At 44.5% G+C, this 144,179-nt stretch overlaps 3 protein-coding genes across 5 annotated transcripts; all 3 read right to left on the bottom strand.

Annotated features, from left to right (window-relative positions):
- Nucleotides 1-7,915: 7,915 nt before the first annotated feature.
- On the bottom strand, nucleotides 7,916-28,664 carry hadhb (hydroxyacyl-CoA dehydrogenase trifunctional multienzyme complex subunit beta). Of its 3 annotated transcripts, none has more exons than XM_090233379.1 (16): nucleotides 28,601-28,664; nucleotides 28,046-28,120; nucleotides 20,384-20,425; nucleotides 20,195-20,291; nucleotides 20,012-20,056; nucleotides 19,688-19,787; nucleotides 17,078-19,600; nucleotides 16,711-17,013; nucleotides 14,994-15,174; nucleotides 14,548-14,669; nucleotides 14,387-14,466; nucleotides 14,220-14,267; nucleotides 14,017-14,104; nucleotides 10,691-10,765; nucleotides 8,500-8,664; nucleotides 7,916-8,423 (listed from the first exon to the last, which is right to left on the bottom strand). In XM_090233379.1, exons 8-16 carry the CDS (start codon nucleotides 16,837-16,839, stop codon nucleotides 8,388-8,390), a joined length of 924 nt encoding a protein of 307 aa, XP_090089505.1. In that variant the 5' UTR covers nucleotides 16,840-17,013; nucleotides 17,078-19,600; nucleotides 19,688-19,787; nucleotides 20,012-20,056; nucleotides 20,195-20,291; nucleotides 20,384-20,425; nucleotides 28,046-28,120; nucleotides 28,601-28,664; the 3' UTR covers nucleotides 7,916-8,387. The 3 variants fall into 3 exon arrangements, with proteins under 3 accessions (XP_090089505.1, XP_021456825.1, XP_090089506.1); XM_021601150.3 differs by having other exon boundaries at nucleotides 16,711-16,898; nucleotides 19,513-19,600; XM_090233380.1 differs by lacking the exons at nucleotides 19,688-19,787; nucleotides 20,012-20,056; nucleotides 20,195-20,291; ... (1 more) ...; nucleotides 28,046-28,120; nucleotides 28,601-28,664 and having other exon boundaries at nucleotides 16,711-17,043; nucleotides 17,078-17,286.
- Nucleotides 28,665-36,035: 7,371 nt separating this feature from the next.
- garem2 (GRB2 associated regulator of MAPK1 subtype 2) lies at nucleotides 36,036-99,533 on the bottom strand. Its single transcript, XM_036976454.2, has 8 exons — nucleotides 99,205-99,533; nucleotides 67,320-67,460; nucleotides 56,686-56,816; nucleotides 56,238-56,403; nucleotides 55,491-55,705; nucleotides 46,942-47,577; nucleotides 41,619-41,779; nucleotides 36,036-41,484 (listed from the first exon to the last, which is right to left on the bottom strand). The coding sequence occupies exons 1-8, from the start codon at nucleotides 99,317-99,319 to the stop codon at nucleotides 40,896-40,898; spliced, it is 2,154 nt and encodes a 717-aa protein (XP_036832349.2). The 5' UTR covers nucleotides 99,320-99,533; the 3' UTR covers nucleotides 36,036-40,895.
- Nucleotides 99,534-114,018: 14,485 nt separating this feature from the next.
- Nucleotides 114,019-143,959, bottom strand: rab10 (RAB10, member RAS oncogene family). The gene is made up of 6 exons (XM_021601145.3): nucleotides 143,131-143,959; nucleotides 138,039-138,099; nucleotides 127,365-127,503; nucleotides 124,215-124,304; nucleotides 117,745-117,846; nucleotides 114,019-116,499 (listed from the first exon to the last, which is right to left on the bottom strand). Exons 1-6 carry the CDS (start codon nucleotides 143,255-143,257, stop codon nucleotides 116,413-116,415), a joined length of 606 nt encoding a protein of 201 aa, XP_021456820.1. The 5' UTR covers nucleotides 143,258-143,959; the 3' UTR covers nucleotides 114,019-116,412.
- Between the last annotated feature and the right edge of the window lie 220 nt (nucleotides 143,960-144,179).

Raw genomic sequence — 144,179 nt, 5'->3', positions numbered from 1 at the left:
CATTAGCCAGTAGAATGGATGGACGATCAGAGGTCCTCCATCTTATTATCTAGTGACTGTATAATAGCCAATAGAATGGAGGGACGATCAGAGGTCCATCTTATTATCTAGTGACTGTATATTAGCCAGTAGAATGGAGGGACGATCAGAGGTCCATCTTATTATCTAGTGGCTGTACATTAGCCAGTAGAATGGATGGACGATCAGAGGTCCTCCATCTTATTATCTAGTGACTGTACATTAGCCAGTAGAATGGAGGGACGATCAGAGGTCCTCCATCTTATTATCTAGTGACTGTACATTAGCCAGTAGAATGGCGGGACGATCAGAGGTCCTCCATCCTATTATCTAGTGACTGTACATTAGCCAGTAGAATGAAGGGACGATCAGAGGTCCATCTTATTATCTAGTGACTGTACATTAGTCAGTAGAATGGAGGGACGATCAGAGGTCCATGTTATTATCTAGTGACTGTACATTAGCCAGTAGAATGGAGGGACGATCAGAGGTCCTCCGTCTTCTTCTTATTATTATTATGATCAGCGGTTGAACTATTTGATTATTGATTTTTAGGGCATTTAACAAACATTATGCTGTTGTTCATTTTGCTGGTGTCTACCCTTGTCTTTTACAATGTTGGCAATACATTTTAGAGCCCGTTGCACTGTGAATTAGGAAATATATGATTGTTTCTCCCTCGAGTATTGTGTGAAACCCCACGCTTGCTCCGTAAATGCACATGAGAACTATGCACATTTCTCCCGAACAATATGGGAGAAATCTGACTCTTGCGCTTACGTGTCAGGACTGTTCTCTTGGTACTTAACCATGTCAGGACTGTTCTCTTGGTACTTAACCATGTCTCTGGACTTCATACATCTCCTGAAATATGTGGCGTTAAAGACCTTGGTGACTCTGGATTCTCGTTCAAGTGCTCTCTGTAAATCCATATGTTGTAACCCTTGATATAGACTTGCCATTATCTTGCTGCTTCTTTTGTCTGGAAATGTCCAGTCTAATCCAGGTCCTGACATTCTTACCCCTGCCGAATTAAGTAGTCAGAGTGGCCTGAAGTTTTTGCATATAGATTTACGGTTGATATGAGGTTCTTCTGTTCAAAGGCCGTGTTTCGTTTTCGCCAAAGATATGGCCAAACAACTCCAACTTTGACTCATCTGTCCAGAGCACATTGTTCCAGTAGTTTTGGTCTTTACTTTAAAAAGTCTTCTGCCGAAGCTTGATTTTGTGAATATAAGGATATAATCTGCCGACCCGGATGTATTTATGCTTTCTGAAACCTGGCTTTAAAAAATCTATTAAAGACAAAAATATTGGCATAAATGGTTACAATGTTTTTCGTACAGATGATAAATCTAAGGGTGGTGGTGTTTCTGTAAACGTAAAAGACAAGTTCTGGCTTCTGTTACTTGTATTGTTGTATCTTGCTGTTATAGAAAGCAGTCTTTGAACCTAAAGCTTGGCTCATCTTTAAATATTGTTGTATCTTGTTATAGAATATCTGTCTCTGAACCTAAACCTTGGCTCATCTTTAAATACTGTTATATCTTGATGTTATAGACCTCCATCTGCTACTGTTGGCTCTGGATTGTATTTTCAAATTGTTATCACAGAATGTCAACTCTGAGTTTGTCCTGATGGGTGATCTGAATCAGGACTGGTTAACATCTAGCTCTGATCAACTCTAAATTATGTGCAATACCTGTAATCTGTCGTGGAAATTTCCTCTATTTACCAAATCATGAGAGCAAACCACACACAAGTCAGAGTTGGTTATCACAAAGCCCATCTTTAATTATATGAGCTCTATCACAACCCTGTGACTCTCAGATCAATTCAGTGTCTATCAATGAATTCTCTGAGAGTCCCTTACACATTGTAACTGAGATCCTTTATAGCAAAGACACACACAGCCAGACAGCATAGGCATAATTTATCGTTCAGCTTTGTCTCCTAAACTATGTTATTTTCTCAAACTCAGAACCATAAACAAATCCTCCATATCAACAGCCATGTATCAAATCCATCCTATCTTTACAAGATCACAGAGACACACTGACTGGCACACAGACATTGTGGAGCCAAGAGATACACGCTTGACCTCTCCCCTCTCTCCGGCCCAAGCAATTTAGTCCTGACATAGAACAGATACTGCAACCCCGCCACAGTATTATACAAAAATAACATTCTGATGAGAAGTAACTTACAAACATATGATGAATATTAAACTTCTTACCTATGTTACCAACTAATTCTGATTATTCCCCAACAAATCTCAATCAGATTGTCAACAGTGTAACTAGGTTGAATATAAAATATCCTCTGAAATCCTATTTGATTGATTTGATCTTAACCAATACTCCTCATCGTTTTAATGCTTCTGGTATTTTTGCAAATTACATAAGTGATCACTGTGCTATTGCCTGTGTGAGAGATGGTAAAATTCCTACGAAATCTCCACGTGTCATTATGAAAAGAAACTGGAAGCGGTTTGATATTCCAGGTTTTTTACATGATATATCAAGCATTGAATGGAATAGAATGGAATTAATCCCTGATGTTGAACTAGCCTTTTCTTACTTCCACAACGCATTCCAGGATGCATGCAATAGATTCCTTTAAATAAATTCAGGAACTAAGGAATCATAAGGGAACAAAATGCTATGTGGGCTAAAGCAAGAGGGACTGGTTTGGCAGATGATTGGATGGCTTTTAAATGTCTTCGAAATATGGGTGTGGCTATGATCCGTAAATTGAAAGCAGACCACTACCTGAATTCTACTTCACAAAATTGAAATAATCCATCTAAATTTTGGCAAGTAGTGAAGGGTTTGGAGTGCAGAAAAGATACACAGCTTCCCAAACAATTGTTGGTCGATACACAGATTGTAACTGAGAGAACCTCCATTTTGAAAGCCTTGAATCAGCATGTTTTAGATGCAAGCAGTTCCTTTGAAAAGGTCAAAGATATAATTGATCCCCCTATAAATGTATCTGACACCCCTGTGCACTCCTTCACCAGGTTCTCCTTCTCATCCTTCTCTGTTTCAGAAGTGTGTAAAGCCCTGAAAGAAATTGATTTAAAAAAATCACCTGGCCCTGATGAACTAGACCCCCGCCTCCTACACCTAGCTGCAGACATCATTGCTCCCCGTTAACATGTATTTTTAACCTTACGCTTGATGTGAAGGAAATCCTCCAGTTATGGAAATCTGCTTTTGTACTGCCTCTCCTGAAAGGTGGAGATCCTTCGCTACTCGACAACTATTGACCCATATCAAAATTGTCTGTACTGTCAAAGGTACTGGAGTCCTTAGTTAGTAGGCAGCTAAAGGTCTACTTCCAAGAAAACAGCATCTTACATGGAATGCAATCACGTTTTAGGTCTGGCCAAAGCACTGTTTCAGCAACATTGAAGGTTTTAAATTACATCCACTGTGCTCTTGATAAGAAGTTACATTGTGTACCTGTTTTTATTGATTCGTCAAAGGCTTTTGACACCGTGGACCATGCTGTGTTAGTGCAAAGGTTAAAATGTTGTGGAATTTCTGGTCATGCTTGGTTTATAAATTACCTATCAAATCGTACACAATGTGTAATGGTGGATGGTTGTAAATCTGAGTCCATAGAGGTGTGCTCAGGTGTTCCGCAAGGTTCTATTTTGGGCCCACTGTTGTTCATTTTGTACATCAACAACATTGGGGATCTTATTGAAACAGCAGATGTTCCTTTTTATGCAGATGATACGGTTCTTTATTCAAGTGGTAGTAATTTATCTTTAGCTTTTGAAAATTCCCAAAGAGCATTTAACACCATACAATCTGACAATCTGTATGATTTAAAGCTGATTCTAAATTTGGGTAAAACAAAATGCATGGTATTTTCAAATGCCAGGCATGTTACAAATCATGTCATTGCTACATTGGCTGGACATACTATAAAGCAAGTTAAAGTCTACAAATATTTGGGTGTGTGGGTTGATGACAAGCTGAGCTTCACTGTGCATGTAGAGAACTTGATAAGGAAGCTCAAGCTGAAAATAGGATTTCATTACCGGCTTGTTTGTCTTTTGAGGCCAGGAAGGAGCTGGTACGATGTACATTACTGTCAGTTTTAGATTGTAGTGATGTTATATATATGCAGGCCTCAGCTACTACCCTGAGAGCACTTGATTCAGTGTATCACGCAGCCCTCAAGTTCATTACAAATCAGAAACGTCTAACACATCATTGTCATCTCTACAGCGCTGTTGGCTGGTCGTCATTGATCTTGCGTAGGCTTAAACACTGGTATACATTGATTTACAAGGCCATATTGTAAAATGCCATTTTATCTCAGTTATTTTTTAGTCAGGTCAGTAAATAAATATCAATTACTGAGCACCGTGGTCCTGGAAATCTCTCCTGAACATTTTAAAATGTGATGATCTAGTTTCGTTGGTGGAGTTTAATCACTTGATCGATGTACAGTATATATCATAGAAGAGTGTAATTGTCTTTAGGACAGCTGTTTTTAGTCAAGACGTTTGTGTTTTTAATATAATATGTAATTGTTGTACTGTATGTGTGTTTAATGTTGTGCTAGTGTATGTAAGTTGTTTTGTCTGAAACGTTGTTCCCCCTGCTGCTATTGGACCAGGCCGCTCTTGGAAAAGAAATGTTATCTCAATGAGAAAAACCTGGATAAATAAAGGTAAAATAAAAAATATATTATCTAGTGACGGTACATTAGCCAGTAGAATGGAGGGACGAGGTGGCAGGTTTCCCTTCACCTTAATCTCACCAGGATCCCCCCTCGGTAACACCGGCGTTTCCTCTTGGCCTGAGAATTGGGTTGGAATTACAGAGAGCCCAGGGCAGATACGTTTAAGTAGAAGCCAGAGTTGAGCTAAGAAACTGCTGATCTGATGTTCAAGAAATAATAGTGGATCCATTGTGAAAATACAGTAAAAAATAAACAAAGTAATCACAAAATAGCAAAGTCGGGTCAGAGCGTCCAGTACGGTGCCATCTTCATCATCTTGATATCTGGAAGGAGTCAGAGTGTAGGAGGATATGACGCTAAAGTCTTCATACTGAGAGAAACACCTGAGGGGAGGTTACGTGAGTTAGACTAGGGGACTTAAATTACACTTCATGAACTGCTTTCACTTGCCTCCATCACTCACGTACCGCAGACTTTGGACTGATCAGATTTTTTATGCAGACGAATTACCTTGTGAATCTTATTGTGTGAAGTCAGAAACAAACTAGGATTTATTTTCTCAGGCTTTAAAAGCCTAATGGACTTGACTCTCACCGTATTCTGTTGGGGCGAGTGACTCTTTGAACTTACAATGGCTAGCCCCAAGACATTTTACTTTTTTATTTGTTATTAGTTCCATGACTCCTGCGTGCTTTGTTGATTGTGAACTTGCTCATTTACCTGACCTTGGGACAGAATGTTTGTTCCCACACTCAGGACTCGACTATCGGTTACACAGAATCTTGGCCTCCCATACTATTCTAAAACACCTCTCGCCGGCTTTACATTCATGTTACCTGATGAAATTGCTGTACCACATGATCTTGTTGCCATCTGATGCACATTGATGTCATAAATCAGCAGAGCTCTCCCTGTCCTCTGCTTTAAGCTTCAATGAACAAGCCCTTATGACCCAGCCTCTGGAAATTGGCATAGAATTAGCTTGATCGAAAACGGCAAATCAGTTCAGATCAAATTCTGATTTACAATGATGACCTAGGAACAGTGGGTTAACTGCCTGTTCAGGGGCAGAGGGACAGATTTGTACCTTGTCAGCTCAGGGATTTGATTACCTTTCAGTTACTGGCCCAACACTAACCACTAGGCTACATGCCACCCCATTGTTAACAGTTTCAGCCCCTGGTTCAACCCTGATCTATCAGCGCCACCTCAAGAACACCATTTGACAAAAAGCTCGGAACACAAATATTCAGGCTGACTCGCTGTCGTTCAGGTTTTCAGTTTGGTAGAGCAGCCAGCTCTAGGAAGATGGTGGTGCTAAGAATTTTTGCTCTGACATGCACTGTCAACTGTGGGACCTTATATAGACAGGTGTGTGCCTTTCCAAATTATGTCCAATCAATTGAATTTACCACAGGTGTACTACAATTAAGTTGTAGAAACATCAAGGATGATCAATGGAAACAGGATGGACCTGAGATCAATTTCAAGTCTCATAGCAAAGGGTCTGAATATACATAAATATAAAAATAAACAAATACGTTATATATCGGACTCTTCGTCCCACTTTTCGGGCAAAATGACCAAAATCTAACTGCCTGTTAGGAGAATAAAACACATTAATGTCAACATTTTGTTTTTTGTGTGCATCATCTTTGGAACGCAGAAAGGGGCCAATGACCTAGGATGCTGGGTGTGATTTAGATGTCCACAAGAGGGAAGCAGGTTGTGCAAAATGTCACACATACATTCAAGAATGAGAGCTCTGTATCAGTCTCCCAGTCGTCCATCAGGAGTTTGAACAGATGCGCCCAAGTGGCCAAACTGGTCAATTGATACATTTCCAAGTACATAACTATAGAGAACATACTGTATTACCATAGAATTGTTAGTTTACACAGGAATGTCATACATGGATCATTAGCTTCCTACATAAAAAAGGTACAAACCTTCACACCTCTATAGACGGCCGGGCTGGGGGTGGAGTCAGACAGCAGAGGGGTCAGACTGGAGAAGCCAGTTCCTACATTTGAATGAGTGGGGGATGGAGGACCTCAATGCCTCAGGTCTATAGATTATAAACTCAGCAGTGTGAAGGTCCTGGGCTGGCCTGGTTACACATGGTCTGCAGTGGTGAGGCAGGTTGGAGACACTGCCAAATTGTCTAAAACAATGGTTGAGGCGGCTTATGGTAGAGAAAGGACCATTAAGTTCTCTGGCAACAGATCTGGTGGACATTCCTGCAGTCAGCATACCAATTGCATGCTCCCTCAAAACTTGACATCTGCGGCATTGTGTTGTGTGACAAAACGGCACATTTTAAAGTGGACTTTAAAAATTTAAAAAAATACGAGGTGCACCTTTGTAATAATCATGCTGTTTAATCCGCTTCTTGATATGCCCGAAATGGATTAATTATCTTGGCAAAGGAGAAATGCTCACTAACAGGGATGTAAAGGAATTTGTGGACAACATTTCAGAGAAATTAGCTTCTTGTGTGCATGGAACATTTATGGGATCTTTTACTTCAGCTGATGCGTTTATATTTTTGTTCAGTGTACATTTGCTGCAGCACTACAACTCAGCGACACAACGGTAGGGATTATCTGAGCCGGGCTTGGGTCACTGATAAGTTGTCTCAACGCAGCCTTGAAATATAAACGGACAGAGTCCAGGAGCCAAGATGATTTGGATGGACTCCTTCATTCCTGTAGAGCACTTTCAGTTTCCTAAAGTCGTCTAACGCCAGTAGCCTGCTGAATTTCACACAGCCGTGGATCAGAGATGTTACAGGGCCGAAATAATTAGCCGCATTTTAGAATCTTTCAGAGATCAGTTACTTGAAGCATAGCTGATTGGTCAGACCAACATTGGACAGTCCATTCCACAGGAGCTTCCTGTTTAAAGTTTCTGCCTAGAGGTGGGAGGAGCAGAATGGAGGCGTGATCGGATTTACCGACCATCTCAGAAAAGGAGAGCTCATGATGCCTATGTTGCACAGGAGATGTGTGGATACCATTCCACAGGTGTGATCAACACAGCCAGCTGCTAACCATACCACATAACAGTAGCTTTAGGCTAGTTACAGCACAACAAGTTTCTATGAAGAAAATGTTTTAGATTTCAAACTTTTTCATGGTAATGGAGGTTACAATTTTAGAAACAGAAAATAAATGACATCTCTATGGGAAGCTGTAGGCTAGTTCTATTTTTTAATGAAATCCTTGTAGTAACACATTAATTTGTAAGAAAACAAAAAGGCAGAGTATAAACATATCATATTGATCGGATCAGGGTGCATGTCAAGAGTCTAATGGCTTCTCCTCCATCTGCCCTGATAAGAACACAGCTGATGGCATCACGGTAGACAACTACCGACTAAGAATTTCCTTTTATGAGAGGAAATGAGGAGGCCACAGACTATGGAGAAAGGCCCACTGTTACTGTCTGTGTGAATGCTACTGCAGCGTTGCACCCTAACAGCAAGGCAACCTAAAACTCTGCTATAATTTACACCCTCTCCTCCACACAAACACATGCCCTAACCCAACCAGGCAAAATGGTGTTAGTATGTACAGTCTGATAATGTGGGTGTTACTCCACTCTGTGTGTATATGCGTACACAGTCTTCTCCTGCATCATCTCAGTCCTCCCAGAATCCTGTTCTACTGGGGGTATGCTTCGATCACCATTGCATGTCCCTGAAACACACACAGGTAAGATTACTTTTCTGTCCATTACATTGAATTAACTGGAAGTGTTGGTGTAGTGTGTTACCTGTCCTCCCGCAGCGCATGCAGCCACCAGTCCATACTGGCCCCCCTCCTTCAGCAGGCGGTGTGCTACCGTGGTTACCAGACGGCAGCCGGTGGCTCCAAACGGATGACCAAGAGACAGACTGCCCCCCCACAGGTTAAACTTCTCCATGGCAGGGGCCCCCACCTAAACAGGCAGCAGAGTTAGGGGAAGGAACATCTCTGCTGGACAGACTAGACAGCAGAGTTAGGGGAAGGAGCTCTTTGTTCCAGTTACGATCTGTTCTCTTAAAGACATACTCTGGAACTTTGGCAACTACGCATCTTTTAACCCTCCCGCTTTGGGCTGGATGTGTCATCATGCATAATCTATGAGCAAAATTACTGTCTTACCTCAATTGGTTTCAAACTAAACTATTTTGTGACCAACTTCTTGAAGCTGTGCAGCACAATTTTTCCTACATTTTCCCCATGTCAGCCTACCCCTTAGCAATTAGAGTTTCAGCCAATGAGCTTCAGCCGCCTGCCATTTGAGTGACAGCTAGCAAGATGAAAACACAGCAGAGAGAAAGCAATGCCGCGCTGCACATATGTAGTACGTGATTATCAGGATGGCTTGGGCTTTTGAGTGCTATAAAGCAGATCTTCCGGAAAGTCTAACACGCATGTACCCTGAACTTAAATTGAGCATTTGACCAATTACACCAGACTTTAGCTGTGGGTTGACAGAGATTAGGAATGGGGAAAACCTCACTGTTTGTTGTAAACAGAACGTGGATGAGGCAGAAACTCTGAAACCCACTGTATTTCCTACCTTGTAAACTCAGCAAAAAAAGAAATGTCCACTGTCAACTGCGTTTATTTTCAGCAAACTTAACATGTTTAAATATTTGTATGAACATGACAAGATTCAACAACAGACAAACTGAACAAGTTCCACAGACATGTGACTAACAGAAATGGAATAATGTTTCCCTGAACAAAGGGGGGGGGGGGGGGGGGGGTCAAAATCAAAAGTAAGTTCACTGACATTTCTGGGGGGAAATGGCCCTAGCCCTCACCCTCCGATCCAACAGGTCCAGACGTGCTCAATGGGATTGAGATCCGGGCTCTTCGCTGAACATGGCAGAACACTGACATTCCTGTCTTGCAGGAAATCACTCACAGAACGAGCAGTATGGCTGGTGGCATTGTCATGCTGGAGGGTCATGTCAGGATGAGTCTGCAGGAAGGGTACCACATGAGGGAGGAAGATGTCTTCCCTGTAACGCACAGCGTTGAGATTGCCTGCAATGACAACAAGCTCAGCCCGATGATGCTGTGACACACCGCCCCAGACCATGACGGACCCTCCACCTCCAAATTGATCCCGCTCCAGAGTACAGGCCTCGGTGTAACGCTCATTCCTTCGACGATAAACGCGAATCCGACCATCACCCCTGGTGAGACAAAACCACAACTCGTCAGTGAAGAGCACTTTTTGCCAGTCCTGTCTGGTCCAGCGACGGTGGGTTTGTGACCATAGGCGACGTTGTTGCTGGTGTTGCCTAGTGAGGACCTGCCTTACAACAGGCCTACAAGCCCTCAGTCCAGCCTCTCTCAGCCTATTGCAGGCAGTCTGAGCACTGATGGCGGGATTGTGTGTTCCTGGTGTAACTCGGGCAGTTGTTGTTGCCATCCTGTACCTGTCCCGCAGGTGTGATGTTCGGATGTACCGATCCTGTGCAGGTGTTGTTACACATGGTCTGCCACTGCGAGAACTATCAGCTGTCCGTCCTGTCTCCGTGTAGCACTGTCTTAGGCGTCTCACAGTACGGACATTGCAGTTTATTGCCCTGGTCACATCTGTAGTCCTCATGCCTCCTTGCAACATGCCTAAGGCACATTCACGCAGATGAGCAGGGACCCTGGGCATCTTTCTTTTGGTGTTTTTCAGAGTCAGTAGAAAGGCCTCTTTAGTGTCCTAAGGTTTCATAACTGTGACCTTAATTGCCAACCGTCTAAGCTGTTAGTGTCTTAACGACAGTTCCACAAGTGCACGTTCATTGATTGTTTATGGTTCATTGAACAAACATGGGAAACAGTGTTCGAACCCTTTACAATGAAGATCTGTAAAGTTAGTTGGATTTCTACAAATTATCTTTGAAAGACAGGTTCCTGAAAAAGGGATATTTCTTTTTTTTTGCTGAGTTTATATATAGTTAATATTTTACCTTAGCCTTCCGTCCCATGTAGGTCTGTGCAAACCAGTCTGAATCCAACGCTTTCAGGTTAGCCATGATCTGGCCCTGTTAAAAAACACAGCGGTGTTACTATAGATAGAGGGGAAACATTGAGGCCTTGTTATAGAACAGAGCAGTGAACTCTTCCTCAATATCACACAATCAGTACGTTGTCAAAACTAAACATCTAAATCCAATTTCATTTATCACACACACCCCGAATACAACTGACAGAAAAATGCTTAAACTTTTAGGCGCCGAGTTCAACAAAAATATAAAATACACAAGAATGGAGCTACAGTTAAAGTTAGAGGTTTTCATATACCTTAGCCAACCAAATTCATTTAAAAACTCAGTTTCACAATTCCTGACATTTAATCCTAGAAAAAATTCCCTGTCTTAGGTCAGTTAGGATCACCACTTTATTTTAAGAATGTGAAATGTAAGAAAAATAGTAAGGAGAATTATTTATTTCAGCTTTTATTTCTTTCATCACATTCCCAGTGGGTCAGAAGTTTACATACACTCAATTAGTATTTGGTAGCATTGCCTTAAATTGTTTAAACTTGGGTCAAACGTTTCAGGTAGCCTTTCACAAGCTTCCCACAATAAGTTGGGGGAATTTTGGCCCATTCCTCCTGACAGAGCTGGTGTAACTGAATCAGGTTTGTAGGCCTCCTTGCTCACACATGCTTTTTCAGTTCTGCAAATAAAACAATTCCATAGGATTGAGGTCAGGGCTTTGTGATGGCCACTCCAATACCTTGACTTTGTTGTCCTTAAGCCATTTTGCCACAACTTTGGAAGTATGCTTGGGGTCATTGTCCATTTGGAAGACCCATTTGAGACCAAGCTTTAACTTCCTGACTGATGTCATGAGATGTTGCTTCAATATATCCACATCATTTTCCTACCTCATGATGCCATCTATTTTTATTTTGTGAAGTGCACCAGTCCCTCCTGCAGCAAAGCACACATGATGCTGCCACCCCCGTGCTTCACGGTTGGGATGGTGTTCTTCGGCTTGCAAGCCTCCCCGTTTTTCCTCCAAACAGTTCTCTTTTTGGTTCATCAAAAAGTATGATCTTTGTCCCCATGTGCAGTTGCAACCCGTAGTGTGGCTTTATGGCAGTTTGAGCAGTGGCTTCTTCCTTGCTGAGCGGCCTTTCAGGTTGTCGATATAGGACTCATTTTACTGTGGGTATAGATACTTTTGTACATGTTTCCTCCAGCATCTTCAGAAGGTCCTTTGCTGTTGTTCTGGGATTGGTTTGCACGTATCACACCAAAGTACGTTCATTTCTAGAAGACAGAATGCATCTCCTTCCTGAGCGGTATGACGGCTGTGTGGACCCATGGTGTTTATACTTGCGTGCTATTGTTTGTACAGATTAACGTGGTACCTTCAGGTGTTTAGAAATTGCTCCCAGGGATGAACCAGACTTGTGAAGGTCTACAATTGTTTTTCTGAGGTCTTGGCTGATTTATTTTGATTTTCCCATGATGTCAAGCAAAGAGGCACTGAGTTTGAAGGTAGGCCTTGAAATATATCCACATCCTCAAATTATGTCAATTAGCCTACCAGAAGCTTCTAAAGCCATGACATCATTTTCTGGAATTTCCCAAACTGTTTAAAAGGCATAGTCAACTTAGTGTATGTAAACTTCTGACCCACTGGAATTGTGATAGAATTCACTGTAAAAAATAGTTGGAAAAATGACTTGTGTCATGCACAAAGTAGATGTCCTAATCGACATGCCAAAACTATAGTTTGTTAACAAGAAATTTGTGGAGTGGTTGAAAAATGAGTTTATGACTCCAACATAAGTGTATGTAAACTTCCGAATTCAACTGCATATACAGGGAGTACCAGATCACTGTGGAGTCAAACGTTTTAGAACACCTTCAATTATTTACCATTTTCTACATAGTAGAAAATAACAATGGAATCACGTAGTAACCAAAAAGTGTTAAATTCAAATATATTTTATATTTGAGATTCTTTAAAGTAGCCACCTTGATGACAGCTTTGCACACTCCTCATAATAAGGTATTAGAGGTAGATATGTACATAAGGGGTAAAGTAGACTAGACATCAGGATAGATAATAATAAGGTATTTGAGGTAGATATGTCCACGAAGGCAGGGTAAAGTGACTAGGCATCAGGATAGATAATAATAAGGTATTTGAGGTAGATATGTCCATGAAGGCAGGGTAAAGTGACTAGACATCAGGATAGATAATAATAAGGTATTTGAGGTAGATATGTCCATGAAGGCAGGGTAAAGTGACTAGGCATCAGGATAGATAATAATAAGGTATTTGAGGTAGATATGTCCACGAAGGCAGGGTAAAGTGACTAGACATCAGGATAGATAATAATAAGGTATTTGAGGTAGATATGTCCATGAAGGCAGGGTAAAGTGACTAGGCATCAGGATAGATAATAATAAGGTATTTGAGGTAGATATGTACATGAAGGCAGGGGAAAGTGACTAGGCATCAGGATAGATAAGAGTCAAATAAAGAACAGCATACGATTAGTGTGAAAGTGTGTGTCAAATCAAATTGTACTGGTCACATACACACGTGTGTGTGTGTGAGCATGTGTGAAGGTTTGTGTGTATATAAAGTAGTGTGTTTGTGAGTGTGTATATAAAGTGCAGTGTGTGGGTGTAGGGTCAGTACAGATCGTTCTGGTACCATTAAGATGTACTGGGCAAAATAAACTGACCATGGACTTCAGGAAAAGGAGGGCCGAACAGGCACCCATTAACAGACGGGACTGTAGTGGAGCGGGTCGAGAGTTAAGTTCCTTAGTGTCCACATCACCAATGAACTGTCATGGTCCAAACACACCAAGACAGTCATGAAGGCACGACAACATATTTTCCCCCTCAGGAGACTGGAAAGATTTGTCATGGGTCCCCAGATCCTCAAATTTCTACAGCTGCACCATCGAGAGCATCCTGACCGGTTGCATCACCGCCTGGTATGGCAACTCTCAGCATCTGACCTTAAGGCACTATAGAGGGAAGTGCATCACTAGGGTTGAGGTGCCTGCCATTCAGGACCGGTGCAGTTGCCATACCAAGGGGTGATGCAGCCAGTCAAGATGCTCTTGATGGTGTAGCTGGAGGATCTGAGGGCCAAATCTTTAACCTCCTGAGGGAAAAGAGGCGCTGCCATGCCATCTTCATGACTGAGTTGGTGTGCGGGGACCATGTCAAGTCCTTAGTGATGTGGACACTGAGGAACTGGAAGGGTGTAGAACTTATACTGAGCTCCACAAAGGAGATACGACAGAGTAACTCACAGCAAAGGCCTCATGGAACTCGAAGACATCAATGTCATCCATAGTCAACCCTGCACGTGCCAGAACTTTCGGGGTTCCATATGCTGGCCTGAAGAGGAGAAACAAACTCATGACCTACTCATCCTCCTCTAAGGTTATATAGACCATAGAGCTACTATAGCTGGGTTAAAAGTTCAGGTCTACTGTATGTCCGGGTTACTCACCCAAGCAGCAGCTGGTCTTTGGGGTCCTGAGACACGAACACAAAGTCTCTGCAGAACACACACAGCAGATATACAACACACTACTACACTGCAGATAATTTTATGTAGTATAGCAGATACTTTTATGTAGTATAGCATAAGAGCACTAATACAGTATAACAGAGTACCTGAGGTAGGCTTTGGGCTTGTATCCCATGGCCAGGGCTTTCTCTTCTGACATGATGAGGACAGCTGATGCACCATCGGTCTGAGGAACACAATTTAAACTCAGTCATTTGAGGTGCCGAGTAACAGTGCTCTCTCTCTGTGTGTGTGCGCATGTGTGTACCAGAAAGGAAGAGTTAGCAGCAGTAACAGTGCCATGAGGTTTGATAAAGGCAGGTTTCAGTTTGGCCAGTTGTTCCATGGAGGATGGACGGATCCCGTTGTCCTTGGCGACCGTGTCACGACCTACACACACACACACACACACACCAATATTTGTGATCATCATCGCAGTCATAGAATGCTCTGTTTGATGCAGGGGTTGCCAAACATTTTTACTTAGGTCTCCCCTTCCATCATTGGGAAACACCCCAACCCAATTTAGAAATTGCACCATGTGCATTTTAACAATTTGGTAACCACTGGCATGATGGACTAACTAACCCGCTGGTCACTGGTCTAAAACTCGACTAACTAATCCTCTGGTCACTGGTCTAAAACTCGACTAACAAATCCTCTGGTCACTAGGCTCTCCAACACCCTAAAACCACCATGTGTCAACATGGTTACCTGGCACCTTGAAGCTGATGACGTCACTGAGGAGTCCTGCATCCTGAGCCTGTTTGGCTAGTGTGTGTGATCGTAGAGCGAACTCATCCTGCTCCAGCCGAGTCACTCCAAACGCTGCAGCAAGACGGTCTGCACTGTGACCCATCGTCTCTGCCGTGGAGAACTCTGCTACAGCAGGCAGCTAAACACACACATTATATAAAAAAAAACACTATACAGTGCCTTCAGGAAGTATTCAAACGCCTTGACTTTTTCCACTTTAAGTTACAGCCTTAAATAAAACAAAAACATGTATTTATTTAACTACAAAACTGAAATATCACATTTACATAAGTATTCATACCCTTTACTCAGTACTTTGTGGAAGCACCTTTGGCAGTGATTACAGCCTCAAGTCTTCTTGGGTATGACGCTGCAAGCTTGGCACACCTGTATTTGGGGAGTTTCTCCCATTATTCTCTGCAGATCCTCTCAAGCTCTGTCAGGTTGGATGGGGAGCGTCGCTGCACAGCTATTTTCAGGTCACTCCAGAGATGTTCGATCGGGTTCAACTCCGGGCTCTGGCTGGGCCACTCAAGGACATTCAGAGACTTGTCCCGAAGCCACTCCTGCATTGTCTTGGCTGTGTGCATAGGGTCATTGTCCTGTTGGAAGGTGAACCTTCGCCCCAGTCTGAGGTCCTGAGCGCTCTGGAGCAGGTTTTCATCAAGGATCTCTGTACTTTGCTCCATTCATCTTTCCCTCGATCCGGACTAGTCTCCCAGTCCCTGCCGCTGAAAAACATCCCCACAACATGATGCTGCCACCACCATGCTTCAACGTAGAAATGGTTCCTGGTTTCCTCCAGATGTGACGCTTGGCATTCCAAGAGTTCAATCTTAGTTTCATCAGACCAGAGAATCTTGGTCTTCATGATCCAAGCGGACTGTCATGTGCCTTTTACTGAGGAGTGGATTCCGTCTGGCCACTCTACCATAAAGGCCTGATTGGTGGAGTGCTGCAGAGATGGTTGTCCTTCTGGAAGGTTCTCCCATCTCTACAGAGGAACTCTAGATCTCTGTCAGAGTGACCATCGGGTTCTTGGTCACCTTCCTGAGCCTTGGTAATTCCAAACTTCTTCCATTAAAGAATGATGGAGGCCACTGTTCTTGGGGAACTTCAACGCAGCAGACATTTTTTGTACCCTTCCCCATATCTGTGCCTCGACACAACCCTGTCTTGGAGCTCTACGGACAATTCCTTCGACCTGACGGCTTGGTTTTTGCTCAGATATTCACTGTCAACTGGGAGACCTTACATAGACAGGTGTGTGCTTTTCCAAATCAGTTGAATTTACCACAGTTGGACTCCAATCAAGTTGTTGAAATATCTCAAGGATGATCAATGGAAACAGGATGCACTGGAGCTTGAGTCTCATAGCAAACAGACTGAATACTTACATAAATAAGGATCTGTTTTTATTTTTAATATATTTACTGAAATATCTAAACCTGTTTACACCTTGTTATTATGGGGTATTGTGATGTCATTATGGGATATTGTGTGTAGATCGATGAGGATTTTTATTTATGTCATCAATTTTAGAATAAGGCTTTAACGTAACAAAATGTGAAGAAAGTCAAGGGGTCTGAATACATTCCGAAGGCTCTGTATAAAACCCACATACGACAAACAATCAAATTAATTTCCTGAAGTTATAAACACACATAACACACACCTCAGGTGTGAGATGAGCCATCCTGATAGAGCCTATAAGGCTGAGGCGTTGTCCGAGGGTCTTCGCTCTGTTCAGAGCCAACATGGTCTTCCTCATCTTCCTGCTGTGACGAATAGGAACGTCCGACATAAACTCCACCCCTCCAGCTACTATAGTATCACACTGGCCTGCTGTGATCAGCCCCACACCTACAACACACACACAGTTACTATCGTATCACACTGGCCTGCTGTGACCAGCCACACAACACACAAGTCACACACCGGTACCTGTGGCCATCGTCACACACACACACACCGGTACCTGTGGGCATCGTCACACAGACACCGGTACCTGTGGCCATCGTCACACACACACACACCGGTACCTGTGGCCATCGTCACACACACACACCGGTACCTGTGGCCATCGTCACACACACACACCGGTACCTGTGGCCATCATCACTTTGAGCCACTGTACCAGCTGTCTTCTGCCGGGGGATTAGGTGTTCCCTCCATGGATGTCCCTCCAGCTGCCTCTCCCTGTCTTAATCAATCAACTGCCTGGACCACTGTTGCCCCCCTCCGCTGGGCCGTGCTGTCTGGATCAGAACTCTGTCCCTTTGGCTGTTGTGTCCTGCACACAGCCTGAACCACCACTCTCTGGATCAGAGCTCTGTCCCTTTGGCTGTTGTGTTCTGCACACAGCCTGAACCACCACTCTCTGGATCAGATATTCTTCACATCAACAACATATGAATCACTACAAAACTTATTGTATGACCTCTTATACTCTATATTATGCCTAGCCTTTGGAACTTTGGTTTTCCTAGATATGGCTAATACACTGCTCAAAATAAAGGGAACACTTAAACACAATGTAACTCCAAGTCAATCACACTTCTGTGAAATCAAACTGTCCACTTAGGAAGCAACACTGATTGACAATACATTTCACATGCTGTTCTGCAAATGGAAAAGACAACAGGTGGAAATTATAGGCAATTAGCAAGACACCCCCAATTAAGGAGTGGTTCTGCAGGGGGTGACCACAGACCACTTCTCACTTCCTATGCTTCCTGGCTGATGTTTTGGTCACTTTTGAATGCTGGCGGTGCTTTCACTCTAGTGGTAGCATGAGACGGAGTCTACAACCCACACAAGTGGCTCAGGTAGTGCAGCTCAGTCAGGATGGCATATCAATGCGAGCTGTGGCAAGAAGGTTTGCTGTGTCTGTCAGCGTAGTGTCCAGAGCATGGAGGCGCTACCAGGAGACATGCCAGTACATCAGGAGACGTGGAGGAGGCCGTTGGAGGGCAACAACCCAGCAGCAGGACCGCTACCTCCGCCTTTGTGCAAGGAGGAGCAGGAGGAGCACTGCCAGAGCCCTGCAAAATGCCTCCAGCAGGCCAAAAATGTGCATGTGTCTGCTCAAACGGTCAGAAACAGACTACATGAGGGTGGTATGAGGGCCCGACGTCCACAGGTGGGGGTTGTGCTTACAGCCCAACACCGTGCAGGACGTTTGGCATTTGCCAGAGAACACCAAGATTGGCAAATTCGCCACTGGCGCCCTGTGCTCTTCACAGATGAAAGCAGGTTCACACTGAGCACGTGACAGACGTGACAGTCTGGAGACGCCGTGGAGAACGTTCTGCTGCCTGCAACATCCTCCAGCATGACCGGTTTGGCGGTGGGTCAGTCGTGGGGTGGCATTTCTTTGGGGGGCCGCACAGCCCGCCATGTGCTCGCCAGAGGTAGCCTGACTGCCATTAGGTACCTCAGACCCCTTGTGACACCATATGCTGGTGCGGTTGGCCCTGGATTCTTCCTAATGCAAGACAATGCTAGACCTCATGTGGCTAGTGTGTGTCAGCAGTTCCTGCAAGAGGAAGGCATTGATGCTATGGACTGGCCCACCCGTTCCCCAGACCTGAATCCAATTGAGCACATCTGGGACATCATGTCTCGCTCCATCCACCAACGCCACATTGCACCACAGACTGTCCAGGAGTTGGCGGATGCTTTAGTCCAGGTCTGGGAGGAGATCCCTCAGGAGACCATCCGCCACCTCATCAGGAGCATGCCCAGGCGTTGTAGGGAGGTCATACAGGCACGTGGAGGCCACACACACTACTGAGCTTCATTTTGACTTGTTTTAAGGACATTACATCAAAGTTGGATCAGCCTGTAGTGTGGTTTTCCACTTTAATTTTGAGTGTGACTCCAAATCCAGACCTCCATGGGTTGACAAATTATCAATTTATCAATAATTTGTGTGATTTTGTTGTCAGCACATTCAACTATGTAAAGAAAAAAGTATTTAATAAGAATATTTCATTCATTCAGATCTAGGATGTGTTATTTTAGTGTTCCCTGTATTTTATTGAGCAGTGTATATATAAAAATACACCTTATGGAACAGCAGGTACTGAAGCAACAAACAGACACACAGATTTGGTGTTGTAGATATGTGGGAGTAGAGAAGATGCCTGAGGGAACAATGTACTGTGAAATCTGTTATGAATGTATTATAATGTACATCTGCCTAAATGTTGCTGGACCCCAGGAAGAGTAGCTGCTGCCTTGGCAGGAACTAATGGGGATCCATAATAAACACCAGGAAGAGTAACTGCTGCCTTGGCAGGAACTAATGGGGATCCATAATAAACACCAGGAAGAGTAACTGCTGCCTTGGCAGGAACTAATGGGGATCCATAATAAACCCCAGGAAGAGTAGCTGCTGCCTTGGCAGGAACTAATGGGGATCCATAATAAATACAAAAATCACAGACCGGTACGTGTGGTTATAATTACAGACCTGTTGTCATAGCGACGTTGGAGGAGATGCAGGCCATGGTGACGGTGTGAGATGGGATCTTATCAGAGAAGCCTGCTCCCAACGAAGCCTGGAAAACACATTATACACTCAGACACTCGGCATACGTGTGACAGGGAAGGGGGTGGTGTGTATGTGTGTGTGTGTGTGTGTGTACCTCTCTAGCCACGTTGCTGGTCTTCACCTCCTGGATGACGGTTCCATAGATTATGTAATCTACTGCATCTTTAGGGAGACTGGTTTTATGCAGCAGACCCCTACACAGACACACCAGTGGGAGATCCCCATTAGCGACAGCTACTCTTACCGGGTTTCCAACGACTAACAGGAAAAACATTACAAAACGACTTTACATCCATTTGGTTTTATTTGTTATGTTAAGCATCTATCAATTACACATACATGTCAGTACATACACAGAACAAGCAGGTCACATGGAGAGGCGTTGTGAGATGATGTGTATTAAACAGAGATGACTTACTGTAGAGCTGCTCTGGCAAGGTCATGGGGCATCAGATCAGCATATCTGGAAACACATACATTTTGAACACCGACACCTTTTCAACCCCTCCCACCCCAACCAAACCTATGCTCCCAGCCTTACTGGAAACACACACCTTTTCAACCCCTCCCACCCCAACCAAACCTATGCTCCCAGCCTTACGTGGTTCCTGAGAGAAGGAACGGTGTTCTGACTCCTTCCACCAGAACTATGTTCTTCACTCCAGGTTTGGCCAATGTCTTCTTACTCTTAGTCTGGACTGGACACACAGACAAAGAAAATATAGTAGACGGTGTGTGACGTCACGAACGCAGGGCAGGGGGCTCAAAGAGTGTGTGTGTAGACTCTTACCCTGGGCATGGAGCTGGACGGATGTACTGAGGGAGCGGGTCGCTGTAGAGAAAACAATCAGTGTGAGTGACAAGGGCTGACCCCATTTCATTTATCACGTGTTTAATATGTCTTATTTACACACAATATTCTGATATTGTTATATTTGGTATCACTTGTTTGTTTTTCCTTCACCTCCAACCCCTTTCCATGTGTGGAACGGATGTGGGTGGGGCTAGGTCTACATAAGGGTGCTAATTTAACTCAAAAGCCCTGACGAAGGCCGCGAGACCGATACGTAAAGCCCTGACGAAGGCCGCGAGGGCGATACGTAAAGCTCTGACGAAGGCGATACGTAAAGCTCTGACGAAGGCGATACGTAAAGCCCTGACGAAGGCGATACGTAAAGCCCCGACGAAGGCGATACGTAAAGCCCCGACGAAGGCGATACGTAAAGCCCTGACGAAGGCGATACGTAAAGCCCTGACGAAGGCGATACGTAAAGCCCTGACGAAGGCCGCGAGGGCGATACGTAAAGCCCTGACGAAGGCCGCGAGGGCGATACGTAAAGCCCTGACGAAGGCCGCGAGGGCGATACGTAAAGCCCTGACGAAGGCCGCGAGGGCGATACGTAAAGCCCTGACGAAGGCCGCGAGGGCGATACGTAAAGCCCTGACGAAGGCCGCGAGGGCGATACGTAAAGCCCTGACGAAGGCCGCGAGGGCGATACGTAAAGCCCTGACGAAGGCCGCGAGGGCGATACGTAAAGCCCTGACGAAGGCCGCGAGGGCGATACGTAAAGCCCTGACGAAGGCCGCGAGGGCGATACGTAAAGCCCTGACGAAGGCCGCGAGGGCGATACGTAAAGCTCTGACGAAGGCCGCGAGGGCGATACGTAAAGCTCTGACGAAGGCCGCGAGGGCGATACGTAAAGCTCTGACCAAGGCCGCGAGGGCGATACGTAAAGCTCTGACCAAGGCCGCGAGTGCGATACGTAAAGCTCCGACGAAGGCCGTGAGGGCGATACGTAAAGCTCTGACCAAGGCCGTGAGGCCGAGACGGTAGCTTATTAAAGATCAGTGATACTATCAAGAGCAGTGTGCGGTTTCCTTGTTCCTTCATCTTGTTCAACTGTTACCATGCACCTGCAAAAAAGACTGCTCAGATGTGCGAGTGCCTTTAGATTGAAAAAAACTCTAGTGGTGGTGAATTAAGTCATTTTTACAGCAAGTTAAACAAAGTCTGTTTTAACATCCGTTGAGAATGACAATAGTTCCTCAACGTAGCCCATTAGAAACATCTTTCCAGCTCTCGCCCTTTTGATGACCACTCCGCATTAAATGGGAAGTAATGCTCTGACCCGGTGGAAATAACAGGCTTAACGGATTCCTTCTTATCCAAATAACGTACAGCTGTGTCTGTCCAGAGAGAAACTGGGGGCAGAATATTTGATAAAATGTTGCTAGTGCACTAGCACAAGCTTTGGGCCCAAGATAGTTGATACAATGTCTCAAGTTCCTTGCAGACAGGCCATGCATAGCCAATGTGATTTATAAGAAATTTATGATGATATATTCAACCTGCAATGTTTTTATGTAGGCTATTTTTACATAGTTGGATTTCAGATTATAATTTTAGATAGAATCTTGATTAACCACATGCCATTGATTTTCAGATATGAAGACAAATTAAACGGTTCCATGAAAACCTTAAATGGTACGCAGAAATGGTACGATAACATGGCACTTCAAATGGAAAAAAGGTTGCCGACCGCTGGTGTAGAAGGCCAGCAGCAATGGGGGGGGAGGGGGCCAGGGACAAGTTCAGCAGCTTCATCTAGTATCTATATGGAAAAACACTGGGTTGAACATGTTGACCATTGGATTGGTCAAGAGAACACACTCGGTGGACCAAGATTTATTTTCACCCCGGTAAAACAGAGTTTGGTACAAAGACAGCATGATCTCATCTCACATTCCTAGTCAACACAGTTGTGTGTGTTTAAGGGTTTGCATTAACCGGTAATAGCCGGCTTTTGGCCCATAAACAAAAAGGAAAGTCAAAAAAAATGTTGGGGGGAGTCGGTCAAATTGTCCCGGAAAAATGTAAATAACAGTCGATGTAAATACAACTGCCTTGTCATACTTATTGGTCTACAGGTTATTTTGCGATATGAAATTGCAGTATGTGTATTTTCTTTAGTCGTCATGCATCTTATTTATCACAGCAAATGCTACAGAGCCTAGCAGTGGAATAATACCCCATTCTGGATGGTGATGGAGTGAAACATTAACACTAGAACCGCCAAGACAGTCAATCTGACAGTTTTCAATAACTTAATTTAAAAAGAATTGAACCCACCTGTCCTACCCTGACTTCTAAATATGTCTATTTTACACTAGCAGTACCCGGAGATAAATATCATAAAACACTGAGCATTTCATCCTCAAAGCGCAATGAGTCAAAATGATAATTTGCATATTTAAATAGTCAGACTTCAAGGAGTACCAATAGCCACCAGTCTAAATAAATCCAACTAGAAAAACCTGGCCTCGATGGACTAAGGCAGGGGTCTCCAACTCATCCCATGGAGGGCTTAGTGTCTGCTGGTTTTTCCCATCCAATTAAAACCTAGACAACCAGGTGAGAGGAGTTCCTTACTAATTAGTGACCTTGATTGATGAAGTAAATGGGAGGTGTGAAATCTCGCAGGCCCTCAGCCCTCTGTGGAGTTTGACACAGGTGCTCTAAGGTAACAGAAAATGAAATGTAAATATCTGAAAAAGCATAATAAAAAACATGTCCATTAGTTTGTTACTGCAGGCTAAATGTAAAGAAAATAAATAATAAAATAATGAAGTGTAAAATAAACTGTACTCGTCGGGTGCATTTGTTACAACTATGAAACAAAAAGCATGTGCGTTGGAACAGGTTCCTTTATTTTTATATACCAAAACCCGTGAAGGCTCCTCAGAGGACGAAGGGAATTTAATAAAAACAAAGTGAAACGTAAAAAGTTATCCTTTTTAGATAAAACTATACTCATTGTATTCACGTCACCAAATAACTGATTAAAACAGTTATGAAGGTCTACAGTAGCCTCAACACCACCGTGGTAGCACATCGGTGTAGCCGGAGCACAGCTTTTTTCCGTCCTCCTCTGGGTACATTGACTTCAATAGAAAACCTAGGAGGCTCGTGTTTCTCACTCACTTCCATAGACTTACAAAGTAATTATGACAACTTGCAGAGGAAGTCTAACCTATCAAAAGCTCTTGCAGCTTGAACTGACATTTTGTCCACACAATCAAAGGATCTGAGAATTCTTCTAGTACTGAAAGCTACAGCTATCTAGCACTGCATAACATGAGGTGAGCAGTTGACTCAGAAAGACGATAGTTAAATTAATTTCTTAAAATGAAGCATGAGACAGCTAGCTATATTTTGTTTAATGCAGCTAGTTAGTTTAGCCTACTCAGACACCAGGTTCAAAACAGAGACGGATGCTAGCTGGCTATCCAACACTGGAACTCTCAAGTCGCGCTAAGTTTTTGGTTTTATTAATTTATTGCCATCGGGGCCTGTAACTGCTCACTGTGACTGTACTGCATGATTGCAGCGGATTTACTAACAAGTTAGAGTAGCTACACTATATATATATATATATATATATATATATATATATATATATATATATATATATATATATATATATATATATATATATATATATATATATATATATATATACACACACACACAAAAGTATGTGATCACCCCCTCAAAATGAGTGGATGCAGCTATGTCAGCCACATGTATAAAAATCGATCACACAGCCATACAACCTCCATAAACAAACATTGGCAGTAGAATGGCCTTACTGAACAGCTCAGTGACTTTCAACGTGGCACCGTCATAGGATGCCACCATTCTAACAAGTCAGATTGTCAAATTACTGCCCCACTAGAGCTGCCCCGATCAACGGTAAGTGCTGTTATTATGAAGTGGAAACGTATAGGAGCAACAATAGCTCAGCAGCGAAGTGGTAGGCCACACAAGCTCACAGAACAGGACCACCAAGTGCTGAAGCACTTAGCGTGTAAAAACCGTCTGTCCTCGGTTGCAACACTCACTACTGAGTTCCAAACTGCCTCTGGAAGCAACACCAGCAGAATAACTGTTAGTCGGGAGCTTCGTGAAATGGGTTTCCATGGCAGAGCAGCCACACACAAGCCTGTAAAGCTGATGTAAAGCTTGCCGCCATTGGACTCAAAAGCAGTGGAAACGCATAATCTGGAGTGATGAATCACACTTCACCATCTGGCAGTCCGACAGACAAATCTGGGTTTGGCAGATGCCAGGAGAACACTACCTGACCCAATGCAGAACCAACTGTAAAGTTTGGTGGAAGAGGAAAAATGGTCTGGGCTGTTTTTCATGGTTCGGGCTAGGCCCCTTAGTTCCAGTGAAGGGAAATCGTAATGATACAATGACATTCTAGATGATTCTGTGCTTCCAAATTTGTGGCAACAGTTTGGGGAATCCTGTTTCAGCATGACAATGTCATCGTGCACAAAGCGAGGTCAATACAGAAGTGGTTTGTCGAGATGGGTGTGGTACAAATTGACTGGCCTGCACAGAGCCCTGACCTCAACCCCAATGAATACCTTTGCGAAGACTTGGAACGCCAACTGCAAGCCAGGCTAATCGCCCAACATCGGTGCCGACCTCACTAATGCTCTTGTGGCTGAATGGAAGCAAGTCCCTGCAGCAATGTTCCAATATCTAGTGGAAAGCCTTCCCAGAAGAGCGAACACTGTTATAGCAGCAAAGGGGGGGTCCAACTCCATATTAATACCCATGAGGAGGTGTCCACATACACTACATGACCAAAAGTATGTTGACAATGATGTAGGCTGTGTGTAGCAGTTATGATATGAAGGTTTGGCTTGGAGGGGTTCTCACAAGTTCACAGACAGCTGATGTGTTGTGCACTGAAGTCCAGAAGCAAAGCGAAAAGGTGAGGAGAGCTCGTAGATGCGAGAAGGAATTACACAACGAGCAAAATGAACCGTGAATTGTGTGAGATCAGGGGTGCAGTCATTGCGTCGATTCTGAAAAACTTTTCTTAAATCGGAAGCGGGAAAAACATACCCGAATTTGCTGTTGGACTCATGATTACACCTTAGATCAGCTAGATGCAAGCAAAAGTGTGCAAGGTGGTGTTTAATGTGTTACTATCTGTCATATTGATTCCTCTCATTTCTCTTGACCTACGTTGTAAACTTTCATTCATAGGCCAGGTTGTATCAACCTCATGATGGGTATAGGGAACATTAGAGTATCATGTAGTAGCCTAAACCTGTCAATGTTACATTGAACTGGGTGAATGGAATATGAATGACAGTCATCCAATACGCTGTAATAGAAATAAGACAACGCCCATAAAAAATGTAATATTTTCCTCATCTTAAAACGGCACCAACCGCCACTGAACTAAAAATACCCAAACCAACAAGGCGCACGTTGAGCAAGACGCTCAATGAAAAAAACCTAAAGCCTAAACATCAGCGCTTTGTGAAAATCAGCAAAAAAGCAAAGTACCATTATAATGAATGTGTCGACATGACAGCAGTCATTTACTGGACATTATTTGTGGCCTCGCTCATGCTTACAGTATGGTGTGGGTTCACGTAAAAGTTGGATCTCATGTAGCTGTTTTCCCTGGTCCAACAGTCACCACTAGTCACTCTCACTTGATTGTAACACTGTTCAAACATGTTGATTCCAGCTAAAACAGCTGTTGTGGGTTCTGTTCTGAGTGAATCTGCTGACAGCCTCTTTTGGAATCTTTGCTGCTGCCTTGACCCTCATGTGTCTCTCCTGTAGGCCCTATGTTCTCCTGTCGCCCATCTCCTGGAGCAGCCCCCTATCCACAGACGGGACAGCAGTTGAGAAGGTGAAAAGCTTTAAGTTCCTCGGCGTACACATCACTGACAATCTGAAATGGTCCACCCACACAGTCTGTGTGGTGAAGGCACAACAGCGCCTCTTCAACCTCAGGACGTTGAAGAAATTCGGCTTGGCCCTGAAGACCCTCAAACTTTTACGGATGCACCATTGAGAGCATCCGGTCAGTCTGTATCACCGCCTGATATGGCAACTGCACCGTCTGCAACCGCAGGGCTCTCCAGAGCGTGGTGCAGTCAGCCATATGCATCACCAGGAACACACTGCCTGTCTTTCAGGACATGAAGGTCAGACTCCACTCTGCGGCACATCAATCGGCAGGTTGAAAATGATGAGATTGTAGACTCCTAAATTGATAGCTGTAAAATTGCCTAACTGCACTAACTAGCTACTTCACATGCTTATATTTACTTTAGTATTATTGTGTGTAGCTACGCTGGCTACCTAGCCTGCCCATACAGAGCATTGTGGGTTAGTAGTAGACTTGAGCTGAAACCGATTTCCACGTTGCTACCAACCTTACAACACTGAACATGTAAAAAGTGTTGGTCCCATGTTTCATGAGCTGAAAAAAAATAAAAAATCCTATCAATTTTCCATTCGCACAAAATGCTTCTCTCAAATTTTGTGCACAAATTTGTTTACATCCCTGTTAGAGAGGATTTCTCATTTGAAAAGATAATCCATCCACCTGACAAGTGTGGCATATCAAGAATCTGATTAAATTGCATGATAATTACACAGGTGCAACTTGTGCTGGGGAAATAAAAGGCAACTTTAAAGTGTGCAGTTCTCACAACACAATGCCACAAATGTCTCAAGTTGAGAGAGCGTGCAATAGGTATGCTGACTGAAGGACAATCCACCAGAGCTGTTGCCAGAGAATTTAATGTTAATATCTCTCCCATAAGCCTCCTCCAACGTCGTTTCAGAGAACTTGGCAGTACGTCAAACCGGCTTCACAACAACTTCAGCTCAGGACCTTCTTCACCTGGATCATCTGGGGGGTGGGGGGGCGGTGGAGCATTTCTGTCTGTAATAAAGCCCTTGTGTGTGGAATAACTCATTCTGATTGTCTGGGCCTGGCTCCCCAGTGGGTGGGCCGATTTAATTTATTCTTATGTAAATCAGTAAATTCATTAAAATTACTGCAGTTACATGTGTCAGTATATATTGCAAAATGAAACATTTGTTCACAAAAAAATTGTTCTCACAGTGTTATGTAACACTGTAAATTATAGAAATTTGTGGTTTTGGGTGGATTTTTCCTTTACGTTTAGGCATCTTTTACTTTCAGTTTTGTACTCTAGCTTCAAACAATATTTTTGGTAATATAAAATATATTTCACAGCAGTTTAAATGGTACAATGATTCCCTACACTATACTTGCTTGATTTGTCATAAACTGAAATTAGGCAAAGCAATACAATTTTAGCAACCAGGATATGGCGGCACGTTTTCTACACAGTGCATATTTAACAACCCACTCTAGCTGTTGCGTCGTTATTCCCCCTCTTTAAAAATGTTTAACAAAGATTTAACCTGTCAAATATGGACATGCTTGCAGGAGGTGTGCTGTTTAAAATGATGTTTTCCCACGAATTGCATTCATGCCCTAACGTATATGGGTCCGGTAAATGTCTCAAATGTCTGATCAATTCAAATGCCACCGGCCACTTGTCAGAAACCCTGTTTGGTGTGTGTGTGTCTCACCATACTGCACAGCCCAGGCAGGGTTGACTGGAGGACAGCACCGTAGAGAGTTCATCAACATGGACGCCATTTTATCTGTCAACACAAACAATGTGGTCCATATCAATAGAGTAGGAAGTGCAGTAATCCAGTAGTTTTGCCCTACAGGCTGTAGGCTACAGCCATAAACACGATGATTTGAAAATAACCTGGATGTGACGCAGAAGCCCCTCCACAGAGACTGGCGCATGTTGCGGTTAAAGCTACTTCGTAGCTGTAGTTTTGATAATGTGTTGATTTACTGTGTGTTGTAGATATGGAGATTATGATGACAGAATTAACCACTGAGGTATAGGATTTAACCTACTACACTTTACAACCAGCCCCACCCCCCAACCCAGCGGTGACCCTTCACCCAGATCCCCTTCCAGAGAATGACAAGGGCAGAGTGACGAGACACTCTTTAACCCTGTACACTAGCGGGACTTCATTAATTCACAGACATTGTTAGTAGCTGTAGTTAATTGTATCCCAATGTTGCATTAAATTTGGTTTAGTGCAACTAACACTCTTTACCTTATATCTGTCTCCCGGCAAAGCTCTCCTGTCGGTGTCTCTCTCCGGCGTCTGTGTCTGAATCAGATGCGGACTATCAAACCGCCTGTGTTCTCAGGACCCGTAAAGGGGTTTGGTTGTCCTAAGAGATGCCCATTTTAAAGCGTAAAAAAACTCATGAGGTATGAAACCTATTTTTACCTTTCACTGGAGATAATATCGTCAAAATCTAACTTAAGATTTACAAAAAATGTTTTTACTTTTGACTAATTCAACGATGAATATATTAACATTTTCTTAACGGCGCTCTTTCGTCTCTTCTCTGAGTTGTAAACGGGTCCTCTGAAACCACAGATAGAACAACGAGCCAGATATTTCAACAGATGTAAAAAATATTGAGCATCCGGTTGGTGTTTACACTCACTACCAAATATGGTGATGAGAGGAAGCCCAGTGGCGAAGGTGGAGCCAGATGGATTAAGGCATACATTCTGCAAATTTTCTCATCGATGGCACATTTTATTTCCATACAGTTTTCTGATTACCCCCCAAAAAAATAACAGAGTAGACTGCGTTTTAGAATCTGTAACAAATAGGTTGGATTGCGTTTGGTAGACTTTTCCCGTTGCAAAACAGGAGTGCTAGGGCAAAATGCAGTGGTAGAAAAAGTACCCAATTGTCATACTTCAGTAAAAATAAAGATACCTTAATAGAAAATGAGTCAAGTAAAAGTCACCCAGTATAATACTGCTTGAGGAAAAGTCAAAGTATTTGGCTTTAAATATACGTAAGTATCAAAAGTAAATGTAAAAGTATAAATCATTTCAAAGTCCAAAGTCCTATACAGTTGAAGTCGGAAGTTTACATACACCTCAGCCAAATACATTTAAACTCAGTTTTTCACAATTTAATCCTTGTAAAAATTCCCTGTCTTAGGTCAGTTGGATCACCACTTTATTTTAAGAATGTGAAATGTCAGAATAATAGTAGAGAGAATGATTATTTTCACCTTTTATTTCTTGAGTTACATTCCCAGTGGGTCAGAAGTTTACTCAATTAGTATATGGTAGCATTGCCTATAAATTCAAATATTTCCACAATAAATTGGGTGAATTTTGGCCCATTCCTCCTGACAGAGCTAGTGTAATTTTTATTTTACCTTTATTTAGCTAGGCAAGTCAGTTAAGAACAAATTCTTACTTCAATGACAGCCTAGGAACAGTGGGTTAACTGGTCTAGGAACAGTGGGTTAACTGGTCTAGGAACAGTGGGTTAACTGGTCTAGGAACAGTGGGTTAACTCGTCTAGGAACAGTGGGTTAACGACAGATTTTTACCTTGTCAGCTCAGGGATTCGAGCTTGCAACCTTTCGGTTACAAGTTCAATGCTCTAACCACTAGGCTACCTGTAGGCCTCCTTGCTCACACACACTTTTTCAGTTATGCCCACACATTTTCTATAGGATTGAGGTCAGGGCTTTGTGATGGCCACTCCAGTACCTTGACTGTGTTGTCCTTTGGCCATTTTGCCACAACTTTGGAAGTATGCTTGGGGTCATTGTCCATTTGGAAGACCCATTTGCGCCCAAGCTTTAACTTCCTGACTGATGTCTTGAGATGTTGATTCAATATATCCACGTAATTTTCCACCTCATGATGCCATCTATTTTGTGAAGTGCACTAGTCCCTCCTGCAAAAAAAGCACCCCCACAACATGATGCTAATACCCCCGTGCTTCACGGTTGGGATGGTGTTCTTCGGCTTGCAAGCCTCCCCCTTTTTCCTCCAAACATAACGATGGTCATTATGGCCAAACAGTTCTATTTTTGGTTCATCAGACCAGAGGACATTTATCCAAAAAGTATGATCTTTGTTCCCATGTGCAGTTGTAAACCGTAGTCTAGCTTTTTATGGCGGTTTTGGAGCAGTGGCTTCTTCCTTGCTGAGCGTGTCGTGGAAATTTCCTCTTCTTACCAAATCATGGGAGCAAACCACAACACAAGTCAGAGTTAGTTATCAAAGTCCATCTTTAATTATATGAGCTCTATCACAACCCTGTGACTCTCAGACAATTCAGTGTCTATCAATGAATTCTCTGAGAGCCCCTTCTGCATTGCAACTGCGATACTTTAATAGCAAAGAACACACATAGTCAGACAGCATAGACATAATAAATCGTTCAGCTTTGTCTCCTTACTCAAACCCCGAAACCATAAACCAACCCTCCATATCAACAGGCATATATCAAATTTTCATTTAGATACAACCAACTCTAAATACAACCAATCCTGGACAAGCTCACAGAGAGGATATAATGATTCCAGACACTGCCATCCTCCTTTCCCCGATGGGAAAAGTAGGGAGTGACTGGCACAGACACAGTGGAGCAAAAGATATGTTTACACATGATGACACTTTGACCTCTCCCCTCTCTGCGGCCCATGCAACTTAGTCTTGACATAGAACAGATAACTGCAACCTCGCCACAGTATTATACAAAAATAACATTCTTGATGAGAAGTAACTTACAAACATATGATGAATATAAAACATCTTACCTATGTTACCAACAAATTCTGATTATTCCACAACAAGCGCCTTTCAGGTTATGTCGATACAGGACTCGTTTTACTGTGGATATAGATACTTTTGTACATGTTTCCTCCAGCATCTTCACAAGGTCCTTTGCTAATGTTCTGGGATTGATTTGCACTTTTCACAACAAAGTATGTTCATCTCTAGGAGACAGAACGCGTCTCCTTCCTGAGCGGTATGACGGCTGCATGGTCCCATGGTGTTTATACTTGCGTACTATTGTTTGTACAGATGAACGTGGTACCTTCAGGTGTTTGGAAATTGCTCCCAAGGATGAACCAGACTTGTGGAGGTCTACAATTGGCTGATTTCTTTTGATTTTCCCATGATGTCAAGCAAATAGGCACTGAGTTTGAAGGTAGGCCTTGAAATACATCCACAGGTACCCCTCCAAATGATGTCTATTAGCCTATCATAAGCTTCTAAAGCCATGACATTTTCTGGAAATTTCCAGGCTGTTTAAAGGCACAGTCAACTTAGTGTCTGTAACTTCTGACCCACTGAAATTGTGATACAGTGAAATAATCTGTCTGTAAACAATTGTTGGAAAAATGACTTGTGTCATGCGCTAAGTAGATGTCCTAACTGACTTGCCAAAACTCTAGTTAGTTAACAAGAAATGTGTGGAGTGGTTGAAAAACGAGTTTCAATGACTCCAACCTAAGTGTATGTAAACTTCCGACATCAACTGTATAAAGCAAACCAGACCACACCATTTCCTCGGTTTTTAAATTTACGGATAGCTAGGGGCACGCTCCAACACTTGGACATCATTTACGAACGAAACGTGTTTAGTGAGTCCGCCAGATCAGAGGCAGTAGGGATGACCAGGGATGTTCTCTGTTTAGTGAGTCCTCCAGATCAGAGGCAGTAGAGATGACCAGGGATGTTCTCTGTTTAGTGAGTCCTCCAGATCAGAGGCAGTAGAGATGACCAGGGATGTTCTCTGTTTAGTGAGTCCTCCAGATCAGAGGCAGTAGAGATGACCAGGGATGTTCTCTGTTTAGTGAGTCCTCCAGATCAGAGGCAGTAGAGATGACCAGGGATGTTCTCTGTTTAGTGAGTCCTCCAGATCAGAGGCAGTAGGGATGACCAGGGATGTTCTCTGTTTAGTGAGTCCTCCAGATCAGAGGCAGTAGAGATGACCAGGGATGTTCTCTGTTTAGTGAGTCCTCCAGATCAGAGGCAGTAGGGATGACCAGGGATGTTCTCTGTTTAGTGAGTCCTCCAGATCAGAGGCAGTAGAGATGACCAGGGATGTTCTCTGTTTAGTGAGTCCTCCAGATCAGAGGCAGTAGGGATGACCAGGGATGTTCTCTGTTTAGTGAGTCCTCCAGATCAGAGGCAGTAGGGATGACCAGGGATGTTCTCTGTTTAGTGAGTCCTCCAGATCAGAGGCAGTAGGGATGACCAGGGATGTTCTCTGTTTAGTGAGTCCTCCAGATCAGAGGCAGTAGGGATGACCAGGGATGTTCTCTGTTTAGTGAGTCCTCCAGATCAGAGGCAGTAGGGATGACCAGGGATGTTCTCTGTTTAGTGAGTCCTCCAGATCAGAGGCAGTAGGGATGACCAGGGATGTTCTCTGTTTAGTGAGTCCTCCAGATCAGAGGCAGTAGAGATGACCAGGGATGTTCTCTGTTTAGTGAGTCCGCCAGATCAGAGGCAGTAGGGATGACCAGGGATGTTCTCTGTTTAGTGAGTCCTCCAGATCAGAGGCAGTAGAGATGACCAGGGATGTTCTCTTGATAAGTGTGTGAATTAGACCATTTTTCTGTCCTGCTAAGCGTTCAAAATGTAAGAAGTACTTTTGGGTGTAAGGGAAAATGTAGGGAGTAAAAAGTACATCATTTTCTCTAGGAATGTAGTGAAGTAAGAGTAAAAGTTGTCAAAAATATAAATAGTAAAGTAGAGTACAGATACCCCAAAAAACTACTTAAGTAAAAATACTTGAAAGTACTACTTAAGTACTACAAATTGTTATTGCACACCAGCACTTCAGTGTAGGCATTCCCTAAAGGAAATATGCAAATACATGCTAGAATGAGCCAATACTATCTCACAACTACAACACTCTACTCAGCAAATTGGATGTTGTTTATCACAGTGCCATCCGTTTTGTCACCAAAGCCCCATATACTACCCACCACTGCGACCTGTATGCTCTCGTTGGCTGGCCCTCGCTTCATATTCATCTATAAGTCTTTGCCAGGTTAAGCCCCGTCGTATCTCAGCTCACTGGTCACCATAGCAGCACCCACCCGTAACACGCGCTCCAGCAGGTATATTTCACTGGTCATCCCCAAAGCCAACACCTGCTTTGGCCGCCTTTCCTTCCAGTTCTCTGCTGCCAATGACTGGAACGAATTGCAAAAATCGCTGAAGCTGGAGACTCATATCTCCCTCACTAGCTTTAAGCACCAGCTTACAGATCACTGCACCTGTACACAACCATCTGTAAATAGCCCATCCAACTACCTCATCCCCATACTGTTCTTTTTTTTCTCCTTTGCACCCCAGTATCTCTACTTGCACACTCGTCTTCTGCACATCTATCACGCCAGTGTTTAATTGCTATATTGTAATTATTTTTCCACTATGGCCTATTTATTGCCTTACCTCCCTTATCCTACTTCATTTGCACATGCTATATATAGATTTTTCTACTGTATTATTGACTATACGTTTGTTTATCCCATGTGTAACTCTGTGTTGTTGTTTGTGTCGCACTGCTTTGCTTTATCTTGGCCAGGTCGCAGTTGTAAATGAGAACTTGTTCTCAACTGGCCTACCTGGTAAAATAAAAGGTGAAATAAAAATGTAAAACACAACCCAATGGGCACAATTCAGTTGAAAATATGAAATATTTCCCCGATGCCATATGAATGTCAGATTTTTAATGTTTTTTTCCATCAACGAGTGCTGTGTCTGCAGCAGGGCATTATAGGTAATCCAAAGGAGGGAAACATTGAAGCTGTGTTCGGTCTGGGCTTCCCTCCCTGTCTGGGTGGTACGACACACACACACGTTAAACACACACTATGGATACAGACACACACACACTAAATACTGGACACCACCTGACTACAAACACATGGCATCCAATGAGACAGGTTGCTATGTGTGGGTGTGAGGCCAGGTTCTTTCCAATTTGTTGATTCCATTGGTGAGGAGTGTCTCGTAGCAATGATGAGTCTTTATGAAGATGTTTATGGTCATCAGTTCACGCCCTGCCAGCTGCAATTGGACCATGCGAGGGACCCAACTAGGGAGTTCCACAAGTAACCCCGCCCGCTCCAGCTCACCTCCAACCTTATTGGACGAGCCTCAACACTGCTGGGCTCTCATTGGATGGTTTAGTCAGCGTCCTCATGCAACTGCAGTCTGTTAGTATATCTAATCAAAGAACTCTAGGGAGGTGGGGTGTATTAATGCTGTAGACCAGAGAACTCTAGGGAGGTGGGGGTTTATTAATGCTGTAGACCAGAGAACTCTAGGGAGGTGGGGTTTATTAATGCTGTAGACCAGAGAACTCTAGGGAGGTGGGGGTTTATTAATGCTGTAGACCAGAGAACTCTAGGGAGGTGGGGTTTATTAATGCTGTAGACCAGAGAACTCTAGGGAGGTGGGGGTTTATTAATGCTGTAGACCAGAGAACTCTAGGGAGGTGGGGTTTATTAATGCTGTAGACCAGAGAACTCTAGGGAGGTGGGGTTAATTAATGCTGTAGACCAGAGAACTCTAGGGAGGTGGGGGTGTATTAATGCTGTAGACCAGAGAACTCTAGGGAGGTAGGGTTTATTAATGCTGTAGACCAGAGAACTCTAGGGAGGTGGGGGTGTATTAATGCTGTAGACCAGAGAACTCTAGGGAGGTGGGGCTGTATTAATGCTGTAGACCAGAGAACTCCAGGGAGGTGGGGGTATATTAATGCTGTAGACCAGAGAACTCTAGGGAGGTGGGGTTAATTAATGATGTAGACCATAGAACTCTAGGGAGGTGGGGTTTATTAATGCTGTAGACCAGAGAACTCTAGGGAGGTGGGGGTTTATTAATGCTGTAGACCAGAGAACTCTAGGGAGTTGGGGGTTTATTAATGCTGTAGACCAGAGAACTCTAGGGTGGTGGGGTTAATTAATGCTGTAGACCAGAGGACTCCAGGGAGGTGGGGGTTTATTAATGCTGTAGACCAGAGAACTCCAGGGAGGTGGGGGTTTATTAATGCTGTAGACCAGAGAACTCCAGGGAGGTGGGGGTTTATTAACGCTGTAGACCAGAGAACTCTAAGGAGGTGGGGTTTATTAACGCTGTAGACAAGAGAACTCTAAGGAGGTGGGGTTTTATTAATGCTGTAGACCAGAGAACTCTAAGGAGGTGGGGTTTTATTAATGCTGTAGATGTGGTATTTTACACTAAACCTGTGTATGTGTTTCTGATGTTATTTATATTGATGACTGTGCTGGACTTATCCAATAAACTCCACAACATCCACTGTGTGTGTGTGTGTGTGTGTGTGTGTGTGTGTGTGTGTGTGTGTGTGTGTGTGTGTGTGTGTGTGTGTGTGTGTGTGTGTGTGTGTGGTTGTGTGTTTGTGTGTGTGTGTGTGTGTGTGTGTGTCAGACAAATCAAGTGCTCAGTTGAGAGGTTATTTCATTTTCTATTGATCATAGACATCCTTAAGACCTTATTAGACATTATGTTTCAAGGTGTTCAGACCTCATTAGACATTATGTTTCAAGGTGTTCATACCTCATTAGACATTATGTTTCAAGGTGATCAGACCTCATTAGACATTATGTTTCAAGGTGTTCAGACCTTATTAGACATTATGTTTCAAGGTGTTCTATGCAACATGTACTCAGCTATTTAATGTTGAAGCCATCTTAAATTATAATTTTCTTAGAGCACCTTTAACGTCCTCATCACTACAAACCCTGGTTAAACATCCTCATCACTACAAACCCTGGTTAAACACCATTATCATCATCATCATCATCAGTAAAGAGACCAACACTAGCCCTCACCATAGCAAATTACCATAGCAACCCCCTGTAGCAGCCAGAGCTTAGTTAACTCTACAGTTTGTAGTTACTACAGGGCCACAACCAGAGGTTAGTTAACTCTACAGTTTGTAGTTACTGCAGGGCCACAACCAGAGGTTAGTTAACTCTACAGTTTGTTGTTACTGCAGGGCCACAACCAGAGCTTAGTTAACTCTACAGTTTGTAGTTACTGCAGGGCCACAACCAGAGGTTAGTTAACTCTACAGTTTGTAGTTACTGCAGGGCCACAACCAGAGGTTAGTTAACTCTACAGTTTGTAGTTACTGCAGGGCCACAACCAGAGGTTAGTTAACTCTACAGTTTGTTGTTACTGCAGGGCCACAACCAGAGCTTAGTTAACTCTACAGTTTGTAGTTACTGCAGGGCCACAACCAGAGGTTAGTTAACTCTACAGTTTGTAGTTACTGCAGGGCCACAACCAGAGGTTAGTTAACTCTACAGTTTGTAGTTACTGCAGGGCCACAACCAGAGGTTAGTTAACTCTACAGTTTGTAGTTACTGCAGGGCCACAACCAGAGGTTAGTTAACTCTACAGTTTGTAGTTACTGCAGGGCCACAACCAGAGGTTAGTTAACTCTACAGTTTGTAGTTACTGCAGGGCCACAACCAGAGGTTAGTTAACTCTACAGTTTGTAGTTACTGCAGGGCCACAACCAGAGGTTAGTTAACTCTACAGTTTGTAGTTACTGCAGGGCCACAACCAGAGGTTAGTTAACTCTACAGTTTGTAGTTACTGCAGGGCCACAACCAGAGGTTAGTTAACTCTACAGTTTGTAGTTACTGCAGGGCCACAACCAGAGGTTAGTTAACTCTACAGTTTGTAGTTACTGCAGGGCCACAACCAGAGGTTAGTTAACTCTACAGTTTGTAGTTACTGCAGGGCCACAACCAGAGGTTAGTTAACTCTACAGTTTGTAGTTACTACAGGGCCACAACCAGAGGTTAGTTAACTCTACAGTTTGTAGTTACTGCAGGGCCACAACCAGAGGTTAGTTAACTCTACAGTTTGTAGTTACTGCAGGGCCACAACCAGAGGTTAGTTAACTCTACAGTTTGTTGTTACTGCAGGGCCACAACCAGAGGTTAGTTAACTCTACAGTTTGTAGTTACTGCAGGGCCACAACCAGAGGTTAGTTAACTCTACAGTTTGTTGTTACTGCAGGGCCACAACCAGAGGTTAGTTAACTCTACAGTTTGTAGTTACTGCAGGGCCACAACCAGAGGTTAGTTAACTCTACAGTTTGTAGTTACTGCAGGGCCACAACCAGAGGTTAGTTAACTCTACAGTTTTTAGTTACTGCAGGGCCACAACCAGAGGTTAGTTAACTCTACAGTTTGTAGTTACTGCAGGGCCACAACCAGAGGTTAGTTAACTCTACAGTTTGTAGTTACTGCAGGGCCTGTTCAGTTGCAGATAGAAATGCCATGAACAGAGTTGATGTTATTCCTTATTCTACACGTCAAAGGCATATTTGGTCTACAAAAGGCTATTTCTATCTAAAGAATCCAAAACGTTGCATAACAAACACCATGGGCCCATACTGGCAAACATTAGAAAAAGTTTAAGTTCAAGGTTAAGTTTAAGCATCAGCCAATTAAAATGGTTGATGTAGTGTCATGTGACAGAATGCTAAATTGTAGCTGGTCCCATCAGATAACCTGGCACACATTAGCCCTTTGCTAACCTTACCAGGTGGCAGATTATTTCCTGGAACAAATTCCTAATCAGCCTATTAAAGACCTTAGGGCTGGATTCAATCAGATCCGCATAGCGATTATTTTGAGGTGTTCGAAGGTAGAACTGCGTTAGAGCTGTCAAATCCAGGCTATTGGGCAACACAAACACTTTTTACAGAAATCTCCTCGCTATTCAGATTCAATAAATTAGTCTGTCAATTTGAACTAAGCAAGCTTCTGTATTAAATTGTTAATTTTACATCTTGCCTAGTCTACTGTAGCCTATCTAACAGGCCTATCAGGAGTTATAGGCTACCTGCATCTAGCTAATCAAACCATGGCAAAGTTGAATTACAATCATAAACCCAGATTGTATTTAGTAGCCTAGGCCTATTGAAATGACAAATCAATCCTACAGACAGGCCTAGCTATAGCTATTATCCACATAACATAAAATAAGGCTCAATTGACAGAATATATGTGTTTTTACAATCCAAGTGTTTCTTGCGGAGAGATGTTGATATTCTCTGTCCAACTTCATCACTCAAACTCTCCCGTCTGACCACATTTCGCTACAAATTACATCGCCATTCCTTCTTAATTCACTCAATAACGTTAAGGAAGGGTTAACGATCGCAAGAGCAGCTTGTCACCGATTTGATGACTCCAACGATCTGATTGAATCGAGACCTTAAACTTGTGCTCTTTCTGTAATAGGTTGACTGTCCAGCAGACTGTCCAACATGTTCACCTTGAAATATGGAGATTTAAATGCTCTGCACACTTCACTAATCACCCTCCAAGTGGCAGTATATCTCTCCTCCAATCAATTTTTACCTTTGTTTAACTAGGCAAGTTAGTTAAGAACAAATTCTTATTTTCAATGACGGCCTAGGATCAGTGGGTTAACTACCTGTTCAGGGGCAGAACGACAGATTTGTACCTTGTCAGCTCGGGGATTTGAACTTGCAACCTTCCGGTTACTAGTCCAATGCTCTAACCACTAGGCTACCCTGCTGCCCCAAGAAGAATAGCGAAGGCACACCTTCCGGTTCATCCAATCGGAAGGTACACAGCATCTGATTCAACCAATAAGAAGGGACATGTAGTTGGCTAACCTAACGTTGCAGGAGGAAAATAAATGCCTAAGCGGTGTTTCCTTCTTTCTGGTCCTGACGAGAAAAACATTTTTACTGTCGGGGGGGGGTTCTCTTCTGTACTGTTCAAACAATCAAGTCAATGTGGAGGAGGAGTTAAGATGGAGTGTCGCCTTGTTAACGTCCTAAAGTGGAAGTCATGTCACAGGCTGCCCACTGAGGAAGCTGCCCACTGAGGAAGCTGCCCACTGAGGAAGCTGCCCACTGAGGGTGACTACAGCGAACAGACAGAAAGTACAAGGTGTGTTCATGGGTATGCTACTTTTGCAAACAGGGGACGCTCAGTTCTCATCTGGGCTAAGTTGGCACTCCTGGTCCGCTGAAAAATGACGGCAAAGCCGCCTGGTAGAGTAGACGGCAAGGCCGCCTGGTGGAGTAGACGGCAAGGCCGCCTGGTGGAGTAGACGGCAAGGCCGCCTGGTGGAGTAGACGGCAAGGACGCCTGGTGGAGTAGACGGCAAGGCCGCCTGGTGGAGTAGACGACATGGTGGAGTAGACGACAAGGTGGAGTAGACGACAAGGCCGCCTGGTGGAGTAGACGACAAGGCCGCCTGGTGGAGTAGACGGCAAGGCCGCCTGGTGGAGTAGACGGCAAGGCCGCCTGGTGGAGTAGACGGCAAGGCTGCCTGGTGGAGTAGACGACAAGGTGGAGTAGACGACAAGGTGGAGTAGACGACAAGGCCGCCTGGTGGAGTAGACGACAAGGCCGCCTGGTGGAGTAGACGGCAAGGCCGCCTGGTGGAGTAGACGGCAAGGCTGCCTGGTGGAGTAGACGACATGGTGGAGTAGACGACAAGGTGGAGTAGACGGCAAGGTGGAGTAGACGGCAAGGCCGCCTGGTGGAGTAGACGACATGGTGGAGTAGACGACAAGGTGGAGTAGACGGCAAGGCCGCCTGGTGGAGTAGACGACATGGTGGAGTAGACGACAAGGTGGAGTAGACGACAAGGCCGCCTGGTGGAGTAGACGACAAGGCCGCCTGGTGGAGTAGACGGCAAGGCCGCCTGGTGGAGTAGACGACAAGGTGGAGTAGACGACAAGGCCGCCTGGTGGAGTAGACGGCAAGGCCGCCTGGTGGAGTAGACGGCAAGGCCGCCTGGTGGAGTAGACGACATGGAGTAGACGACAAGGTGGAGTAGACGACAAGGTGGAGTAGACGGCAAGGCCGCCTGGTGGAGTAGACGACATGGTGGAGTAGACGACAAGGCCGCCTGGTGGAGTAGACGACAAGGCCGCCTGGTGGAGTAGACGACAAGGTGGAGTAGACGGCAAGGCTGCCTGGTGGAGTAGACGACAAGGTGGAGTAGACGGCAAGGCCGCCTGGTGGAGTAGACGGCAAGGCCGCCTGGTGGAGTAGACGACAAGGCCGCCTGGTGGAGTAGACGACAAGGCCGCCTGGTGGAGTAGACGACAAGGCCGCCTGGTGGAGTAGACGGCAAGGCCGCCTGGTGGAGTCGAAAGACAATCCAACACAGATGGAATAGTGAGAAACTATTTATTGATCTGACAATTTCCTTATCTGTATCTTATCTTATCTTTTTATCTGTAGTGTTTATCTGTAGTGTTTCAGTTAGGGGCAACCTTCGCCTCGAGCGGCTTTACAGTACTTCATCAAAATAGCAAACCTTGCCTTCGTCCTTTATGTATATCGCACAGGAGGTTGGTGGCACCGTAATCGGGGAGGATGGGCTCGTGGTAAAGGCTGGAGTGGAATGCTATCAAGTACGTCAAACACATGGTTTCCATTCCAGCCATTTTTATGAGCCGTCCTCCAATCAGCAGCTTCCAATGTTGTGATAAACACCTTGTGACAGTGTCACAATAGGTGTTAAATCTTGGGCCTCCAACCCTGTATGAACTGTGTGATCTTGGTGACGTGCAATCGGCTGAGATGGAAGTCATGTGACAGGGTCTCCTCGTCGAGCTGAACCAGGAGGCTACCGTCAACGCGCTCTCTCTGGAACACGCCCACCGCTGCCTCTGATAGGCCAATGAACCTCAGACTGGCAGACACCTCCTCCAATGAGAGGGCAGACAGGTCAGTGGGCGGGCGCCAGGCAGGGTCACTAGGCGGAGTCGACCCCTCACATGTCCCGCCTCCCTCGGCGCCTCTGGAGAGCTCTGCTGTCTGATTGGCTGGTATAGGCTCTGGGGAAGGGCAGGGGGAGGGACTAGGGCGGTTAAAGGGGTTAAGTGCTCCGAAGGGAGCGAATCGACTCTGAGGGGGCGGAAGCCTCAGCCGGGAGAAGGAGGAGGAATTATAGCTCCACGGCTCCACCCAGGTGGCCTGCGCTGGCTGGGGATTGGCCAAGCTGTCAGCAGGGAGAGCAGGGATTGGCTCAGGGCTGATGTGGAAGGGGTCAGTCCAGGAACATGGATAACAGTAGATAGATGAGTCTGGAGGAGAGACAGAACAACTAGAGAGAGAGGGAAGGATGAGAGAGAGGGATATGGTTAGTGTGTGTGTGTGTGTGTGTGTGTGTGTGTGTGTGTGTGTGTGTGTGTGTGTGTGTGTGTGTGTGTGTGTGTGTGTGTGTGTGTGTGTGTGTACCTGTTGGGTGGTCCAGAAGAGTAATAGGAGAGATGTGTCTGAGGGAAGCGGGGCGGGACCGGTGGACTGGGGGTGGGGCTTGGACAGGAAGGGGAGGAGTCTCCTTTACAGCATCGAGGAGGAACTGGAGGAGCGATCAGGAACCTGCACTCTTCTCTCACCTACACACACAACCACACACAGAGTGGTTTCTATAGAGTCTGAAGAATTTCCAGAGGAATGTGCAAGGAATGTGTGTGTGTGTGTGTGTGTGTGTGTGTGTGTGTGTGTGTTGGCATGCTGGTAAATGTCACTCTCAACCTTTCACTCCTGAAACACACTCTTCAGCATACACACTGCATTGTTGGTTAGGAGCTTGTAAATCAGCATTTCACGGTAAGGTCTACACTTCTTGTATTCTGCGCATGTGAATAATAAAGTTTGATTTGAAACACACAGAGTGAGTGTGTGTGACCAATTCCAGTAAGTGTGTATCAATAATTCAGTCTCATCCTGAGTTTAACAACCAGATGGAGAGAGAGAGAGAGAGAGAGTGGGGGGAGGGGGGGAGGGGGAATAGAGGGCTTTTTTTTACACCAAACCAACTTTAGCATGAAGATGGATAGAGGGCTTTTCTGACACAAAGCCAGATTTAGCATGAACAGCACCATTAAGGGTTTCCACCATTTTGAAATTTCATCTTCTACTTCTGACAGTCGGAAGACAAACTGTGTTGTCTGAACAGGTATGAACCCAAGGTTGATGATTTACTGCCACCTGGAGGGTGTTGTCTGAACAGGTACAAACTAAACTTAAGCACGGGAAGTATAGAAATAGCACACATAGAACAGATATGCCTTTTCTTAGACTTGCTTTCTATGTGAATTTGGTGAGATTGTCCAAAACGTTACATATTGCAGCTTCAACATCCTCCAACCGAGGTTCCTACCGAGGCTCCTACCGAGGCTCCTACCGAGGCTCCTACCGAGGCTCCTGCCGAGGCTCCTACCGAGGCTCCTACCAAGACTCCTACCACGACTCCTACCGAGGCTCCGGCCGAGGCTCCTACCAAGACTCTGGCCAAGGCTTCTACCGAGGCTCCTACAGAGGCCCCTACCGAGGATCCTACCGAGGCCAGCTACACCCCCCTGTTGTTTTCTCGGAGGAAAAAAGTATGTTTAAAAACGATACGCAAGTAATCTTTTTATCTATAAAATGTCTGGCACAACTATTATTATTTATTTTTTTACACAACACATATAAATGTGATTCCAACCCTGTAAACATCATTTGGGCCTCCCAGGCGGTGTCACAGCCGGCCATGACCGGGAGCACCGCCCGGGGAGGGTTTGGCAGACCGGGTGCCTGCACGTCCTGATCTTCACCTCTACCGAGTTGCTGCACTGAGGCAAGGTCGTAACTATCAATTCTAAAACAGGTAAATGGGGTAAAACTGTTGAATAATCAAATAGTAAACATAATTTGATTGATGACGTGCTAAAATGTAGGAGAGTCATTTCATACAAGCACAACGGTTTCCGCTCCTCGATTACCTTTGACCTTAATCAAAAGAAGGAGAGGACGCGAGGATTTGAGCAAAACAATTGATAATCTCCTTCATCCCTCCTAATGACCTGAATCGCCTTCATTCATTGGCTGATCCCTCCTAATGACCTGAATCGCCGTCATTCATTGGCTGATCCCTCCTAATGACCTGAATCGCCTTCATTCTCCTAATGACCTGGATGGAATTCTGTTCTTCCTTAACCTATGGGATGTCCCACCCAGTGGACTACTTACAAATGGAGACATCCCTCATTGGTGCTGCCCATGCTGTCACAGATAGGAGAGGTGCTCTCTAGGTATCTCTGTGGCATAGATAGGAGAGGTGCTCTCTAGGTATCTCTATGGCATAGATAGGAGAGGTGCTCTCTAGGTATCTCTATGGCATAGATAGGAGAGGGTATCTGTATGGTATAGATAGGTGGGGCTCTCTAGGTATCTCTATGGCAGGGGTCTCCAAAAGGTTGATCGCCAGCTACCAATAGCTCGCAGCCCACCTATAAGTAGCTCCCCAAACAATTCTGAAAGTACAGTGCCTTGCGAAAGTATTCGGCCCCCTTGAACTTTGCGACCTTTTGCCACATTTCAGGCTTCAAACATAAAGATATAGAACTGTATTTTTTTGTGAAGAATCAACAACAAGTGGGACACAATCATGAAGTGGAACTCATTTATTGGATATTTCAAACTTTTTTAACAAATCAAAAACTGAAAAATTGGGCGTGCAAAATTATTCAGCCCCCTTAAGTTAATACTTTGTAGCGCCACCTTTTGCTGCGATTACAGCTGTAAGTCGCTTGGGGCATGTCTCTATCAGTTTTGCACATCGAGAGACTGACATTTTTTCCCATTCCTCCTTGCAAAACAGCTCGAGCTCAGTGAGGTTGGATGGAGAGCATTTGTGAACAGCAGTTTTCAGTTCTTTCCACAGATTCTCGGTTGGATTCAGGTCTGGACTTTGACTTGGCCATTCTAACCCCTGGATATGTTTATTTTTGAACCATTCCATTGTAGATTTTGCTTTATGTTTTGGATCATTGTCTTGTTGGAAGACAAATCTCCGTCCCAGTCTCAGGTCTTTTGCAGACTCCATCAGGTTTTCTTCCAGAATGGTCCTGTATTTGGCTCCATCCATCTTCCCATCAATTTTAACCATCTTCCCTGTCCCTGCTGAAGAAAAGCAGGCCCAAACCATGATGCTGCCACCACCATGTTTGACAGTGGGGATGGTGTGTTCAGCTGTGTTGCTTTTACGCCAAACATAACGTTTTGCATTGTTGCCAAAAAGTTCAATTTTGGTTTCGTCTGACCAGAGCACCTTCTTCCACATGTTTGGTGTGTCTCCCAGGTGGCTTGTGGCAAACTTTAAACAACACTTTTTATGGATATCTTTAAGAAATGGCTTTCTTCTTGCCACTCTTCCATAAAGGCCAGATTTGTGCAATATACGACTGATTGTTGTCCTATGGACAGAGTCTCCCACCTCAGCTGTAGATCTCTGCAGTTCATCCAGAGTGATCATGGGTCTCTTGGCTGCATCTCTGATCAGTCTTCTCCTTGTATGAGCTGAAGGTTTAGAGGGACGGCCAGGTCTTGGTAGATTTGCAGTGGTCTGATACTCCTTCCATTTCAATATTATCGCTTGCACAGTGCTCCTTGGGATGTTTAAAGCTTGGGAAATCTTTTTGTATCCAAATCCGGCTTTAAACTTCTTCACAACAGTATCTCGGACCTGCCTGGTGTGTTCCTTGTTCTTCATGATGCTCTCTGCGCTTTTAACGGACCTCTGAGACTATCACAGTGCAGGTGCATTTATACGGAGACTTGATTACACACAGGTGGATTGTATTTATCATCATTAGTCATTTAGGTCAACATTGGATCATTCAGAGATACTCACTGAACTTCTGGAGAGAGTTTGCTGCACTGAAAGTAAAGGGGCTGAATAATTTTGCACGCCCAATTTTTCAGTTTTTGATTTGTTAAAAAAGTTTGAAGTATCCAATAAATGTCGTTCCACTTCATGATTGTGTCCCACTTGTTGTTGATTCTTCACAAAAAAATACAGTTTTATATCTTTATGTTTGAAGCCTGAAATGTGGCAAAAGGTCGCAAAGTTCAAGGGGGCCGATTACTTTCGCAAGGCACTGTACATGCAATTTTCACGTGTTCCACCGCAAACCGTCATAAACAAATCTCACAAGTATCAGACACCGCAAGCTCCCAGCTACTATCTAATCTAGGAAACACTGACATTATCCAACCGCTGGTTAGCCACTATTGGTTTAAAAAGCCAAAAAACGAACACAATATCTACCAATTAATTTCCAATAATATTGCCCCTGTCTTTCTGTGTGGTGCGCGTGTTTGTCTATTACTCCATGTGAAGCAAGTTGATGTGATAACCGTCTTGTGGGTTGACAGAAATACTAGATACTAGACTATGTATGTATAGTAATGTATCTATGTAATACTAGACTAGGTAGAAATACTTTCCCCAAAACCTTCCCAATTAAAGCTGCAATATGTCCCTATTTGGGCAACCCAACCAAATTCACATAAAAATGTATGTTATAGATCTGTCATTATCATTTAAAGCAAGTCTAAGAAGTGGTAGATCTGTTCTATGTGAGCAATTTCTATGCATCCCGTTCTTAAGATTTGTTTTTGCGTCTTTTTTACAATTGTTTTTGCATAGTGCATCTTGAAATGTTAACTGCAAAGTAGGCTCACCTGGCAGAAGTACATAATTTGTATCTATTATTTGCAAATGTTGCCATGAAATGAGCAGCAGCAGTCCAGAACCATCACTAGACCGGCAAGTTAGACAGCACATTCCTCACTTGCTAGATGCACAATGGGAGGGGGGGGGGGTCGACATTTGTTAGTTTTCTTCCAAACATAAAAAATAAGGTATTTAATATGATGTAAGCATTGAAAAAAACTCAGACCACCGTTGTTTCTCTATGAAAAACAAATACAAATTTAAAACCGGGGGGGGGGGGGGAATGGAAAACATTATTTGTAAAAAAAGTAAATACAGATTTCATAGGGCCCCACCCCTTAGAGTTGTTTTTAACCATTATTTCAACAGGTATGTTGACAGAAAACATAGTGCACTACTTTTTCTTGTACACTAAGGACCCGGGAAGAGTAGCAGGGGAGAGGAGAAGAGAAGAACGGGCCTATCTCTATGGTATAGATAGGAGAGGTGCTCTCTAGGTATCTCTATGATATAGATAGGCGAGGGTATCTCTATGGTATAGATATACTAGAGAGAGCACCTCTCCTCTCTCTGGTATAGACGGAGAGGTGCTCTCTAGGTATCAATATAGTATAGATAGGAGAGGTGCTCTCTAGGTATCTCTATGATTTAGATAGGTGAGGGTATCACGGTATAGATAGGAGAGGTGCTCTCTAGGAATCTCTATGGTATAGATAGGAGAGGGAATCTCTATGGTATAGATATACTACAGAGAGCACCTCTCCTATCTCTGGTATAGACGGAGAGGTGCTCTTTAGGTATCAATATAGTATAGATAGGAGAGGTGCTCTCTAGGTATCTCTATGATTTAGATAGGCAAGGGTATCACGGAATAGATAGGAGAGGTGCTCTCTAGGAATCTCTATGGTATAGTTAGGAGAGGGAATCTCTATGGTATAGATATACTAGAGAGAGCATCTCTCCTCTCTCTGGTATAGACAGAGAGGTGCTCTCTAGGTATCAATATAGTATAGATAGGAGAGGTGCTCTCTAGGTATCTCTATGGGAGAGACTCACTGCGTCTGATTTTGGAGGTACAGGGGGCGGGGTTGATACTCTTGTCACCATGGCGAGGCGGGCAGTCCCCAGCAATCCATCCAAAGAGGAAGAGGAATGGACGGAGATGCGGTTTGGCTCTGACTTCCCCAGGCCCTCTGCAGTCTGATTGGTCCACAGTTCCTCGTAGGGGATCTCTTCACTGGTCTGCAGCTCAGCCTCTGTCCAATTGGGAGAGAGGTACTCTGTCCCCTCCCCTAGAGAGTCTCTGCAGCGTTGCGATTGGCTGACGTTGTCTGTAACTCCGCCCCCAGCGAACACACACACGGACAGCAGCTGAGAGTCCTGAGCTGACACACACACACCTCCCCTCCGCGGGCTCACACACACACCGTCCTCGCTCACACACACTCTCTCCTCGCTGAGTTCTGGACGTGTCTCACGGACGGCTCGACTGTACCCATCAGGGTCGAAGCTGGCATGTTGCCGTAGCAACAGGCTGTCTGTAGTTGCCGAGGGCGTAGCCACAGAGAAGCGCGGCATGCAGCGTAGCAACAGGAAGTGGGAGGGAACCAGTTGTATTGGCCGTACGACGAGACACAACACCACTGTCTTACTGACAATGTTCAAAAGCTTGTAGCGATGCCCCTCTCTCACCTGGAGTCAGACAGAATCACACAGTTAGTCACCTACAGTACAGGGCACAGTTACACAGTTAGTCACCTACAGTACCGAACACAGTTAGTTACCTACAGTACAGAACACAGTTAGTCACCTACAGTACAGAACACAGTTACACAGTTAGTCCCCTACAGTATAGAACACAATTAGTCATCTACAGTACAGAACACAGTTAGTCACCTACAGTACAGAACACAGTTAGTCCCCTACAGTACAGAACACAGTTAGTCATTTACAGTACAGAACACACAGTTACACAGTTAGTCACCTACAGTACAGAACACAGTTAGTCACCTACAGTACAGAACACAGTTAGTCATCTACAGGACAGAACACACAGTTACACAGTTAGTTATCTACAGTACAGAACACACAGTCACACAGTTAGTCACCTACAGTACAGAACACGGTTTGTCACTTACAGTACAGAACACAGTTAGTCACCTACAGTACAAAACAAACAGTTACACAGTTAGTCACCTACAGTACAGAACACAGTTACACAGTTAGTCACCTACAGTACAGAACACAGTTAGTCACTTACAGTACAGAACACAGCTAGTCACCTAGAGTACAGAACACAGTTAGTCATCTACAGGACAGAACACACAGTTACACAGTTAGTTATCTACAGTACAGAACACAATTAGTCACTTACAGTACAGAACACAGCTAGTCACCTACAGTACAGAACACAGTTAGTCATCTACAGGACAGAACACACAGTTACACAGTTAGTTATCTACAGTACAGAACAGACAGTTACACAGTTAGTCATCTACAGTACAAAACACACAGTTACACAGTTAGTCACCTACAGTACAGAACACAGTTACACAGTTAGTCACCTACAGTACAGAACACAGTTAGTCACTTATAGTACAGAACACAGTTAGTCACCTACAGTACAGAACACACAGTTGCACAGTTAGTCACCTACAGTACAGAACACAGTTAGTCACCTACAGTACAGGACGCAGTTAGTCACCTACAGTACAGAACACAGTTAGTCACCTACAGTACAGAACACAGTTACACAGTTAGTCACCTAGAGTACAAAACACAGTTAGTCACCTAGAGTACAAAACACAGTTAGTCACCTACGGTACAGAACACAGTTAGTCACCTACAGTAAAGAACACAGTTAGTCATCTACAGGACAGAACACAGTTAGTCACCTACAGTAGAGAACACAGTTATTCACCTACAGTACAGAACACAGTTAGTCACCTAGAGTACAGAACACACAGTTACACAGTTTGTCACCTACAGTACAGAACACAGTTAGTCACCTACAGTACAGAACACAGTTACACAGTTAATCACCTACAGTACAGAACACACAGTTACACAGTTAGTCCCCTACAGTACAGAACACACATTTACACAGTTAGTCAGCTACAGTACAGAACACACAGTTACACAGTTTGTCACCTACAGTACAGAATAGAGTTATTCACCTACAGTACAGAACACAGTTAGTCACCTACAGTACAGAACACAGTTACACAGTTAGTCACCTAGAGTACAAAACACAGTTAGTCACCTAGAGTACAAAACACAGTTAGTCACCTACGGTACAGAACACAGTTAGTCACCTACAGTAAAGAACACAGTTAGTCATCTACAGGACAGAACACACAGTTACACAGTTAGTTATCTACACACAGTTACACAGTTAGTCCCCTACAGTACAGAACACACAGTTACACAGTTAGTCACCTAGAGTACAGAACACACAGTTACACAGTTTGTCACCTACAGTACAGAACACAGTTAGTCACCTACAGTACAGAACACAGTTAGTCACCTACAGTACAGAACACAGTTAGTCACCTAGAGTACAGAACACACAGTTACACAGTTTGTCACCTACAGTACAGAACACAGTTAGTCACCTACAGTACAGAACACAGTTAGTCACCTACAGTACAGAACACAGTTAGTCACCTACAGTACAGAACACAGTTACACAGTTAGTCACCTACAGTACAGAACACGGTTTGTCATCTACAGTACAGAACACAGTTAGTCACCTACAGTACAAAACAAACAGTTACACAGTTAGTCACCTACAGTACAGAACACAGTTAGTCACTTACAGTACAGAACACAGCTAGTCACCTAGAGTACAGAACACAGTTAGTCATCTACAGGACAGAACACACAGTTACACAGTTAGTTATCTACAGTACAGAACACAATTAGTCACTTACAGTACAGAACACAGCTAGTCACCTACAGTACAGAACACAGTTAGTCATCTACAGGACAGAACACACAGTTACACAGTTAGTCATCTACAGTACAAAACACACAGTTACACAGTTAGTCACCTACAGTACAGAACACAGTTACACAGTTAGTCACCTACAGTACAGAACACAGTTAGTCACTTATAGTACAGAACACAGTTAGTCACCTACAGTACAGAACACACAGTTACACAGTTAGTCCCCTACAGTACAGAACACACAGTTGCACAGTTAGTCACCTACAGTACAGAACACAGTTATTCACCTACAGTACAGGACGCAGTTAGTCACCTACAGTACAGAACACAGTTAGTCACCTACAGTACAGAACACAGTTACACAGTTAGTCACCTAGAGTACAAAACACAGTTAGTCACCTAGAGTACAAAACACAGTTAGTCACCTACGGTACAGAACACAGTTAGTCATCTACAGGACAGAACACAGTTAGTCACCTACAGTACAGAACACAGTTAGTCACCTACAGTACAGAACACAGTTACACAGTTAGTCACCTACAGTACAGAACACACAGTTACACAGTTAGTCCCCTACAGTACAGAACACACATTTACACAGTTAGTCAGCTACAGTACAGAACACACAGTTACACAGTTTGTCACCTACAGTACAGAACACAGTTAGTCACCTACAGTACAGAACACAGTTAGTCACCTACAGTACAGAACACAGTTACACAGTTAGTCACATAGAGTACAAAACACAGTTAGTCACCTAGAGTACAAAACATAGTTAGTCACCTACGGTACAGAACACAGTTAGTCACCTACAGTAAAGAACACAGTTAGTCATCTACAGGACAGAACACACAGTTAGTTATCTACACACAGTTACACAGTTAGTCCCCTACAGTACAGAACACACAGTTACACAGTTAGTCACCTACAGTACAGAACACACAGTTACACAGTTAGTCACCTACAGTACAGAACACAGTTAGTCACCTAGAGTACAGAACACACAGTTACACAGTTTGTCACCTACAGTACAGAACACAGTTAGTCACCTACAGTACAGAACACAGTTAGTCACCTACAGTACAGAACACAGTTAGTCACCTACAGTACAGAACACAGTTAGTCACCTACAGTACAGAACACAGTTACACAGTTAGTCACCTACAGTACAGAACACAGTTAGTCACTTACAGTACAGAACACAGCTAGTCACCTAGAGTACAGAACACAGTTAGTCATCTACAGGACAGAACACACAGTTACACAGTTAGTTATCTACAGTACAGAACACAATTAGTCACTTACAGTACAGAACACAGCTAGTCACCTACAGTACAGAACACAGTTAGTCATCTACAGGACAGAACACACAGTTACACAGTTAGTCATCTACAGTACAAAACACACAGTTACACAGTTAGTCACCTACAGTACAGAACACAGTTACACAGTTAGTCACCTACAGTACAGAACACAGTTAGTCACTTATAGTACAGAACACAGTTAGTCACCTACAGTACAGAACACACAGTTACACAGTTAGTCCCCTACAGTACAGAACACACAGTTGCACAGTTAGTCACCTACAGTACAGAACACAGTTATTCACCTACAGTACAGGACGCAGTTAGTCACCTACAGTACAGAACACAGTTAGTCACCTACAGTACAGAACACAGTTACACAGTTAGTCACCTAGAGTACAAAACACAGTTAGTCACCTAGAGTACAAAACACAGTTAGTCACCTACGGTACAGAACACAGTTAGTCATCTACAGGACAGAACACAGTTAGTCACCTACAGTACAGAACACAGTTAGTCACCTACAGTACAGAACACAGTTACACAGTTAGTCACCTACAGTACAGAACACACAGTTACACAGTTAGTCCCCTACAGTACAGAACACACATTTACACAGTTAGTCAGCTACAGTACAGAACACACAGTTACACAGTTTGTCACCTACAGTACAGAACACAGTTAGTCACCTACAGTACAGAACACAGTTAGTCACCTACAGTACAGAACACAGTTACACAGTTAGTCACATAGAGTACAAAACACAGTTAGTCACCTAGAGTACAAAACATAGTTAGTCACCTACGGTACAGAACACAGTTAGTCACCTACAGTAAAGAACACAGTTAGTCATCTACAGGACAGAACACACAGTTAGTTATCTACACACAGTTACACAGTTAGTCCCCTACAGTACAGAACACACAGTTACACAGTTAGTCACCTACAGTACAGAACACACAGTTACACAGTTAGTCACCTACAGTACAGAACACAGTTAGTCACCTAGAGTACAGAACACACAGTTACACAGTTTGTCACCTACAGTACAGAACACAGTTAGTCACCTACAGTACAGAACACAGTTAGTCACCTACAGTACAGAACACAGTTAGTCACCTACAGTACAGAACACAGTTAGTCACCTACAGTACAGAACACAGTTACACAGTTAGTCACCTACAGTACAGAACACAGTTTGTCACTTACAGTACAGAACACAGTTAGTCACCTACAGTACAGAACACAGTTAGTCACCTACAGTACAGAACACAGTTAGTCACCTACAGTACAGAACACAGTTAGTCACCTATTGTACAGAACACACAGTTACACAGTTAGTCACCTACAGTACAGAACACAGTTAGTCACCTACAGTAGAGAACACAGTTATTCACCTACAGTACAGAACACAGTTAGTCACCTAGAGTACAGAACACACAGTTACACAGTTTGTCACCTACATTACAGAACACATTTAGTCATCTACAGGACAGAACACACAGTTACACAGTTAGTCACCTACAGTACAGAACACAGTTAGTCATCTACAGTACAGAACACAGTTAGTCACCTACAGGACAGAACACACAGTTACACAGTTAGTCACCTACAGTACATAACACACAGTTACACAGTTAGTCACCTGCAGTACAGAACTCAGTTAGTCACCTAGAGTACAGAACACACAGTTACACAATTTGTCAGCTACAGTACAGAACACAGTTAGTCACCTACAGTACAGAACAGACAGTTACACAGTTAGTCACCTACAGTACAGAACACAGTTTGTCACCTACAGTACAGAACACAGTTAGTCATCTACAGTACAGAACACAGTTTGTCACCTACAGTACATAACACAGTTAGTTATCTACAGTACAGAACACACAGTTACACAGTTAGTCACCTACAGTACATAACACACAGTTACACAGTTAGTCACCTACAGTACAGAACACAGTTTGTCACCTACAGTACAAAACACAATTAGTCATCTACAGTACAGAGCACAGTTAGTCACCTACAGTATAGAACACAGTTACACAGTTAGTCACCTACAGTACAGAACACACAGTTACACAGTTAGTCACCTACAGTACAGAACACAGTTAGTCATCTACAGAACAGAACACAGTCACCTACATTACAGAACACAGTTGTTCATCTTCAGTACAGAACAGTTAGTCATCTACAGTACAGAACACAGTTACACAGTTAGAAACCTACAGTACAGAACACAGTTAGTCACCTACAGTACAGAACACAGTTAGTCATCTACAGAACAGAACACAGTCACCTACATTACAGAACACAGTTGTTCATCTTCAGTACAGAACAGTTAGTCATCTACAGTACAGAACACAGTTACACAGTTAGTCACCTACAGTACAGAACACAGTTAGTCACCTACAGTACAGAACACAGTTGTTCATCTTCAGTACAGAACAGTTAGTCACCTACAGTACAGAACACAGTTAGTCATCTACAGTACAGAACACAGTTAGAAACCTACAGTACAGAACACAGTTACACATTTAGTCACCTACAGTACAGAACACAGTTAGTCACCTACAGTACAGAACACAGTTACACAGTTAGTCCCCTACAGTACAGAACACAGTTAGTCCCCTACAGTACAGAACACAGTTAGTCCCCTACAGTACAGAACACAGTTACACAGTTAGTCCCCTACAGTACAGAACACAGTTACACAGTTAGTCACCTACAGTACAGAACAGAGTTACACAGTTAAACCCCTACAGTACAGAACACAGTTAGTCCTCTACAGTACAGAACACGTTATCATCGGCCACGCTCTCCAAAAACATTCACAAGGCCTTGGGACCAGATGGGTTACCAGGATGTGTACTCAGGGCACTGACTAGCTGGCAAGTGTCTTCACTGACATTTTTAACCTCTCCCTATCTGAGTCTGTAATACCAACATGTTTCAAGCAGACCACCATAGTCCCTGTGCCCAAGAACACTAAGGTAACCTGCCTAAATGACGACCGACCCGTAGCACTCACGTCTGTTGCCATGAAGTGCTTTGAAATGCTGGTCATGTCTCACATCAACACCATTAACCCAGAAACCCTAGACCCACTCCAATTTGCATAACGCCCAAAGAGATCCACAGATGAATCAGTCTCTATTGCATTCAACACTGCCCTTTCCCACCTGGACAAAAGGAACACCTATGTAATAATGCTGTTCATTGACTACAGCTCAGCGTTCAACACCATAGTGCCCTCAAAGCGCATCACTAAGCTAAGGATCCTGGGACTAAACACATACCTCTGCAACTGGATCCTGGACTTCCTGACAGTGAGTGAGTGAGGGCGGTGGTGAGGGCAGGCAACAACACATCCACCACGATGATCCTCAACACTGGGGCCCTTCAGGGGTATGTACTTAGTCCCCTCCTGTACTCCCTGTTCACCCACGACTGCGTGGCCAGGCACGACTCCAACACCATCATTACGTTTGCTGACGACCCAACAGTGGTAGGCCTGATCACCGACAACGATGAGACAGCCTATAGGGAGAAGATCAGAGACCTGGCTATGTGGTGCCAGGACAACAACCTCTCCCTCAACGTCAGCAAGACAAAGGAGCTGATTGTGGACTACAGAAAATGGAGGGCCGAGCAACCCCCATCCACATCAACGGGACTGTAGTGGAGCGGGCTGAGAGTCCATATCACTAAGGATCTATCATGGTCCAAACTAGTCTTGGGCAGTATACTGTATACCAGGTATTTGGAAATAGCCACAGATGGTTTTTCAATAACGTCATGGTTTAAACTATTTATTTTATGTTTTTTTTTACATTAAAATATTTGTAGCTACTTTTTAAGTTGAAGAAGACATTTTTGGAGAATATTGGCTGGTTGCATCACCACTTCGACCACAAGGCACTACAGAGGGTAGTGTATACGGCCCAGTCCATCACTGGGGCCAAGCTCCCTGCCATCTAGGACCTATATAACACACTGTGTCAGACCAAGGCCCTAAAAATTGTCAAAGACTCCAGACACCAGCCATAGACAGTTATCTCTGCTACCGCATGGCAAGCTGAAACCAACAGGAGCCTGAACAACTTCTAACCACAAGCCATAAGACTGCTAAATAGTTAGTTAAATAGTTAACAGGACCATTTGCATTGACTCTTCACATACGCTCGTTACTGGTTCCCCATGTAGCCAAGATAATGTTAAGTGTTATTACTTTTCTCAACACTCTTTCTCTCTGCATTGTTGGGAAGGGCCCGTAAGTAAGCATTTCACTGTTAGTCTCCACCTGTTGTTTACAAAGCATGTGACAAATAACATTTGATTTGATGTCTCACCACGTGGCGGTCGTAGGGGTTCCGTGGTGGTCTGGTCGGCACGGTAACATTAACAGGAAGTCGGACCCTTTCGATGATGCTGCGCACCGTGTGGTCAGCTCCCAGCATGCCCTGCTCCAGAGGGGAGCGCGTGCAGAACCGTCCTCGGCAGGCGAAGGGCAGAGAGATGCTCTGATTGGTCCGATGGTTCATACACACCAGACATGGAGTTTTACCTGAAACAAAGTGAGAGCTCAGGGTGTGGTGTGAAACAGAGTGAGAGCTCAGGGTGTGGTGTGAAACAGAGAGAGAGCTCAGGGTGTGGTGTGAAACAGAGAGAGAGAGCTCAGGGTGTGGTATGAAACAGAGAGAGAGCTCAGGGTGTGGTGTGAAACAGAGAGAGAGAGCTCAGGGTGTGGTGTGAAACAGAGAGAGAGCTCAGGGTGTGGTGTGAAGTAGAGAGAGAGCTCAGGGTGTGGTATGAAACAGAGAGAGAGCTCAGGGTGTGGTATGAAACAGAGAGAGAGCTCAGGGTGTGGTATGAAACAGAGAGAGAGCTCAGGGTGTGGTGTGAAACAGAGAGAGAGCTCAGGGTGTGGTATGAAACAGAGAGAGAGCTCAGGGTGTGGTATGAAACAGAGAGAGAGCTCAGGGTGTGGTGTGAAACAGAGAGAGAGCTCAGGGTGTGGTGTGAAACAGAGTGAGAGCTCAGGGTGTGGTGTGAAACAGAGAGAGAGCTCAGGGTGTGGAGTGGTGTGTGGGTCTTACTGCGGGGGGTCTTCCCCAGGCGTCTCAGGAGCGCGCTCAGTCCAGTCTTCTCCGTGGTGGGCGTGGCTGTGAGAAACTCTGCCTTTCCCGTGAGTGACAGCTCATCACCAGGCTGCAGCACCACACTGTATGACTCACTGTCCTCACTGAACTCCCCTGACAGAACCTACACACACACACACACACACACACACACACACACACACACACACACACACACACACACACACACACACACACACACACACACACACACACACACACACACACACACACACACACACACACACACACACACACACACACACACACACACACACACACACAACACACACACACACACACAGACACACACACACACACACACACACACACACACAGAGCAGGGTTTGTGATGTATAGCTAAAATAGACAGCGTAGAGCTGACTGAAGCTCCTTCACCCCTGACCTTGACAGTGAAGCTGATAGTTTCCATGGCGAAGACACGGTCAGGGAACATTCCGGCCACTTCCTCCACCGAGGAGAAATACTGGATGGGGTCCCTAACGTCTCTGTCTTCATCTATCAGACGGAACCTACCTACACACAGACAGGGAGAGACATGGTTCATTTAGTTCAATATTTCAACAACTAAAAGCATTGTATTTGGGACAAATCATTCACTAAACCTCAACTAAATGTTGTAATGCATAATGTGGAAATTGAGCAATTTGAGGTGACTAAACTGCTTGGAGTTTCCCTGGATTGTAAACTGTCATGGACAAAACATATTGATGCAACAGTAGCTAAGATGGGGAGAAGTCTGTCCATAATAAAGCGTTGCTCTACCTTCTTAACAACACTATCAACAAGGCAGGTCCAACAGGCCCTAGTTTCTACCTTCTTAACAACACTATCAACAAGGCAGGTTCTACAGGCCCTAGTTTCTACCTTCTTATCAACACTATCAACAAGGCAGGTCCAACAGGCCCTAGTTTCTACCTTCTTAACAGCACTATCCACAAGGCAGGTCCTACAGGCTATAGTTTCTACCTTCTTAACAGCACTATCAACAAGGCAGGTCCTACAGGCCATAGTTTCTACCTTCTTAACAGCACTATCAACAAGGCAGGTCCTACAGGCCCTAGTTTCTACCTTCTTAACAGCACTATCAACAAGGCAGGTCCTACAGGCTATAGTTTCTACCTTCTTAACAACACTATCAACAAGGCAGGTCCTAGAGGCCCTAGTTTCTACCTTCTTAACAGCACTATCAACAAGGCAGGTCCTACAGGCCCTACTTTCTACCTTCTTAACAACACTATCAACAAGGCAGGTACTACAGGCCATAGTTTCTACCTTCTTAACAGCACTATCAACAAGGCAGGTCCTACAGGTCCTAGTTTCTACCTTCTTAACAGCACTATCAACAAGGCAGGTCCTACAGGCCCTAGTTTCTACCTTCTTAACATCACTATCAACAAGGCAGGTCCTACAGGCCCTAGTTTATACCTTCTTAACAGCACTATCAACAAGGCAGGTCCTACAGGCCCTACTTTCTACCTTCTTAACAACACTATCAACAAGGCAGGTCCTACAGGCCCTACTTTCTACCTTCTTAACAACACTATCAACAAGGCAGGTACTACAGGCCCTAGTTTTGTCACACCTGGACTACTGTTCAGTCGTGTGGTCAGGTGCCACAAAAAGGGACTTAGGAAAATTACAAATGGCTCAGAACAGGGCAGCACAGCAGCACGGCTGGCCCTTGGATGTACACAGAGCTAATATTAATAATATGCATTTCAATCTCTCCTGGCTCCCACTAGACATGCCACCAGAGGTCTCTTTACAGTCCCCAAGTCCAGAACAGACTATGGGAGGTGCACAGTACTACATAGAGCCAAGACAACATGGTTTTCACATCAAATAACTGATGCGAATACATCTTATGGAACAGCGGGGACTGTGAAGTAACACAAACATGATAACACACGTACTATACAGACATGTACACATGGATTTTGTGTTATAGATATGTGGTAGTAGAGTAGAGGGCACACACTTACTGTGTTGTGAAATTTGTTATGATTGTATTGTAATGTTTTAAAATGCTGGACCCCAGGAAGAGTAGCTGCTGCCTTGACAGAAACTAATAGGGATCCATAATAAACCCCAGGAAGAGTAGCTGCTGCCTTGGCAGGAACTAATGGGGATCCATAATAAACCCCAGGAAGAGTAGCTGCTGCCTTGGCAGGAACTAATGGGGATCCATAATAAACCCCAGGAAGAGTAGCTGCTGCCTTGGCAGGAACTAATGGGGATCCATAATAAACCCCAGGAAGAGTAGCTGCTGCCTTGGCAGGAACTAATGGGGATCCATAATAAACCCCAGGAAGAGTAGCTGCTGCCTTGACAGGAACTAATGGGGATCCATAATAAACCCCAGGAAGAGTAGCTGCTGACTTGGCAGGAACTAATGGGGATCCATAACAAACCCCAGGAAGAGTAACTGCTGCCTGGGCAGGAACTAATGGGGATCCATAAAAAAACCCAGGAAGAGTAGCTACTGCCTTGGCAGGAACTAATGGGGATCCATAAAAAACCCCAGGAAGAGTAGCTACTGCCTTGGCAGGAACTAATGGGGATCCTTAATAAACCCCAGGAAGAGTAGCTGCTGCCTGGGCAGGAACTAATGGGGATCCATAATAAACCCCAGGAAGAGTAGCTGCTGCCTGGGCAGGAACTAATGGGGATCCTTAATAAACCCCAGGAAGAGTAGCTGCTTCCTGGGCAGGAACTAATGGGGATCCATAATATACCCCAGGAAGAGTAGCTGCTGCCTTGGCAGGAAGTAATGGGGATCCATAATAAACACCAGGAAGAGTAGCTGCTGCCTTGACAGAAACTAATAGGGATCCATAATAAACCCCAGGAAGAGTAGCTGCTGCCTTGGCAGGAACTAATGGGGATCCATAATAAACCACAGGAAGAGTAGCTGCTGCCTTGGCAGGAACTAATGGGGATCCATAATAAACCCCAGGAAGAGTAGCTGCTGCCTTGGCAGGAACTAATGGGGATCCATAATAAACCCCAGGAAGAGTAGCTGCTGCCTTGGCAGGAACTAATGGGGATCCATAATAAACCCCAGGAAGAGTAGCTGCTGCATTTGCAGGAACTAACGGGGATCCATAATAAATATAATTACAAAAATATGGAGGAGACGTGGTCTCTAAACGTGGAGGAGACGTGGTCTCTAAACATGGAGGAGACGTGGTCTCTAAACGTGGGGGAGACGTGGTCTCTAAACATGGGGGAGACGTGGCCTCTAAACGTGGGGGAGACGTGGTCTCTCAGAGAGAAAAGGAAGGTGTCCAGACTTTCTATAACAAATATTAAAAAGCAGACTACTGTTGCCAGTGGCGTAAACACCCCCCCCCCTTAGCTAACTCTGGCCTCCTCTCTCAGCCAATCAGAAGCTAGAGGGGTTGTTATGGTAACCTTTTAACAAGCTCCATTCTCACGCTGAACAGAGATACATCACTATGGAGACACACAAACACACACACAACCTCCATCTGTCTCCCCCTTCTCTCCTCTCCTCCTCCTTGTCTCCTCCTCCATTTCTCTTCCTCTTACCTCCTCATCTCCTCCTCCTGCTCTCCTCCATCTCTCCTTACCTCCTCACCTCCAGCTCCTGTCTTCCTCCCCCTCCTCTCCTTCCCTCCTCCTTTTCTCCTCCCTCGTTCTCCTCTTCCCCCCTCTGATCCACAACAACAACAGACACATTTCTCCAAAGGTCTGAAATATCAGCCCTAACCCCTCCCCTCCCCTTGATTTCTGCTCTCGTAAAAGCCTGGGTTTTCTGCACGTTAACACTAGAAGCTTATTACCTAAAATGGATCAATTGAAAGTGTGGGTTCACAGCTCCAATCCAGATGTGTTGGTCATTACTGAGACGTGGTTAAGGAAGAGTGTTTTGGATACTGATGTTAACCTTAATGGTTATAACCTTTTTCGGCAAGACAGATCTTCCAAAAGGTGGTGGAGTGGCAATCTTTACCAAGGATCACCTTCAGTGCTCTGTTGTATCCACCAAGTCTGTCCCCAAACAATCTGATTTGCTGGTTTTGAGCATTAAACTTTCAAATAGCTCTTTGTTGACTGTTGCTGGGTGTTATCAATCTCCATCAGCACCGGCCTGTAGCTCTCTCCTGGCCTCCTACACCAAGTCAGAATTTGTCCTGCTAGGTGACCTAAACTGGGACATGCTTAACCACCTGACCAAGTCCTAAAGAAATGTGACTCCCTAAATCTTTCTGAGATTATTACCAATCCTACAAAGTATGACTCCAAACACCCAGAAAAGGCTACTCTCCTTGATGTTATCCTCACAAATAATCCTGATATGTATCAGTCTGGTGTTTTCTCTAATGACCTTAGTGATCACTGTTTTACAGCCTGTGTTCATAAAGGCTGCTCAGTGAAACGACCTGCCCTGATTTGTAGCAGACGCTTGCTAAAAAACTTTAATGAGAAAGCCTTCCTTCATGAACTGGCCTCTGTAAAATGGTACAGAATCAGCTTGATCCCCTCTGTTGAAGACGGTATTGTCAACAAACACGCCACCATAAAGAAAAGGAGAATTAAAAACAGGTTCAGCCCCTGGTTCTACCCTGATCTTGAAGAGTTACTCCACCTCAAGAATTCCATTTGGCGAAAGGCTCGGCACACGCATACTCAGGCTGACTGGCTCTGATTCAGGCAAATGAGAAATAAGTGCACTCAGGCTATCCGGAAGGCCAAAGTTAGCTACTTTTACGGAGCAGTTCTCTCACTGTGGGTCTATCCCCAAGAAGTTCTGGAAAACGGTTAAAGACCTGGAGAATAAACCCTCCTCCTCACCTTCTCTCAGCACATATCAAAGCTGCAGGCTAAAGTTAAATCTAGACTTGGTTTCCTCTATCGTAATCACTCCCCTTTCATCCCAGCTGCCAAACTAACCCTGATTCAGATGACCATCCTACTCATGCTAGTTTACGGATACATAATTTATAGATCAGCAGGTAAGGGTGCTCTCTAGCGGCTAGATGTTCTTTACCATTCGGCCATCAGATTTTCCACCAATGCTCCTTATAAGACACATCACTGCACTCTATACTTCTCTGTAAACTGGTCATCTCTGTCTACCCGTCACAAGACCCACTGGTTGATGCTTTTTATAAAACCCTCATAGGCCTCACTCCCCCCTATCTGAGATATCTACTGCAGCCCTCATCCTCCACATACAACACCTGTTCTGCCAGTCACATTCTGTTTAAAGGTCCCCAAAACACACACATCCCTGGGTCGCTCCTCTTTTCAGTTTGCTCTTTGTGCTGTTGTTTGTGCCCAATAATGTTTGTACCATGTTTTGTTGCTACCATGTTGTTGTTATGTTGTGTTGCTGCCATGTTGTTCTCTTAGGTCTCTCTTTATGTAGTGTTGTGTTGTCATGTGTTGCTGCCATATTGTTGTATTACGTCTCTCTTTATGTAGTGTTGTGTTGTCGCTCTTGTCATGATGTGTGTTTTGTTCTATATTTTAATTACATTTATTTGTCCCCAGCCCCCCGTCCCCAAAGGAGGCCTTTTGCCTTTTGTTAGGTGGTCATTGTAAATTCAAATTTGTTCTTAACTGACTTGCCTCGTTAAATACTGCGACTCTGTAAGGGAATACAGGTATGTTATTATCTATGCAAAGTCACTTCAATAACTCTACCTACATGTACATATTACCTCAACTAACCGGTGCCCCCGCACATTGACTCTGTACCGGTGCCCCCTGTATATAGCCTCCACATTGACTCTGTACCGGTACCCCCTGCATATAGCCTCCGCATTGACTCTGTACCGGTACCCCCTGTATATAGCCTCCACATTTACTCTGTACCGGTACCACCTGTATATAGCCTGTCGTGGAAATTTCCTTAATTACCAAATGATGAGAGAGCAAATCACACACCAGTCAGAGTTATGCTTAATCTTCACCTTTAATAATAATTAAGCTTTTGAAATAGCATTTTGACTTTCAACAGTTCAGTATCTCTAATGAAAAGTTGAGAGTGCTCAACATAATGGCAAATGGGTTCCTTTATAGCAAAGATCCACCCCCTCCCTAGACGACATGACAACCCACAGGTCTTAGGAACTTACAAAAATAAAGACTTTACTTTAGAGAGGAATATCCCCTAGCCAGACAGAGTTGGCTAAAAATTATCATTCAGTTTGGTCTCCTAAACAAAGCTCTTATCTCGTCCTTGGTACAAAATGGTACCAAGACATTACCCCCACCCTATGATATATATCAAATTGTCATTTAGATACAACCAATTCTAAATACAACCAATCCTGGACAAACTCACGGAGAGGAGAGTGAGGCTTTAGGTCAACAAAAGAGGGAGCATAGAATGATTCCAGACACTGCCATCCTCCTCTACCCGATGGGAAAAGTAGGGAGTGACCGGCACACAGACACAGTGGAGCAAAAGATATGTTTACACATGATGACACCTTGACCTCTCCCCTCTCTGCGGCCCAAGCAACTTAGTCCTGACAGAGAACAGATAACTGCCAATGGCCACCACTATAGTACAACAAAATACATTCTTATGAGAAATAACTCATAAGCATATCATGAAAATAAAACATCCAATCTATGTTACCCAACTAATTCTGATTAATCCCCAACAAGCCTCCACATTGACTCTGTACCAGTACCCCCTGTATATAGCCTCCATGTTGACTCTGTACCGGTACCCCCTGTATATAGCCTCCACATTGACTCTGTACCGGTACCCCCTGTACATAGCCTCCACATTGACTCTGTACCGGTACCCCCTGTATATAGCCTCCACATTGACTCTGTACCGGTACCCCCTGTATATAGCCTCCACATTGACTCTTTACCGGTACCCCCTGTATATAGCCTCCACAATGACTCTGTACCGGTACCCCCTGTATATAGCCTCCACATTGACTATGTACCAGTACACCCTGTATATAGCCTCCACATTGACTCTGTACCGGTACCCCCTGCAAATAGCCTCCACATTGACTCTGTACCGGTACCCCCTGTATATAGCCTCCACATTGACTCTGTACCGGTACCCCCTGCAAATAGCCTCCACATTGACTCTGTACCGGTACCCCCTGTATATAGCCTCCACATTGACTCTGTACCGGTACCCCCTGTATATAGCCTCCACATTGACTCTGTACCGTAACAACCTGTATATAGCCTCCACATTGACTCTGTACCGGTACCCCCTGTAAATAGCCTCCACATTGACTCTGTACCGGTACCCCCTGTATATAGCCTCCACATTGACTCTGTACCGGTACCCCATGTATATAGCCTCCACATTGACTCTGTACCGGTACCCCCTATATATAGCCTCCACATTGACTCTGTACCGTAACACCCTGTATATAGCCTCCACATCGACTCTGTACCGGTACCCCTGCATATAGCCTCCACAATGACTCTGTACTGGTACCGCCTGTATATAGCCTCCACATTGACTCTGTACTGGTACCCCCTGTATATAGCCTCCACATTGACTCTGTACCAGTACCCCATGTATATAGCCTCCACATTGACTCTGTACCGGACCACCTGTATATAGCCTCCACATTGACTCTGTAATGGTACCCCCTGTATATAGCCTCCACATTGACTCTGTACCATAACACCCTGTATATAGCCTCCACATTGATTCTCTACCATAACACCCCGTATATAGCCTCCACATTGACTTTGTACCCTAAAACCCTGTATATAGCCTCCACATTGAGTCTGTACCGGTACCCCCTGTATATAGCCTCCACATTGACTCTGTACCGGTACCCCCTGTATATAGCCTCCACATTGACTCTGTACCTGTACCCCCTGTATATAGCCTCCACATTGACTCTGTACCGGTACCCCTTGTTTATAGCCTCCACATTGACTCTGTACAGTAACCCCCTGTATATAGCCTCCACAATGACTCTGTACTGGTACCCCTGTATCTAGCCTCCACATTGACTCAGTACTGGTACCCCTGCATATAGCCTCCACAATGACCCTGTACTGGTACCCCCTGTATATAGCCTCCACATTGACTCTTTACCGGTACCCCCTGTATATAGCCTCCACATTGACTCTGTACTGGTACCCCAAGCATATAGCCTCCACATTGACTTTGTACCGGACCCCCTGTATATAGCCTCCACATTGACTCTGTACCATAACACCCCGTATATAGCCTCCACCTTGACTCTGTACCCTAACACCCTGTATATAGCCTCCACATTGACTCTGTACCATAACACCCTGTATATAGCCTCCACATTGACTCTGTACCGGTACCCCCTGTATATAGCCTCCACATTGACTCTGTACCGGTACCCCCTGTATATAGCCTCCACATTGACTCTGTACCGGTACCCCCTGTATATAGCCTCCACATTGACTCTGTACCGGTACCCCCTGTATATAGCCTCCACATTGACTCTGTACCGTAACACCCTGTATATAGCCTCCACATTGACTCTGTACCGGTACCCCCTGTATATAGCCTCCACATTGACTCTGTACCGGTACCCCCTGTATATAGCCTCCACATTGACTCTGTACCGGTACCCCCTGTATATAGCCTCCACATTGACTCTGTACCGGTACCCCCTGTATATAGCCTCCACATTGACTCTGTACCGGTACCCCCTGTATATAGCCTCCACATTGACTCTGTACCGGGACCCCTTGTATATAGCCTCCACATTGACTCTGTACTGGTACCCCAAGCATATAGCCTCCACATTGACTCTGTACCGGTACCCCCTGCATATAGCCTCCACAATGACTCTGTACCGGTACCCCCTGTATATAGCCTCCACATTGACTCTTTACCGGTACCCCCTGTATATTGCCTCCACATTGACTATGTACTGGTACCCCCTGCATATAGCCTCCACATTGACTCTGTACTGGTACCCCCTGCATATAGCCTCCACATTGAGTCTGTACCGGAACCCCCTGTATATAGCCTCCACATTGACTCCATATCGGTACCCCCTGTATATAGCCTCCACATTGACTCTTTACCGGTACCCCCTGTATATAGCCTCCACATTGACTCTGTACCGGTACCCCCACATGATTAAGGGTGTGTGAAGTTTTTTACAAAATTTGGACATTTTTGACTTTTTTTTTTTCTTTGACTTTTGACTTCCTATGAAATCATATTGCAAATGGACAAAACATATGCCTTATGCGCATTTAATTAAATAAAAAAAATTATGATAATAAAATTGGACAAAAGTATAAAAAAATCGAAAGAATTTCGAAAAACGGTCCAGAAAGCATTTTTTTAAGTGGTGATACGTTTTTGACAAAAAAAAAAATAAAAAATTCAAAATGTTGCTTTTGGATGTTGACGGGTTGCATTTCCAATATGAAAAACCCCGGTGGAGCGCATTCGCCACCTGTTGGATTTTTGAAGTGTTACAACTGGCACTTGCCATATGGCATTTGCAATCAACTTTGCATGAATCAACGCCACATTGGGTGGTATTGGACACGGTGTATATGGTTTGTCCTATGCCAATGTTTTGCAATTCATTTTTGTCCATTTCAGGGGGGATTCCCTTACTGTATTTAGCCTCCACATTGACTCTGTACCGGTACCCCCTGTATATAGCCTCCACATTGACTCTGTACCATATCACCCTGTATATAGCCTCCACATTGACTCTGTACCGTAATACCCTGTATATAGCCTCCACATTGACTCTGTACCGTACCACCCTGTATATAGCCTCCACATTGACTCTGTACCGTAATACCCTGTATATAGCCTCCACATTGACTCTGTACTGGTACCCCCTGCATATAGCCTCCACATTGACTCTGTACCGGGACCCCCTGTATATAGCCTCCACATTGACTCTGTACCGGTACCCCCTGTATAGCCTCCACATTGACTCTGTACCGGTACCCCCTGTATATAGCCTCCACATTGACTCTGTACTGGTACCCCCTGTATATAGCCTCCACATTGACTCTGTACTGGTACCCCCTGTATATAGCCTCCACATTGACTCTGTACCGGTACCCCCTGTATAGCCTCCACATTGACTCTGTACCGGTACCCCCTGTATATAGCCTCCACATTGACTCTGTACTGGTACCCCCTGTATATAGCCTCCACATTGACTCTGTACTGGTACCCCCTGTATATAGCCTCCACATTGACTCTGTACCGGTACCCCCTGTATAGCCTCCACATTGACTCTGTACTGGTACCCCCTGTATATAGCCTCCACATTGACTCTGTACCGGTACCCCCTGTATAGCCTCCACATTGACTCTGTACCGGTACCCCCTGTATATAGCCTCCACATTGACTCTGTACTGGTACCCCCTGTATATAGCCTCCACATTGACTCTGTACCGGTACCCCCTGTATAGCCTCCACATTGACTCTGTACCGGTACCCCCTGTATATAGCCTCCACATTGACTCTGTACCGGTACCCCCTGTATATAGCCTCCACATTGACTCTGTACTGGTACCCCCTGTATAGCCTCCACATTGACTCTGTACCGGTACCCCCTGTATATAGCCTCCACATTGACTCTGTACCGGTACCCCCTGAATGTAGCCTTGTTATTGTTATTTACTGCTGCTCTTTAATTATTTGTTATTCTTATCTCTTGCTTTTTTTCAAACTTTTTTTTGTAGGTATTTTCGTAAAGCTGGTTAAGGGCTTGTAAGTCAGCATTTTACTGTAAGGTCTACACTTGTTGTACTCGGCGCATGTGACAAATAACATTTGATTTAATAAAGGTTAAAGAAAATAAATACAAAAATTCCATAACACCCCCCCCCCACACACACTCCACAGGACTAGATTAGCTAACACAGGAAACTCACGGACCAATCAGAGAAGAGCTACAGACAGAACACTGATCCGCAGATGACAGACAAAACCTGGTATTGTAGAGGTGTGTGTGTGTGTGTGTGTGTGTGTGTGTGTGTGTGTGTGTGTGTGTGTGTGTGTGTGTGTGTGTGTGTTCTCACCCTGGTACTGTAGAGGAATGTCTATCTTGGGTCCGATGACGTAGTGTCCTTCTTCCAGAGAGAGAGCGGTGACGGTGGTCCACTGACGACACGAGTGGAGCACCACCATATCATCCTCACACAGACCATCTACACACTCCCCTAGAGACCCAGACGCACAAACACACACGTTACAACCATCTACACACTCCCCTAGAGACCCAGACGCACAAACACACACGTTACAACCATCTACACACTCCCCTAGAGACCCAGACGCACAAACACACACCTTACAACCATCTACACACTCCCCTAGAGACCCAGACGCACAAACACACACGTTACAACCATCTACACACTCCCCTAGAGACCCAGACGCACAAACACACACGTTACAACCATCTACACACTCCCCTAGAGACCCAGACGCACAAACACACACGTTACAACCATCTACACACTCCCCTAGAGACCCAGACGCACAAACACACACGTTACAACCATCTACACACTCCCCTAGAGACCCAGACGCACAAACACACACCTTACAACCATCTACACACTCCCCTAGAGACCCAGACGCACAACCATCTACACACTCCCCTAGAGACCAAGACGCACAAACACACACGTTACAACCATCTACACACTCCCCTAGAGACCCAGACGCACAAACACACACCTTACAACCATCTACACACTCCCCTAGAGACCCAGACGCACAACCATCTACACACTCCCCTAGAGACCAAGACGCACAAACATCTACACAGTCCCCTAGAGACCCAGACGCACAAACACACACATTTCAACCATATACACACTACCCTAGAGACCCAGACGCACAAACACACACGATACAACCATCTACACACTCCCTTAGAGACCCAGACGCACAAACACACACCTTACAACTATCTATACACTCCCCTAGAGACCCAGACGCACAAACACACACGTTACAACCATCTATCTATACACTCCCCTAGAGACCCAGACGCACAAACACACACGATACAACCATCTACACACTCCCCTAGAGACCCAGACGCACAAACACACACAACCATCTATCTATACACTCCCCTAGAGACCCAGACGCACAAACACACACCTTACAACCATCACAGGTGTGACTAATTCCCTAATTACTGTGCTCTTAATTGAGATACTGTTAACGGATTGATTCATTGAGAGCTTGTTAACGGATTGATTCATTGAGAGCTTGTTAACGGATTGATTCATTGAGAGCTTGTTAACGGATTGATTCATTGAGAGCTTGTTAACGGATTGATTCATTGAGAGCTTGTTAACGGATTGATTCATTGAGAGCTTGTTAACGGATTGATTCATTGAGAGCTTGTTAACTGATTGATTCATTGTGAGCGTGTTAACTGACTGATTCATTGAGAGGTTGTTAAGGGATTGATTCATTGAGAGCTTGTTAACTGATTGATTCATTGAGAGCTTGTTAACGGATTGATTCATTGAGAGCTTGTTAACGGATTGATTCATTGTGAGCTTGTTAACTGACTGATTCATTGTGAGCGTGTTAACTGACTGATTCATTGAGAGCTTGTTAAGGGATTGATTCATTGAGAGCTTGTTAATTGATTGATTCATTGAGAGCTTGTTAACTGATTGATTCATTGAGAGCTTGTTAAGTGATTGATTCATTGAGAGCTTGTTAAGGGATTGATTCATTGAGAGCTTGTTAACTGATTGATTCATTGAGAGCTTGTTAACTGATTGATTCATTGAGAGCTTGTTAACTGATTGATTCATTGAGAGCTTGTTAACTGATTGATTCATTGAGAGCTTGTTAACGGATTGATTCATTGAGAGCTTGTTAACTGATTGATTCATTGAGAGCTTGTTAACGGATTGATTCATTGAGAGCTTGTTAACGGATTGATTCATTGAGAGCTTGTTAACTGATTGATTCATTGAGAGCTAAGGTACAGGTGAGAGGTGTGGCTGCCCAGGGGAAGGTACAGGGAAGAGGTGTGGCTGCCCAGGCGAAGGTACAGGGGAGAGGTGTGGCTGCCCAGGGGAAGGTACAGGGTAGAGGTGTGGCTGCCCAGGGGAAGGTACAGGGGAGAGGTGTGGCTGCCCAGGGGAAGGTACAGGGGAGAGGTGTGGCTGCCCAGGGGAAGGTACAGGGGAGGGGTGTGGCTGCCCAGTGGAAGGTACAGGGGAGAGGTGTGGCTGCCCAGGGGAAGGTACAGGGGAGAGGTGTGGCTGCCCAGGGGAAGGTACAGGGGAGGGGTGTGGCTGCCCAGGGTAAGGTACAGGTGAGAGGTGTGGCTGCCCAGGGGAAGGTACAGGGTAAAGGTGCAGCTGCCCAGTGGAAGGTACAGAGGTGAGGTGTGGCTGCCCAGGGGAATGTACAGGGGAGTGGTGTGGCTGCCCAGGGGAAGGTAAAGGTGAGAGGTGTGGCTGCCCAGGGGAAGGTACAGGGGAGAGACGAAGCTGTGGTTTTGCCAGGAGAAGTATGACTTAATGATGATGACTTGAGTTACTTCCTCTCACCACTGTTGAGCTGGTGGTAGCTGTTAATGCTGACTACTGGACTTGGAGAAAAATCCACTTGTGAGCTGTGACTGTTCTTCCACTCAAACCCAATCTTAAAGAACATGTAGCCTGTGGCAGCAGTGTTGTCCAGAGCTCACCATGTAAACCTAGGGGGGTGTGGTCAGATATATGTAAACCTAGGGGGGGTGTAGTCAGATCTATGTATACCTAGGGGGTGTTGTAAGATCTATGTAAACCTAGGGGAGTGTAGTCAGATCTATGGTACCTAGGGGGGTGTAGTCAGATCTATGTAAACCTAGGGGGGTGTAGTCAGATCTATGTCAACCTAGGGGGGTGTAGTCAGATCTATGGTACCTAGGGGGGTGTTGTCAGATCTATGTAAACCAAGGGGGGTGTAGTCATATCTATGGTACCTAGGGGGGTGTAGTCAGATATATGTAAACCTAGGGGGGTGTAGTCAGATCTATGGTACCTAGGAGGGTGTAGTCAGACCTATGTAAACCTAGTGGGGGTGTTGTCAGATCTATGTAAACCTAGGGGGGTGTTGTCAGATCTATGTAAACCTAGGGGGGTGTTGTCAGATCTATGTAAACCTAGGGGGTGTTGTCAGATCTATGTCAACCTAGGGGGGTGTAGTCAGATCTATGGTACCTAGGGGTGTGTAGTCAGATCTATGTAAACCTAGGGGGGTGTAGTCATATCTATGGTACCTAGGAGGGTATAGTCAGATCTATGTAAACCTAGGGGGGTGTTGTCAGATCTATGTAAACCTAGGGGGGTGTAGTCAGATCTATGGTACCTAGGGGTGTGTAGTCAGATCTATGTAAACCTAGGGGGGTGTAGTCATATCTATGGTACCTAGGAGGGTGTAGTCAGATCTATGTAAACCTAGGGGGGTGTAGTCTGATCTATGTAAACCAAGGGGGGTGTAGTCATATCTATGGTACCTAGGGGGGTGTAGTCAGATATATGTAAACCTAGGGGGATGTTGTCAAATCTATGGTACCAAGGGGGGTGTAGTCAGATCTATCGTACCTAGGGGGGTGCTGTCAGATCTATGGTACCTAGGGGTGTGTAGTCAGATCTATGTAAACCTAGGGGGGTGTAGTCATATCTATGGTACCTAGGAGGGTGTAGTCAGATCTATGGTACCTAGGGGGGTGTTGTCAGATCTATGTAAACCAAGGGGGGTGTAGTCATATCTATGGTACCTAGGGGGGTGTAGTCAGATATATGTAAACCTAGGGGGATGTTGTCAAATCTATGGTACCAAGGGGGGTGTAGTCAGATCTATCGTACCTAGGGGGGTGCTGTCAGATCTATGGTACCTAGGGGTGTGTAGTCAGAGCTATGTAAACCTAGGGGGGTGAAGTCATATCTATGGTACCTAGGAGGGTGTAGTCAGATCTATGTAAACCTAGGGGGGTGTACTCAGATCTATGGTACCTAGGGGGGTGTTGTCAGATCTATGTAAACCTAGGGGGGTGTAGTCAGATCAATGGTACCTAGGGGGGTGTAGTCAGATCTATGTAAACCTAGGGGGGTGTAGTCAGATCTATGTCAACCTAGGGGGGTGTAGTCAGATCTATGGTACCTAGGGGGGTGTGGTCAGATCTATGTAAACCTAGGGGGGTGTAGTCAGATCTATGTATACCTAGGGGGTGTTGTCAGATCTACGTAAACCTAGGGGGGTGTAGTCAGATCTATGGTACCTAGGGGGGTGTAGTCAGATCTATGTAAACCTAGGGGGGTGTAGTCAGATCTATGTTAACCTAGGGGGGTGTAGTCAGATCTATGGTACCTAGGGGGGTGTTGTCAGATCTATGTAAACCAAGGGGGGTGTAGTCATATCTATGGTACCTAGGGGGGTGTAGTCAGATATATGTAAACCTAGGGGGGTGTAGTCAGATCTATGGTACCTAGGAGGGTGTAGTCAGACCTATGTAAACCTAGTGGGGGTGTTGTCAGATCTATGTAAACCTAGGGGGGTGTTGTCAGATCTATGTAAACCTAGGGGGGTGTAGTCAGATCTATGGTACCTAGGAGGGTGTAGTCAGATCTATGTAAACCTAGGGGGAGGGGGGGGTGATGTCAGATCTATGTAAACTTAGGGGGTGTTGTCAGATCTATGTAAACCTAGGGGGGTGTAGTCAGATCTATGGTACCTAGGGGTGTGTAGTCAGATCTATGTAAACCTAGGGGGGTGTAGTCATATATATGGTACCTAGGAGGGTGTAGTAAGATCTATGTAAACCTAGGGGGGTGTTGTCAGATCTATGTAAACCTAGGGGGGTGTAGTCAGATCTATGTAAACCTAAAGGGGTGTTGTCAGATCTATGTAAACCTAGGGGGATGTAGTCAGATCTATTTAAACCTAGGAGGTGTAGTCAGATATATGCTACCAAGGGGGGTGTAGTCAGATCTATGTAAACCTAGGGTGGTGTAGTCAGATCTATGTAAACCTAGGGGGATGTTGTCAAATCTATGGTACCAAGGGGGGTGAAGTCAGATCTATGGTACCTAGGGGGGTGCTGTCAGATCTATGTAAACATAGGGGGTGTTGTCAGATATATGTAAACCTAGGGGGGTGTAGTCAGATCAATGGCACCTAGGGGGGTGTTGTCAGATCTATGGTACCTAGGGGGGTGTTGTCAGATCTATGGGACCTAGGTGGGTGTGGTCAGATCTCTGTAAACCTAGGGGGTGTTGTCAGATCTATGTGAACCTAGGGGGGTGTAGTCAGATATATGGGACCTAGGGGGGTGTAGTCAGATCTATGTAAACTTAGTGGTTTGTTGTCAGATCTATGTAAACCTAGGGGGGTGTAGTCAGATCTATGTAAACATAGGGGGGTGTAGTCAGATCTATGGTACCTAGGGGGGTGTTGTCAGATCTATGTAAACCAAGGGGGGTGTAGTCAGATCTATGGTACCTAGGGGGGTGTAGTCAGAACTATGTAAACCTAGGGGGGTATAGTCAGTTCTATGGTACCTAGGAGGGTGTAGTCAGATCTATGTTAACATAGGGGGTGTTGTCAGATCTATGTAAACCTAGGGGGGTGTAGTCAGATCTATGGTACATAGGGGTGTGTAGTCAGATCTATGTAAACCTAGGGGGGTGTAGTCATATCTATGGTACCTAGGAGGGTGTAGTCAGATCTATGTAAACTTAGGGGGTGTTGTCAGATCTATGTAAACCTAGGGGGGTGTAGTCAGATCTATGGTACATAGGGGTGTGTAGTCAGATCTATGTAAACCTAGGGGGGTGTAGTCATATCTATGGTACCTAGGAGGGTGTAGTCAGATCTATGTAAACCTAGGGGGGTGTAGTCTGATCTATGTAAACCTAGGGGGGTGTTGTCAGATCTATGTAAACCTAGGGGGGTGTTGTCAGATCTATGGTACCTAGGTGGGTGTGGTCAGATCTATGTAAACCTAGGGGGGTGTAGTCAGATCTATGTAAACATAGGGGGTGTTGTCAGATCTATGTAAACCTAGGGGGGTGTAGTCAGATCTATGTAAACCTAGGGGGGTGTAGTCAAATCTATGGTACCTAGGGGGGTGTTGTCAGATCTATGTAAACCAAGGGGGGTGTAGTCAGATCTATGGTACTTAGGGGGGTGTAGTCAGATATATGTAAACCTAGGGGGGTATAGTCAGATCTATGGTACCTAGGAGGGTGTAGTCAGATCTATGTTAACATAGGGGGGGGGGGTGTTGTCAGATCTATGTAAACTTAGGGGGTGTTGTCAGATCAATGTAAACCTAGGGGGGTGTAGTCAGATCTATTTAAACCTAGGAGGTGTTGTCAGATCTATGGTAGCAAGGGGGGTGTAGTCAGATCTATTGTACCTAGGTGAGTGTGGTCAGATATATGTAAACCTAGGGGGGTGTTGTCAGATCTATGTAAACATAGGGGGTTGTTGTCAGATCTATGTGAACCTAGGGGGGTGTAGTCAGATCTATTGTACCCAGGGGGTGTAGTCAGATCTATGTAAACCTAGGGGGATGTAGTCAGATCTATGTAAACCTAGGGGGGGGGGGGGTGTTGTCAGATCTATGTAAACCTAGGGGGTGTTGTCAGATCTATGTAAACCTAGGTGGATGTAGTAAGATCTATGTAAACCTAGGGGGTGTAGTCAGATCTATGAAAACCTAGGGGGGGTAGTCAGATCTATGTAAACCTAGAGGGGTGTTGTCAGATCTATGTAAACATAGGGGGTGTAGTCAGATCTCTTTAAAACTAGGGGGGTGTAGTCAGGTCTATGTAAACCTAGGGGGTTGTAGTCAGATCTATGTAAACCAAGGGGGGTGTTGTCAGATCTATGTAAACCTTGAGGTGTAGTCAGATCTATGGTACCAAGGGGGGTGTAGTCAGATCTATGGTACCTAGGTGGGTGTGGTCAGATCTATGTAAACCTAGGGGGGTGTTGTCCGATCTATGTAAACCTAGGGGGGTGTTGTCAGATCTATGTAAACCTAGGGGGTGTTGTCAGATCTATGTGAACCTAGGGGGGTGTAGTCAGATCTATGTAAACCTAGGGGGGTGTAGTCAGATCTATTTAAACCTAGGAGGTGTAGTCAGATCTATGGTACCAAGGGGGGTGTAGTCAGATCTATGGTACCTAGGTGGGTGTGGTCAGATCTATGTAAACCTAGGGGGATGTAGTCAGATCTATGTAAACTTAGGGGGGTGTAGTCAGATCTATTTAAACCTAGGAGGTGTAGTCAGATATATGGTACCAAGGGGGGTGTAGTCAGATCTATGGTACCTAGGTGGGTGTGGTCAGATCTATGTAAACCTAGGGGGGTGTTGTCAGATCTATGTAAACCTACGGGGGTGTAGTCAGATATATTTAAACCAAGGGGGGTGTTGTCAGATCTTTGTGAACCTAGGGGGGTGTAGTCAGATCTATTGTACCTAGGGGGGTGTAGTCAGATCTATGTAAACCTAGGGGGTTGTAGTCAGATCTATGTAAACCTAGGGGGGTGTCGTCAGATCTATGTAAACCTAGGGGGGTGTTGTCAGATCTATGTAAACCTAGGGGGGTGTAGTCAGATCTATGTAAACCTAGGAGGGTGTAGTCAGATCTATGTACACCTAGGGGGGTGTTGTCAGATCTATGTAAACCTAGGGGGGTGTCGTCAGATCTATGTAAACCTAGGGGGGTGTTGTCAGATCTATGTAAACCTAGGGGGGTGTAGTCAGATCTATGTAAACCTTGGGGGGTGTAGTCATATCTATGTTACATAGGGGTGTGTAGTCAGATCTATGTAAACCTAGGGGGGTGTAGTCATATCTATGGTACCTAGGAGGGTGTAGTCAGATCTATGTAAACTTAGGGGGTGTTGTCAGATCTATGTAAACCTAGGGGGGTGTAGTCAGATCTATGGTACATAGGGGTGTGTAGGCAGATCTATGTAAACCTAGGGGGGTGTAGTCATATCTATGGTACCTAGGAGGGTGTAGTCAGATCTATGTTAACATGGGGGGTGTTGTCAGATCTATGTAAACCTAGGGGGGTGTAGTCAGATATATGTAAACCTAGGGGGGTGTAGTCAGATCTATGTAAACATAGGGGGTGTTGTCAGATCTATGTAAACCTAGGGGGGTGTAGTCAGATCTATGTAAACCTAGGGGGGTGTAGTCAGATCTATGGTACCTAGGGGGGTGTTGTCAGATCTATGTAAACCAAGGGGGGTGTAGTCAGATCTATGGTACTTAGGGGGGTGTAGTCAGATATATGTAAACCTAGGGGGGTATAGTCAGATCTATGGTACCTAGGAGGGTGTAGTCAGATCTATGTTAACATGGGGGGTGTTGTCAGATCTATGTGAACCTAGGGGGGTGTAGTCAGATCTATGGTACCTAGGGCGGTGTAGTCAGATCTATGTAAACCTAGGGGGATGTAGTCAGATCTATGTAAACCTAGGGGGGTGTAGTCAGATCTATTTAAACCTAGGAGGTGTTATCAGATCTATGGTAGCAAGGGGGGTGTAGTCAGATCTATGGTACCTAGGTGGGTGTGGTCAGATATATGTAAACCTAGGGGGTGTAGTCAGATCTATTGTACCTAGGGGGGTGTAGTCAGACCTATGTAAACCTAGGGGGATGTAGTCAGATCTATGTAAACCTAGGGGGGGCGGTGTTGTCAGATCTATGTAAACCTAGGGGGTGTTGTCAGATCTATGTAAACCTAGGGGGATGTAGTCAGATCTATGTAAACCTAGGGGGGTGTTGTCAGATCTATGTGAACCTAGGGGGGTGTAGTCAGATCTATTGTACCTAGGGGGGTGTAGTCAGACCTATGTAAACCTAGGGGGGTGTAGTCAGATATATTTAAACCTAGGGGGGTGTTGTCAGATCTATGTGAACCTAGGGGGGTGTAGTCAGATCTATTGTACCTAGGGGGTTGTAGTCAGACCTATGTAAACCTAGGGGGATGTAGTCAGATCTATGTAAACCTAGGGGGGGGGGTGTTGTCAGATCTATGTAAACCTAGGGGGTGTTGTCAGATCTATGTAAACCTAGGGGGATGTAGTCAGATCTATGTAAACCTAGGGGGTGTAGTCAGATCTATGAAAACCTAGGGGGGGTAGTCAGATCTATGTAAACCTAGAGGGGTGTTGTCAGATCTATGTAAACATAGGGGGTGTAGTCAGATCTATGTACACCTAGAGGGGTGTTGTCAGATCTATGTAAACCTAGGGGGGTGTTGTCAGATCTATGTAAACCTAGGGGGATGTAGTCAGATCTATGTAAACCTAGGGGGGTGTTGTCAGATCTATGTAAACCTAGGGGGGTGTAGTCAGATCTATGTAAACCTAGGGGGGTGTACTCATATCTATGGTACCTAGGAGGGTGTAGTCAGATCTATGTAAACCTAGGGGGGTGTTGTCAGATCTATATAAACGTAGTGGGTGTAGTCAGATCTATGTAAACCTGGGGGGTTTTGTCAGATCTATGTAAACCTAGGCGGATGTAGTCAGATCTATGTAAACCTAGGGGGTGTAGTCAGATCTCTTTAAAACTAGGGGGGTGTTGTCAGGTCTATGTAAACCTAGGGGGTTGTAGTCAGATCTATGCAAACTAGGGGGGTGTTGTCAGATCTATGTAAACCTATGGGTGTGTGGTCAGATCTATATAAACCTGGGGGGTGTTGTCAGATCTATGTAAACCTAGAGGGGTGTAGTCATTTATATGGTACCTAGGAGGGTGTAGTCAGTTCTATGTAAACCTAGGGGGGTGCTCTTAGATCTATGTAAACATAGGGGGTGTTGTCAGATATATGTAAACATAGGGGGGTGTAGTCAGATCTATGGTACCTAGGGGGGTGTTGTCAGATCTATGGTACCTAGGGGGGTGTTGTCAGATCTATGGTACCTAGGTGAGTGTGGTGAGATCCATGTAAACCTAGGGGGGTGTAGTCAGATCTATGAAAACCTAGGGGGTGTAGTCAGATCTATGCAAACCTAGGGGGTGTAGTCAGATCTCTTTAAAACTAGGGGGGTGTAGTCAGATCTATGTAAACCTAGGGGGGTGTTGTCAGATCTATGTAAACCTTGAGGTGTAGTCAGATCTATGTAAACCTAGGGGGGTGTTGTCAGATCTATGCAAACCTAGGGGGTGTAGTCAGATCTCTTTAAAACTAGGGGGGTGTAGTCAGATCTATGTAAACCTAGGGGGGTGTTGTCAGATATATGTAAACCTAGGGGGGTGTAGTCGGATATATTTAAACCTAGGGGGGTGTTGTCAGATCTATGTGAACCTAGGGGGGTGTAGTCAGATCTATTGTACCTAGGGGTGTGTAGTCAGATCTATGTAAACCTAGGGGGATGTAGTCAGATCTATGTAAACCTAGGGGGGTGTTGTCAGATCTATTTAAACCTAGGGGGGTGTTGTCAGATCTATGTAAACTTAGGGGGGTGTTGTCAGATCTATGTAAACCTAGAGGGTTGTAGTCAGATCTATGGTACCTAGGGGGGTGTTGTCAGATCTATGTAAACCTAGGGGGGTGTAGTCAGATCTATGTAAACCTAGGGGGTGTAATCATATCTATGGTACATAGGAGGGTGTAGTCAGATCTATGTAAACCTAGGGGGGTGTAGTCAGATCTATGTAAACCTGGGAGGTTTTGTCAGATCTATGTAAACCTAGGCGGCTGTAGTCAGATCTATGTAAACCTAGGGGGTGTAGTCAGATCTCTTTAAAACTAGGGGGGTGTAGTCAGGTCTATGTAAACCTAGGGGGTTGTAGTCAGATCTATGTAAACCTAGGGGGGTGTTGTCAGATCTATGTAAACCTAGGGGTGTGTAGTCAGATCTATGGTACCTAGGTGGGTGTGGTCAGATCTATGTAAACCTGGGGGGGTGTTGTCAGATATATGTAAACCTAGGGGGGTGTAGTCAGATATATTTAAACCTAGGGGGGTGTTGTCAGATCTATGTGAACCTAGGGGGGTGTAGTAAGATCTATTGTACCTAGGGGTGTGTAGTCAGATCTATGTAAACCTAGGGGGGTGTTGTCAGATCTATGTAAACCTAGGGGGGTGTTGTCAGATCTATGTAAACCTAGGGGGGTGTTGTCAGATCTATGTAAACCTAGGGGGTTGTAGTCAGATCTATGGTACCTAGGGGGGTGTTGTCAGATCTATGTAAAGCTAGGAGGGTGTAGTCAGATCTATGTAAACCTATGGGGGTGTTGTCAGATCTATGTAAACCTAGGGGGGGTTTAGTCAGATCTATGTAAACCTAGGGGTGTAATCATATCTATGGTACATAGGAGGGTGTAGTCAGATCTATGTAAACCTAGGGGGTTGTAGTCAGATCTATGTAAACCTGGGGGGTTTTGTCAGATCTATGTAAACCTAGGCGGATGTAGTCAGATATATGTAAACCTAGGGGTGTTGTCAGATCTCTTTAAAACTAGGGGGTGTAGTCAGGTCTATGTAAACCTATGGGGTTGTAGTCAGATCTATGTAAACCTAGGGGGGTGTAGTCAGATCTATGTAAACCTAAGGGTGTGTGGTCAGATCTATGTAAACCTAGGGGAGGGTTGTCAGATCTATGTAAACCTAGGGGGGTGTAGTCAGATCTGTGTAAATCTAGAGGGGTGTAGTCATTTATATGGTACCTAGGAGGGTGTAGTCAGTTCTATGTAAACCTAGGGGGGTGTTGTCAGATCTATGTGAACCTAGGGGGGTGTAGTCAGATCTATTGTACCTAGGGGTGTGTAGTCAGATATATGTAAACCTAGGGGGATGTAGTCAGATCTATGTAAACCTAGGGGGGTGTTGTCAGATCTATGTAAACCTAGGGGGGTGTTGTCAGATCTATGTAAACCTAGGGGGGTGTTGTCAGATCTATGTAAACCTAGGGGGTTGTAGTCAGATCTATGGTACCTAGGGGGGTGTTGTCAGATCTATGTAAACCTAGGAGGTTGTAGTCAGATCTATGTAAACCTAGGGGGGTGTTGTCAGATCTATGTAAACCTAGGGGGGTTTAGTCAGATCTATGTAAACCTAGGGGGTGTAATCATATCTATGTAAACCTAGGGGGTGTAGTCAGATCTCTTTAAAACTAGGGGGGTGTAGTCAGGTCTATGTAAACCTAGGGGGTTGTAGTCAGATCTATGTAAACCTAGGGGGGTGTTGTCAGATCTATGTAAACCTAGGGGTGTGTGATCAGATCTATGTAAACCTAGGGGAGGGTTGTCAGATCTATGTAAACCTAGGGGGGTGTAGTCAGATCTGTGTAAACCTAGAGGGGTGTAGTCATTTATATGGTACCTAGGAGGGTGTAGTCAGTTCTATGTAAACCTAGGGGGGTGTAGTCTGATCTATGTAAACCTAGAGAGGTGTTGTCAGATCTATGTAAACCTAGGGGGGTGTTGTCAGATCTATGTAATCCTGGGGGGTTTTGTCAGATCTATGTAAACCTAGGCGGATGTAGTCAGATATATGTAAACCTAGGGGGTGTAGTCAGATCTCTTTAAAACTAGGGGGTGTAGTCAGGTCTATGTAAACCTATGGGGTTGTAGTCAGATCTATGTAAACCTAGGGGGTGTTGTCAGATCTATGTAAACCTAAGGGTGTGTGGTCAGATCTATGTAAACCTAGGGGAGGGTTGTCAGATCTATGTAAACCTAGGGGGGTGTAGTCAGATCTGTGTAAACCTAGAGGGGTGTAGTCATTTATATGGTACCTAGGAGGGTGTAGTCAGTTCTATGTAAACCTAGGGGGGTGTTGTCAGATCTATGTGAACCTAGGGGGGTGTAGTCAGATCTATTGTACCTAGGGGTGTGTAGTCAGATATATGTAAACCTAGGGGGATGTAGTCAGATCTATGTAAACCTAGGGGGGTGTTGTCAGATCTATGTAAACCTAGGGGGGTGTTGTCAGATCTATGTAAACCTAGGGGGGTGTTGTCAGATCTATGTAAACCTAGGGGGTTGTAGTCAGATCTATGGTACCTAGGGGGGTGTTGTCAGATCTATGTAAACCTAGGAGGTTGTAGTCAGATCTATGTAAACCTAGGGGGGTGTTGTCAGATCTATGTAAACCTAGGGGGGTTTAGTCAGATCTATGTAAACCTAGGGGGTGTAATCATATCTATGTAAACCTAGGGGGTGTAGTCAGATCTCTTTAAAACTAGGGGGGTGTAGTCAGGTCTATGTAAACCTAGGGGGTTGTAGTCAGATCTATGTAAACCTAGGGGGGTGTTGTCAGATCTATGTAAACCTAGGGGTGTGTGATCAGATCTATGTAAACCTAGGGGAGGGTTGTCAGATCTATGTAAACCTAGGGGGGTGTAGTCAGATCTGTGTAAACCTAGAGGGGTGTAGTCATTTATATGGTACCTAGGAGGGTGTAGTCAGTTCTATGTAAACCTAGGGGGGTGTAGTCTGATCTATGTAAACCTAGAGAGGTGTTGTCAGATCTATGTAAACCTAGGGGGGTGTTGTCAGATCTATGTAAACCTAATGGGTGTAGTCAGATCTATGTAAACCTAGTGGGTGTAGTCAGATCTATGTAAACCTGGGGGGTTTTGTCAGATCCATGTAAACCTAGGCGGATGTAGTCAGATCTATGTAAACCTAGGGGGTGTAGTCAGATCTCTTTAAAACTAGGGGGTGTAGTCAGGTCCATGTAAACCTAGGGGGTTGTAGTCAGATCTATGTAAACCTAGGGGGGTGTTGTCAGATCCATGTAAACCTAGGGGTGTGTGGTCAGATCTATGTAAACCTAGGGGAGGGTTGTCAGATCTATGTAAACCTCGAGGGGTGTAGTCATTTATATGGTACCTAGGAGGGTGTAGTCAGTTCTATGTAAACCTAGGGGGGTGTAGTCTGATCTATGTAAACCTAGAGAGTTGTTGTCAGATCTATGTAAACCTAGGAGGGTGTGGTCAGATCTATGTAAACCTAGGGGGGTGTTGTCATATCTATGTAAACCTAGGGGGGTGTAGTCAGATCTATTTAAACCTAGGAGGTGTAGTCAGATCTATGGTACCAAGGGGGGTGTAGTCAGATCTATGGTACCTAGGTGGGTGTGGTCAGATCTATGTAAACCTAGGGGGGTGTTGTCAGATCTATGTAAACCTAGGGGGTTGTAGTCAGATCTATGGTACCTAGGGGGGTGTTGTCAGATCTATGTAAACCTAGGAGGTTGTAGTCAGATCTATGTAAACCTAGGGGGGTGTTGTCAGATCTATGTAAACCTAGGGGGGTTTAGTCAGATCTATGTAAACCTAGGGGGTGTAATCATATCTATGTAAACCTAGGGGGTGTAGTCAGATCTCTTTAAAACTAGGGGGGTGTAGTCAGGTCTATGTAAACCTAGGGGGTTGTAGTCAGATCTATGTAAACCTAGGGGGGTGTTGTCAGATCTATGTAAACCTAGGGGTGTGTGATCAGATCTATGTAAACCTAGGGGAGGGTTGTCAGATCTATGTAAACCTAGGGGGGTGTAGTCAGATCTGTGTAAACCTAGAGGGGTGTAGTCATTTATATGGTACCTAGGAGGGTGTAGTCAGTTCTATGTAAACCTAGGGGGGTGTAGTCTGATCTATGTAAACCTAGAGAGGTGTTGTCAGATCTATGTAAACCTAGGGGGGTGTTGTCAGATCTATGTAAACCTAATGGGTGTAGTCAGATCTATGTAAACCTAGTGGGTGTAGTCAGATCTATGTAAACCTGGGGGGTTTTGTCAGATCCATGTAAACCTAGGCGGATGTAGTCAGATCTATGTAAACCTAGGGGGTGTAGTCAGATCTCTTTAAAACTAGGGGGTGTAGTCAGGTCCATGTAAACCTAGGGGGTTGTAGTCAGATCTATGTAAACCTAGGGGGGTGTTGTCAGATCCATGTAAACCTAGGGGTGTGTGGTCAGATCTATGTAAACCTAGGGGAGGGTTGTCAGATCTATGTAAACCTCGAGGGGTGTAGTCATTTATATGGTACCTAGGAGGGTGTAGTCAGTTCTATGTAAACCTAGGGGGGTGTAGTCTGATCTATGTAAACCTAGAGAGTTGTTGTCAGATCTATGTAAACCTAGGAGGGTGTGGTCAGATCTATGTAAACCTAGGGGGGTGTTGTCATATCTATGTAAACCTAGGGGGGTGTAGTCAGATCTATTTAAACCTAGGAGGTGTAGTCAGATCTATGGTACCAAGGGGGGTGTAGTCAGATCTATGGTACCTAGGTGGGTGTGGTCAGATCTATGTAAACCTAGGGGGGTGTTGTCAGATCTATGTAAACCTAGGGGGTTGTAGTCAGATCTATGGTACCTAGGGGGGTGTTGTCAGATCTATGTAAACCTAGGAGGTTGTAGTCAGATCTATGTAAACCTAGGGGGGTGTTGTCAGATCTATGTAAACCTAGGGGGGTTTAGTCAGATCTATGTAAACCTAGGGGGTGTAATCATATCTATGTAAACCTAGGGGGTGTAGTCAGATCTCTTTAAAACTAGGGGGGTGTAGTCAGGTCTATGTAAACCTAGGGGGTTGTAGTCAGATCTATGTAAACCTAGGGGGGTGTTGTCAGATCTATGTAAACCTAGGGGTGTGTGATCAGATCTATGTAAACCTAGGGGAGGGTTGTCAGATCTATGTAAACCTAGGGGGGTGTAGTCAGATCTGTGTAAACCTAGAGGGGTGTAGTCATTTATATGGTACCTAGGAGGGTGTAGTCAGTTCTATGTAAACCTAGGGGGGTGTAGTCTGATCTATGTAAACCTAGAGAGGTGTTGTCAGATCTATGTAAACCTAGGGGGGTGTTGTCAGATCTATGTAAACCTAATGGGTGTAGTCAGATCTATGTAAACCTAGTGGGTGTAGTCAGATCTATGTAAACCTGGGGGGTTTTGTCAGATCCATGTAAACCTAGGCGGATGTAGTCAGATCTATGTAAACCTAGGGGGTGTAGTCAGATCTCTTTAAAACTAGGGGGGTGTAGTCAGGTCCATGTAAACCTAGGGGGTTGTAGTCAGATCTATGTAAACCTAGGGGGGTGTTGTCAGATCCATGTAAACCTAGGGGTGTGTGGTCAGATCTATGTAAACCTAGGGGAGGGTTGTCAGATCTATGTAAACCTCGAGGGGTGTAGTCATTTATATGGTACCTAGGAGGGTGTAGTCAGTTCTATGTAAACCTAGGGGGGTGTAGTCTGATCTATGTAAACCTAGAGAGTTGTTGTCAGATCTATGTAAACCTAGGAGGGTGTAGTCAGATCTATGTAAACCTAGGGGGGTGTTGTCATATCTATGTAAACCTAGGGGGGTGTAGTCAGATCTATTTAAACCTAGGAGGTGTAGTCAGATCTATGGTACCAAGGGGGGTGTAGTCAGATCTATGGTACCTAGGTGGGTGTGGTCAGATCTATGTAAACCTAGGGGGTCGTTGTCAGATATATGTAAACCTAGGGGGGTGTAGTCAGATCTATTTAAACCTAGGGGGGTATTGTCAGATCTATGGTACCTAGGGGGGTGTAGTCAGATCTATGTAAACCTAGGGGGGTGTTGTCAGATCTATGTAAACCTAGGGGGTTGTAGTCAGATCTATGGTACCTAGGGGGGTGTTGTCAGATCTATGTAAACCTAGGAGGTTGTAGTCAGATCTATGTAAACCTAGGGGGGTGTTGTCAGATCTATGTAAACCTAGGAGGGTTTAGTCAGATCTATGTAAACCTAGGGGGTGTAATCATATCTATGTAAACCTAGGGGGTGTAGTCAGATCTCTTTAAAACTAGGGGGGTGTAGTCAGGTCTATGTAAACCTAGGGGGTTGTAGTCAGATCTATGTAAACCTAGGGGGGTGTTGTCAGATCTATGTAAACCTAGGGGTGTGTGATCAGATCTATGTAAACCTAGGGGAGGGTTGTCAGATCTATGTAAACCTAGGGGGGTGTAGTCAGATCTGTGTAAACCTAGAGGGGTGTAGTCATTTATATGGTACCTAGTAGGGTGTAGTCAGTTCTATGTAAACCTAGGGGGGTGTAGTCTGATCTATGTAAACCTAGAGAGGTGTTGTCAGATCTATGTAAACCTAGGGGGGTGTTGTCAGATCTATGTAAACCTAATGGGTGTAGTCAGATCTATGTAAACCTAGTGGGTGTAGTCAGATCTATGTAAACCTGGGGGGTTTTGTCAGATCCATGTAAACCTAGGCGGATGTAGTCAGATCTATGTAAACCTAGGGGGTGTAGTCAGATCTCTTTAAAACTAGGGGGGTGTAGTCAGGTCCATGTAAACCTAGGGGGTTGTAGTCAGATCTATGTAAACCTAGGGGGGTGTTGTCAGATCCATGTAAACCTAGGGGTGTGTGGTCAGATCTATGTAAACCTAGGGGAGGGTTGTCAGATCTATGTAAACCTCGAGGGGTGTAGTCATTTAAATGGTACCTAGGAGGGTGTAGTCAGTTCTATGTAAACCTAGGGGGTCGTTGTCAGATATATGTAAACCTAGGGGGGTGTAGTCAGATCTATTTAAACCTAGGGGGGTATTGTCAGATCTATGGTACCTAGGGGGGTGTAGTCAGATCTATGTAAACCTAGGGGGGTGTAGTCAGATCTATGTAAACCTAGGGGGGTGTTGTCAGATCTATGTAAACCTAGGGGGGTGTTGTCAGATCTATGTAAACCTAGGGGGTGTTGTCAGATCTATGTAAACCTAGGGGATGTTTTCAGATCTATGTGAACCTAGGGGGGTGTTGTCAGATCTATGTAAACCTAGGGGTGTGTGGTCAGATCTATGTAAACCTAGGGGGGTGTTGTCAGATCTATGTAAACCTAGGGGGGGTGTAGTCAGATCTATGTAAACCTAGGAGGTGTAGTCAGATCTATGGTACCAAGGGGGGTGTAGTCAGATCTATGGTACCTAGGTTGGTGTAGTCAGATGTATTTAAACCTAGGGGGGTATTGTCAGCTCTATGGTACCTAGGGGGGTGTAGTCAGATCTATTTAAACCTAGGGGGGGTGTTGTCAGATCTATGTAAACCTAATGGGTGTAGTCAGATCTATGTAAACCTAGTGGGTGTAGTCAGATCTATGTAAACCTGGGGGGTTTTGTCAGATCCATGTAAACCTAGGCGGATGTAGTCAGATCTATGTAAACCTAGGGGGTGTAGTCAGATCTCTTTAAAACTAGGGGGGTGTAGTCAGGTCCATGTAAACCTAGGGGGTTGTAGTCAGATCTATGTAAACCTAGGGGGGTGTTGTCAGATCCATGTAAACCTAGGGGTGTGTGGTCAGATCTATGTAAACCTAGGGGAGGGTTGTCAGATCTATGTAAACCTCGAGGGGTGTAGTCATTTATATGGTACCTAGGAGGGTGTAGTCAGTTCTATGTAAACCTAGGGGGGTGTAGTCTGATCTATGTAAACCTAGAGAGTTGTTGTCAGATCTATGTAAACCTAGGAGGGTGTAGTCAGATCTATGTAAACCTAGGGGGGTGTTGTCATATCTATGTAAACCTAGGGGGGTGTAGTCAGATCTATTTAAACCTAGGAGGTGTAGTCAGATCTATGGTACCAAGGGGGGTGTAGTCAGATCTATGGTACCTAGGTGGGTGTGGTCAGATCTATGTAAACCTAGGGGGGTGTAGTCAGATCTATTTAAACCTAGGGGGGTATTGTCAGATCTATGGTACCTAGGGGGGTGTAGTCAGATCTATGTAAACCTAGGGGGGTGTAGTCAGATCTATGTAAACCTAGGGGGGTGTTGTCAGATCTATGTAAACCTAGGGGGGTGTTGTCAGATCTATGTAAACCTAGGGGGTGTTGTCAGATCTATGTAAACCTAGGGGATGTTTTCAGATCTATGTGAACCTAGGGGGGTGTTGTCAGATCTATGTAAACCTAGGGGTGTGTGGTCAGATCTATGTAAACCTAGGGGGGTGTTGTCAGATCTATGTAAACCTAGGGGGGGTGTAGTCAGATCTATGTAAACCTAGGAGGTGTAGTCAGATCTATGGTACCAAGGGGGGGTGTAGTCAGATCTATGGTACCTAGGTTGGTGTAGTCAGATCTATTTAAACCTAGGGGGGTATTGTCAGCTCTATGGTACCTAGGGGGGTGTAGTCAGATCTATTTAAACCTAGGAGTTGTAGTCAGATCTATGGTACCTAGGGGGGTGTAGTCAGATAAATGTAAACCGAGGGGGGTGTAGTCAGATCTATGTAAACCTAGGGGGGTGTAGTCAGATCTATGTAAACCTTGGGGGGTGTTGTCAGATCTATGTAAACCTAGGGGGGTGTTGTCAGATCTATGTAAACCTAGGGGGTGTTGTCAGATCTATGTGAACCTAGGGGGGTGTAGTCAGATCTATCTAAACCTAGGGGGGTGTTGTCAGATCTAGGTAAACCTAGGGGGTGTTGTCAGATCTATGTAAACCTAGGGGGGTGTGGTCAGATCTATGTATACCTAGGGGGGTGTTGTAAGATCTATGTAAACCTAGGGGGGTGTAGTCAGATCTATGGTACCTAGGTTGGTGTGGTCAGATCTATGTAAACCTAGGGGGGTATTGTCAGATCTATGGTACCTAGGGGGGTGTAGTAAGATATATGGTACCTAGGGGGGTGTAGTCAGATAAATGTAAACCGAGGGGGTGTAGTCAGATCTATGTAAACCTAGGGGGGTGTAGTCAGATCTATGTAAACCTAGAGGGGTGTAGTCATATCTATGGTACCTAGGAGGGTGTAGTCAGTTCTATGTAAACCTAGGGGGGTGTGGTCTTAGGTATGTAAACCTAGAGGGGTGTTTTCAGATCTATGTAAACCTAGGGGGGTGTAGTCAGATCTATGGTACCTAGGTGGTTGTGGTCAGATCTATGTAAACCTAGGGGGGTGTTGTCAGATCTATGTAAACCTAGGGGGTGTAGTCAGATCTATGTAAACCTAGGGGGGTGTTGTCAGATCTATGTAAACCTAGTTGGTGTAGTCAGATCTATGTAAACCTAGGGGGGTGTTGTCAGATCTATGTAAACCTAGGGGGGGTGTAGTCAGATCTATGTAAACCTAGGAGGTGTAGTCAGATCTATGGTACCAAGGGGGGTGTAGTCAGATCTATGGTACCTAGGTTGGTGTAGTCAGATCTATTTAAACCTAGGGGGGTATTGTCAGCTCTATGGTACCTAGGGGGGTGTAGTCAGATCTATTTAAACCTAGGAGTTGTAGTCAGATCTATGGTACCTAGGGGGGTGTAGTCAGATAAATGTAAACCGAGGGGGGTGTAGTCAGATCTATGTAAACCTAGGGGGGTGTAGTCAGATCTATGTAAACCTAGGGGGGTGTTGTCAGATCTATGTAAACCTAGGGGGGTGTTGTCAGATCTATGTAAACCTAGGGGGTGTTGTCAGATCTATGTGAACCTAGGGGGGTGTAGTCAGATCTATCTAAACCTAGGGGGGTGTTGTCAGATCTAGGTAAACCTAGGGGGTGTTGTCAGATCTATGTAAACCTAGGGGGGTGTGGTCAGATCTATGTATACCTAGGGGGGTGTTGTAAGATCTATGTAAACCTAGGGGGGTGTAGTCAGATCTATGGTACCTAGGTTGGTGTGGTCAGATCTATGTAAACCTAGGGGGGTATTGTCAGATCTATGGTACCTAGGGGGGTGTAGTAAGATATATGGTACCTAGGGGGGTGTAGTCAGATAAATGTAAACCGAGGGGGTGTAGTCAGATCTATGTAAACCTAGGGGGGTGTAGTCAGATCTATGTAAACCTAGAGGGGTGTAGTCATATCTATGGTACCTAGGAGGGTGTAGTCAGTTCTATGTAAACCTAGGGGGGTGTGGTCTTAGGTATGTAAACCTAGAGGGGTGTTTTCAGATCTATGTAAACCTAGGGGGGTGTAGTCAGATCTATGGTACCTAGGTGGTTGTGGTCAGATCTATGTAAACCTAGGGGGGTGTTGTCAGATCTATGTAAACCTAGGGGGTGTAGTCAGATCTATGTAAACCTAGGGGGGTGTTGTCAGATCTATGTAAACCTAGTGGGTGTAGTCAGATCTATGTAAACCTAGGGGGGTGTTGTCAGATCTATGTAAACCTAGGTGGATGTAGTCAGATCTATGTAAACCTAGGGGGTGTAGTCAGATCTCTTTAAAACTAGGGGGGTGTAGTCAGATCTATGTAAACCTAGGGGGTTGTAGTCAGATCTATGTAAACCTAGGGGTGTGTGGTCAGATCTATGTAAACCTAGGGGGGTGTTGTCAGATCTATGTAAACCTAGGGGGGTGTAGTCAGATCTATGTAAACCTAGGAGGTGTAGTCAGATCTATGGTACCAAGGGGGGTGTAGTCAGATCTATGGTACCTAGGTGGGTGTAGTCAGATCTATTTAAACCTAGGGGGGTATTGTCAGATCTATGGTACCTAGGGGGGTGTAGTCAGATCTATGTAAACCTAGGGGGGTATTGTCAGATCTATGGTACTTAGGGGGTTGTAGTAAGATCTATGGTACCTAGGGGGGTGTAGTCAGATAAATGTAAACCTAGGGGGTGTAGTCAGATCTATGTAAACCTAGGGGGGTGTAGTCAGATCTATGTAAACCTAGGGGGGTGTTGTCAGATCTATGTAAACCCAGGGGGATGTTGTCAGATCTATGTAAACCTAGGGGGTGTTGTCAGATCTATGTGAACCTAGGGGGGTGTTGTCAGATCTATGTAAACCTAGGGGTGTGTGGTCAGATCTATGTAAACCTAGGGGGGTGTTGTCAGATCTATGTAAACCTAGGGGGGTGTTGTCAGATCTATGTAAACCTAGGGGGTGTTGTCAGATCTATGTGAACCTAGGGGGGTGTTGTCAGATCTATGTAAACCTAGGGGTGTGTGGTCAGATCTATGTAAACCTAGGGGGGTGTTGTCAGATCTATGTAAACCTAGGGGGGGTGTAGTCAGATCTATGTAAACCTAGGAGGTGTAGTCAGATCTATGTAAACCTAGGGGGGTGTTGTCAGATATATGTAAACCTAGGGGGGTGTTGTCAGATCTATGTAAACCTAGGGGGTGTTGTCAGATCTATGTGAACCTAGGGGGGTGTTGTCAGATCTATGTAAACCTAGGGGTGTGTGGTCAGATCTATGTAAACCTAGGGGGGTGTTGTCAGATCTATGTAAACCTAGGGGGGGTGTAGTCAGATCTATGTAAACCTAGGAGGTGTAGTCAGATCTATGTAAACCTAGGGGGGTGTTGTCAGATATATGTAAACCTAGGGGGGTGTAGTCAGATCTATTTAAACCTAGGGGGGTATTGTCAGATCTATGGTACCTAGGGGGGTGTAGTAAGATCTATGGTACCTAGGGGGGTGTAGTCAGATAAATGTAAACCTAGGGGGGTGTAGTCAGATCTATGTAAACCTAGGGGGGTGTTGTCAGATCTATGTAAACCTAGGGGGGTGTTGTCAGATCTATGTAAACCTAGGGGGTGTTGTCAGATCTATGTGAACCTAGGGGGGTGTAGTCAGATCTATCTAAACCTAGGGGGGTGTTGTCAGATCTAGGTAAACCTAGGGGGTGTTGTCAGATCTATGTAAACCTAGGGGGGTGTGGTCAGATCTATGTATACCTAGGGGGGTGTTGTAAGATCTATGTAAACCTAGGGGGGTGTAGTCAGATCTATGGTACCTAGGTTGGTGTGGTCAGATCTATGTAAACCTAGGGGGGTATTGTCAGATCTATGGTACCTAGGGGGGTGTAGTAAGATATATGGTACCTAGGGGGGTGTAGTCAGATAAATGTAAACCGAGGGGGTGTAGTCAGATCTATGTAAACCTAGGGGGGTGTAGTCAGATCTATGTAAACCTAGAGGGGTGTAGTCATATCTATGGTACCTAGGAGGGTGTAGTCAGTTCTATGTAAACCTAGGGGGGTGTAGTCTTAGGTATGTAAACCTAGAGGGGTGTTTTCAGATCTATGTAAACCTAGGGGGGTCTAGTCAGATCTATGGTACCTAGGTGGTTGTGGTCAGATCTATGTAAACCTAGGGGGGTGTTGTCAGATCTATGTAAACCTAGGGGGTGTAGTCAGATCTATGTAAACCTAGGGGGGTGTTGTCAGATCTATGTAAACCTAGTGGGTGTAGTCAGATCTATGTAAACCTAGGGGGGTGTTGTCAGATCTATGTAAACCTAGTTGGATGTAGTCAGATCTATGTAAACCTAGGGGGTGTAGTCAGATCTCTTTAAAACTAGGGGGGTGTAGTCAGATCTATGTAAACCTAGGGGGTTGTAGTCAGATCTATGTAAACCTAGGGGTGTGTGGTCAGATCTATGTAAACCTAGGGGGGTGTTGTCAGATCTATGTAAACCTAGGGGGGTGTAGTCAGATCTATGTAAACCTAGGAGGTGTAGTCAGATCTATGGTACCAAGGGGGGTGTAGTCAGATCTATGGTACCTAGGTGGGTGTAGTCAGATCTATTTAAACCTAGGGGGGTATTGTCAGATCTATGGTACTTAGGGGGTTGTAGTAAGATCTATGGTACCTAGGGGGGTGTAGTCAGATAAATGTAAACCTAGGGGGTGTAGTCAGATCTATGTAAACCTAGGGGGGTGTAGTCAGATCTATGTAAACCTAGGGGGGTGTTGTCAGATCTATGTAAACCCAGGGGGATGTTGTCAGATCTATGTAAACCTAGGGGGTGTTGTCAGATCTATGTGAACCTAGCGGGGTGTAGTCAGATCTATGTAAACCTAGGGGGGTGTTGTCAGATCTATGTAAACCTAGGGGGTGTTGTCAGATCTATGTGAACCTAGGGGGGTGTTGTCAGATCTATGTAAACCTAGGGGTGTGTGGTCAGATCTATGTAAACCTAGGGGGGTGTTGTCAGATCTATGTAAACCTAGGGGGGGTGTAGTCAGATCTATGTAAACCTAGGAGGTGTAGTCAGATCTATGTAAACCTAGGGGGGTGTTGTCAGATATATGTAAACCTAGAGGGGTGTAGTCAGATCTATTTAAACCTAGGGGGGTATTGTCAGATCTATGGTACCTAGGGGGGTGTAGTAAGATCTATGGTACCTAGGGGGGTGTAGTCAGATAAATGTAAACCGAGGGGGGTGTAGTCAGATCTATGTAAACCTAGGGGGGTGTAGTCAGATCTATGTAAACCTAGGGGGTTGTAGTCAGATCTATGTAAACCTGGGGGGTTTTGTCAGATCTATGTAAACCTAGGCGGATGTAGTCAGATCTATGTAAACCTAGGGGGTGTAGTCAGATCTCTTTAAAACTAGGGGGTGTAGTCAGGTCTATGTAAACCTATGGGGTTGTAGTCAGATCTATGTAAACCTAGGGGGGTGTTGTCAGATCTATGTAAACCTAAGGGTGTGTGGTCAGATCTATGTAAACCTAGGGGAGGGTTGTCAGATCTATGTAAACCTAGGGGGGTGTAGTCAGATCTGTGTAAACCTAGAGGGGTGTAGTCATTTATATGGTACCTAGGAGGGTGTAGTCAGTTCTATGTAAACCTAGGGGGGTGTTGTCAGATCTATGTGAACCTAGGGGGGTGTAGTCAGATCTATTGTACCTAGGGGTGTGTAGTCAGATATATGTAAACCTAGGGGGATGTAGTCAGATCTATGTAAACCTAGGGGGGTGTTGTCAGATCTATGTAAACCTAGGGGGTGTTGTCAGATCTATGTAAACCTAGGGGGGTGTTGTCAGATCTATGTAAACCTAGGGGGTTGTAGTCAGATCTATGGTACCTAGGGGGGTGTTGTCAGATCTATGTAAACCTAGGAGGTTGTAGTCAGATCTATGTAAACCTAGGGGGGTGTTGTCAGATCTATGTAAACCTAGGGGGGTTTAGTCAGATCTCTTTAAAACTAGGGGGGTGTAGTCAGGTCTATGTAAACCTAGGGGGTTGTAGTCAGATCTATGTAAACCTAGGGGGGTGTGATCAGATCTATGTAAACCTAGGGGAGGGTTGTCAGATCTATGTAAACCTAGGGGGGTGTAGTCAGATCTGTGTAAACCTAGAGGGGTGTAGTCATTTATATGGTACCTAGGAGGGTGTAGTCAGTTCTATGTAAACCTAGGGGGGTGTAGTCTGATCTATGTAAACCTAGAGAGGTGTTGTCAGATCTATGTAAACCTAGGGGGGTGTTGTCAGATCTATGTAAACCTAATGGGTGTAGTCAGATCTATGTAAACCTAGTGGGTGTAGTCAGATCTATGTAAATCTGGGGGGTTTTGTCAGATCTATGTAAACCTAGGCGGATGTAGTCAGATCTATGTAAACCTAGGGGGTGTAGTCAGATCTCTTTAAAACTAGGGGGGTGTAGTCAGGTCCATGTAAACCTAGGGGGTTGTAGTCAGATCTATGTAAACCTAGGGGGGTGTTGTCAGATCTATGTAAACCTAGGGGTGTGTGGTCAGATCTATGTAAACCTAGGGGAGGGTTGTCAGATCTATGTAAACCTAGAGGGGTGTAGTCATTTATATGGTACCTAGGAGGGTGTAGTCAGTTCTATGTAAACCTAGGGGGGTGTAGTCTGATCTATGTAAACCTAGAGAGTTGTTGTCAGATCTATGTAAACCTAGGAGGGTGTAGTCAGATCTATGTAAACCTAGGGGGGTGTTGTCATATCTATGTAAACCTAGGGGGGTGTAGTCAGATCTATTTAAACCTAGGAGGTGTAGTCAGATCTATGGTACCAAGGGGGGTGTAGTCAGATCTATGGTACCTAGGTGGGTGTGGTCAGATCTATGTAAACCTAGGGGGGTGTTGTCAGATATATGTAAACCTAGGGGGGTGTAGTCAGATCTATTTAAACCTAGGGGGGTATTGTCAGATCTATGGTACCTAGGGGGGTGTAGTCAGATCTATGTAAACCTAGGGGGGTGTAGTCAGATCTATGTAAACCTAGGGGGGTGTTGTCAGATCTATGTAAACCTAGGGGGTGTTGTCAGATCTATGTAAACCTAGGGGATGTTGTCAGATCTATGTGAACCTAGGGGGGTGTTGTCAGATCTATGTAAACCTAGGGGGTTGTAGTCAGATCTATGTAAACCTAGGGGGGTGTTGTCAGATCTATGTAAACCTAGGGGGGTTTAGTCAGATCTATGTAAACCTAGGGGGTGTAATCATATCTATGTAAACCTAGGGGGTGTAGTCAGATCTCTTTAAAACTAGGGGGGTGTAGTCAGGTCTATGTAAACCTAGGGGGTTGTAGTCAGATCTATGTAAACCTAGGGGGGTGTTGTCAGATCTATGTAAACCTAGGGGTGTGTGATCAGATCTATGTAAACCTAGGGGAGGGTTGTCAGATCTATGTAAACCTAGGGGGGTGTAGTCAGATCTGTGTAAACCTAGAGGGGTGTAGTCATTTATATGGTACCTAGGAGGGTGTAGTCAGTTCTATGTAAGCCTAGGGGGGTGTAGTCTGATCTATGTAAACCTAGAGAGGTGTTGTCAGATCTATGTAAACCTAGGGGGGTGTTGTCAGATCTATGTAAACCTAATGGGTGTAGTCAGATCTATGTAAACCTAGTGGGTGTAGTCAGATCTATGTAAACCTGGGGGGTTTTGTCAGATCTATGTAAACCTAGGCGGATGTAGTCAGATCTATGTAAACCTAGGGGGTGTAGTCAGATCTCTTTAAAACTAGGGGGGTGTAGTCAGGTCCATGTAAACCTAGGGGGTTGTAGTCAGATCTATGTAAACCTAGGGGGGTGTTGTCAGATCTATGTAAACCTAGGGGTGTGTGGTCAGATCTATGTAAACCTAGGGGAGGGTTGTCAGATCTATGTAAACCTAGAGGGGTGTAGTCATTTATATGGTACCTAGGAGGGTGTAGTCAGTTCTATGTAAACCTAGGGGGGTGTAGTCTGATCTATGTAAACCTAGAGAGTTGTTGTCAGATCTATGTAAACCTAGGAGGGTGTAGTCAGATCTATGTAAACCTAGGGGGGTGTTGTCATATCTATGTAAACCTAGGGGGGTGTAGTCAGATCTATTTAAACCTAGGAGGTGTAGTCAGATCTATGGTACCAAGGGGGGTGTAGTCAGATCTATGGTACCTAGGTGGGTGTGGTCAGATCTATGTAAACCTAGGGGGGTGTTGTCAGATATATGTAAACCTAGGGGGGTGTAGTCAGATCTATTTAAACCTAGGGGGGTATTGTCAGATCTATGGTACCTAGGGGGGTGTAGTCAGATCTATGTAAACCTAGGGGGGTGTAGTCAGATCTATGTAAACCTAGGGGGGTGTTGTCAGATCTATGTAAACCTAGGGGGGTGTTGTCAGATCTATGTAAACCTAGGGGGTGTTGTCAGATCTATGTAAACCTAGGGGATGTTGTCAGATCTATGTGAACCTAGGGGGGTGTTGTCAGATCTATGTAAACCTAGGGGTGTGTGGTCAGATCTATGTAAACCTAGGGGGGTGTTGTCAGATCTATGTAAACCTAGGGGGGGTGTAGTCAGATCTATGTAAACCTAGGAGGTGTAGTCAGATCTATGGTACCAAGGGGGGTGTAGTCAGATCTATGGTACCTAGGTTGGTGTAGTCAGATCTATTTAAACCTAGGGGGGTATTGTCAGCTCTATGGTACCTAGGGGGGTGTAGTCAGATCTATTTAAACCTAGGAGTTGTAGTCAGATCTATGGTACCTAGGGGGGTGTAGTCAGATAAATGTAAACCGAGGGGGGTGTAGTCAGATCTATGTAAACCTAGGGGGGTGTAGTCAGATCTATGTAAACCTAGGGGGGTGTTGTCAGCTCTATGTAAACCTAGGGGGGTGTTGTCAGATCTATGTAAACCTAGGGGGTGTTGTCAGATCTATGTGAACCTAGGGGGGTGTAGTCAGATCTATCTAAACCTAGGGGGGTGTTGTCAGATCTAGGTAAACCTAGGGGGTTTGTCAGATCTATGTAAACCTAGGGGGGTGTGGTCAGATCTATGTATACATAGGGGGGTGTTGTAAGATCTATGTAAACCTAGGGGGGTGTAGTCAGATCTATGGTACCTAGGTTGGTGTGGTCAGATCTATGTAAACCTAGGGGGGTATTGTCAGATCTATGGTACCTAGGGGGGTGTAGTAAGATATATGGTACCTAGGGGGGTGTAGTCAGATAAATGTAAACCGAGGGGGGTGTAGTCAGATCTATGTAAACCTAGGGGGGTGTAGTCAGATCTATGTAAACCTAGAGGGGTGTAGTCATATCTATGGTACCTAGGAGGGTGTAGTCAGTTCTATGTAAACCTAGGGGGGTGTAGTCTTAGGTATGTAAACCTAGAGGGGTGTTTTCAGATCTATGTAAACCTAGGGGGGTGTAGTCAGATCTATGGTACCTAGGTGGTTGTGGTCAGATCTATGTAAACCTAGGGGGGTGTTGTCAGATCTATGTAAACCTAGGGGGTGTAGTCAGATCTATGTAAACCTAGGGGGGTGTTGTCAGATCTATGTAAACCTAGTGGGTGTAGTCAGATCTATGTAAACCTAGGGGGGTGTTGTCAGATCTATGTAAACCTAGGTGGATGTAGTCAGATCTATGTAAACCTAGGGGGTGTAGTCAGATCTCTTTAAAACTAGGGGGGTGTAGTCAGATCTATGTAAACCTAGGGGGTTGTAGTCAGATCTATGTAAACCTAGGGGTGTGTGGTCAGATCTATGTAAACCTAGGGGGGTGTTGTCAGATCTATGTAAACCTAGGGGGGTGTAGTCAGATCTATGTAAACCTAGGAGGTGTAGTCAGATCTATGGTACCAAGGGGGGTGTAGTCAGATCTATGGTACCTAGGTGGGTGTAGTCAGATCTATTTAAACCTAGGGGGGTATTGTCAGATCTATGGTACCTAGGGGGGTGTAGTCAGATCTATGTAAACCTAGGGGGGTATTGTCAGATCTATGGTACTTAGGGGGTTGTAGTAAGATCTATGGTACCTAGGGGGGTGTAGTCAGATAAATGTAAACCTAGGGGGGTGTAGTCAGATCTATGTAAACCTAGGGGGGTGTAGTCAGATCTATGTAAACCTAGGGGGGTGTTGTCAGATCTATGTAAACCCAGGGGGATGTTGTCAGATCTATGTAAACCTAGGGGGTGTTGTCAGATCTATGTGAACCTAGGGGGGTGTAGTCAGATCTATGTAAACCTAGAGGGGTGTTGTCAGATCTATGTAAACCTAGGGGGGTGTTGTCAGATCTATGTAAACCTAGGGGGTGTTGTCAGATCTATGTGAACCTAGGGGGGTGTTGTCAGATCTATGTAAACCTAGGGGTGTGTGGTCAGATCTATGTAAACCTAGGGGGGTGTTGTCAGATCTATGTAAACCTAGGGGGGGTGTAGTCAGATCTATGTAAACCTAGGAGGTGTAGTCAGATCTATGGTACCAAGGGGGGTGTAATCAGATCTATGGTACCTAGGTTGGTGTAGTCAGATCTATTTAAACCTAGGAGTTGTAGTCAGATCTATGTAAACCTAGGGGGGTGTTGTCAGATATATGTAAACCTAGGGGGGTGTAGTCAGATCTATTTAAACCTAGGGGGGTATTGTCAGATCTATGGTACCTAGGGGGGTGTAGTAAGATCTATGGTACCTAGGGGGGTGTAGTCAGATAAATGTAAACCGAGGGGGGTGTAGTCAGAATTATGTAAACCTAGGGGGGTGTAGTCAGATCTATGGTACCTAGGTGGGTGTGGTCAGATCTATGTATACCTAGGGGGGTGTTGTAAGATCTATGTAAACCTAGGGGGGTGTAGTCAGATCTATGGTACCTAGGTGGGTGTGGTCAGATCTATGTAAACCTAGGGGGGTGTTGTCACATCTATGTAAACCTAGGGGGGTGTAGTCAGATCTATGGTACCTAGGTGGGTGTAGTCAGATCTATTTAAACCTAGGGGGGTATTGTCAGATCTATGGTACCTAGGGGGGGTGTTGTCAGATCTATGTAAACCTAGGGGGGTTTAGTCAGATCTACGTAAACCTAGGGGGTGTAATCATATCTATGGTACATAGGAGGGTGTAGTCAGATCTATGTAAACCTAGGGGGGTGTTGTCAGATCTATGTAAACCTAGTGGGTGTAGTCAGATCTATGTAAACCTTGGGGGTTTTGTCAGATCTATGTAAACCTAGGCGGATGTAGTCAGATCTATGTAAACCTAGGGGGTGTAGTCAGATCTCTTTAAAACTAGGGGGTTGTAGTCAGATCTATGTAAACCTAGGGGGGTGTTGTCAGATCTATGTAAACCTAGGGGTGTGTGGTCAGATCTATGTAAACCTAGAGGAGGGTTGTCAGATCTATGTAAACCTAGGGGGGTGTAGTCAGATCTGTGTAAACCTAGAGGGGTGTAGTCATTTATATGGTACCTAGGAGGGTGTAGTCAGTTCTATGTAAACCTAGGGGGGTGTAGTCTGATCTATGTAAACCTAGAGAGGTGTTGTCAGATCTATGTAAACCTAGGGGGTTGTAGTCAGATCTATGTAAACCTAGGGGGGTGTAGTCAGATCTATTTAAACCTAGGAGGTGTAGTCAGATCTATGGTACCAAGGGGGGTGTAGTCAGATCTATGGTACCTAGGTGGGTGTGGTCAGATCTATGTAAACCTAGGGGGGTGTTGTCAGATATATGTAAACCTAGGGGGGTGTAGTCAGATCTATTTAAACCTAGGGGGGTATTGTCAGATCTATGGTACCTAGGGGGGTGTAGTAAGATCTATGGTACCTAGGGGGGTGTAGTCAGATAAATGTAAAACTAGGGGGGTGTAGTCAGATCTATGTAAACCTAGGGGGGTGTTGTCAGATCTATTTAAACCTAGGGGGGTGTTGTCAGATCTATGTGAACGTAGGGGGTGTTGTCAGATCTATGTGAACCTAGGGGGGTGTTGTCAGATCTATGTAAACCTAGGGGTGTGTGGTCAGATCTATGTAAACCTAGGGGGGTGTTGTCAGATCTATGTAAACCTAGGTTGGTGTAGTCAGATCTATTGAAACCTAGGGGGGTATTGTCAGCTCTATGGTACCTAGGGGGGTGTAGTCAGATCTATTTAAACCTAGGAGTTGTAGTCAGATCTATGTAAACCTAGTGGGGTGTTGTCAGATATATGTAAACCTAGGGGGGTGTAGTCAGATCTATTTAAACCTAGGGGGGTGTTGTCAGATCTATGTAAACCTAGGGGGGTGTAGTCAGATCTATGGTACCTAGGTGGGTGTAGTCAGATCTATTTAAACCTAGGGGGTATTGTCAGATCTATGGTACCTAGGGGGGTGTAGTCAGATCTATTTAAACCTAGGAAGGTGTAGTCAGATCTATGTAAACCTAGGGGGGGTTGTTGTCAGATCTATGTAAACCTAGGGGGGGGGGGGTGTCAGATCTATGGTACCTAGGGGGGTGTAGTCAGGTCAATGTAAACCTAGGGGGGTGTCATCATAGGGGGGGTGGGGGCACGCTTTTTGTCCAGTGTAAAATGCCTCAAACCTGGCATTCGGTTTCCTTGCGCTGCTCGTTAGTATTCAGAACACTCACCGGCAGATTACAAAATTTACATATGAAAAGCAGAGCAGGACTTTAGTGACACAACAGACACTTTGTGGTGGTTTGGCCATACTGTTAAATAACAGACTTGCTACCGTGAGGGGTTAAATTGAAGCTGCTGCAACAAGTCATCTTTATTACAGACCGAGTAGTCTACATACCAGTAGACCTGCCCAAACGTTTACATGTCTATAAACTATTTGTGTCCAGTGCTGCTTCTTTAGTGTCCAGTTCCCGTTCCAAACTCTCCTAATTCAATCAATCATTATTATTCTCCACGCGGATAATACTGTTATAGAGCCAGTTTAGTGTTTAGGAAGGAATATTGTGTTAAGATAGAGAAGATGGTGTAGTAGGCTAAGAGAAGGATGGATAGAGGAGTCAGTGAGGTGTGTCCTCGAAGGTCTTACCAGGCGCCAGGCGGACCAGACAGGGCAAGCGGACCTTACTGACCACAGCATCTAACGGAACCGACACGGAGCTCCAAGACACCTCCGACAGGCTGGTCCAAAGCTTCTCCATCATATCTCATACTGGCACTACGTCATCACACCCCACACCGGGAGAGGTCCGGGATGGTGCAGCTCTTCGCTCAGTCTCACCATTTTTTGGAGAGCGAGAGAAAGTTGATTTGAGAGAAAGTGCACGGAAGGTGTGGGCGGGGGAACTAGCGAGCTCTGTTCCTGTTCTTCTTGCGGACATCTACTCCTCCTCCCATCTCTCTCTAAGCGTCACTCCCTCCCCTCGAACAGCCAATCATTGACTCCAGCGGATTCTCCAGGCCGGTTGTTTACTAAATGAGCTCCGCCGGGAGAATTGACAGGCTCAAACCAACTGCCGCGCGAGGAAGCGGGCTGAAACCTGTGCAGCGGTGAATGACTCTAATGGAATCTAAATATCAATGTTGGTTTCTATTACACACCTTAATGAACACTTTTAAATTATACAGTATTTGAGCTAAACAAAAATGACATTTTCCTTCAAGTATAATTTTTTACGATTGCTAATTGTACTGTGCCTATTACAACAAAAATAGTTAAAAACATGTAATTTTCTCCTTGAAACATTTTATTGAAAAACTGTAGAATTCCATTCATTCCCATGGAGGACTGCTCCTACTATGTCCAACCGGTGGCTTCAAAGCCTCTCAATGGCCAATATTACTGTGAATCCAGGGTTTATATAGGTAATTCGTTTCTGAGTTCTACTGCAGACCTGTTTCTATATAGTTGTACTTCACTACAGAGAAGTCATGTTGATTTCACTCCAGCCAATCACAAAGTAAATTACCCAGCCATCACCTTTGTCTTGAGACTTGCAATGGAGACATCTCAAGATACTTCCATTCAAGACATGCCTCAAAACACCTCTTGAAGAGATTTCCAGAGACAGCCTGTCAAGACACTAATGCCATGTCTTGAGACATTTTATGTACAGTGCAGTCAGAAAGTATTCAGACCCCCCTTGATTTGTTCCACATTTTGGTACGTTACAGCCTTATTCTAAAATGGATTCAATATTATTTTCCCCTCATCAATCTACACACAATACCCCATTGTTACGATCCCCAGATTATGTGTTGTAGTTTGTGTATTTGCATGTGTTTATTTCAGGAAATGGCTTCCTGAAATCCCTCAATCAGCTGATTGGTCGACTCCAGGGCTAATTGGAGAGCTGACCCCGCCCCCTCGTCAAGACACAGCTGTCTCCAGTTACACATTCATTCTGAAGCTATATAAAAGCCAGTGTTCTGTTCAGGAGAGTGAGATTTGCTGGGAGGTCATTGCAGAGCGATTGATTTTGCTAGAGGTTGATTTTGCTGGGAGTTCATTGCTGAGAGTTGGTATGTTCTGTGAGTTTGTTGCTCAAGTAGAGCTTATTTGATGTACTTTGTTTCTTAGTTTGTTTGTGAAACTGTTTAATATTCTGTTTCATTTGTTCCCAGGGGGGAAGGGGAAGGCACCTTGGGAGTGCTTAGGCAAGAGGCCCGCGGGCATACATATACCCGTAGTATATTCACTGTCTAGGCACACTAGGTAAGACCTGGGCGGACCACCCCCTGTATTTTGGTTAGGGCACCAGGTGGTGCTAAATTAGGTAAGTAGTGGGTAGGCAGGTAAGATAGGAGAGGGGGCTTTGAGATTGACTTTCTTTGCTTTGGTTCCGTCCAGCCCCTTTTCCCCATATTACCGTGTAAAGGAATAAAGTCCTTGTAAACGGTACCACATTCTGCCTGTTGTCATCCTTACTCGCACCTACAGTCCATACCTTTTTCACTTCACGGAGAGTTTAGTTGTAGCAGGATGTTGCGTTCCCTCTTCATAGAGGCGTGCGTAACACCCATTATGACATCACAATACCCCATAATGACATCACATTACTGCATAATGACAAAGTGAAAACAGGTTTAGACATTTTTGCAAATGTATTACAAATAAAAACAGAAATACCTTATTTAGTATTCAGACCCTTTACTATGAGACTTGAAATTGAGCTCAGGTGCATCCTGTTTCCATTGATCATCCTTGAGATGTTTCTACAACTTGATTGGAGTCCAACTGTGATAAATTCAATTGATTGGACATGATTTGGAAAGGCACTCACCTGTCTATATAAGGTCCCACAGTTGACAGTGCATGTCAGAGCAAAAACCAAGCCTTGAGGTCGAAGGAATTGTCCGTAGAGCTCAGAGACAGGATTGGGGCGAGGTACAGATCTGAGGAAGGGTACCAAAACATTTCTGCAGCATTGAAGGTCCCCAAGAACACAGTGGCCTCCATCATTATTAAATGGAAGAAGTTTGGAACCACCAAGACTCTTCCTAGAGCTGGCTGCCCAGTCAAACTGAGCAATCGGGGGAGAAGGTCCTTGGTCAGAGAGGTGACCAAGAACCAGACGGTCGCTCTAGAGTTGCTCTGTGGAGATGCGAGAACCTTCCAGAAGGACAACCATCTCTGCAGCCCTCCACCAATCAGGCCTTTATGGTAGTCTGATGAGGGAAGTTGACTGCATGATAATAGCTGTTTGTTTTTACATGCGCTATTGCTCCTTTTTTCAGGATAAGAGAATGGAAGACATGTTAGCAACTCAAAGTAACTTAAGGCATCGTTAAAAAGAACATAAAACCTGCCAAGTTCCTTTCTTCCCATGAGAACGGACTGATTCATTGTATTTTCAGACTCAACATAGAATAAAGCTGGGTCCTATCTGGTGCCTAACAGTAAGCCCTCATGGGCGGATGGGATATCTACTTCAACATAGAAACAGTAAGCCCTCATGGGCGGTTGGGATATCTACTTCAACATAGAAACAGTAAGCCCTCATGGGTGGTTGGGATATCTACTTCAACATAGAATAAAGCTGGGTCCTATCTGGTGCCAAACAGTAAGCCCTCATGGGCGGTTGGGATATCTACTTCAACATAGAAACAGTAAGCCCTCATGGGCGGTTGGGATATCTACTTCGACATAGAAACAGTAAGCCCTCATGGGTGGTTGGGATATCTACTTCAGCATAGAAACAGTAAGCCCTCATGGGCGGTTGGGATATCTACTTCAACATAGAATAAAGCTGGGTCCTATCTGGTGCCAAACAGTAAGCCCTCATGGGCGGTTGGGATATCTACTTCAACATAGAAACAGTAAGCCCTCATGGGCGGTTGGGATATCTACTTCAACATAGAATAAAGCTGGGTCCTATCTGGTGCCAAACCGTAAGCCCTCATGGGCGGTTGGGATATCTACTTCAACATAGAATAAAGCTGGGTCCTATCTGGTGCCAAACAGTAAGCCCTCATGGGCGGTTGGGATATCTACTTCAACATAGAATAAAGCTGGGTCCTATCTGGTGCCAAACCGTAAGCCCTCATGGGTGGTTGGGATATCTACTTCAACATAGAATAAAGCTGGGTCCTATCTGGTGCCAAACAGTAAGCCCTCATGGGCGGTTGGGATATCTACTTCAACATAGAATAAAGCTGGGTCCTATCTGGTGCCAAACAGTAAGCCCTCATGGGCGGTTGGGATATCTACTTCAACATAGAAACAGTAAGCCCTCATGGGTGGTTGGGATATCTACTTCAACATAGAATAAAGCTGGGTCCTATCTGGTGCCAAACAGTAAGCCCTCATGGGCGGTTGGGATATCTACTTCAACATAGAATAAAGCTGGGTCCTATCTGGTGCCAAACAGTAAGCCCTCATGGGCGGTTGGGATATCTACTTCAACATAGAATAAAGCTGGGTCCTATCTGGTGCCAAACAGTAAGCCCTCATGGGTGGTTGGGATATCTACTTCAACATAGAATAAAGCTGGGTCCTATCTGCTGCCAAACCGTAAGCCCTCATGGGAGGTTGGGATATCTACTTCAACATAGAAACAGTAAGCCCTCATGGGCGGTTGGGATATCTACTTCAACATAGAATAAAGCTGGGTCCTATCTGGTGCCAAACAGTAAGCCCTCATGGGTGGTTGGGATATCTACTTCAACATAGAATAAAGCTGGGTCCTATCTGCTGCCAAACCGTAAGCCCTCATGGGAGGTTGGGATATCTACTTCAACATAGAAACAGTAAGCCCTCATGGGCGGTTGGGATATCTACTTCAACATAGAATAAAGCTGGGTCCTATCTGGTGCCAAACAGTAAGCCATCATGGGTGGTTGGGATATCTACTTCAACATAGAATAAAGCTGGGTCCTATCTGGTGCCAAACAGTAAGCCCTCATGGGCGTTTGGGATATCTACTTCAACATAGAAACAGTAAGCCCTCATGGGCGGTTGGGATATCTACTTCAACATAGAATAAAGCTGGGTCCTATAGGGTGCCAAACCGTAAGCCCTCATGGGCGGTTGGGATATCTACTTCAACATAGAATAAAGCTGGGTCCTATCTGGTGCCAAACAGTAAGCCCTCATGGGTGGTTGGGATATCTACTTCAACATAGAATAAAGCTGGGTCCTATCTGGTGCCAAACCGTAAGCCCTCATGGGCGGTTGGGATATCTACTTCAACATAGAAACAGTAAGCCCTCATGGGTGGTTGGGATATCTACTTCAAAATAGAATAAAGCTGGGTCCTATCTGGTGCCAAACAGTAAGCCCTCATGGGCGGTTGGGATATCTACTTCAACATAGAATAAAGCTGGGTCCTATCTGGTGCCAAACCGTAAGCCCTCATGGGCGGTTGGGATATCTACTTCAACATAGAATAAAGCTGGGTCCTATCTGCTGCCAAACCGTAAGCCCTCATGGGCGGTTGGGATATCTACTTCAACATAGAATAAAGCTGGGTCCTATCTGGTGCCAAACAGTAAGCCCTCATGGGTGGTTGGGATATCTACTTCAACATAGAATAAAGCTGGGTCCTATCTGGTGCCAAACAGTAAGCTCTCATGGGCGGTTGGGATATCTACTTCAACATAGAAACAGTAAGCCCTCATGGGTGGTTGGGATATCTACTTCGACATAGAATAAAGCTGGGTCCTATCTGGTGCCAAACCGTAAGCCCTCATGGGCGGTTGGGATATCTACTTCAACATAGAATAAAGCTGGGTCCAATCTGCTGCCAAACCGTAAGCCCTCATGGGCAGTTGGGATATCTACTTCAACATAGAATAAAGCTGGGTCCTATCTGGTGCCAAACCGTAAGCCCTCATGGGCGGTTGGGAAATCTACTTCAACATAGAAACAGTAAGCCCTCATGGGCGGTTGGGATATCTACTTCAACATAGAATAAAGCTGGGTCCTATCTGGTGCCAAACAGTAAGCCCTCATGGGTGGTTGGGATATCTACTTCAAAATAGAATAAAGCTGGGTCCTATCTGGTGCCAAACCGTAAGCCCTCATGGGAGGTTGGGATATCTACTTCAACATAGAAACAGTAAGCCCTCATGGGTGGTTGGGATATCTACTTCAACATAGAATAAAGCTGGGTCCTATCTGGTGCCAAACCGTAAGCCCTCATGGGCGGTTGGGATATCTACTTCAACATAGAATAAAGCTGGGTCCTATCTGGTGCCAAACCGTAAGCCCTTATGGGCGGTTGGGATATCTACTTCAACATAGAATAAAGCTGGGTCCTATCTGGTGCCAAACAGTAAGCTCTCATGGGCGGTTGGGATATCTACTTCAACATAGAAACAGTAAGCCCTCATGGGTGGTTGGGATATCTACTTCGACATAGAATAAAGCTGGGTCCTATCTGCTGCCAAACCGTAAGCCCTCATGGGAGGTTGGGATATCTACTTCAACATAGAAACAGTAAGCCCTCATGGGCGGTTGGGATATCTACTTCAACATAGAATAAAGCTGGGTCCTATCTGGTGCCAAACAGTAAGCCATCATGGGTGGTTGGGATATCTACTTCAACATAGAATAAAGCTGGGTCCTATCTGGTGCCAAACAGTAAGCCCTCATGGGCGGTTGGGATATCTACTTCAACATAGAAACAGTAAGCCCTCATGGGCGGTTGGGATATCTACTTCAACATAGAATAAAGCTGGGTCCTATCTGCTGCCAAACCGTAAGCCCTCATGGGCGGTTGGGATATCTACTTCAACATAGAATAAAGCTGGGTCCTATCTGGTGCCAAACCGTAAGCCCTCATGGGCGGTTGGGATATCTACTTCAACATAGAATAAAGCTGGGTCCTATCTGGTGCCAAACAGTAAGCCCTCATGGGTGGTTGGGATATCTACTTCAACATAGAATAAAGCTGGGTCCTATCTGCTGTCAAACCGTAAGCCCTCATGGGCAGTTGGGATATCTACTTCAACATAGAATAAAGCTGGGTCCTATCTGGTGCCAAACCGTAAGCCCTCATGGGCGGTTGGGATATCTACTTCAACATAGAAACAGTAAGCCCTCATGGGCGGTTGGGATATCTACTTCAACATAGAATAAAGCTGGGTCCTATCTGGTGCCAAACCGTAAGCCCTCATGGGCGGTTGGGATATCTACTTCAACATAGAAACAGTAAGCCCTCATGGGCGGTTGGGATATCTACTTCAACATAGAATAAAGCTGGGTCCTATCTGGTGCCAAACCGTAAGCCCTCATGGGCGGTTGGGATATCTACTTCAACATAGAATAAAGCTGGGTCCTATCTGGTGCCAAACAGTAAGCCCTCATGGGCGGATGGGATATCTAATTCAACATAGAATAAAGCTGGGTCCTATCTGGTGCCAAACCGTAAGCCCTCATGGGCGGTTGGGATATCTACTTCAACATAGAATAAAGCTGGGTCCTATCTGGTGCCAAACCGTAAGCCCTCATGGGGGGATGGGATATCTAGTTCAACATAGAATAAAGCTGGGTCCTATCTGGTGCCAAACCGTAAGCCCTCATGGGCGGTTGGGATATCTACTTCAACATAGAAACCGTAAGCCCTCATGGGTGGTTGGGATATCTAATTCAACATAGAATAAAGCTGGGTCCTATCTGATGCCAAACCGTAAGCCCTCATGGGCGGATGGGATATCTAATTCAACATAGAATAAAGCTGGGTCCTATCTGGTGCCAAACAGTAAGCCCTCATGGGCGGTTGGGATATCTACTTCAACATAGAATAAAGCTGGGTCCTATCTGGTGCCAAACAGTAAGCCCTCATGGGCGGTTGGGATATCTACTTCAACATAGAAACAGTAAGCCCTCATGGGTGGTTGGGATATCTACTTCAGCATAGAAACAGTAAGCCCTCATGGGTGGTTGGGATATCTACTTCAACATAGAATAAAGCTGGGTCCTATCTGGTGCCAAACCGTAAGCCCTTATGGGAGGTTGGGATATCTACTTCAACATAGAATAAAGCTGGGTCCTATCTGGTGCCAAACAGTAAGCTCTCATGGGCGGTTGGGATATCTACTTCAACATAGAAACAGTAAGCCCTCATGGGTGGTTGGGATATCTACTTCGACATAGAATAAAGCTGGGTCCTATCTGCTGCCAAACCGTAAGCCCTCATGGGAGGTTGGGATATCTACTTCAACATAGAAACAGTAAGCCCTCATGGGCGGTTGGGATATCTACTTCAACATAGAATAAAGCTGGGTCCTATCTGGTGCCAAACAGTAAGCCATCATGGGTGGTTGGGATATCTACTTCAACATAGAATAAAGCTGGGTCCTATCTGGTGCCAAACAGTAAGCCCTCATGGGCGGTTGGGATATCTACTTCAACATAGAATAAAGCTGGGTCCTATCTGGTGCCAAACCGTAAGCCCTCATGGGCGGTTGGGATATCTACTTCAACATAGAATAAAGCTGGGTCCTATCTGCTGCCAAACAGTAAGCCCTCATGGGCGGTTGGGATATCTACTTCAACATAGAATAAAGCTGGGTCCTATCTGGTGCCAAACAGTAAGCCCTCATGGGTGGTTGGGATATCTACTTCAACATAGAATAAAGCTGGGTCCTATCTGGTGCCAAACAGTAAGCTCTCATGGGCGGTTGGGATATCTACTTCAACATAGAAACAGTAAGCCCTCATGGGTGGTTGGGATATCTACTTCGACATAGAATAAAGCTGGGTCCTATCTGGTGCCAAACCGTAAGCCCTCATGGGCGGTTGGGATATCTACTTCAACATAGAATAAAGCTGGGTCCTATCTGGTGCCAAACAGTAAGCCCTCATGGGTGGTTGGGATATCTACTTCAACATAGAATAAAGCTGGGTCCTATCTGCTGCCAAACCGTAAGCCCTCATGGGCAGTTGGGATATCTACTTCAACATAGAATAAAGCTGGGTCCTATCTGGTGCCAAACAGTAAGCCCTCATGGGCGGTTGGGATATCTACTTCAACATAGAATAAAGCTGGGTCCTATCTGGTGCCAAACCGTAAGCCCTCATGGGCGGTTGGGATATCTACTTCAACATAGAATAAAGCTGGGTCCTATCTGATGCCAAACCGTAAGCCCTCATGGGCGGATGGGATATCTAATTCAACATAGAATAAAGCTGGGTCCTATCTGGTGCCAAACCGTAAGCCCTCATGGGCGGTTGGGATATCTAATTCAACGTAGAATAAAGCTGGGTCCTATCTGGTGCCAAACAGTAAGCCCTCATGGGCGGTTGGGATATCTAATTCAACGTAGAATAAAGCTGGGTCCTATCTGGTGCCAAACCGTAAGCCCTCATGGGTGGTTGGGATATCTACTTCAACATAGAATAAAGCTGGGTCCTATCTGGTGCCAAACCGTAAGCCCTCATGGGCGGTTGGGATATCTACTTCAACATAGAATAAAGCTGGGTCCTATCTGGTGCCAAACAGTAAGCCCTCATGGGCGGTTGGGATATCTACTTCAACATAGAAACAGTAAGCCCTCATGGCCGGTTGGGATATCTACTTCAACATAGAAACAGTAAGCCCTCATGGGCGGTTGGGATATCTACTTCAACATAGAATAAAGCTGGGTCCTATCTGATGCCAAACCGTAAGCCCTCATGGGCGGATGGGATATCTAATTCAACATAGAATAAAGCTGGGTCCTATCTGGTGCCAAACCGTAAGCCCTCATGGGCGGTTGGGATATCTAATTCAACGTAGAATAAAGCTGGGTCCTATCTGGTGCCAAACAGTAAGCCCTCATGGGCGGTTGGGATATCTAATTCAACGTAGAATAAAGCTGGGTCCTATCTGGTGCCAAACCGTAAGCCCTCATGGGTGGTTGGGATATCTACTTCAACATAGAATAAAGCTGGGTCCTATCTGGTGCCAAACCGTAAGCCCTCATGGGCGGTTGGGATATCTACTTCAACATAGAATAAAGCTGGGTCCTATCTGGTGCCAAACAGTAAGCCCTCATGGGTGGTTGGGATATCTACTTCAACATAGAATAAAGCTGGGTCCTATCTGGTGCCAAACCGTAAGCCCTCATGGGCGGTTGGGATATCTACTTCAACATAGAATAAAGCTGGGTCCTATCTGGTGCCAAACCGTAAGCCCTCATGGGCGGTTGGGATATCTACTTCAACATAGAATAAAGCTGGGTCCTATCTGGTGCCAAACAGTAAGCCCTCATGGGTGGTTGGGATATCTACTTCAACATAGAATAAAGCTGGGTCCTATCTGGTGCCAAACAGTAAGCCCTCATGGGTGGTTGGGATATCTACTTCAGCATAGAAACAGTAAGCCCTCATGGGTGGTTGAGGTATCTACTTCGACATAGAATAAAGCTGGGTCCTATCTGGTGCCAAACCGTAAGCTCTCATGGGCGGTTGGGATATCGACTTCAACATAGAAACAGTAAGCCCTCATGGGTGGTTGAGGTATCTACTTCGACATAGAATAAAGCTGGGTCCTATCTGGTGCCAAACAGTAAGCCCTCATGGGCGGTTGGGATATCTACTTCAACATAGAATAAAGCTGGGTCCTATCTGGTGCCAAACCGTAAGCCCTCATGGGCGGTTGGGATATCTACTTCAACATAGAATAAAGCTGGGTCCTATCTGGTGCCAAACAGTAAGCCCTCATGGGTGGTTGGGATATCTACTTCAACATAGAAACAGTAAGCCCTCATGGGTGGTTGGGATATCTACTTCAACATAGAAACAGTAAGCCCTCATGGGCGGTTGGGATATCTACTTCAACATAGAATAAAGCTGGGTCCTATCTGGTGCCAAACAGTAAGCCCTCATGGGCGGTTGGGATATCTACTTCAACATAGAAACAGTAAGCCCTCATGGGCGGTTGGGATATCTACTTCAACATAGAATAAAGCTGGGTCCTATCTGGTGCCAAACAGTAAGCCCTCATGGGTGGTTGGGATATCTACTTCAACATAGAAACAGTAAGCCCTCATGGGTGGTTGGGATATCTACTTCAACATAGAAACAGTAAGCCCTCATGGGTGGTTGGGATATCTACTTCAACATAGAAACAGTAAGCCCTCATGGGTGGTTGGGATATCTACTTCAACATAGAATAAAGCTGGGTCCTATCTGGTGCCAAACAGTAAGCCCTCATGGGCGGTTGGGATATCTACTTCAACATAGAATAAAGCTGGGTCCTATCTGGTGCCAAACAGTAAGCCCTCATGGGCGGTTGGGATATCTACTTCAACATAGAATAAAGCTGGGTCCTATCTGGTGCCAAACAGTAAGCCCTCATGGGTGGTTGGGATATCTACTTCAACATAGAAACAGTAAGCCCTCATGGGTGGTTGGGATATCTACTTCAACATAGAAACAGTAAGCCCTCATGGGTGGTTGGGATATCTACTTCAACATAGAATAAAGCTGGGTCCTATCTGCTGCCAAACCGTAAGCCCTCATGGGTGGTTGGGATATCTACTTCAACATAGAATAAAGCTGGGTCCTATCTGGTGCCAAACCGTAAGCCCTCATGGGTGGTTGGGATATCTACTTCAGCATAGAAACAGTAAGCCCTCATGGGTGGTTGGGATATCTACTTCAACATAGAATAAAGCTGGGTCCTATCTGGTGCCAAACCGTAAGCCCTCATGGGTGGTTGGGATATCTACTTCAGCATAGAAACAGTAAGCCCTCATGGGTGGTTGGGATATCTACTTCAACATAGAATAAAGCTGGGTCCTATCTGGTGCCAAACAGTAAGCCCTCATGGGCGGTTGGGATATCTACTTCAACATAGAAACAGTAAGCCCTCATGGGCGGTTGGGATATCTACTTCAGCATAGAAACAGTAAGCCCTCATGGCAGTTCGGATATCTACTTCAACATAGAAACAGTAAGCCCTCATGGCAGTTCGGATATCTACTTCAACATAGAAACAGTAAGCCCTCATGGGTGGTTGGGATATCTACTTCGACATAGAATAAAGCTGGGTCCTATCTGGTGCCAAACAGTAAGCCCTCATGGGTGGTTGGGATATCTACTTCAACATAGAATAAAGCTGGGTCCTATCTGGTGCCAAACAGTAAGCCCTCATGGCAGTTCGGATATCTACTTCAACATAGAAACAGTAAGCCCTCATGGGTGGTTGGGATATCTACTTCGACATAGAATAAAGCTGGGTCCTATCTGGTGCCAAACAGTAAGCCCTCATGGGCGGTTGGGATATCTACTTCAACATAGAAACAGTAAGCCCTCATGGGCGGTTGGGATATCTACTTCAGCATAGAAACAGTAAGCCCTCATGGGTGGTTGGGATATCTACTTCAGCTGAGCTATTCAGAATTAAAGGACATGAAAATGGCAAGGTGTGTTTCTTTTTAAAATGTAACCCTTATTTTACCACGCAAGTCAGTTAAGAACAAATTCTTAGTATATATGTTATTGCTGTATATATGATATATGCTATTGCTGTATACATGATATATGTTATTGCTGTATACATGATACATGTTATTGCTGTATACATGATACATGATTGGTCTACACTGACAAGTTCTGGCCTGGTTTAGATCTTAACTGTCGGAAAGATATCAGTTTGTCTCTGTGAATGGTTTGTCCTCTGACAAATCAACTGTACATTTCGGTGTTCCTCAACGTTCCGTTTTAGTACCACTATTGTTTTCACTATATATTTTACCTCTTGGGGATGTTATTCGAAAACATAATGTTAACTTTCACTGCTATGCGGATGACACACAGCTGTACATTTCAATGAAACATGGTGAAGCCCCAAAATTGCCCTTGCTAGAAGAATGTGTTTCAGACATAAGGAAGTGGATGGCTGCAAACTTTCTACTTTTAAACTCGGACAAAACAGAGATGCTTGTTCTAGGTCCCAAGAAACAAAGAGATCTTCTGTTGAATCTGACAATTAATCTTAGTGGTTGTACAGTCGTCTCAAATAAAACTGTGAAGGACCTCGGCGTTACTCTGGACCCTGATCTCTCTTTTGAAGAACATATCAAGGACAGCTTTTTTCCATCTACGTAACATTGCAAAAATCAGAAACTTTCTGTCCAAAAATGACGCAGAAAAATGTATCCATACTTTTGTCACTTCTAGGTTAGACTACTGCAATGCTCTACTTTCCGGCTACCCGGATAAAGCACTAAATAAACTTCAGTTAGTGCTAAATACGGCTGCTAGAATCCTGACTAGAACCAAAAAATTTGATCATATTACTCCAGTGCTAGCCTCTCTACACTGGCTTCCTGTCAAAGCAAGGGCTGATTTCAAGGTTTTACTGCTAACCTACAAAGCATTACATGGGCTTGTTCCTACCTATCTCTCTGATTTGGTCCTGCCGTACATACCTACACGTACGCTACGGTCACAAGACGCAGGCCTCCTAATTGTCCCTAGAATTTCTAAGCAAACAGCTGGAGGCAGGGCTTTCTCCTATAGAGCTCCATTTTTATGGAATGGTCTGCCTACCCATGTCAGAGACGCAAACTCGGTCTCAACCTTTAAGTCTCTACTGAAGACTCATCTCTTCAGTGGGTCATTTGATTGAGTGTAGTCTGGCCCAGGAGTGGGAGGGTGAACGGAAAGGCTCTGGAGCAATGAACCGCCCTTGCTGTCTCTGCCTGGCCGGTTCCCCTCTTTCCACTGGGATTCTCTGCCTCTAACCCTATTACAGGGGCTGAGTCACTGGCTTACCGGGGCTCTCTCATGCCGTCCCTGGAGGGGGTGCGTCACCTGAGTGGGTTGATTCACTGATGTGGTCATCCTGTCTGGGTTTCCCCCCCCCTTGGGTTGTGCCGTGGCGGAGGTCTTTGTGGGCTATACTCAGCCTTGTCTCAGGATGGTAAGTTGGTGGTTGAAGATATCCCTCTAGTGGTGTGGGGGCTGTGCTTTGGCAAAGTGGGTGGGGTTATATCCTTCCTGTTTGGCCCTGTCCGGGGGTGTCCTCGAATGGGGCCACAGTGTCTCCTGACCCCTCCTGTCTCAGCCTCCAGTATTTATGCTGCAGTAGTTTATGTGTCGGGGGGGCTAGGGTCAGTTTGTTATATCTGGAGTACTTCTCCTGTCCTATTCGGTGTCCTGTGTGAATCTAAGTGTGCGTTCTCTAATTCTCTCCTTCTCTCTCTCGGAGGACCTGAGCCCTAGGACCATGCCCCAGGACTACCTGACATGATGACTCCTTGCTGTCCCCAGTCCACCTGGCTGTGCTGCTGCTCCAGTTTCAACTGTTCTGCCTTATTATTATTCGACCATGCTGATCATTTATGAACATTTGAACATCTTGGCCATGTTCTGTTATAATCTCCACCCGGCACAGCCAGAAGAGGACTGGCCACCCCACATAGCCTGGTTCCTCTCAAGGTTTCTTCCTAGGTTTTGGCCTTTCTAGGGAGTTTTTCCTAGCCACCGTGCTTCTACACCTGCATTGCTTGCTGTTTGGGGTTTTAGGCTGGGTTTCTGTACAGCACTTTGAGATATCAGCTGATGTACGAAGGGCTATATAAATAAATTTGATTTGATTTACATGTTATTGCTGTATACATGATACATGTTATTGCTGTAAATATATATGATAGTGACATTTTATTATCCAGCAGAAAGTGGAACAGCTCGGAGATCCCAACAAGAGATGACCGTCTCTGACTGCCTCTAAAGAGATGAAGACAGTTTGGAGTGCTCTACTGCCTTTACCACAAGTTATTTTGGTCAATAAATCTTGTTGACTTTGATGTGTGTGCAGTACTTTGTGCTATGGCTGTGCACGAGTTCTAGTCAATGATTAGTATGACTAATGAATAAAACATGAAAACAAAGACACTCTGAAAACAGAATTTCCAAGACATCTTCATTTTTGTCCCAAGACAAGGTGATGGCTTGGTATGAACATTCATTAGGTTGCAGGGAGGAGAAAAATGACGACATGGATACTGAACAAAAATATCAAGGCAACATGCAAAGTGTTGGTCCCATGAGCTGAAATTCAGAATCCCAGGATTTGTCTGTTAAAGCCATTGTGGGGAAAACCTCATTCTGATTGAGTGGGCCTATGGCTGCACCCCTGCCCAGTAATTAGTCTAATGAATTGATTTCTATTGACTGATTTCCTTATATGAACTATATACATCAAGGGCTCCCTCTACTGGCCACACACACTAAGGAGCATGGTAAAGGGCTCCCTCTGCTGGCCACACACTAAGAAGCATGTTAAAGGGCTCCCTCTGCTGGCCACACACTAAGAAGCATGGTAAAGGCCTCCCTCTGCTGGCCACACACTAAGAAGCATGTTAAAGGGCTCCCTCTGCTGGCCACACACTAAGAAGCATGGTAAAGGGCTCCCTCTGCTGGCCACACACTAAGGAGCATGGTAAAGAACAGAAGACACCGGGGATATAACTTAAACAAGCTTATTTTTAATGGAGCTGCAAAACTGTTTGAATTTCCTCGAGAACGTTCTCTTACATACAGGGGCGGCAGGTAGCCTAGCGGTTAACAGTGTTGGGCCAGTAACCGAACGGTCGCTGGTTCAAATCCCCGAGCTGACTAGGTGAAAAATCTGTCAATGTGCCATTGAGCAAGGCACTTAACCCTAATTGCTCCTATAAGTCACTCTGGATAAGAGTGTCTGCTAAATGAAAACAGAGTGAAAGTTTCAACAGTACAGAAACATGGCATCACAAATGCTCCCAACCCAAACAAACCCCCATCGTTAAGCAGACATCCTAACAAGATCTGGTTGGTGGGGAAATTCAAACCTTTCTGCTTAGCTCCGTCGTGGGAGGAGCCAGAATACCAAACTTTTAATTGAATTGGGTGGGTGAGGTTCCACCCGTCTTCCATATAAGGCACAAGACTAAATAAACCCCATCTCCGTTACTTGTTTACAGATGTCAAAATACGGCACCTTGACAATATAACCCACTAGTGTACAAAATGTTAATCCTACATTTTTTTTCTTATTTGTTTTTTTCTTTGACCAATGGTGAGGGGACCAGGAGGCTTCAGCCAAAGGAAAGATTAAAAAGTTTACTGACTTTCACTCTCATTTTGCAAATAAACAGGAAACATGATTTATCTTTTTATCAGAAACAAACTGATCTTTAGAAAGCTAAAAAGATAGAGAGAGGGGACAGGGGACAGGGGAGGAGAGAGAGAGAGAGAGAGAGAGGACAGGGGTGGAGAGAGAGAGAGAGAGAGAGAGGGGAGGAGAGAGAGAGAGAGAGAGGACAGGAGAGAGAGAGAGAGAGGACAGGGGAGGAGAGAGAGAGAGGACAGGGGAGGAGAGAGAGAGAGGACAGGGGAGGAGAGAGAGAGAGGACAGGGGAGGAGAGAGAGAGAGGACAGGGGAGGAGAGAGAGAGAGGACAGGGGAGGAGAGAGAGAGAGGACAGGGGAGGAGAGAGAGAGAGGACAGGGGAGGAGAGAGAGAGAGGACAGGGGAGGAGAGAGAGAGAGAGAGAGGACAGGGGAGGAGAGAGAGAGAGAGAGAGAGGACAGGGGAGGAGAGAGAGAGAGAGAGGACAGGGGAGGAGAGAGAGAGAGAGAGGACAGGGGAGGAGAGAGAGAGAGAGGACAGGGGAGGAGAGAGAGAGAGAGAGGACAGGGGAGGAGAGAGAGAGAGAGAGAGGACAGGGGAGGAGAGAGAGAGAGAGAGAGAGGACAGGGGAGGAGAGAGAGAGAGGACAGGGGAGGAGAGAGAGAGAGAGAGAGAGGACAGGGGAGGAGAGAGAGAGAGAGAGGACAGGGGAGGAGAGAGAGAGAGAGAGGACAGGGGAGGAGAGAGAGAGAGAGAGGACAGGGGAGGAGAGAGAGAGAGAGAGGACAGGGGAGGAGAGAGAGAGAGGGGACAGGGGAGGAGAGAGAGAGGACAGGGGAGGAGAGAGTGAGAGGGGACAGGGGAGGAGAGAGAGAGGGGACAGGGGAGGAGAGAGAGAGGGGACAGGGGAGGAGAGAGAGAGAGGACAGGGGAGGAGAGAAAGAGCAGAGAGGGGACAGGGGAGGAGAGGGAGAGAGAGAGGGGACAGGGGAGGAGAGAGAGAGAGAGAGAGAGAGAGGGGACAGGGGAGGAGAGAGAGAGAGAGAGAGAGAGAGAGGGGGGACAGGGGAGGAGAGAGAGAGGGGACAGGGGAGGAGAGAGAGAGAGGGGACAGGGGAAGAGAGAGAGAGAGAGAGAGAAGGGACGGGGGAGGAGAGAGAGAGAGAGAAGGGACAGGGGAGGAGAGAGAGAGAGGGGACAGGGGAGGAGAGAGAGAGGGGACAGGGGAGGAGAGAGAGAGGGGACAGGGGAGGAGAGAGAGAGAGGGGACAGGGGAGGAGAGAGAGAGAGGGGACAGGGGAGGAGAGAGAGAGAGGGGACAGGGGAGGAGAGAGAGAGAGGGGACAGGGGAGGAGAGAGAGAGAGGGGACAGGGGAGGAGAGAGAGAGAGGGGACAGGGGAGGAGAGAGAGAGAGGGGACAGGGGAGGAGAGAGAGAGAGGGGACAGGGGAGGAGAGAGAGAGAGGGGACAGGGGAGGAGAGAGAGAGAGGGGACAGGGGAGGAGAGAGAGAGAGGGGACAGGGGAGGAGAGAGAGAGGGGACAGGGGAGGAGAGAGAGAGGAGACAGGGGAGGAGAGAGAGAGAGAGAGAGAGAGAGAGAGAGAGAGAGAGAGAGAGAGAGAGAGGGGAGGAGAGAGAGTTGGTCAAGAGAATTGATGACAAAAGATCGAGGGGATGAGTGTTAGAGAGTTAGCTACTAGAGATAAAGAGTGTGCATGTCAGTGTGTGTGAGGGAGGGACAGAGGGCTGTTCTAACTGCAGCACTTGCTCTTCCATCCTGTGACTCCACTCCCACCGCTGATGTCCACGTTTTCACTGTTGGGCTCTTTGACGGGCGTCTGCAACACACACCCACGTTACACACACATTATACATGCAAACATTGCTTACACCACCATCATCACATACACAGTACCAGTCAAAGGTTTGGACCAACTGATTCATTTGGACTATTTTCTACATTGTAGAATAATAGTTAAGACATCAAAACTATGAAACAACACATATTGAATCATTTAGTAACCACAAAAGTGTTAAACAAATCAAAATATATATATATTCTTCAAAGTAGCCACCCTTTGCCTTGACAGCTTTGCACACTCTTGAATTCTCTCAACCAACTTCATGAGGAATGCTTTTCCAACAGTCTTGAAGGAGTTCCCACATATGCTGAGCACTTGCTCGCTGCGTTTTCTTCAATCCGAGGTCCAACTCATCCCAAACCATCCAAATTGAGTTGGGTGATTGTGGAGGACAGGTCATCTGATGCAGCACTCCATCACTCTCCTTCTTGGTAAAATAGCCCTTACTCAACCTGGAGGTGTGTTGGTTATAATAATAGTGGAACTAAGGCCAACCCAGATGGTTTAGCATATCGCTGCAGAATGCTGTGGTAGCTATGCTGGTTAAGTGTGCCTTCCCTCTTAAATAAATCAGTGTCAACAGCAAAGCACCCCTACACCTCCTCCTCCATGCTTCAAGGTGGGAACCACACATGTGGAGATCATCCGTTCACCTACTCGACGTCTCACAAACACCTCGATTGGAACCAAAAATAGCACATTTGGACTCATCAGACCAAAGGACAGACTTCCACTGGTCTAATGTCCAATGCTCGTGTTTCTTGGCCCAAGCAAGTCTCTTCTTCTTATTGGTGTCCTTTAGTAGTGGTTTCTTTGCAGTAATTCAACCACGAAGGCCTGATTCATGCAGTCTCCTTGAACTTGAACTCTGTGAAGCATTTATTTGGACTGCAAATCCACAAATTAACTTTTAACAAGGTGCACCTATTCCAGGTGACTACCTCCTGAAGCTGGTTGAGAGAATGCCAAGAGTGTGCCAAGCTGTCATCAAGGCAAAGGGTGGCTACTTTGAAGAATCTCAAATATATTTAGGATTTGTTTAATACTTTTTTGGTTCCTACATGATTCCATATGTGTTATTTCATAGTTGTGATGTCTTCACTATTATTCTACAATGTAGAAAATAGTAAAATAAAGAAAAACCCTGGAATGAGTAGGTGTGTCCAGACTTTTGACTGGTAGTGTACATACACACATGCTACAGATACTAACACCACCAACCTTTCTGAGGATGTCTTCTGCTAGCGTGAGGAAAGCCTTCTCGATGCTGATGTTGGCCTTGGCACTCGTCTCAAAAAATCTAATACCATGTTCTCTGGCAATCTGAGAGAGAGTGAAAGAGGAGGACATGACTGATTATTTACTATAACTCTATAACAAATGTACTTTAAGGGAAACAAACACATGCTACGTGTTGCAGTAGACCTTCAGAAAAATAGAATAATGCAAAACATATCCTTGACTATCCAGTGAAGAAAACGATGCCCACTGAATGAATGACAAATGGACGGAATGGGCGATAATTGTGCAAGTTTGCTTCACAATCTAATTTAAAATTAGGCCTAACTGAATGATAAGGTTGATTTAATTTAGAACAATAGTGTAATGAGGTTTGACATCTCGCCTTGCAGAATGATAACATTATCTTTTACGTTTTGACAGCTCGCCTTGCAGAATGATAACATTATCTTTTACGGTTTGACATCTCGCCTTGCAGAATGATAACATTATCTTTTACGTTTTGACAGCTCGCCTTGCAGAATGATAACATTATCTTTTACGTTTTGACAGCTCGCCTTGCAGAATGATAACATTATCTTTTACGGTTTGACAGCTCGCCTTGCAGAATGATAACATTATCTTTTACGGTTTGACAGCTCGCCTTGCAGAATGATAACATTATCTTTTACGTTTTGACAGCTCGCCTTGCAGAATGATAACATTATCTTTTACGGTTTGACAGCTCGCCTTGCAGAATGATAACATTATCTTTTACGGTTTGACAGCTCGCCTTGCAGAATGATAACATTATCTTTTACGGTTTGACAGCTCGCCTTGCAGAATGATAACATTATCTTTTACGTTTTGACAGCTCGCCTTGCAGAATGATAACATTATCTTTTACGGTTTGACAGCTCGCCTTGCAGAATGATAACATTATCTTTTACGGTTTGACAGCTCGCCTTGCAGAATGATAACATCTTTTACGTTTTACTTTGTAAAACGAAGCCGTTTCTTTGCTGCTTGGTTTACTGTAATTCCTCTACTAATCTAATTTATTGTAAGGGAAATAAAAACAGGCTACTTGTTGCAGAAGGCCTTTAGAATAATGCAAAACATATCCTTGACTTTATCCAAGTTGAAACGATGCCAGTCAGCCAATCAAAACTACACCGAAAACAATTTCACACATAAAAAGAACCTATAGACAAGATTAAATGGACAATAATCTGATGAGTGACAATATTATCAGTTGTCAAATTGTATATGAAGAGATGGATGCATCATACAGTGCCTTGCGAAAGTATTCGGCCCCCTTGAACTTTGCAACCTTTTGCCACATTTCAGGCTTCAAACAAAGATATAAAACTGTATTTTTTTGTGAAGAATCAACAAGTGGGACACAATCATGAAGTGGAACGACATTTATTGGATATTTCAAACTTTTTTAACAAATCAAAAACTGAAAAATTGGGCGTGCTAAATTATTCAGCCCCTTTACTTTCAGTGCAGCAAACTCTCTCCAGAAGTTCAGTGAGGATCTCTGAATGATCCAATGTTGACCTAAATGACTAATGATGATAAATACAATCCACCTGTGTGTAATCAAGTCTCCGTATAAATGCACCTGCACTGTGATAGTCTCAGAGGTCTGTTAAAAGCGCAGAGAGCATCATGAAGAACAAGGAACACACCAGGCAGGTCCGAGATACTGTTGTGAAGAAGTTAAGCCGGATTTGGATACAAAAGATTTCCCAAGCTTTAAACATCCCAAGGAGCACTGTGCAAGCGATAATATTGAAATGGAAGGAGTATCAGACCACTGCAAATCTACCAAGACCTGGCCGTCCCTCTAAACTTTCAGCTCATACAAGGAGAAGACTGATCAGAGATGCAGCCAAGAGGCCCATGATCACTCTGGATGAACTGCAGAGATCTACAGCTGAGGTGGGAGACTCTGTCCATAGGACAACAATCAGTCGTATATTGCACAAATCTGGCCTTTATGGAAGAGTGGCAAGAAGAAAGCCATTTCTTAAAGATATCCATAAAAAGTGTCGTTTAAAGTTTGCCACAAGCCACCTGGGAGACACACCAAACATGTGGAAGAAGGTGCTCTGGTCAGATGAAACCAAAATTGAACTTTTTGGCAACAATGCAAAACATTATGTTTGGCGTAAAAGCAACACAGCTGAACACACCATCCCCACTGTCAAACATGGTGGTGGCAGCATCATGGTTTGGGCCTGCTTTTCTTCAGCAGGGACAGGGAAGATGGTTAAAATTGATGGGAAGATGGATGAAGCCAAATACAGGACCATTCTGGAAGAAAACCTGATGGAGTCTGCAAAAGACCTGAGACTGGGACGGAGATTTGTCTTCCAACAAGACAATGATCCAAAACATAAAGCAAAATCTACAATGGAATGGTTCAAAAATAAACATATCCAGGTGTTAGAATGGCCAAGTCAAAGTCCAGACCTGAATCCAATCGAGAATCTGTGGAAAGAACTGAAAACTGCTGTTCACAAATGCTCTCCATCCAACCTCACTGAGCTCGAGCTGTTTTGCAAGGAGGAATGGGAAAAAAATTCAGTCTCTCGATGTGCAAAACTGATAGAGACATACCCCAAGCAACTTACAGCTGTAATCGCAGCAAAAGGTGGCGCTACAAAGTATTAACTTAAGGGGGCTGAATAATTTTGCACGCCCAATTTTTCAGTTTTTGATTTGTTAAAAAAGTTTGAAATATCCAATAAATGTCGTTCCACTTCATGATTGTGTCCCACTTGTTGTTGATTCTTCACAAAAAAATACACTTTTATATCTTTATGTTTGAAGCCTGAAATGTGGCAAAAGGTCGCAAAGTTCAAGGGGGCCGAATACTTTCGCAAGGCACTGTATAATTGACAGATGCAGAGAAAGGAGCAACACAGTGTCAAATCCTCCTTCAAAGTCACATGCAGATAAAACATTGTGATTTCTATATAGAATCTGAAAGAGTCTTTTTTTTAAACACATACCTTTGTCAAATAACTCATAATTCAATAGGTGCAGCTCTATTTCCAAATGTCACTTTTTCCAAGAATATCCCTGCATTCGGCACATTACCACTCCCGCAGTGGCATTGCATTCGGCACATTACCACTCCCGCAGTGGCATTGCATTCGGCACATTACCACTCCCGCAGTGGCATTGCATTCGGCACATTACCACTCCCGCAGTGGCATTGCATTCGGCACATTACCACTCCCGCAGTGGCATTGCATTCGGCACATTACCACTCCCGCAGTGGCATTGCATTCGGCACATTACCACTCCCGCAGTGGCATTGCATTCGGCACATTACCACTCCCGCAGTGGCATTGCTTTGGTTACTAAGCAAACATTTGTAACATAATAACATATAGGCTTTGTTTTAACATAATAACATATAGGCTTTGTTTTAACATAATAACATATAGAGGCTTTGTTTTAACATAATAACATATAGGCTTTGTTTTACATAATAACATATAGAGGCTTTGTTTTAACATAATAACATATAGGCTTTGTTTTACATAATAACATATAGGCTTTGTTGTAACATAATAACATATAGGCTTTGTTTTAACATAATAACATATAGAGGCTTTGTTTTAACATAATAACATAAAATATGCTATTTCTTTATGCAGTTCATTCTTTACAGTTCATGTGCTTTTGTTTAGGAATTCAGCAAAACATTTCACCAACCTGGACAGTTATATTGTAATCTTATTCATTTCTACTTTGTCAAACGAAAGTAGTTCCCTGAATTCCTATCGTATCTTTAAGTCATGGCAGATAATATTCTAATCTTTGGTGATTTTAATATTCACATGGAAAAGTCCACAGACCCACTCCAAAAGGCTTTCGGAGCCATCATCAACTCAGTGGGTTTTGTCCAACTTGTCTCTGGACCTACTCACTGTCACAGTTATACTCTGGACCTAGTTCTGTCCCATGGAATAAATGTTGTGGATCTTAATGTTTTTCCTCATAATCCTGGACTATCGGACCACCATTTTAGCACATTTGCAATCGCAACAAATAAATCTGCTCAGACCCCAACCAAGGAGCATCAAAAGTCGTGCTATAAATTCTCTGACAACCCAAAGAGTCGGCCTATATCGAATCTCCCATTCCTCTAATTTGTTTTGAAAAAGCTGTTCCGCAGCAACTCGCTGCCTTCCTGAAGACCAACAATGTATACGATACTCTTCAGTCTGGTTTATGACCCCATCATAGCACTGAGACTGCACTTGTGAAGGTGGTAAATTACCTTGTAATGACATCAGACCGAGGCTCTACATCTGTCCTCGTGCTCCTAGACCTTAGTGCTGCTTTCGATACCATTGATCACCACATTCTTTTGGAGAGATTGTAAACCCTAATTGGTCTACACAGACAAGTTCTGGTCTGGTTTAGATCTTATCTGTCAGAAAAATATCAGTTTGTCCTCTGACAAATCAACTGTAAATTTCAGTGTTCCTCAAGGCTCCGATTTAGGACCACTATTGTTTTCACTATATATTTTACCTCTTGGGGATGTCATTTGGAAACATAATGTTCACTTTCAGTGCTATGCGGACAACACACAGCTGTATATTTAGATGAAACATGGTGAAGCCCCAAAATTGCCCTCCCTGGAAGCCTGTGTTTCAGATATAAGGAAGTGGAGAGCAGCAAATGTTCTACTTTTAAACTTGGACAAAACAGAGATGCTATTTCTAGGTCCCAAGAAACAAAGAGATCTTCTGTTGAATCTGACAATTAATCTTGATGGTTGTACAGTCGTCTCAAATAAAACTGTGAAGGACCTCGGCATTACTCTGGACCCTGATCTCTCTTTTGAAGAACATATCAAGACTGTTTCAAGGACAGCTTTTTTCCATCTACGTAACATTGCAAAAATCTGAAACTTGTTGTCCAAAAATGATGCAGAAAAATGTATCCATACTTTTGTCACTTCTAGGTTAGACTACTGCAATGCTCTACTTTCCGGCTACCCGGAAAAAGCACTAAATAAACTTCAGTTAGTGCTAAATACGGCTGCTAGAATCCTGACAAGAACCAAAACATATTAGTGAGTGAGACTCGGTCTCAACCTTTAAGTCTTTATTTAAGACTTATCTTTTCAGTAGGTCCTATGATTGAGTGTAGTCTGGCCCAGAAGTGTGAAGGTAAACGGAAAGGCTCTGGAGCAACGAACCGCCCTTGCTGTCTCTGCCTGGCCGGTTCCCCTCTCTCCACTGGGATTCGCTATTACAGGGGTTGAGTCACTGGCACTCTTCCAAGCTGTCCTTAGAAGGGGTGCGTCACTTGAGTTGGTTGAGTCACTGACGTGGTCTTCCTGTCTGGGTTGCCCACCCCCCTCCCCTCGGGTTTGTGGCGTGGCGGAGATCTTTGTGGCCTATACTCGGCCTTGTCTCAGGATAGTTAGTTGGTGGTTGAAGATATCCCTCCGACCCCTCCTGTCTCAGCCTCCAGTATTTATGCTACAATAGTTTGTGTCGGGGGGCTAGGGTCAGTTTGTTATATCTGGAGTATTTCTCCTGTCTTATCCGGTGTCCTGTGTGAATTTAAGACGGCTCTCTCTAGTTCTCTCTTTCTCTCGGAGGACCTGAGCTCTAGGACCATGCCTCAGGACTACCTGGCATGATGACTCCTTGCTGTCCCCAGTCCACCTGGCCGTGCTGCTGCTCCAGTTTCAACTGTTCTGCCTGCGGCTATAGAACCCTAACCTGTTCACCAGACGTGCTACCTGTCCCAGACCTGCTGTTTTCAACTCTCTAGAGACAGCAGGAGCGGTAGAGATACTCTGAATGATCGGCTATGAAAAGCCAACTGACATTTACTCCTGAGGTGCTGACCTGTTGCACCCTCGACAACTACTGTGATTATTATTATCTGACCCTGCTGGTCATCTATGAACATTTGAACATCTTGGCCATGTTCTGTTATAATCTCCACCCGGCACAGCCAGAAGAGCCAGAAGAGGACTGGCCACCCCTCAGAGCCTGGTTCCTCTCTAGGTTTTTTCCTAGGTTCTGGCATTTCTAGGAGGTTTTTCCTAGCCACCGTGCTTCTACACCTGCATTGCTTGCTGTTTGGGGTTTTAGGCTTGATTTCTGTACAGCATTTTGAGATATCAGCAGATATAAGAAGGGCTTTATAAATACATTTGATTAATAGAATTATACAAAACATATCATTGATTATCTAAACAAATAACTATTGTTGTTATTTTGTTTAAATATATATATTTCCACAAATATTTCTTCAAGCAATGAATCCTAGATAATAGTTACTGCTCCATTTATCATATCTATATATCAACGTTTGCTGCACATTGCAGGTTGACATTGATGCTAAAGGCAACGTTCTGACAGGCTGAAAGTCTACTGTTAATACAACATGGAGCCTATTGAAATGATAGTGTGTCTCACCTGCTCTCCCTTGGCTTTTGGTACCACCCTCTTGTCCTCCATGTCACACTTGTTGCCTAGCAGCATTCTCTCCACGTCCTCGTTGGCATGCTGAAACACATCATATTACAGACTAACTCGAACCCCAACATCACACAACACCCCGACGCATCGTCGTACAGACTGACCTTGGCGCATAATCGTACAGACTAACTAACCCCAACAGTCTGCACTGTGTGTTGGGGTTAGTTAGTCTGTACGATGACGGGGTTAGTTAGTCTGTACTAACTAACCCCATCACAGTACAGACTAACCCCATCACAGTACAGACTAACCCCATCACAGTACAGACTAACCCCATCACAGTACAGACTAACCCCATCACAGTACAGACTAACCCCATCACAGTACAGACTAACCCCATCATAGTACAGACTAACCCCATCACAGTACAGACTAACCCCATCACAGTACAGACTAACCCCATCATAGTACAGACTAACCCCATCATAGTACAGACTAACCCCATCACAGTACAGACTAACCCCATCACAGTACAGACTAACCCCATCATAGTACAGACTAACCCCATCCGGCCCTCTGAATGAGGCAGTGAACGCTTTAGCAAGATCAACTATATAACGTGTGTGTGTGTGTGTGTGTGTGTGTGTGTGTGTGTGTGTGTGTGTGTGTGTGTGTGTGTGTGTGTGTGTATATATATATATATATATATATATTATACCATTCAACAGTTTGGAATCACTTAGAAATGTCCTTGTTATTGAAAGAAAAGCACTTTTTTTTCTTCCATTAAAATAACATCAAATTGATCAGAAACAGTGTAGACATTGTTAATGTTGTAGCTGGAAACTGCTGATGTTTTATATTTTGGACACACACACGCCACACTTGAAGTCAGAAGTTTACATACACTTAGGTTGGAGTAACTAAATCTCGTTTTTCAAACACTCCACGAATGCCTTAGGACATCTACTCGGTTAGGACATCTACTTAGTGCATGACACAAGTCATTTTTACAACAATTGTGTACAGACAGATTATTTCACTGTATCACAATTCCAGTGGGTCAGAAATTTACATACACTAAGTTGACTGTGCCTTTAAACAGCTTGGAAAATTCCAGAAAATGATGCCATGGCTTTAGAAGCTTCTGATTGGCTAATTCACATAATTTGAGTCGATTGGAGGAGTACCTGTGGATGTATTTCAAGGCCTACCTTCAAACTCAGTGCCTCTGTTTGACATCACGGGAAAATCAAAAGAAATCAGCCAGAAAAATAATTGTAGACCTCCACAAGTCTGGTTTATCCTTGGGAGCAATTTCCAACACCTGAAGGTACCACGTTCATCTCTACAAACATTAGTACGCAAGTATAAACACCCTGGGACCACGCAGCTGTCATACCGCTCAGGAAGGAGACGCGTTCTGTCTCCTAGAGATGAACATACTTTGTTGTGAAAAGTGCAAATGAATCTCAGAACAACTGCAAAGGACCTTGTGAAGATGCTGGAGGAAACAGGTACAAAAGTATCAATATCCACAGTAAAACGAGTCCTATATCGACATAATCTGAAAGGCGCTCAGCAAGGAAGAAACCACTGCTCCAAAACCGCCATAAAAATAAAAAAAAGCCAGACTACGGTTTGCAACTGCACATGGGACAAAGATGGTACTTTATGGATAAATGTCCTCTGGTCTGATGAACCAAAAATAGAACTGTTTGGCCATAATGAACATCGTTATGTTTGGAGGAAAAAGGGGGAGGCTTGCAAGCCGAAGAACACCATCCCAACCGTGAAGCACGGGGGTGTTAGCATCATGTTGTGGGGGTGCTTTGCTGCAGGAGGGACTGGTGCACTTCACAAAATAGATAGCATCATGAGGGAGGAAAATTATGTGGATATATTGAAGCAACATCTCAAGACATCAAATGAAAGTGTATTTGTCATGTGCACCGAATATAACAGATGTAGGTAGATCTTACAGTGAAATGCTGAATACAGCAGGTGTAGTAGACCTCACAGTGAAATGCTGAATACAACAGGTGTAGTAGACCTCACAGTGAAATGCTGAATACAACAGGTGTAGTAGACCTCACAGTGAAATGCTGAATACAACAGGTGTAGTAGACCTCACAGTGAAATGCCGAATACAACAGGTGTAGTAGACCTCACAGTGAAATGCCGAATACAACAGGTGTAGTAGACCTCACAGTGAAATGCCGAATACAACAGGTGTAGTAGACCTCACAGTGAAATGCTGAATACAACAGGTGTAGTAGACCTCACAGTGAAATGCTGAATACAACAGGTGTAGTAGACCTCACAGTGAAATGCTGAATACAACAGGTGTAGTAGACCTGACAGTGAAATGCTGAATACAACAGGTGTAGTAGACCTCACAGTGAAATGCTGAATACAACAGGTGTAGTAGACCTTACAGTGAAATGCTGAATACAACAGGTGTAGTAGACCTTACAGTGAAATGCTGAATACAACAGGTGTAGTAGACCTCACAGTGAAATGCTGAATACAACAGGTGTAGTAGACCTTACAGTGAAATGCTGACTTACAGGCTCTAACCAATAGTGCAAAAAAGGTGTTAGGTGAACAATAGGTAAGTAAAGAAATAAAACAACAGTAAAAAGACAGTCAGGAAGTTAAAGCTTGGTCGCAAATGGGTCTTCCAAATGGACAATGACCCCAAACATACTTCCAAAGTTGTGGCAAAATGGCATAGGGACAACAAAGTCAAGGTATTGGAGTGGCCATCACAAAGCCCTGACCTCAATCCTATAGAACATTTGTGGGCAGAACTGAAAAAGCATGTTCGAGCAAGGAGGCCTACAAACCTGACTCCGTTACACTAGCTCTGTCAGGAGGAATGGGCCAAAATTCACCCAACTTATTGTGGGAAGCTTGTGGAAGGCTACCCAAAATATTTGACCCAAGTTAAACAATTAAAGGCAATGCTACCAAATACTAATTGAGTGTATGTAAACTTCTGACCCACTGGGAATGTGATGAAAGAAATACAAGCTGAAATAAATCATTCTCCCTTCTATTATTCTGACATTTCACATTCTTAACTGTATCTCTATCTATATGTGTGTGGGAATGTGTGCGTGTGTATAATGTCCGTGTGTGTACCTCGTCGATGTTGCGGAGCCACTTGCTGATGTTCTCGAAGCTCTTGGCGTTGGTGATGTCATAGACCAGCATGATGCCCATGGCGCCTCGGTAGTAGGACGTGGTGATGGTGTGGAACCGCTCCTGACCAGCTGTGTCCCTGTTAAACACATTATATATAAACCTCTCCTGACCAGCTGTGTCCCTGTTAAACACATTATATATAAACCTCTCCTGACCAGCAGTGTCCCTGTTAAACACATTATATATAAACCTCTCCTGACCAGCAGTGTCCCTGTTAAACACATTATATATAAACCTCTCCTGACCAGCTGTGTCCCTGTTAAACACATTATATATAAACCTCTCCTGACCAGCTGTGTCCCTGTTAAACACATTATATATAAACCTCTCCTGACCAGCAGTGTCCCTGTTAAACACATTATATATAAACCTCTCCTGACCAGCAGTGTCCCTGTTAAACACATTATATATAAACCTCTCCTGACCAGCTGTGTCCCTGTTAAACACATTATATATAAACCTCTCCTGACCAGCTGTGTTCCTGTTAAACACATTATATATAAACCTCTCCTGACCAGCTGTGTCCCTGTTAAACACATTATATATAAACCTCTCCTGACCAGCTGTGTCCCTGTTAAACACATTATATATAAACCTCTCCTGACCAGCTGTGTCCCTGTTAAACACATTATATATAAACCTCTCCTGACCAGCTGTGTCCCTGTTAAACACATTATATATAAACCTCTCCTGACCAGCAGTGTCCCTGTTAAACACATTATATATAAACCTCTCCTGACCAGCAGTGTCCCTGTTAAACACATTATATATAAACCTCTCCTGACCAGCAGTGTCCCTGTTAAACACATTATATATAAACCTCTCCTGACCAGCTGTGTCCCTGTTAAACACATTATATATAAACCTCTCCTGACCAGCAGTGTCCCTGTTAAACACATTATATATAAACCTCTCCTGACCAGCTGTGTCCCTGTTAAACACATTATATATAAACCTCTCCTGACCAGCAGTGTCCCTGTTAAACACATTATTTATAAACCTCTCCTGACCAGCTGTGTCCCTGTTAAACACATTATATATAAACCTCTCCTGACCAGCTGTGTCCCTGTTAAACACATTATATATAAACCTCTCCTGACCAGCTGTGTCCCTGTTAAACACATTATATATAAACCTCTCCTGACCAGCTGTGTCCCTGTTAAACACATTATATATAAACCTCTCCTGACCAGCTGTGTCCCTGTTAAACACATTATATATAAACCTCTCCTGACCAGCAGTGTCCCTGTTAAACACATTATATATAAACCTCTCCTGACCAGCTGTGTCCCTGTTAAACACATTATATATAAACCTCTCCTGACCAGCTGTGTCCCTGTTAAACACATTATATATAAACCTCTCCTGACCAGCAGTGTCCCTGTTAAACACATTATATATAAACCTCTCCTGACCAGCTGTGTCCCTGTTAAACACATTATATATAAACCTCTCCTGACCAGCAGTGTCCCTGTTAAACACATTATATATAAACCTCTCCTGACCAGCTGTGTCCCTGTTAAACACATTATATATAAACCTCTCCTGACCAGCTGTGTCCCTGTTAAACACATTATATATAAACCTCTCCTGACCAGCTGTGTCCCTGTTAAACACATTATATATAAACCTCTCCTGACCAGCAGTGTCCCTGTTAAACACATTATATATAAACCTCTCCTGACCAGCAGTGTCCCTGTTAAACACATTATATATAAACCTCTCCTGACCAGCTGTGTCCCTGTTAAACACATTATATATAAACCTCTCCTGACCAGCAGTGTCCCTGTTAAACACATTATATATAAACCTCTCCTGACCAGCTGTGTCCCTGTTAAACACATTATATATAAACCTCTCCTGACCAGCAGTGTCCCTGTTAAACACATTATATATAAACCTCTCCTGACCAGCTGTGTCCCTGTTAAACACATTATATATAAACCTCTCCTGACCAGCTGTGTCCCTGTTAAACACATTATATATAAACCTCTCCTGACCAGCTGTGTCCCTGTTAAACACATTATATATAAACCTCTCCTGACCAGCAGTGTCCCTGTTAAACACATTATATATAAACCTCTCCTGACCAGCTGTGTCCCTGTTAAACACATTATATATAAACCTCTCCTGACCAGCTGTGTCCCTGTTAAACACATTATATATAAACCTCTCCTGACCAGCTGTGTCCCTGTTAAACACATTATATATAAACCTCTCCTGACCAGCAGTGTCCCTGTTAAACACATTATATATAAACCTCTCCTGACCAGCTGTGTCCCTGTTAAACACATTATATATAAACCTCTCCTGACCAGCAGTGTCCCTGTTAAACACATTATATATAAACCTCTCCTGACCAGCTGTGTCCCTGTTAAACACATTATATATAAACCTCTCCTGACCAGCAGTGTCCCTGTTAAACACATTATATATAAACCTCTCCTGACCAGCTGTGTCCCTGTTAAACACATTATATATAAACCTCTCCTGACCAGCTGTGTCCCTGTTAAACACATTATATATAAACCTCTCCTGACCAGCAGTGTCCCTGTTAAACACATTATATATAAACCTCTCCTGACCAGCAGTGTCCCTGTTAAACACATTATATATAAACCTCTCCTGACCAGCTGTGTCCCTGTTAAACACATTATATATAAACCTCTCCTGACCAGCTGTGTCCCTGTTAAACACATTATATATAAACCTCTCCTGACCAGCTGTGTCCCTGTTAAACACATTATATATAAACCTCTCCTGACCAGCAGTGTCCCTGTTAAACACATTATATATAAACCTCTCCTGACCAGCAGTGTCCCTGTTAAACACATTATATATAAACCTCTCCTGACCAGCAGTGTCCCTGTTAAACACATTATATATAAACCTCTCCTGACCAGCTGTGTCCCTGTTAAACACATTATATATAAACCTCTCCTGACCAGCAGTGTCCCTGTTAAACACATTATATATAAACCTCTCCTGACCAGCTGTGTCCCTGTTAAACACATTATATATAAACCTCTCCTGACCAGCAGTGTCCCTGTTAAACACATTATATATAAACCTCTCCTGACCAGCTGTGTCCCTGTTAAACACATTATATATAAACCTCTCCTGACCAGCAGTGTCCCTGTTAAACACATTATATATAAACCTCTCCTGACCAGCAGTGTCCCTGTTAAACACATTATATATAAACCTCTCCTGACCAGCAGTGTCCCTGTTAAACACATTATATATAAACCTCTCCTGACCAGCAGTGTCCCTGTTAAACACATTATATATAAACCTCTCCTGACCAGCAGTGTCCCTGTTAAACACATTATATATAAACCTCTCCTGACCAGCTGTGTCCCTGTTAAACACATTATATATAAACCTCTCCTGACCAGCTGTGTCCCTGTTAAACACATTATATATAAACCTCTCCTGACCAGCAGTGTCCCTGTTAAACACATTATATATAAACCTCTCCTGACCAGCAGTGTCCCTGTTAAACACATTATATATAAACCTCTCCTGACCAGCAGTGTCCCTGTTAAACACATTATATATAAACCTCTCCTGACCAGCAGTGTCCCTGTTAAACACATTATATATAAACCTCTCCTGACCAGCAGTGTCCCTGTTAAACACATTATATATAAACCTCTCCTGACCAGCAGTGTCCCTGTTAAACACATTATATATAAACCTCTCCTGACCAGCAGTGTCCCTGTTAAACACATTATATATAAACCTCTCCTGACCAGCAGTGTCCCTGTTAAACACATTATATATAAACCTCTCCTGACCAGCTGTGTCCCTGTTAAACACATTATATATAAACCTCTCCTGACCAGCTGTGTCCCTGTTAAACACATTATATATAAACCTCTCCTGACCAGCAGTGTCCCTGTTAAACACATTATATATAAACCTCTCCTGACCAGCAGTGTCCCTGTTAAACACATTATATATAAACCTCTCCTGACCAGCAGTGTCCCTGTTAAACACATTATATATAAACCTCTCCTGACCAGCTGTGTTCCTGTTAAACACATTATATATAAACCTCTCCTGACCAGCAGTGTCCCTGTTAAACACATTATATATAAACCTCTCCTGACCAGCTGTGTTCCTGTTAAACACATTATATATAAACCTCTCCTGACCAGCTGTGTCCCTGTTAAACACATTATATATAAACCTCTCCTGACCAGCTGTGTTCCTGTTAAACACATTATATATAAACCTCTCCTGACCAGCAGTGTCCCTGTTAAACACATTATATATAAACCTCTCCTGACCAGCTGTGTTCCTGTTAAACACATTATATATAAACCTCTCCTGACCAGCTGTGTTCCTGTTAAACACATTATATATAAACCTCTCCTGACCAGCAGTGTCCCTGTTAAACACATTATATATAAACCTCTCCTGACCAGCTGTGTCCCTGTTAAACACATTATATATAAACCTCTCCTGACCAGCTGTGTCCCTGTTAAACACATTATATATAAACCTCTCCTGACCAGCTGTGTTCCTGTTAAACACATTATATATAAACCTCTCCTGACCAGCTGTGTCCCTGTTAAACACATTATATATAAACCTCTCCTGACCAGCTGTGTCCCTGTTAAACACATTATATATAAACCTCTCCTGACCAGCAGTGTCCCTGTTAAACACATTATATATAAACCTCTCCTGACCAGCAGTGTCCCTGTTAAACACATTATATATAAACCTCTCCTGACCAGCAGTGTCCCTGTTAAACACATTATATATAAACCTCTCCTGACCAGCAGTGTCCCTGTTAAACACATTATATATAAACCTCTCCTGACCAGCTGTGTCCCTGTTAAACACATTATATATAAACCTCTCCTGACCAGCTGTGTCCCTGTTAAACACATTATATATAAACCTCTCCTGACCAGCAGTGTCCCTGTTAAACACATTATATATAAACCTCTCCTGACCAGCTGTGTCCCTGTTAAACACATTATATATAAACCTCTCCTGACCAGCTGTGTCCCTGTTAAACACATTATATATAAACCTCTCCTGACCAGCAGTGTCCCTGTTAAACACATTATATATAAACCTCTCCTGACCAGCTGTGTCCCTGTTAAACACATTATATATAAACCTCTCCTGACCAGCTGTGTCCCTGTTAAACACATTATATATAAACCTCTCCTGACCAGCTGTGTCCCTGTTAAACACATTATATATAAACCTCTCCTGACCAGCTGTGTCCCTGTTAAACACATTATATATAAACCTCTCCTGACCAGCTGTGTCCCTGTTAAACACATTATATATAAACCTCTCCTGACCAGCTGTGTCCCTGTTAAACACATTATATATAAACCTCTCCTGACCAGCAGTGTCCCTGTTAAACACATTATATATAAACCTCTCCTGACCAGCTGTGTCCCTGTTAAACACATTATATATAAACCTCTCCTGACCAGCTGTGTCCCTGTTAAACACATTATATATAAACCTCTCCTGACCAGCTGTGTCCCTGTTAAACACATTATATATAAACCTCTCCTGACCAGCAGTGTCCCTGTTAAACACATTATATATAAACCTCTCCTGACCAGCTGTGTCCCTGTTAAACACATTATATATAAACCTCTCCTGACCAGCTGTGTCCCTGTTAAACACATTATATATAAACCTCTCCTGACCAGCAGTGTCCCTGTTAAACACATTATATATAAACCTCTCCTGACCAGCAGTGTCCCTGTTAAACACATTATATATAAACCTCTCCTGACCAGCAGTGTCCCTGTTAAACACATTATATATAAACCTCTCCTGACCAGCTGTGTCCCTGTTAAACACATTATATATAAACCTCTCCTGACCAGCTGTGTCCCTGTTAAACACATTATATATAAACCTCTCCTGACCAGCAGTGTCCCTGTTAAACACATTATATATAAACCTCTCCTGACCAGCAGTGTCCCTGTTAAACACATTATATATAAACCTCTCCTGACCAGCAGTGTTCCTGTTAAACACATTATATATAAACCTCTCCTGACCAGCAGTGTCCCTGTTAAACACATTATATATAAACCTCTCCTGACCAGCAGTGTCCCTGTTAAACACATTATATATAAACCTCTCCTGACCAGCAGTGTCCCTGTTAAACACATTATATATAAACCTCTCCTGACCAGCTGTGTCCCTGTTAAACACATTATATATAAACCTCTCCTGACCAGCTGTGTCCCTGTTAAACACATTATTTATAAACCTCTCCTGACCAGCTGTGTCCCTGTTAAACACATTATATATAAACCTCTCCTGACCAGCAGTGTCCCTGTTAAACACATTATATATAAACCTCTCCTGACCAGCTGTGTCCCTGTTAAACACATTATATATAAACCTCTCCTGACCAGCTGTGTCCCTGTTAAACACATTATATATAAACCTCTCCTGACCAGCAGTGTCCCTGTTAAACACATTATTTATAAACCTCTCCTGACCAGCAGTGTCCCTGTTAAACACATTATATATAAACCTCTCCTGACCAGCTGTGTCCCTGTTAAACACATTATATATAAACCTCTCCTGACCAGCTGTGTCCCTGTTAAACACATTATTTATAAACCTCTCCTGACCAGCTGTGTCCCTGTTAAACACATTATATATAAACCTCCCCTGACCAGCTGTGTCCCTGTTAAACACATTATATATAAACCTCCCCTGACCAGCTGTGTCCCTGTTAAACACATTATATATAAACCTCTCCTGACCAGCTGTGTCCCTGTTAAACACATTATATATAAACCTCTCCTGACCAGCTGTGTCCCTGTTAAACACATTATATATAAACCTCTCCTGACCAGCTGTGTCCCTGTTAAACACATTATATATAAACCTCTCCTGACCAGCTGTGTCCCTGTTAAACACATTATATATAAACCTCTCCTGACCAGCTGTGTCCCTGTTAAACACATTATATATAAACCTCTCCTGACCAGCTGTGTCCCTGTTAAACACATTATATACAGTTGAAGTCAGAAGTTTACATACACCTTAGCCAAATACAATTCAACTCAGTTTTTCACAATTCCTGACATTTAATCCTAGTAGAAATTCCCTGTCTTAGGTCAGTTAGGATCACCACTTTATTTTAAGAATGTGAAATGTCAGAATAATAGTAGAGATAATTATTTATTTCAGCTTTTATTTCTTTCATCACATTCCCAGTGGGCCAGAAGTTTACATACGCTCAATTAGTATTTGGTAGCATTGCCTTTAAATTGTTTAAGTTGGGTCAAATATTTCGGGTAGCCTTCCACAAGCTTCCCACAATAAGTTGGGTGAATATTGGCCCATTCCTCCTGACAGCTGGTGTAACTGAGTCAGGTTTGTAAGCCTCCTTGCTCGCACACGCATTTTCAGTTCTGCCAACAGATTTTCTATAGGATTGAGGTCAGGGTTTTGTGATGGCCACTCCAATACCTTGACTTTGTTGTCTTTAAGCCATTTTTCCACAACTTTGGAAGTATGCTTGGGGTCATTGTCCATTTGGTAGATCCATTTGCGACAAAGCATTAAGTTCCTGACTGATGTCTTAAGATGTTGCTTCAATATATCCACATAATTTTCCGCCTCATGATGCCATCTATTTTGTGAAGTGCACCAGTCCCTCCTGCAGCAAAGCACCCCCACAACATGATGCTGCCACCCCCGTGCTTCACCGTTGGGATGGTGTAGTTGCAAACCGTAGTCTGGCTTTTTTATGGCAGTTTTGGACCAGTGGATTCTTCCTTGCTGAGCGGCCTTTCAGGTTATGTCGATATAGGACTCGGTTTACTGTGGATATAGATACTTTTGTACCGGTTTCCTCCAGCATCTTCACAAGGTCCTTTGCTGTTGTTCTGGGATTGATTTGCACTTTTCAAACCAAAGTACGTTAATTTCTAGAAGACAGAACGCGTCTCCTTCCTGAGTTGTGTGGTCCCATGGTGTTTATACTTGCGTACTATTGTTTGTACAGATGAACATGGTACCTTCAGGTGTTTGGAAATTGCTCCTGAGGATGAACCAGACTTGGAAGTCTACAATTAATAAAAGCTGAAATAAATCACTCTCTCTACTATTATTTTGACATTTCACATTCTTAAAATAAAGTGGTGATCCTAACTGACCTAAGACAGGGATTTTTTTTTAAATGCATTTGGCTAAGGTGTATGTGAACTTTGACTTCAACTGTATATACAGATACACACACACACACACACACACGGTTGACAACCTACTCATTCAAGGTTTTTTAATTTGACTATTTTCTACATTGTAGAATAATAGTGAAGACATCAAAACTATGAAATAACACATATGTAATCATGTTGTAACCAAAAAAGATTATTTAAAGTAGCCACCCTTTGCCTTGACAGCTTTGCACACTTTTTAAACTCCTGGCATTCACTCAAGCATCTTCATGAGGAATGCTTTTCCAACAGTCTTGAAGGAGTTCCCACATATGCTGAGCACTTGTTGGCTGCCTTTCCTTCACTCTGCAGTCCAACTCATCCAAATTGATTCGAGGTCAGGTGATTGCTGTGGTAGCCATGCTGGTTAAGTGTGCCATGAATTCTAAATGAATCACTGAGTGTCACCAGCAAAGCACCATCACACCACCTCCTCCATGCTTCATGGTGGGAACCACACACGTGGAGCTCATCTGTTCACCTACTCTGCGTCTCACATAGACACAGTGCTTGGAACCAAAAATCTCAAATTTGGACTTATCAGACTAAAGAACAGATTTCCACCTGTCTAATGTCCATTGCTTGTGTTTCTTGGCCCAAGCAAGTCTCTTCTTATTGGTGTTCTTTAGTAGTGTTTTTTTTTTGCAGCAACTTCGACCATGAAGGCCTGATTCACGAAGTCTCCTCTGAACAGTTGATGTTGAGATGTATCTTACGTTAACTCTGTGAAGCATTTATTTGGGCTGCAATCTGAGGCGAGTAAATCTAATTAACTTATCCTCTGCAGCAGAGGTAAATCTGGGTCTTCCCTTCCAGTGGCGGTCCTCATGAGAGACAGTTTCATCATAGTGCTTGATGGTTTTTGCGACTGCACTTGAAGAAATGTAAAAGTTCCTGAAATGTTCCGTATTGACTGACCTTCATGTCTTGAAGTAATGATGGACTGCCATTTATCTTTGCTTATTTGAGCTGTTCTTGACACAGTTCTTGATACAAAAATTGGGCCATCTTCTGTATACCACCCCTACCTTGTCACAACACAACTGATTGGCTCAAACGCAATAAGGAAAGAAATTCCACAAATTAACTTTTAACAAGCACACCTGTAAATTGAAATGCATTCCAGGTGACTGACTACCTCATGAAGCTGGTTGAGAGAATGCCAAGAGTGTGCAAAGCTGTCATCGAGGCAAAGGGTGGCTACTAAAATATATTTTGATTTGTTTAACCCTTTTGTGGTATCAACATGATTTCATATGTGTTATTTCATAGTTTTGATAGTTTCTTCACGATTATTTTACAATGTAAAAAATAGTAAAAAATAAAGAAACCCTTGAACGAGTAGGTGTCCAAACGTTTAACTGTTACTGAATATATAAAAATAACGAAATACACATTACTTGTGTGTTAATGGGAGACTAGGCAGGATTAAGGGAAAGATGAACGGAGCAAAGTACAGAGAGATCCTTGATGAAAACCTGCTCCAGAGCGCTCAGGACCTGACTGGGGCGAAGGTTCTCCTTCCAACAGGACTACGACCCTAAGCACACAGCCAATACAACGCATGAGTGGCTTCGGGACAAGTCTCTGAATGTCCTTGAGTGGCTCAGCCAGAGCCTAGACTTGAACCCGATCTAACAACTCTGGAGAGACCTGAAAATAGCTGTGTAGTGACGCTCCCCATCCAACCTGACAGAGCTTGAGAGGATCTGCAGAGAAGAATGGGAGAAACTCCACAAATACAGGTGTGCCAAGCTTGTAGCATCATACATAAAAAGACTTGAAGCTGTAATCGCTGCCAAAGGTTAAAGTACTGAGTAACAGGCCTGAATACTTATGTAAATGTATTATTTCATTTATTTATTTTTTTGCCCCCAGAACAACTTAAATTCCTCAGGGACTCAACAAGGTGTTGAAAGCATTCCACAGAGATGCTGGCCCATGTTGACTCCATTGCTTCCCACAGTTGTGTCAAGTTGGTTGGATATCCTTTGGGTGGTGGACCATTCTTGAGCACGGAAAACCCAGCAGCGTTGCAGCTCTCGACACAAACCGGTGCGCCTGGCACCAACTACCATACCCCATTCAAAGGCACCTAAATCTTGTCTTGCCCATTCACCCTCTGAATGACACACATACACAATCCATGTCTCAAGGTTTAAAAGCCTTCTTTAACCTGTCTCCTCCCCTTCATCTACACTGATTGAAGTGGATTTAACAAGTGACGTCAATAAGGGATCATAGATTTCACCTGGATTCACCTGGTCAGTCTGTCATGGAAAGAGCAGGTGTTCCTAATGTTTTATGCACTCAGTGTAGCAGGTGGCGATGGCGTTGAACCGCTCCGATGCGTCCCTGTTACACCTCCTCCACTCACCATATCTGTAGTTTGATCTTCTTTCCTTGGAGTTCAACAGTTTTGATCTTGAAGTCTATTCCTGGAAAACACACAGAAACAAAGAAACGCACATTAATATAGAGCAGAGCCCCTTAAAAAGGTCTGTTACAGACCCCTCTCATTTCAGAAAGAAATGTAAATAATAGATCTGTCACTCACCGCAAACCAGTCTGATAAGCATTATCCATTCTATGTGCCATTTTTCTATGCTTCCCCTTCAGAAGTTTCATTTTGGTTTCTTTTTACTTTCAGTTTTGTTCATCATGTGAAAAACCAGGAAACCAGGAAATGAGGTATTTAATATATGCATCCTTTAAAAAGCAGGAATGTCAACAGTAGGGCTGTCCAACACAAGTCTTTTGAGCAAGCGCAAAATGTTTAAGTGTATTTTTCATATATACACCTATGTGTTTGAATTAAAATCAACTATAGAGATTGTCGGATGCTTTAAGCACACTGTTTGACAAAATCATTCAGACACAAATGACTCAAAGAGACCTGCTACCGACCCGACCACTCCTGAAGGTGCCAGTAATACAGTACAACCAGGGGACAGCAAACTGTTTCAGCCGAGCGCCAATTTACCATTTCTACTGATCTGCCAGTTAGGGCATGTTTTCATAGAACAGTTTCATTTATAATAACGTCTTTGAATCTCAAGATCATTGTTATGTGGTTAATATAGAATTAAACAAATATAAAACTTATATCGCCAACTCTATAAAAACAGCCTACATAAAACAAACAAATAAAAACATTGCAGCCTGCAAGTAAAACATATTCTGATGTAAATAAATGTGGTATAAATCACATGTGGATCTGTTGGGGCGGATTGGGTATAAAGGTTTCCGGGATGATGGTGTTGATGTAGTCATTTAGGCAGGTTACCTTCACATTCTTGGGCACAGGGACTACGGTGGTCTGCTTGAAACATGTAGGCATTACAGACTCGGTCAGGGAGAGGTTGAAAATATCAGTGTAGACACTTGACTCTCACTCTTCCACCAAGGCACCTGCAAGTTTCCCAGACATTTCTGGGGGGGGGAGCCCTCACCCTCCGATCCAACAGGTCCCAAACGATCCGGGCTCCTCATTGGCAATGGCAGAACACTGACATCCCTGTCTTGCAGGAAATCAGCCATACTGCTCGTTCTGTGTGTGGTGGCATTGTCATGCTGGAGGGTCATGTCAGGATGAGCCTGCAGGAAGGGTACCACAGGATGTCTTCCATGTAATGCACAGCGTTGATACGATAAACATGGCTCACTCGAGACACGCTATCAGAGTCGGTACGGCCACCTGGTTTCTCCACGCATCGCAGACAGAAACAAACATCTCTTTGGTAAGAAGAGGGGCGGGGGGGTATGCCTTATGATTAACAAGTCGTGGTGTGATCATAACAACATACAGGAACTCAAGTCTTTTTGTTCACCTGACCTAGAATTCCTTACAATCAAATGCCGACTGCCAAGAGAATTCTCTTCGATTATAATCACAGCCGTGTATATCCCCCCCCAGATTAACAAGGCTAATCTGAAAACAAGGCTCCCTAAACTTTATCAGCATATCAAATACCCGGGATGGAAAAATTCTGGATCATTGTTACTCTAACTTCAGCAACGCATACAAAGCCCTCCCTCACCCTCCTTTTGGCAAATCTGACCCCGACTCCATTTTGTTGCTGCCAGCCTATAGACAGAAACTTAAACAGAAAACGCCCGTGCTCAGGTCTGTTCAACGCTGGTCCGACCAATCTGATTCCACGCTTCCAGATTGTTCCGATCACGTGGACTGGGATGTGTTCCAGATAGCATCAGACAACAATATTCATGAATACGCTGATTTGGTGAGCGAGTTAATTAGCAAGTGCATCGGTGATGTTGTACTCATGGAGACAATTAAAATCTTCCCCAACCAGAAACCGTGGATTGACAGCAGCATTTGCGCAAAACTGAAAGCGTGAACCAATGCTTTTAAGGAGGGCAAGGCGACCAGAAACATGACCAATTACAAAAAAGTGTAGCTATTCCCTCCACAAGGCAATCAAACAAGCTAAGCGTCAGTATAGAGACAAAGTAGAGTCGCAATTCAACGGCTCAGACACGAGACGTATGTGGCAGGGTCTACAGTCAATTACGGACTACAAAAGGAAAACCAGCCCCGTCACGGACCACGATGTCTTGCTCCCAGACAAACTAAACAACTTCTTTGCTGGCTTTGAGGACAGTATAGTGCCCCTGACACGGCCCGCTACCAAAACCTGCAGACTCTCCTTCACTGCAGCCAACGTGAATAAAACATTTGAACGTGTTAACCCTCGCAAAACTGCCGTCCAAGACGGCATCCCTAGCAGCTTCCTCAGAGCATTCGCAGATTGGTGTGTTTACGGACATATTCAATCAATCCCTATCCCAGTCTGCTGTCCCCACATGCCTCAAGAGGGCCACCATTGTTCCTGTTCCCAAGAAAGCTAAGGTAACTGAGCTAAATGACTACCGCCCCGTAGCACTCACTTCCGTCATCATGAAGTGCTTTGAGAGACTAGTCAAGGACCATATCACCTCCACCCTACCTGACACCCTAGACTCACTCAAAATGTGCTTACCGCCCCAACAGGTTCACAGATGACGCAATCGCAATAACACTGCCCTAACCCATCTGGACAAGAGGAATACTCAACAATGGGGCCTCACAATGGTGCGGATCTCAGCCCTCTCCTGTACTCCCTGTTCACCCACGACTGCGTGGTCATGCACGCCTCCGACTCAATCATCAAGATTACCAACAACGACGAGACGGCCTACAGGGAGGAGGTGAGGGCCCTCGGAGTGTGGTGTCAGGAAAATAACCTCACACTCAACGTCAACAAAACTAAGGAGATGATTGTGGACTTCAGGAAACAGCAGAGGGAACACCCCCCTATCCACATCGATGGAACAGTAGTGGAGAGGGTAGTAAGTTTTAAGTTCCTCGGTGTACACATCACAGACAAACTGAATTGGTCCACCCACACAGACAGCATCGTGAAGAAGGCGCAGTAGCGCCTCTTCAACCTCAGGATTCTGAAGAAATTTGGCTTGTCACCAAAAGCACTCACAAACTTCTAATGATGCACAATCGAGAGCATCCTGTCGGGCTGTATCACCGCCTGGTACGGCAACTGCTCCGCCCACAACCGTAAGGCTCTCCAGAGGGTAGTGAGGTCTGCACAACGCATCACCGGGGGCAAACTACCTGCCCTCCAGGACACCTACACCACCCGATGTCACAGGAAGGCCATAAAGATCATCAAGGACAACAACCACCCGAGCCACTGCCTGTTCACCCCGCTATCATCCAGAAGGCGAGGTCAGTACAGGTGCATCAAAGCTGGGACCGAGAGACTGAAAAACAGCTTCTATCTCAAGGCCATCAGACTGTTAAACAGCCACCACTAACATTGAGTGGCTGCTGCCAACACACTGACTCAACTCCAGCCACTTTAATAATGGGAATTGATGGGAAATGATGTAAAATATATCACTAGCCACTTTAAACAATGCTACCTAATATAATGTTTACATACCCTACATTATTCATCTCATATGTATATGTATATACTGTACTCTATATCATCTACTGCATCTTTATGTAATACATGTATCACTAGCCACTTTAACTATGCCACTTTGTTTACATACTCATCTCATATGTATATACTGCACTCAATACCATCTACTGTATCTTACCTATGCCGCTCTGTACCATCACTCATTCATATATCTTTATGTACATATTCTTTATCCCCTTACACTTGTGTCTATAAGGTAGTAGTTTTGGAATTGTTAGCTAGATTACTTGTTGGTTATTACTGCATTGTCGGAACTAGAAGCACAAGCATTTCGCTACACTCGCATTAACATCTGCTAACCATGTGTATGTGACAAATAAAATTTGATTTGATTTGAAGTTTGCAGACGACACTACAGTGGTAGGCTTGATTACCAATAACAACGAGGCGGCCTACAGGGAGGAGGTGAGGGCCCTTGGAGTGTGGTGTCAGGAAAATAACCTCACACTCAACATCAACAAGACAAAGGAGATGATCATGGACTTCAGGAAACAGCAGAGGGAGCACCCCCCTATCCACATCAACTGGACAGTAGTGGAGAAGGTGGAAAGTTTTAAGTTCCTCGGCGTACACATCACGAACAAACTGAATTGGTCCACCCACACAGACAGCGTTGGGAAGAAGGCGCCTCTTCAACCTCAGGAGGCTGAAGAAATTTGGCTTGTCACCAAAAGCACTCACAAACTTTTACATGTATATGTTTGAATTTTCAAACTAGTTTTCATTGGGAAGGCAGTCACTTTTGCATGCGAAAACACATAATCCTACTCATTACTCCACGTGCTTAATTACATCCGTTTTGTTTTGAGCTGACATTGTTGTGGGCTTCTAACGGGCACCTGGCTCACTGTCCGGTTGGCAACCCGGTTCCAAAACGTTCACCCGCTGCAAAACACGTCTACCCGGGAGCACAGGCCAGATTAATCGAATCCCCTCGGCTAAACCCTGCCCATCTCTGCAATTTCTCCTCTTAAAATCTGATTTTAAACCTAACCATAATCTAAACCACACGGTTAACATTATGCCGAACCCCAACCTTAAATTAATTCCAAAAATAAATGATGTTTGCATGAATGTTTACGACATTTGACTTTGTGGCTGTGGTAATTAGTGCCAACCCTGATGCCGGCATTTCTAGATACATAGTTACACCAGTTTAGCTACATGGTATGAAAAACAAGGAGGTTTACAATAGTCAAAGGGCAGCTAAATGTCTTTAAATCTAGACTAGTTAGTTGGCACTCGTTAGCATGGCTAGACCAAGTATGTAGACACACAAATGGCTTAAGTGAAACTTTAGCAATAACTGACTTTAATTCAGGGATAATGCACCTGAAACAAACGGGCTAACTTGACTGGCATTGTGTCATAACGTTTAACTAACCATTTAGTACACTCAAAGTTTAGTTAACAGCTGTGGCCCCGGGAGGGTCGACACCCCCCCCGGTCCCGGTACCTCACCTATGGTGGAGATGAAGGTGGTATTGAAGGCGTCGTCTGAGAAGCGGAACAGCACGCATGTCTTCCCCACGCCCGAGTCCCCGATCAGCAGGAGCTTGAAGAGCAGGTCGTAGGTCTTCTTCGCCATCGAGAAACCAGATGTGTTCACCGGACAGACGAGAAACGATCTCCCGCAGGTCTAGAGAGCCAGCGCGAGTTACGAGCAGAGAGGTGGAATATCAGCGTGTGATTATGATATTGTTGATGTCCAAGTTAGTTTGATAGTTAACTAAATATCGCAGAGGGTATAGTGTCGCAACCGTATCCGATGTGTAACTAATGTTATTTCCAAAAACAGAACCGTTTCTCTTACAGCATGTGAATAAAAAAATATATTCTCCCGTGTGATTCCCCTTTTCTTTCTCTCACCCTGCCGAGACAAAATGGCTCCCCGACTTACTCTTTCTTCAAACTACCACCGAGCTCATTAAACTGATCGGCATACCCCGTTATTCCAAACATTTTTGGACTCTCGATCAAGAAGAATTATAAATTGGAGGTCAAATGACCGATCTTATCACATTATTTGTTTAGTCAAACGATTAGCCGAATAGACTGTCGCCTTCGAATACAGCCACCTCGGCGACACCCTAGTTTACATACACGCCTACTCTCTGACACTATTGTCAAAAAATTACGCTCGGAGATTGGCTCTGAGAACTGCTTGTCAAATATACAGCTGAACCCGATTGGTCAGATTGTCACCCGTCAAGGGGTGGTTGACATGTAGGGACGTCAAATGTTTTTGTATGGCCATTCCGGACCTTTTCCAGACTCAGACTCTCAGTTCATTTGACTGGTGGAACGTAACCGTTTGATCCAAAATGGCCGCTGATTTTCGTATTGGCTGGCCGTGGCAGATATCTGTATGTAATGACGAGATGCCAATGTCTCCATCCTAACAATGGGAGTTGTTGTCCAATGGCGGGTAGGCATGCGACAAGCTTAGGTACAAAATATGCCCATAGAAACACCTTGGACTTATTTTAGACCGATTCTGGCCAGAGTGA

The sequence above is a fragment of the Oncorhynchus mykiss genome, chromosome 4 (assembly GCF_057628025.1).
Source record: "Oncorhynchus mykiss isolate SJ-2025 chromosome 4, ASM5762802v1, whole genome shotgun sequence".
Lineage (NCBI taxonomy): Eukaryota > Metazoa > Chordata > Actinopteri > Salmoniformes > Salmonidae > Oncorhynchus > Oncorhynchus mykiss.
Note: the sequence above shows the minus strand (reverse complement) of the source record. Positions and strands in the feature narration are given on the sequence as shown.

Coding starts and splice junctions, on each gene's coding strand:
- hadhb (XM_021601150.3), bottom strand. CDS start 28,115: ATGGCGTCCATGTTGATGAACTCTCTACGGTGCTGTCCTCCAGTCAAC. Junction 19,788..20,011: donor CTTGCCAGAGCAGCTCTACA/GTAAGTCATCTC, acceptor GTGTCTGTGTAG/GGGTCTGCTGCATAAAACCA. Junction 16,899..19,512: donor CAACGTCGCTATGACAACAG/GTCTGTAATTAT, acceptor TGTGTGTTGTAG/GTGTGGGGCTGATCACAGCA.
- garem2 (XM_036976454.2), bottom strand. CDS start 99,319: ATGATGGAGAAGCTTTGGACCAGCCTGTCGGAGGTGTCTTGGAGCTCC. Junction 56,817..67,319: donor CATTCCTCTACAGTACCAGG/GTGAGAACACAC, acceptor GTCTGTGTGTAG/GTAGGTTCCGTCTGATAGAT. Junction 56,404..56,685: donor CTATCAGCTTCACTGTCAAG/GTCAGGGGTGAA, acceptor GTGTGTGTGTAG/GTTCTGTCAGGGGAGTTCAG.
- rab10 (XM_021601145.3), bottom strand. CDS start 143,257: ATGGCGAAGAAGACCTACGACCTGCTCTTCAAGCTCCTGCTGATCGGG. Junction 127,504..138,038: donor AAGATCAAACTACAGATATG/GTGAGTGGAGGA, acceptor TGTGTTTAACAG/GGACACAGCTGGTCAGGAGC. Junction 116,500..117,744: donor CAGAAGACATCCTCAGAAAG/GTTGGTGGTGTT, acceptor TGTGTGTTGCAG/ACGCCCGTCAAAGAGCCCAA.